This window comes from Rhinichthys klamathensis, unplaced genomic scaffold (assembly GCF_029890125.1).
Source record: "Rhinichthys klamathensis goyatoka isolate OS25496 unplaced genomic scaffold, OSU_Roscu_1.1 h1tg000407l_1, whole genome shotgun sequence".
Lineage (NCBI taxonomy): Eukaryota > Metazoa > Chordata > Actinopteri > Cypriniformes > Leuciscidae > Rhinichthys > Rhinichthys klamathensis.
The window spans coordinates 1,029,077-1,173,255 of record NW_026606908.1 but is presented as its reverse complement, the minus strand read 5'-3'; the positions used below and the strand labels follow the sequence as shown (position 1 = coordinate 1,173,255).

At 38.9% G+C, this 144,179-nt stretch overlaps 5 protein-coding genes across 6 annotated transcripts; 3 read left to right on the top strand and 2 right to left on the bottom strand.

The window, feature by feature from the left end:
* Nucleotides 1–36,205: 36,205 nt before the first annotated feature.
* ncalda (neurocalcin delta a) lies at nt 36,206–96,012 on the top strand. Its single transcript, XM_056234889.1, has 5 exons — nt 36,206–36,360; nt 44,626–44,703; nt 88,470–88,869; nt 92,078–92,183; nt 93,794–96,012. Exons 3-5 carry the CDS (start codon nt 88,492–88,494, stop codon nt 93,889–93,891), a joined length of 582 nt encoding a protein of 193 aa, XP_056090864.1. The 5' UTR covers nt 36,206–36,360; nt 44,626–44,703; nt 88,470–88,491; the 3' UTR covers nt 93,892–96,012.
* A 3,686-nt stretch (nt 96,013–99,698) lies between these two features.
* On the top strand, nt 99,699–113,652 carry grhl2a (grainyhead-like transcription factor 2a). The gene is made up of 16 exons (XM_056234886.1): nt 99,699–99,977; nt 100,922–101,108; nt 101,219–101,277; nt 101,652–101,997; nt 102,138–102,196; nt 103,580–103,736; nt 103,834–103,945; nt 106,574–106,668; nt 108,325–108,483; nt 109,846–109,930; nt 110,158–110,294; nt 110,470–110,507; nt 111,116–111,198; nt 111,316–111,401; nt 112,995–113,059; nt 113,182–113,652. Exons 1-16 carry the CDS (start codon nt 99,961–99,963, stop codon nt 113,294–113,296), a joined length of 1,800 nt encoding a protein of 599 aa, XP_056090861.1. The 5' UTR covers nt 99,699–99,960; the 3' UTR covers nt 113,297–113,652.
* Nucleotides 113,653–115,080: 1,428 nt separating this feature from the next.
* tapbpl (TAP binding protein like) lies at nt 115,081–123,583 on the top strand. Its single transcript, XM_056234887.1, has 9 exons — nt 115,081–115,210; nt 116,277–116,489; nt 116,580–116,858; nt 118,762–118,962; nt 119,042–119,209; nt 121,397–121,500; nt 121,581–121,809; nt 122,559–122,633; nt 123,159–123,583. The coding sequence occupies exons 1-9, from the start codon at nt 115,174–115,176 to the stop codon at nt 123,164–123,166; spliced, it is 1,314 nt and encodes a 437-aa protein (XP_056090862.1). The 5' UTR covers nt 115,081–115,173; the 3' UTR covers nt 123,167–123,583.
* A 3,173-nt stretch (nt 123,584–126,756) lies between these two features.
* vamp1b (vesicle associated membrane protein 1b) lies at nt 126,757–133,215 on the bottom strand. Of its 2 annotated transcripts, XM_056234890.1 has the most exons (6): nt 133,099–133,215; nt 132,749–133,004; nt 130,176–130,308; nt 129,839–129,997; nt 128,172–128,223; nt 126,757–127,318 (listed from the first exon to the last, which is right to left on the bottom strand). In XM_056234890.1, coding segments are annotated over exons 2-6 (363 nt in total). In that variant the 5' UTR covers nt 132,751–133,004; nt 133,099–133,215; the 3' UTR covers nt 126,757–127,301. The 2 variants fall into 2 exon arrangements, with proteins under 2 accessions (XP_056090865.1, XP_056090866.1); XM_056234891.1 differs by lacking the exon at nt 133,099–133,215 and having other exon boundaries at nt 132,749–133,076.
* A 775-nt stretch (nt 133,216–133,990) lies between these two features.
* On the bottom strand, nt 133,991–141,379 carry psmd4b (proteasome 26S subunit ubiquitin receptor, non-ATPase 4b). Its single transcript, XM_056234888.1, has 10 exons — nt 141,295–141,379; nt 140,491–140,631; nt 140,272–140,386; nt 139,732–139,818; nt 139,530–139,598; nt 139,222–139,437; nt 139,041–139,149; nt 137,161–137,274; nt 136,990–137,054; nt 133,991–134,639 (listed from the first exon to the last, which is right to left on the bottom strand). The coding sequence occupies exons 1-10, from the start codon at nt 141,318–141,320 to the stop codon at nt 134,466–134,468; spliced, it is 1,116 nt and encodes a 371-aa protein (XP_056090863.1). The 5' UTR covers nt 141,321–141,379; the 3' UTR covers nt 133,991–134,465.
* Nucleotides 141,380–144,179: the final 2,800 nt, after the last annotated feature.

The following is a 144,179-nucleotide window of genomic DNA, read 5'->3' as shown; positions in this document are numbered from 1 at the left end:
ACGGCTCCCAAGGAGGATCTACAAACTTCTTCAGCAGAATTGGTATACGGTCAGAGTCTGCGGGTCCCGGGAGATTTCATTCTAGACAGCACAAAGCCCTGGAGTCCATCTTCTGAACGCACTGCCCTCTTAGACAGGATCAAGGCTTTCAAACCTCTACCTACCTCTCAACATGGACTGGCTGGGGCTTGGGTTCCCAAAGACCTTTCTGAGGCTAAGTTTGTATTCATTCGTCATGATGCTCATCGGAATTCTCTGCGACCCCCCTACGATGGACCGTTTCGGGTTCTGGACGCTGGAGCCAAAACCTTTCTAGTCGATATAGGAGGACGCCCAGAGCGAGTGACTGTTGATCGACTCAAAGCAGCTCATGGGGAGCCAGGTCAACCGATGGTTCCGGCGCAGGCTCCAAGGAGGGGTCGTCCAGCCACCAACAAGGAAGCAGCCTCCAAAGCGGAATCTCAGACTGCGCGAGAGGTTCAAGATGCTGCCGATTCGCGGCATTTCACACGTTCAGGGAGACAAATTCGAGCTCCTAGCAAGCTGCTGTTGCCGGTGTTGGTGAATTCTAGGGGACCTGTGTAGAGGCAGATACAAGCTCACACATCATGGATCTGCTGACATAATTCACTCATCACCTACACACATGTATATTGGACATGTCCCCTTTAAGAAGACGTTCATGAGAGTTTGGGGGTGGTTTAATGCGCGTTTTTTCGGACGCATGAGTTCATTAAAAAACACAACTGTTGTTGTTCTGACACCGCAATCCTGCCTCCGTGTATTTTTGATAGCACAAAAGCTACATTATAACAGTTCTTATAATGCAGTATACTGTAGGTCTTAATGAGTCTTTAATAAATATATTTATTAGGGATGCACCGATATTTTAAGAAACTTAAACTTTACATTTGAAAGCCGATAACCGATATATTAGCCGATAAATCTAAATTCAAATTTTTATATACTTTGATAGCCTGAATACAAAAACAAAAGGCTACCTATCGGCTTTGATATATCTGCCTAATTTTATTATCGGATCGATAACGATAACATCAAAAATGACCATTTATCGGCCGATATCGATATGCGGTCGATATATCGTGCATCCCTAATATTTATACAATAGTAATACTTACTTATAAATAAGTATAAATGGAGCTATAATTCATTATAAGCATGGACTTCATAGAAAGTGTTACCAAATGTTCCATATTCAATACAAGTTAAGCTCAATCAACAGCATTTGGACATGACTTTTCCCTCCTTCCCTCCAGTATAAAAAGGCACCTGTGAAATATGTCCTCCACTTCTTGTCTGAAGGAGACGTGCGCAGAAATGCCTGAAGCATGGCAAAGGGACGCAGCATCTCGTTCCCCTTCTCAGGGAACCATGGTTACATTCGTAACCTGAGACGTTCCCTTTTGAATGGGAACTTGAGCTGCGTCCTGTAGAGGGCGCTATGGGTAACGGAATACCCACGCCACCATGCTGAAGGGATGAGTGCCTTAGTGGCTGACATAAGTCAAAGACTCAAAGGAGTCTGCATCCCACAGGTACACGCCAGCGTGTTGCATGACTGATTCCCTATGGCCAGAGCACAAGCTAGGCAATGCTCAAGAGCTTGGTATTCTTAAGAACACCTTTAAAGGGGATGATACACGGGGCAACTTTTTGGGCAACGTTGCTGTCAATGGGGAACCAGGTAAGACACAGGGCCCGCAACCGAATCTAAAGTATCCAGATAGAAATGTGTTGCCCATTCTTAATGTGAAAGTGCCCAGGCAACATCGATCGGCAACATTGCCCAGCAGCATTGTTAAAAAAAAGTTGCCCTGTGTATCACCACATTTTATAAGTACATTTACATTTAATCATTTAGCAGATGCTTTTATCCACAGCGACTTACAAATGAGGAGAGCAATAGAAGCAATTAAACTAACAATATGACAACAATATGCAAGTGCTTTGACCATTCCCAGTTTAGTCTAACGCAGAACACGTAATAATTTTTACAATTTTTATTTTATTTAACAGATATAGAAAATAAAAGAAAGTGTTAGTATTATTGGATCAAAAGTAACCCTCCCAACCCTGTCGTTCATGGAATACGACTGCAAGTGCGTTAACTGCCATGTCTATTTAGCCTTCATTTCTGCATATTTGTGTGTGTGACACATCCGCACTTTCACATTGACATGTCCTCGCAGTGGCAAGAGGAGACGGTGGTGCCCTTTATGAAATGAAGAGCAGGGAAAAGGTTATTCGCTAGAGGTTGATATGTGTCAATCACGCTTTGGAGAATGTTTGCTGTCACTGCCTCCTTCTCCACGCAACCTCACACACACACATACACACACTCTGATAATGCTCCAAATATCAGGTGAGAGGAGAGAGAGCTGGCAGAAAAGAGATTGCCTGACCTTATTGTTTGCCTTCGTCTCCTCTTTGTTCTTCACAAATAAAGGTTTTTAATAAACTGAAAGGGTCCTCCGCCACAGCCTGGGGAACCAATGAAAGGGAGCACTGAGGTATGGCACAATGTGGCAGCACAGAAAGAAGCAGCTCATCAGAAAATAACAAAGGTGCAAGTTAAAGATAAGGCTGCTGTCAGAGATTAATCCCACCAGCCTTGATTGTTTTCTTTAATACTGGCCCTGCTACGGCAAGCGATAAGTTTGCTGAGTAATTTAGTTTTTTTCCCCATTTTTTTTTTTTTTCTGGAATAGGAGGTAGCGGAGAAGGATAGGACAGGAAATAATATTCAGGTGTGCCCAGTAATTGATTTCCTCTCTCTCCGTCTTACTTTGCCCCAAATAAAATGAAAGCCAAAAGTGCTTTCGTTCCACTTTCTTTCGTCTTTTTTCCGCCCCTCGCTTTCTCAGCAGATTAATAAACTTGCTTTATTCAAACCATTAAAGGATAAAGAGACTGCCTTGTGAGGCTTTTTTTTTTTTTTTGGGGGGGGGATTTTTTAAAGCAAACTGGAAGCAGACCACCATCAGACGACATGACAAGCTTGAGGTGATTTGAGGTAAAGACTGTCTCTTTGTGATGAACGTGGCTCAGATGGTGTTAATTAATTACAGTACTGATGACGAGAGAAGAGACTGCCTAGGATGATAAATTCGCCTTATGCCTGATTGAATAACTCAAAAAGATCTGCTCTGAATGAAAAATGAAAAAATAGGTTTTGAGTTAACAGAATATCAGAATTTTTTTAAATAAACAATAATGTACAAGAGGTCATGCTAGATTGTCAGTATAATCATGACAGCCTGCAATGTTGTCCAGTTTAAAATATTTCAATTTATTACAAAACGCTCTGGAAACCTTGATTTTGATTGGACAATCGTGGAATTCAATGAAATGAATAAGCTGCAGTCTGAAAAGAAAAATGCCTGTACAGTAAAGGGTGCAGCTCAAACAAACCTCTCAGCTGTGCTGCCATTCTGGATTGCAGAAGAGTGGGATGCAGGAGAAGAGAGTTCAACACTCTTTTTCATAAATTTTTGCTCATCGGTATGGTTGAATTGGATTTTCGAAGGTTAGCAGCATTGACATTGGTTAATAAAGTGAGATTAAATACATAAAGTGTATTCTTTAATATTTAATTCTGGCTGTCACGAACCACACACGGGAAGCAGAAACACCAGACACCGGCTCAGGAACAGCAGACACCGGCTCAGGAACAGCAGACACCGGCTCAGGCTCAGGAACAGACACCGGCTCCGGCCCTGGAACAGACACCGGTTCCGGCTCTGGCATGTCCAGAATCCGAGCCAGACGCTCCAAATAGTCCATCAGTGTCCTCGCGGCCACGCGATTGGGCATCTCCTGATCCGTCTCTGACCGGGCAGACGTGATGTGAACCATCATTGACTTGGCAGACATGACATGAACTGTCTCTAACTGGGCAGACGGGACGTGAACAGTGTCTGACTGGGCAGACGTGACGTGAACCATCTCTGAATCAGCCTCCAGAAAAGCGGCGGGCTGCTGGGACACTGGAGAGGCTAGATGTCTTCCTCCTCCTCCGCCGTTTCCGCTGATGAAGTGCGTGCTCTGGGCTGGATGGAAACAGCGCCGGATGAAACTCTGGACTGGATCTCACCAGCCCTGGGTCGAAGAGGGGCCTGAGTGGAAAATGGTGTTGGGATTCCTCTCGACCACCTCCTCCACCGCGACCTCCACGGGTCCCGCGAAACTTGACCAACCGGGTCCCCTCAAACAATTCCCTTCTCTCCCGCTCAGTGGCTGGGGAAGAGATATTAAAAAACATACCGCTGGATATTGGTTTTGACGGAGTCCTTCTGTCACGAACCACACATGGGAAGCAAAAAAAATCCAATCGCAGTAAGTTTAATAATGAGGGCAATCCAAAATCATTGTAAACCAGGCAGGGGTCAAATATCAAAAATCAATCAAAAAATAAGAACAAAACAAGCAGGAAGACAGACCTCGGAAGTGGCGACATAAAACAAGGACTCCGTGACGAACACTAACACAGACAGGGAATATATACACACAGATCTAACAAGGTGATGGGAAACAGCTGAGTGCAATGAACTGATGAGTGACAGACAGAATGCTGGGAAATGAAGTCAAATGTGAAAGACATCGTGAGAACGAGGACCTCTAGTGACAACCCAGGGAAACACAACCAGACACTGTGACACTCGCAGGTTTGAGTAATATTCTGAGTTTGTATTTCACAGTTTTTTATCATTCTGAGGAATACTGAATCTGTTTTTGTGTAAGTGAGATGAGGTATTTGCCTGCTCACATTTAGTCTAGAACTACAATAACCATCATGTTCACACACAACTCTTCTGCACTTCACTATCGATTTCTTTCAAGATTGGGACAGGAGATTTGTCAGTCAATACATGGGAAAACAAAGTAACTTGCATTATTTATTTGAAAAAGTAACTCAGATATTTTGATGTAAATTTAAAGGTAATGCGTTAGTTACTTGAAAAAGTAATCAGATTACATCACTCGCTTTACTTGTAATGCGTTACCCCCAACACTGCTGAAGACTGGAATAATGGCTGCTGAAATTCTGCTTTGACATCACAAGAACAAATTACATTTTAAAATATAACAAAATATTAAAGGGACAATGTGTACTTTTTTAGGTATTTTATAATCTAAAATCAATATTTTTATTCATAAATATGTCCTCAATGGTGTACAAATACCTCTGCCAATTATCTGACTTATCCTCGTAAACAAAGAATTTATTATCTTTATATACAGTACATGGGACGGGTAGGTCCACGGAGGCTTCCATGTATTTCCGCCATCTTGAAAAACTATAATAGCAGAGAGGGACAAAAAGTACTAGGCCAACGCGTTTCCACAACTTGTTTTCATTCAGAGCCAGCGTGACGTAACTGAACGCAGCAGAAACGGAGGAGCAGAGCAGTGAGAGGCGCTTGTCACTGCCCTGGCAAGTTTCACAGTCAGTAATCTCATAATTTTCCTTTTATATGGTTTGGCCTATGTCTTCATTCTCTCTTCTAAACTATTTTGGTCTGAAACATGACTTGCATACTATGGTTAACCAAAATCATATGTGTAGCATGTTTAGTATAAACTCCAATCTTCGTCCCCCATTTGTTAATTTACATTACATTTTGCGAACTTTATGACGCATTAGTATTATAAGAATCTTGAAGATTCTTTTCGTAAACACCCAATGAAATTAAACATTCATATGCCCTGCTAGAACACAAAGGGTCGTAAAAACTCCCTCCAAAGGGACAGCTTCGTGTTGGCTCACACACCTCCAGAGGGTGTGACATCTTCATGCTGACATGCTTCATCTGATCACAAGATTAGCTCTCTCTTAGCATCTTGCTCTCTTACTCTCTTGGTCCTTCCTGGGAAGTCCTAATGTGAAGATGATGCTGTACAAGAAGTCCCCCAAGGACTCCCAAGCTTGTGCCAGGCTGCGGCCTTGTCTTTCCATTCAGCAAAGATCCTCTGACTCCCACTGGTTCTCTCTCATCAAGACCACATCAGCAAAGATCAACTGGAGCCTCAACAAATTGCATCAGGACAGTTTAATTTAAATGGGCGAGACATGCAATCAAACTTAGTCTCATTATTTTATACATTAAGTATCCATACCCTTTTTCAAGAAGGGCGTGTTAGAACTAAACTGATGGTTTGCTCAGGCTGTTGATCTGCTGAACATCAAACAATGCTATAACTTCTTGCTTTCCTGTATTCTGCTTCAGTTCTCTTTCCCTTTGTAAACTGTATGCATGTATGTATGTGTATGTTAGAGTAGTTTAAATGTTTAGTCTAGTTAATAAAATCTTGTTCATATCACAAAGTTCTCCGTGTCTCAAGCTCATATCTGGAGTCACTAATCATAGATCTTGACTACTTGCTCTTAGTACTTGCTCTTTTGCTTTCGCTGTGCTAATTGCAAGGGCTGTTAAAGCAGATATAAGTTAGAAGTAAATTCAGGAGAAAGTCAGGACAAGCAGTCACTCTGCGAGAGCGTCAAGAGCGCGTAAGTTGTTTTTTTCTTAATATCCAGTTCTCCTGTTGCTCTGTTTACATTTGTCAAGTAAGTAGGGCTATTTTCGATTCTTTGCTTCTTTGTAATTTTTACCTTCACTAAATATCTGTATTTCAATTAGACGCGTTCCTATTTTGAATATCTGCCGTCTTAAGGGTTGTAGTCTGTTTGTTATTGTAGCACTTAAGTATTGCTGTTCATAACAGCTAGTTTCGATTTGGGCCATTTTCGGGATATTTGCTTTCGCTGTGCTAATTGCAAGGGCTGTTAAAGCAGATATAAGTTAGAAGTAAATTCAGGAGAAAGTCAGGACAAGCAGTCACTCTGCGAGAGCGTCAAGAGCGCGTAAGTTGTTTTTTTCTTAATATCCAGTTCTCCTGTTGCTCTGTTTACATTTGTCAAGTAAGTAGGGCTATTTTCGATTCTTTGCTTCTTTGTAATTTTTACCTTCACTAAATATCTGTATTTCAATTAGACGCGTTCCTATTTTGAATATCTGCCGTCTTAAGGGTTGTAGTCTGTTTGTTATTGTAGCACTTAAGTATTGCTGTTCATAACAGCTAGTTTCGATTTGGGCCATTTTCGGGATATTTGCTTTCGCTGTGCTAATTGCAAGGGCTGTTAAAGCAGATATAAGTTAGAAGTAAATTCAGGAGAAAGTCAGGACAAGCAGTCACTCTGCGAGAGCGTCAAGAGCGCGTAAGTTGTTTTTTTCTTAATATCCAGTTCTCCTGTTGCTCTGTTTACATTTGTCAAGTAAGTAGGGCTATTTTCGATTCTTTGCTTCTTTGTAATTTTTACCTTCACTAAATATCTGTATTTCAATTAGACGCGTTCCTATTTTGAATATCTGCCGTCTTAAGGGTTGTAGTCTGTTTGTTATTGTAGCACTTAAGTATTGCTGTTCATAACAGCTAGTTTCGATTTGGGCCATTCTCGGGATATTTGCTTTCGCTGTGCTAATTGCAAGGGCTACCACTGCTGTCCTCACTCAGGCGATTGATAGCATTATATCTATGTAGTGTGCGCGCTATCGCGGAAGCGTCAGCGGAAGCATTCAGCTCTCGTGTTCAGCCTCCTCGTGTTAAGACCGACTCGGGTAAAGACCTGCGACTCTACCTGCGCGACTCCACCGAGCAAGGACACCTGCAAGGCACTTAAAGTATCTTCTTCACCCTTTCCTTTCCTACCTTTATCTTATTTCCCATTATCATTATGTGCTTTCAACACATTCCTGTTGTCTCTCGACAACGCTCTCTCACCACGCACAGAAGGCAGCGCAATACTGCTTATCTGCGCCCTTTTCTCTCATCTTCACACTCACCTCTCACTCTTTCAATGGGTCTATGGAATTGTCAATCAGCAGTCAATAAAGCTGACTTCATTCCAGCCTTTGCATCTCATTCTACTCTTAATATCTTGGGCTTGACTGAGACCTGGATCCGTCCAGAAGACTCAGCAACCCCTGCTGCTCTCTCTAACAACTTCTCTTTCTCTCACACCCCTCGCCAGTCGGGGAGGGGTGGGGGCACTGGTCTTCTCATTTCTAACAATTGGAAATATTCAACTCTCTCTTCTCTATGCAATAACAACTCATTTGAATATCATGCTATTACTCTTACAACTCCCATGAAGATCCATATTGTAGTTATTTATCGCCCCCCAGGTCAACTGGGAAGCTTTGTAGAAGAGCTGGATGTGTTGCTGTCCTCTTTCCCTCAGGATGGCACCCCACTTGTAGTCTTTGGCGATTTCAACATTCACCTAGCGAAGCCGTATGCAACAGACTTCATCTCTCTCCTAGCCTCTTTCGATCTCAAACGGCTCATCACCACCGGTACTCACAAGTCAGGCAACCAACTGGACCTGGTTTACACACGCAACTGTATCACAGACAACATTTTGGTGAAACCTCTCCAAGTTTCAGATCATTTCCTCATTACTTTCAATCTACAACTCACTACCCATGCTCCACCAACCTCCCCACCATTTACTTTCAGACGAAACCTGCGCTCACTTTCTCCATCCCATCTTTCCTCTGCTGTGTCATCTTCTCTTCCCTCACCCTCACATTTCTCATCTCTGGATGTGAATACTGCAACGGATACTTTATGCTCCATCCTAACCTCTTCTTTAGACAATATCTGCCCTCTCTCCTCTAGGCCAGCACGCACTGCTCCCTCCAACCCCTGGTTATCTGAGGTTCTTCGTGAACACCGGACTGAACTCAGGGCAGCGGAGAGGAAATGGCGCAAATCAAAAGACACATCTGACCTCAGTAGGTATCAATCTCTGCTCTCTGCCTTCTCTGTTAAAGTTCACGCCGCAAAATCTTCATATTTCCACAACAAGATCAACAGCGCCTCTAACACACGTTCACTGTTCAAGACATTCAATTCTCTCCTCTGTCCACCTCCACCACCACCCACCTCCTCTTTAACTGCTGATGATTTTGCTAACTTCTTCACTAACAAAACTACAACTATCAGCAGTCAGTTCTCAGATTCACACACACAGGAACCCAGACTAACCTCTCCCACAGCCAATAACCTTCTCTCCTCCTTCACTCCACTAACCGAGGAAGAAGTATCTAAACTTCTCCTCTCCAGTCATCCTACCACCTGCCCTCTAGACCCCATCCCCTCACACCTTCTACAAGCCATCTCTCCCACACTTCTACCAGCTCTCACACACATTATCAACTCATCCCTCCACACTGGCATTTTCCCTACAGCATTTAAGCAGGCTCGGGTAACTCCTCTGCTTAAAAAACCAACATTAAACACATCACTTCTAGAGAACTACAGACCTGTCTCTCTCCTACCATTCATTGCGAAAACACTTGAACGAGTTGTTTTTAACCAAGTATCATCCTTACTGTCTCTGAACAACCAGCTGGATGTCAACCAATCTGGCTTCAAGAAAGGACATTCAACTGAGACTGCATTGCTGTCAGTCACGGAAGCCCTGCGGATCGCAAAAGCTGCTTCCAGATCATCAGTTCTCATTCTACTGGACCTGTCTGCTGCCTTCGACACTGTGAATCATCAGATCCTCTTGTCTGCCCTCTCATCACTGGGCATCACTGGAACCTCCCTCAACTGGTTTGAGTCCTATCTCACAGGTAGGTCCTTCAAGGTCACATGGAGAGGTGAGGTATCCAAAGCACATCAACTGACCACAGGGGTTCCTCAGGGTTCAGTTCTCGGACCGCTCCTCTTCTCCATTTACACCACATCACTGGGACCCATCATACAGGCACATGGTTTCTCTTACCATTGCTATGCTGATGACACCCAGCTCTACCTCTCATTTCAACCAGATGATCCCACAGTAGCTGCACGGATCTCAAGCTGTCTGGCGGACATCTCGGCATGGATGAAGGAACATCACCTGCAGCTCAACCTGACAAAAACTGAGCTTCTCGTCCTCCCTGCCAATCAGTCTCTTCAGCACGACCTCACTATCCAGCTAGATTCATCATCAATCACCCCATCAAGGTCGGTCAGAAATCTTGGAGTAATCTTTGATGATCAGCTGACCTTCACAGACCACATTACAAAGACAGCTCGATCATGCAGGTTTGCTATGCACAACATCAGGAAGATCAGGCCTTTCCTAACTGAGCATGCAACACAACTTCTCGTCCAGGCCCTGGTCATTTCTAGGCTTGATTACTGCAATGCTCTTCTGGCTGGACTTCCATCATGTGCAACTAAACCTCTACAAATGATCCAGAATGCTGCAGCTCGTCTGGTCTTCAACGAGCCCAAAAGGGCCCACGTCACTCCTCTGTTCATCTCTCTGCACTGGCTACCACTCGCTGCTCGCATCAAGTTCAAGGCTTTGACGCTTGCTTACAGATTGACCACAGGTTCAGCTCCCTCCTACTTCCACTCACTACTACAAGTCTACATCCCTACCAGAAGCCTACGATCGGTCAATGAGCGACGGCTCGTGGTACCATCACAGCGGGGCACAAAATCACTCTCCAGAACATTCTCATTCGCGGTTCCATGCTGGTGGAATGATCTCCCCACCCTCATCCGAAATGCAGAATCCCTGACAGCATTCAAAAGACAACTGAAAACTCATCTCTTCCGGGAGCACTTAACATAACATAAAAAAATAAAAATAAAAAAAAAAATAAAAATCCTTTCCTTTAAATCCTCGCTTGCCTGGCTTATGCTACTCCGAGCTATATGTCTGAACTTTGTATTTTGAGCACTTCTTGCGTTGTTTTTGCCTCTTCACGATGACTCGCTTGGTTTAGTCCTCAGATGTAAGTCGCTTTGGATAAAAGCGTCTGCTAAATGACTAAATGTAAATGTAAATGTAGTAGTACTTAGTAAGAAAGACATTTCCCATGCCCCGGAAATGTACATTTCTATCAATCAATTAATAACCAATATTGAGTGTTCACGGGATGAACCGAGTAATTGGTTGTAATGTTAATGTAGCTACATCAAGTTAACCCGATTATTTGATCCAAATATTCATAATCAATTATAACAAGTTATGATTGATTATTTATATTTCATAGAGCTAATTTGCTACATAATATTTCACAATATTGCTGTTTTTACTGTGTTTGATCAAATAAATGCAGCCTTAGTGAGTGTAAGAGACTTAATAATATTAATATTACTTTTGTTGATATTGTTGTGTTGCTAGGCTAATTGTTTTGTAAAATGTAACTAACAAATTCTTCTCCGTGGAAGCTTTAAGATAATATACAGGTAAAATTATGAAATAATTTTAGCTTAAATTAAAATGTCCATGTATTTATTTATTTACCATGTTTATTTTGCGAAAATGACTGGCAGACTGTACATTATCCCTTTTCTGCAAGATAGATTTTCTCACTTACTCTATATAACCAAGGATCTAGAACCATCTTCTCTAAAATTCTAGAATTCTGAACACATGAAAAAGACTGACAATTGCAGAGCTAGAGCTGCGTCTGTGTTTGTTCTGTCTAGCGGCGTGGTGGTCTTGCTAATAGACATCCGTCTTAGTGACAACTGCCATCCAAATGAGCACCCCCAGATCTTGACGTACATTGACATAATCAGTCGTGGGGTGAAGTGAACTCGGGGAAACTGGCAGGCGTGGGGCCCAGAATGCATCTTTCATTTTGCATGATATCTATTCAGTGACAAATCTTCTTATAAATTCTTGCTCTGTTCAAAATGCATAAGTGAATCTGCTTGATAATCTTTTATTTGTCCCTTATTGTCTCGTTATCTCTGTATCTCTCTTTCTCTGTTGCCTTCCAGGCTCTTCTGAAGATGGACACACTTCAGGGCTTTTTTTTCCAATTACAGAGTTCCCTTTGCAATGAAGGTCATCACAATTAGAGCACCATTTAGCTCCTCTCAGTCAAAAGCACAGAATAGCAGTTGCAACTGTGCCGAGTGACCGCTGGTTTGTCATTGCAGGCCACTCAAGTGCCTCTTTTATAACTGCAGGCAAATGCATTAGAAGAAACCTGAAGATTAGCTGTGGGCGAACTGAAAAGACATCTCGGATAGAGAAAAAGCTTTCAAAATCAATATTAGCTAGCATCTATTGTGCACTCAGCAGTGGTTTGTGTAGCCCTGAATGGTAGTGGTAATGGAAAGTGAAGGGAGTTGTTCAGACTCTACTGTATATTCCATTTCTCCATTATCACCATTACAGATAAAGTGTACATGGGTGTAATCATGGTTATAACAGTGACTAGAAAGAGGTGGGATGTTGTTTGGCATCTTCAGCACACCCTTCTCTACTAATTTCCTATAATATGATGGATAAAATATCTATTTTCAACTGCAGAATGTGAATGGTCAAAGTGTGTACTGTTTTCATGTTTAGACTGCCAGCAAAAAATAGATTTTTTGCATATCCAAATTTTATCCAGATGAGTTTTTGAAAGTCTGGACAGCAAAAAACACATGAAATCAGATTTTTTTCAAATCTGATTCGAGCCGCATATGGAGGTGTTTTGAAATGTGATTCAAATCAGATGCGTCTCAGTCTGGATGCTCTGGCTGCTCAAATCGGATTTGAAATTGTCTTTTGTGTCACTCTTAATGCAACACACAATGTCAAAACTGGAGATAAAAATGCCGGAAGCATTCAAACGCTATGTCCAAAGATTTTGGCATGTTCATGGATTCAAACAAAGAGGAGAACACCACTCAGTGGACTGACCTAGAGGTCAATTGCTGGCACTTTGGGGGGAGGCTTCCGTGCAGGCAGAACTCGAAGGAACTTATCTCTGAGGTTTTTTTTTTTTATGTGCTACGGAGGAGTTCTGCACCACAACTCGACAGGGCACTTATTTGGAGAGCGAGATGATGTACCTCCATTTTTCCTGCATTCGTTTTGAAAGCCTCATCACATACTGTACGTGACTGCGTCTACGTCGCTACCAAAGCATCCCATGCAGATAGGTTGGTTATGTCTGGACACACGAATCTTATTTATCACTTGCAATAAATAGTGTGGTGCGGACAGTCAGTCTGAAAATTTGAGAAAAAATTCAAATTTGCCTGCAGTCTGAACATATCCTTTTTCAGTCTCACCCATGTATTCCTTTCTCTTCCTGTGTGTGGATTAAGTCCTCTGTGTAGTATTTGCATTCATCTTTGTTGCAGAGAAAATGAAAAAATAAAAAATCACTGATCCTCACATCCCTATTTCCTGTAGCATATTTACCGAGCTTTTGCGCTGTGTGTTTGGAGCAGATGGTGAGGGACTCAAGCTCCATGGTGGAGGGAAGGCGTCTAATTGCTTTAAGTAAATCGATACGGGACTGCAGCTAGCAGCAATCCCTCACTCTACATCAGCCTCTCACTGCAATTACCGCATTGATTGGCCACTGCTAATTGAAGGCCTCGTTATTTCAGCCTTCATGCAGTCATGGTTACACAGAGTTCAGACCCAAGCGACATTTCTTTGTTCTTCTCATATATATATATATATATATATATATATATATATATATATAATGTTATGCTTATTATCAGATTATGAGCGCCAATGTCATGATGCTCTTTTTTTGTGTGGATCTATTAATTTATTTAAAATACATTAAAAGTGCAAATCATATAAACAATGACTTGTACATGTCTTTGAACATGTTTATTATTTTTAAATCACAATTCTTTTGAATATTTTTGGGCGGCATAAAGCAAAACATTTCAGGGTGATACAACTGTCCAAATATCAAAAAAGTCCCAATTAAAATAATGATTTTTGAAAGGAAAACCCAAGTAGTTTGGCATAATCTTTTATTTTTTATTTACATGTAGATGCAATTCATGAATGAATAATTCATGATATTTGATCTTGCTGTTATCTTGAAAAATATATTTATAAAATAATTCTTGTACACCCACTGTCACGGTTCAGGGTGCTTCATCAGCTTACCTGTTGTCTGTGTTGTCCTGTCATTTTTTTCAGCTCGTGACCTGGGCAATCAGCGCGGGTGTTTGCAGATCACGAGCTGATTGCCCTCACATGTCGCTTGTTCCCTTTTCCCTTATATTCTCTGCTGTGTCTGCCCCTTGTTTTCAGTAGATTTATGTGTGCATCGTCTCTTATGTTGGACATTTGCGTCTTACCCTTGTCTGCTGCTGTGCCCAGGACGCCTAGACGAGGAGTTATACAGCTGGCCGTTCGCTTGCTGTCCTCTGTCTCGTCTTGCTCCCCGTCCCGTTGGGTGTGCACTTGAAGTGGTCTCTACAGCCTGTGTCCGCAACGGACGGCTCTGGAGCTCTCACACATCCATTGTTGTCCGTGTGTCTCACTACACTTTGGATATTGTTTATTCCCTAGAGAGTGTCTAATAAACTGTTGCACAATCCCTCTGCTTTTGCAAAAACTCTCTTTATGCTCCCTGACAGAATCTATTGCCCAATCATGGACTCAGCAGAGGAAGCAGACGTTCACCGAATACTCAGGCAGCAGGCGCCCTTTTGGGAAGGCGGCAGGAGGAAATCACTGCCTCTCACCATGCTTTCAATGAGCTGTCACTCCAGCTGACCCAGCTCACAGAACGACTTGATCAGTTCCAGATCAACCCTCCCGCGGCTCCTATTGTCCCACCTTCGCCCTAACCTGAGGTGACCATTCCCAGTAGTGCTGAACCTCGCCTTAATCCGCCTACTCCATACTCCAGTGAGCCCAATTCATGCCGTTTCTTTCTGTCACAGTGTTCTCTGACTTTTTCACTCCAGCCCTCCTGTTTTCCCACGGAGCGATCTAAAGTGGCCTTCACCATCACGCTTTTGATCGGGCAAGCGAGAGAATGGGTAATGGCCATGTGGGACAATTGACATGCATGTTGCAGCTCATTTAAGGATTTTTCGGAGGAGCTTCGCAAGATTTTCGACTGCTCCGCTATGAGGATGGAGGCAGCACAGGCTTTATCATTGCTGCAACAGAGAGGTCGGTCTGTTTCTGACTACTCTATTGAGTTCCGCATGCTCGCTGCGTCACGCAGATGGACTGCGAAGGTATCATTTTCTTCACGGGCTGACAGAGTACATCAAGGACAACATTTATTCTCTCGAATTACCTCCCAGCCTCGATGGGTTAGTCGACCCCGCCATCCGTATTGACAACCGGATAGCTCTCCATTCCCGGCATCGGAGAGGCGTGTCCTCTCACAAGCTCTTCTCCGACTTGGCCTCTGGAGTGGGGGGTGACGCGCCTTCTCAGCGTCTCGTTTTGCCTGAGGAGGAGCCAATGCAAATTGGGAGAGCCCGGCTGAATGTCACTGAGCGGTGCCATCGTCTCACTAACTTCTCTGTGGAGAAGAAAAGTGGATCGCTCTGTTCCTGTATAGATTATCGTGGCTTGAATGACATCACGGTGAAGAATCACTATCCTTTGCCATTGATGTCATCTGCCTTTGAGCACTTGCAGGGGGAGACCATTTTTACGAAGTTGGACCTCCGAATGCTTATCACCTAGTTCGGATTAGGGAGGGGGGCGAATGAAAGGCCGCCTTTAACACCCCCCACGGGACACTTTGAATATTTGGTCATGCCTTTTTGGCTTTCAAACTCCCATGCGGTCTTCCAGGCACTCGTCAATGACGTGCTCAGAGACATGGTTGACTGGTTTGTATTGGTTTACCTCAACGACATCCTGATCTTCTCCCAGAACGAGCTCGACCATGTCTAGCACGTCAGGCGAGTGCTCCAGCAGCTGCTTGAGAATCGTTTATTCGCCAAGGTGGAAAAGTGCAAGTTTCATGAATGGTCGGTTCCATTCCTTGGATTCATTCTTTCACCCGAAGGTATTCGAATGAATCCTGCCAAAGTGAAAGTGGTTGGTGATTGGCCCAACCCAGTTAGTCGTAGAGCGGTCCACTGATTTCGACAATTTTTACAGGCGGTTTATTCGGAATTTTAGCCAGGTCATCCTTCCTCTGACTGATCTCAACTCCACTCGAAAACGTATCTGTTGGACGTCGCAGGCCCAGGCTGCGTTTACAAACTTAAGAATCGCTTTGTTTTGGCTCCCATCCTTGCCACTCCAGATCCGTCTCGTCAGTTCGTTGTGGAGGTGGGAGCAGGGGAAATTTGGTCTCAGCTATCACCTTCGGATTACAGAATACTTTCCTGCGCCCCTTTTTCCCTTTTTTTGATTGTTTAACCCCATTGGAACAGAATTACAACATCAGGAATAGGGAGTTACTGGCTGTTAAGTTGGCGCTGGAGGAGTGGCGCCACTGGTTAGAGGGCGTGGAGGTCCCTTTTATCGTTTGGACCGATCATAAAAACTTAAGAGTACATCCGCACTGCTAGACGGAGAGAGCCTGTTTGTGCCCGAGTCAGTCCAAACTAGTGTCCTACAGTGGGGCCACTCATCCGTACTAGCTTGCCACCCAGGAGCGACTCATACTTGCAGTTTAATCAAGCAGCGGTTTTGGTGGCCGTCCATGGCGTGGGACGCTCGTCAGTTCGTGACAGCCTGTCTGGTTTGTGCTGTGGCCAAGGGCTCCAATCGACCCCGGGCAGGGCTACTCCAGCCGCTGCCTGTCCCTTCGAGACCCTAGTCACACATAGATGTGGACTTCGTCACAGGCCTACCCCCATCTAGCGGCAACACATTAGTCCTCACTGTGGTGGACAGGTTCTCGAAGGCGGCCCATTTTATTACCCTTTCCAAATTGTCTTCAGCGAGGAAGGGATTTTGGATCACGTTTTCCGTATTCATGGCCTCCCGGTGAACGTGGTCTCTGACAGGAGTCCCCAATTTGTCTCAGTTCTGTCGACAGCTGGGGGCGACTGCGAGTCTTTCCTCCTGGTATCATCCGCAGACTAACGGTCAGGCTGAGCGTTCTAACCAGGATCTGGAGAGGGTCTTGTGCTGTGTGGCGTCTGCTGAAACGTCATCTTGGAGTTCCAGATTAGCCATGGTCGAGTACGTACATAACTCCCTCCTGGTCTCGTCTAAGGGTTTGCCTCCCTTCCAGAGCTGTTTAGGCTACCAGCCACCATTATTTCCCTCCCAAGATTCCGATGCCTTTGTTCCGTCCGCGCACTCGTTTATTCAGATACAGCTGGCCGTTCACTTGCTGCCCTCTGTCTCGTCTTGCTCCCCATCCCGTTGGGCATGCACCTGAAGTGGTCTCTATAGCCTGTGTCCGCAAGGGTCTGTACGGACGGCTCTGGAGCTCTCACACATCCTTTGTTGGCCGTGTGTGTGTCACTACACTTTGGATATTGTCTATTCCCTAGAGTGTCTAATAAACTGTTGCATGAATCCTCTGCTTTTGAGTCCTCTCTTCACGGTCCCTGACACCCACATGTATTCAAAGTGTAAAGAAAATTGTAATTTTACATGATGATGATTGTACTGTAACCTGTGACATTTTTAGAGCCTTTAAATTAAAAATTCTCTTGAAAATGGTCTAAATGTTTTTTTAAACCATCATCATGGAAATTTTTAGCATTGACCCTAATTTTGATGTTTATTATACCAGGACAGGAATTCATATGGTGTATTAATATTGTTATTTCTATTATCTAGACATATATTTTATTATTTTTATTAGTTGCTTATTGATTTCCAATAAGCACTTGAATTATTTTCTCTTTAAAAAATGACATATAGAATGAACTTTTGCTATAATTATTTTACAATATTTTTTACTCTTTTAGCACAATCAGACCTCTTTAAATTAATGGCAAGTCAAAACTTATCTTAATTTGCTTTGTGGAACGTCTAACAATAGCTGTTAAAATGTGTTCAAGATTCATGGAATGATGTAGCTGTAAATTGTTCGTTTTCAACAGGTTAGCAGAGATGTCCACCACCATGATGACCATTCTCTGTTGGCTCATCTTTATTTCCCATGAGCCCTGGTTAAAAATGACCTTCCATGCCTCTCCTCTCTGCTCCAAAACCCCTCGAAGAATAATAAGGGCGCCAGACACATTAATTAGACGCTCTATTTAGATAAATGTCTGCGAGCGAACGTGAGGTAGTTATTAATATTTCAGATTAAAATAATTAAATTCAATTTTTCATTTGAGCGAAATAGAACATCTACATTAGCGTGTGTTGCTTTCTCTTCTTAACTCCTTCCTGGTGTGTGCAGTTTTTATTAAAGCCTTTTTTTCTTTTGCACACATTTTCCTGCTCTTGCAATGTTCCCTCTGCAACACTGATTGGGTCAAAGTGCCACATGGAGAGAAGGTACAGGAAATGACTGTTAATTAAAGAGCTGACAGCTCGCATGTAGCTTGCTGCGTGTGTGAATAGGAGTGTGTGCGCGTGTGTGTGTGTGTGACATTGTGAATGTGTGTGTGCGCCTGAACCCGAATACATGGACCATCCTTGATCAAATAGGTAACTAGATCTGTCAAAAGACATTTTTGCCATGGCACTTTCCTCAATTGTTTCAATAAAATTCTAAATCAGCCTTATAGTTCCCTCATCTTCAGTTTACGTCTCTTTTCCCATCCTTTAGAATCTCATCTCATCTTCTGCAGTATCACATTGTAGAGCACTTTTGTGCCCCTGATCTCTTCAAGGTTCAAATCCATCAGCAAAAATCTTAAATGCTTCTATTGTCTCTTGTGTGGGAGGTCAGTTCTCTGTTTCACCTGACCAGAAAGAGCTAAATGGTTGCCAGGGAGACTGGAGATCATTTGTGCGTGCGTGTGTGTGTGTGCATGCGTGTGTGTGTGTACGCACTTGTGTCTGTATTTCTTATGTGTGCAGCGCTTTAATGCTTCTATCAGCCTTTAGTCATGTTGGTGTTATATAGAGCAATAATACCAAGCCTCTCTCCTGTCCGATACCCAATAGCATAAAAGGCACCCCTGACCTTTAAAAGAGAGGACTAATAGATGAATGAAAGGAAGCCAGGAAGTATGAGCAGTAAGGGCAGCCTCCTGTAGGGGAAAAAAGCCATTCCGACACAGGAAGTACAATAGACGTAGAGCTGAAGCAATCACACACAGAGAGTAGCACACAGAATAAATTAATTACCGCTGCAATAAATGGAGCAGAACACCTTTACACCGAGAACAAAGAGCACAGACTCAATAGCTACTATATGTGCATTCAGGAACATTTATATTCCTATAGTTTTTATGAAATGTGCACCAAAATTCAGGTAAATTTGGCCAATTTATTTGAGTTCAACCTTAAAAATGCATTAGGTCCAAAATCCTGAGGCTATAATTGTATATTATATTTACTAATAATTCATAAATTAATTAATTTGTATAAAACAATAAAAATGATTTGAAATTAAAATGACATGAGTTTCAGAATTTCACATGCTTATTGTCACAAATAAGCTTATTTGGTCGACGACTTTCGATAATGAAAGGGTTTATAAACCCTTGCAGAATTTATACAAGTAAAAGTAATTAAATATATATATTTTTAATTAATTAGTACCTTTCAGAAGCTACATATTTACATACAAGACAAAATAACAGTTTACAACAATCATCCTGTTTAAACCTTTACATCTTCTTGTTTCTTAATATAGTGTTTTGTCGCACCAATGAATGTTTTGAGTCCCTCAATTTTCCTAAGAGTGAGTAACTGGAACATCAGCCACAGTTAGGATGTGCTCAAATTTGCAGAAGATGCTGGAAAATCAAAGAATGTGCAGGACCCAGAGGATTTTTCGGGAAGAACTGTGTGTAGTTTCACAAGACAAAGCAGGGACTCATTCACAATTATTACAATACAAACAATGATCATCAAAGAAAGCATTTCAACAGAAATGTATAGTTTCCTTTATGTGATAAAAGATTATTTAGGGCACTATAAAAAAATAAATAAAAAATTGTATGATCCCACTTTATATATATTTTTTAACAATAAACCATTCGGGTGCTGCAAGGTCTACAGTATGCAAACTTATGTACTTAACTTCAGAGCAGAATCTTAATTTTTTTAAAATAATTGTTCCTTTTATTCCCTGTATATTTTTATTAGTAATAGTGTGGTCTCAGACATTTGAACCCACTCATTTTCTTTTATTGATTTGTTGACATTCAAATCAAGAGAAAAAGAAAATGCTGTCTTCCCATCACAATTATTTTATACATACAGTGACAACAGCTGCACACCATTGTGCACCTATACAGTTCTCAAATCTAAAATAACTTAACAAGATTTTGGCCTTTCAGTCTCCGTAGCATCTTTTCAGATGATTGTTAAATAATGTGCATTTGTTCATGAGTTAGCAGTTTGCCGGCGGATGATTAGGCAGATATGGGGAGTATTTAGCATGTTATTCTCCCCCTGCTCTCTTTTGGACTCCTCCTTGGCTCTGTGCCTAGTGAGTGTAATTTGGATGAGTACTGCTCGCTTGCCTTTGGGCTCATTAACAACAATATAAACAGTAATTACAGTGATCGCCTAATTAATTCATTGAAAAACGGGCGAAAAAAGGAAAACACTGAATGGTTAAGAAGCAAGCGCAAATCTTTTGCCAAGATAACAATTTTATGGCAACATTGTTGACATAATTAGCAATTCCACGTGCCACACAACTTCAATAATTACAACACTTTTTCTAGAATTCACTTATGAGAATTCTCTGCTTATTGTTTGCAGTGCCCGTCATTTGTGTGATTGTCTCTTCTCTGATATTTTTTGATGAAATCTTCCATTAACAATCTACTTCTTTTGTTCCATAGGCATTAGTGATTTTTATTTTATTTTATCTGGGCATCTATGATGATTCTGGAATGTGGTTAGTCTGGAGAGAGAGAAAGAGAGAGAGAAAAATGCTCATGTGACTCTCAGCTCTTCATTATTGGTCTTAATTAGCTTAATTAGTGTAATTACTTAATTGTGGTTAGTTAAAAAATGATAAATACCTACCGGTAAAAGATGAATCGCTTGTAAGAGAAATTAATGAGCTTATATTTCATTAATATAACTTTGACTCAGAGTATATTTTTCCTTTGAAATTCCATTCATCTTTTTTTTCTTATTTAATAGTCCCACCTATTACTTATATGCGTTACTTTCTCATGAGCATATCTGAAATACAATTAACAAAATAATAATATTAGCGTTTTGTTATGAGTTAAAAAATGAAAATATATTACAGGCCTGCACATATATCCAGATGATTTTCAAATGAGCAGCATGTTAATCTGAGACTGTTTTAAGTAAATGTGTTTAATACCTTAATGTAAGATATTTTAGTGGCAGACACTGATCATTGATCAGCAGTGAAAGAAGATGCGCAGAAAGCATGAATGAGCTTCTGGGCCACACGGAAACCAGGCTGTAGTGGTGCCAGCTGACTGGTCGCCAGCAATGGAAACTTCCCACAATTAACACAAATTACTGACAGTCTGCCAGCTATCAGCGCCTGGCATCAGCCTCGGGCCTGGCAGCCATGCAGGAATAGGAGGTGGGATCATATACAACAATGATAATGTGTGCTTCTCTGTGTTCATCCATTATCACCAGTGTCACTGCCAATATGTGTCTCATGTCTCTGCATGTCATTTCTAAGTGGCACACAAGTGTGTGCGTGTGTGTGTGTGTGTGTGTGTGTGTGTGTGTGTGTGTGTGTGTGTGTGTGTGTGTGTGTGTGTGTGTGTGTGTGTGTGTGTGTGTGTGTGTGTGTGTGTGTGTGTGTGTGTGTGTGTGTGTGTGTGTGTGTGTGTGTGTGTGTGTGTGTGTAAAAATAACTGTTAAGTTAAAAAATGGTTAAGATTAATCATTCTATATTATCAATTTTAAAGTAGGCCTATACTTAAAGTAACATGGCCAATTTCAAAAGGCCAATCCAACTGTTTATTTCCTTGAAGTTCACCTTAATCTCCGATCATTAGGGTGTAGAAAGGGTTATTTAACTTCTCTTGCCCAATTTTTATTTAGTGAGCCGATATCATTCATATTGTCCCAAATCCATCTAGTCTGTAAGAGGAAAACGGAAGGATGTGACATACGGGTTTAAAATGAGAAATTTTGCCATTTTGATTAGTTCCACAGAAAAGTCTCAAATTGTTGCAGATTTCATAGAATAGAGTTATAGCTCCATCTGCTGTTGAAAAGTGGATGGCAGATTTCTAGCGCCTCTGTGCAGAGACTGATCACAACACTGGAAAAGGTTTCGTTTTATGAAGAGTTTGTGATGTCCCTTCCATGAATCATTAAAAACAATGTTTTGAAAATCTAAAACTACATTTTGTTACGTTCTACAAGAGTCTAAGCAGATGCAACAATATTAAAGGATTTAAAGTGCTCTAGTTAGAGCCCTTCCACAGCAACACAAACAACCAGATCATTTAAAATATTTTTTTATTTACAGCCTGTAAAACAGAAACAATAAATTCAATAGGAAGTTTTAGCTTCAGGAGAAGGCAAGGCCAAAATAAACAAATTAACAAACAACACTAACTCCCTACTGTCACGTTTTGGGTTTTGTTCCTCGTTCCTGTTTCAGGTATGTCATGTGATCCCTTAATTGTTCAAGTCATGTGATCCTGCCACGTGTTCCCTTGTCTGATGTGTCATGTTGTCATTGGTTCATTGTTTCATTGTTCACAGGTGTCCCTTGTCTAGTCGTTAGTCTTGTGTATTTAAGCCCTCATGTTTGCCCATGCAACGAGTTCTCATCCCAAGGCGTCATATACTGACGCTTTTGCCAAAGCGTCTCCATCCGACGCACATGGCACCCTTTAGCGTCAATATGGGTAGGTTTAGGTCTGGGGTAGTGTTAGGGTTAGACCACTAGGAGGCGCCATATATCTGCGTCTCATATTGACGCTAAAGGGTGCCATGTGCGTTGGATATAGTGTCTTGGTCTAGTGTTAGTGTTGATTGTTTCATGTAGCTACTGTTGGTAGCCCTGTGGTGTTCTTGTTTTGAGTTCCATGCCTCGTCATTCCTTTGTTTTATGTTTCATCTCCTTTTGTTAAAAAAAGTTGCACTTGGGTTCTCACTTCAACTTGCCTCCAGAGGATTCATTACATCTACCTGGTCACAAAACAGGAGAAAAACGGGATACAAAAAAAAAGAAATAGCATCCACCTCCCTAGCTTCCATAAGAGAAAAGAAACAAAACAACCGTTAAGGTGGCTAGTAGGCAAACAAACATGTAAATGTTAACCCACACTTAAACTAAATAAGTTTTGGAGTCACACTCAACAATCACTGAACTAACACTATGCCATAGGGTCCCAATAATGTAGGGAATAGTGAATGAGGGGATAGGGGGTTATTTCACAATTAGGAAAAACACCAGAATACACCAAAACACAGTTCTTTAATGATACCAATCTGTATCAAAGTCAATAACCCACCCGTAACAACGATAAGAGAATACGTCATGGACTTTACATTTGCACATTTACATGTTAGAATAATTCTAAATATACAGGTCTTTCTAAAAAAATTACCATATTGTGATAAAGTTCATTATTTTCCATAATGTAATGATAAAAATTAAACTTTCATATATTTTAGATTCATTGCACACCAACTGAAATATTTCAGGTCTTTTATTGTTTTAATACTGATGATTTTGGCATACAGCTCATGAAAACCCAAAATTCCTGTCTCAAAAAATTAGCATATCATGAAAAGGGTCTCTAAACAAGCTATTAACCTAATCATCTGAATCAACTAATTAACTCTAAACACCTGAAAAAGATTCCTGAGGCTTTGAAAAACTCCCAGCCTGTTTCATTACTCAAAACCGCAATCATGGGTAAGACCGCCGACCTGACTGCTGTCCAGAAGGCCATCATTGACACCCTCAAGCAAGAGGGTAAGACAGAAAGAAATTTCTGAACAAATAGGCTGTTCCCAGAGTGCTGTATCAAGGCACCTCAGTGGGAAGTCTGTGGGAAGGAAAAAGTGTGGCAAAAAACGCTGCACAACGAGAAGAGGTGACCGGACCCTGAGGAAGATTGTGGAGAAGGACCGATTCCAGAGCTTGGGGGACCTGCGGAAGCAGTGGACTGAGTCTGGAGTAGAAACATCCAGAGCCACCGTGCACAGGCGTGTGCAGGAAATGGGCTACAGGTGCCGCATTCCCCAGGTCAAGCCACTTTTGAACCAGAAACAGCGGCAGAAGCGCCTGACCTGGGCTACAGAGAAGCAGCACTGGACTGTTGCTCAGTTTTGCATGTCATTCGGAAATCAAGGTGCCAGAGTCTGGAGGAAGACTGGGGAGAAGGACATGCCAAAATGCCTGAAGTCCAGTGTCAAGTACCCACAGTCAGTGATGGTCTGGGGTGCCATGTCAGCTGCTGGTGTTGGTGCACTGTGTTTTATCAAGGGCAGGGTCAATGCAGCTAGCTATCAGGAGATTTTGGAGCACTTCATGCTTCCATCTGCTGAAAAGCTTTATGGAGATGAAGATTTCATTTTTCAGCACAACCTGGCACCTGCTCACAGTGCCAAAACCACTGGTAAATGGTTTACTGACCATGGTATTACTGTGCTCAATTGGCCTGCCAACTCTCCTGACCTGAACCCCATAGAGAATCTGTGGGATATTGTGAAGAGAAAGTTGAGAGACGCAAGACCCAACACTCTGGATGAGCTTAAGGCCGCTATCGAAGCACCCTGGGCCTCCATAACACCTCAGCAGTGCCACAGGCTGATTGCCTCCATGCCACGCCGCATTGAAGCAGTCATTTCTGCAAAAGGATTCCCGACCAAGTATTGACTATTGAGTGCATAACTGAACATAATTATTTGAAGGTTGACTTTTTTTTTGTTTGTATTAAAAACACTTATTTTATTGGTCGGATGAAATATGCTAATTTTTTGAGACAGGAATTTTGGGTTTTCATGAGCTGTATGCCAAAATCATCAGTATTAAAACAATAAAAGACCTGAAATATTTCAGTTGGTGTGCAATGAATCTAAAATATATGAAAGTTTAATTTTTATCATTACATTATGGAAAATAATGAACTTTATCACAATATGCTAATTTTTTGAGAAGGACCTGTAACTACAAAAAGAGTAGGCTATATAACTAACTAAATGCATTTCATGAATCCCAGTGCTTGCAAGACAGGAACTCAATAGTGTTAAAAGTTAAAGGAAAATTACAATTTACACGTTTTCAGTCTAAATAGGGAAGCATTAAGTCTGGAATCTGCACGTTAAATGATTCAGCCTGAATTGAAATTTGTGGAGAAAGGGGGAAAAAAAATTTATAAAAAGAATTTCAATAAAACTGACATTTTTGAAGCATTTATGAAGGCCAGCTTTTATTTATAGTGAGGTGGGAACACCATAACTGTTATGCACTGTTTTGGTTTAATTTTCATTATGTTCAGTGTTGTGTCTGCCTTATTTAGTTAGTTTTCCTTTGATCTCAGTTTCCCACTAGTTTATCATCATGGTTACTCATTAATTTGGTTATCACCTGTTAGTATTCAGTTCATTATCTTGTCTATTTAAACCCTTCCATTATTTCAGTTCATTGTCCGGTATTGTTGTGTTTACACGCAGTTTCGTTTGTTCTACAGTTGGATTAGGCCTACCTGTATTATTTACTTTGTTTAATAAACAATGAGGACAAAATGTTACAATAACCCCAGAGGGCTAGTTTTCACACGTTTTACCCCAGTGGATGTTTCTCAGGGTGGATTTATTTTTTTTGAAAGCTAAATTTAAAAAATAAATTCCTCCTTTTATTTACCCTTACATTATTCCATTGTCACTTGACTAGAGTCGATTTCGAGGGCTTGTGACTTGCTTGACTAAATCAAAGGTTCCCAACCCTGGTCCTGGAGTACCCACAACACTGCAGTGACTGCACATTTGAGATGTCTCCCTAATCGAGCAGACACATGTGTTAAACTCCACTGTCCTGGGCTGCGTTCCACTCCACTTTTAGACACACACTTGCGAACTTCCCTAAGCACTTCCCCTCGGGGGAATCCCTGCCGCCATTTTGAAGTGTGTTCCACTTTGTGAAGTGGACGAGGAAAGTTCATATCGACAGACCCTCGCTCCCTCGATTTTGACCAAGGGAGCGAGTCTACTTCATATGTACACTTCAGTTAGCTCCATACCACAATGCAACACGATTGTGACGTCAACGCATATTGCGTTTAATATCATATTTAATATAATATATTCATTATTTTAAAAAATATATTTAAACAACTCAAACACACCTATATACATATAGACAATTTTGTAAGGGAAAAAAATGAATAATAAATCAAGGGCTATTTGATTTGATAAATCAAATCTAAGTGATCAAGGGCTTCCAGTAGTGGGCACTCATGCAACGTAAGCAATGACGTACATCCGAGTGAAGGTAGCGAAGATAGCGAGGGAAGATAGCGAGTGAAGAGCATGACAATTTTGGACTGGAATGCGAAGTTTAACACATGTGTCTGCTCGATTAGGGAGACATCTAAAATGTGAAGTCAGTGCAGTTGTGTGTACTCCAGGACCAGGGGCCAGTACCATGATGGTAGTTGAGCAAACTAACTCTAAACTAAGGGTTACAGGATTAGTTTCGAGTTGACAAAAACCAAACCAATCCAACCAAGCTTTGTTGGTACCATGATGCTGATCATCTCTGTCAACTCAGGCTTTGATCCTGAGTTTAGGAGTTCAGGTGTGACATCAGTAGCGAACAGCCAATCACATGCTGAGAAAGAGTGAAACTGTGATTCATTTCTCGGGAGAGAAGCAGCACAATTCACTTCTCTCTTCTGCAGAATATTACCAGATTAAGACAAAAATATTAGGAATTTAAACAAATTTACACAGCAAGAACAAAATAGCTGTCTATGAAAGAGGACAATTGAAAGAAAATGTCTTGCTATATTAGTGCAAGTAAAAGTTTTATACAGTTGATAAAGGTATAGAGAGAATTGAACATTTAAGATCACATGTAGTCATTTTATAGCTTTATCTATTGATTCTAAAGCGTATTTATATTACCATTATATATTTATTCAGTTGATATGAGCGTAATAATAATAATTGATAAACTAAAATTGTACATGTGTGATCGATTAGGGGTATAATAATTACATAAATAATATCTAAATCATACAAAATTATTATTCTAAATAAGCATTGATAAAAAAAGTCAGACGAATTTGTTATTAAAAATCATTTGCTATGTAGTGACCTTTAATTTGGAGTAGAAACAGGTGGAGTGACTTTATCGCACATGTGTCACTCGTCACTCACAGCTGATTGTTCCAAGTTCAGTTTGCAACCTCTTGGCTGGAACATAACCTGCCCCGGACGCGATATTTTTTTTCACAGGATGGTAGGGGAAGACTCATGAATATTCATTAGGGAACTCATCCCTGATTGTTCTTAACCCCAGTGACTGGTAGGTTTAGGGGCGGGGTTAGGGGTAGGTCATCAGACCCCCAGTGACGGGTAGGTTTAGGGGCGGGGTTAGGGGGTAGGTCATCAGACCAATCAGGGATGAGTTCCCTAATGAATATTCATGAGTCTTCCCCTACCATCCTGTGAAAAAAAATATCGCGCCCCGGACCAGGTTAGCCGTGGAGCGGAAGTTACTATGGCGATGAACACTGCTAGAAGCCAAACCTACGGTGGCCGAGACAGCTCAACGCGCTGCAACTGAAGCAAACACATGCAAATAGAGAAAAACGTGTGCAAATAGAAAAAAACTCATGCAAATAGAAAAAAACACATGCAAATAGAAAAACACGCGTGCAAATAGAAAAAAACACCAGCAAATTAAAAAAAACATCTTCATCAGTTTCACAACACACGTGTGCTCCAAATAAGGAAACGCGCTGCAAAAGTTCACAACACAACCAAATACAGAAAACGCGCTGCAAATAACACAGACCACAACGGAAATGTTTCCAGGGGAACCAAATAAGTGACGAACCCGGCTGAGACGTGCTTATTGCTCGTGAGCTTCCCTATGCCATACTCCCTTCGAAGGGCAGATTGCAGAGCCCTTTTGGAGTGAGCGAGGCTCTAGTGTCCTGTTAGGCAGCCGTGTGGAACGCACTTGATGAAGGGAGCAACTAAAGACAACGTGGGATGTTCCCATGACAACGCAGCACGATGTCCATCAGCTGGTCTTAACACAGAAATATAATGCTGTTAACATAACGGATGCAAATACATTTTTATTTTTAGTTTACAAAAAAAGCTTTTAAAATATGCGTTATATATCTGTGTCTCAACTTTAAAATTTTGGACCCTATATTACCTAACATTTCTTACGAAACTTTTCTTTATGAAAATGTAATAACATGAGACAATTTGTACAGTGTAACTGATCTATAGATAAATATCTTTCCTTCATGTTTTTCTTCTTTATCTTTTTTATTTATTTATTTTAGTTTCCAGCTCATTGTTCTTTTCTCATTTGTATTCTGATGACATTGAACATATTGTTAATACATTTTGTACATTGTATACAAGTTGTATGTCATAAAAAATGTAATCTCTGTATGTTTTGCACAAACAAATAAATAAATAAACAAATAAATAAAGTATAATTTTAAGCTGTAAGCACCAGCACGCATAGATTTATGGATATCTATGCCGGCACGTCCCAGCCGGGTTCGTCACTTATTTGGTTCCCCTGGAAACATTTCCGTTGTGCTCTGTGTTATTTGCAGCGCGTTTATGTATTTGGTGGTGTTGTGAGTATTTGGAGCACAAGTGTGATGTGAAACTGATGAAGATGTTTTCTTAATTTGCAGGTGTTTTTATTTTATTTGCACGCGTTTTTTTTCTATTTGCATGCGTTTTATTTTATTTGCATGTGTTTTTTTTCTATTTGCACGCGTTGTTTTCTATTTGCATGTGTTTTCTTCTATTTGCATGCGTTTTCTTCAGTTGCAGCGCGTTGAGCTCTCTCGGCCACCGTACAAACCACTTTCATGGTGCCTAAAACCCAGAAACTATATATTACCACAAACTAAACTGAAACATAGCCTACCTGGCTAGCCACCAAAACCGGATTCATGGTATAGCAGGCCCCGGGTTTGGGTACCACTGGACTAAAAGACTCAAGACTCGGCCTGAACATCAACTGCATGACTCGACAATGACTTTATAAACTTTTTTTTTTAGCCATGGAACAATAACAGATTAGTTCTGATTGATTGTATGATGCTGCACAAGCACAGAGAGAATGCAGCGTGCCGAAGGTAGAAGAGAATCTCCCAAGATCTTTTCTTGGACCTAAACTGCTAAATTTACCATATTCATAAAAGGAGATTAGCTGTAGGCCTGAATGCACAATTTGCAAATAATATCAGACACAACTATCACAACCTTGAACTTCATTCACACTTCAAAAAGGAAAGGTATAAGCCAATCTGTTTGTAATAGTTAATGTGACTAAAACCTAGAGAGAATATTGTGCAAAACAGCATGCTTCTTTATACAAAATAATGTTTTTAAATGTATAGGCTGTCAATAAAATCTGGGGGTCTGAATAAGTCCGTTCAGTGTTTCAATGGCCCATTCATGAACACCACTTGCTTCATTCCTGAATGAATCAGCTGTTTTAAATGAATGAATACTCGCTCATTAAAGGTGGGGTAAGCGGTATTACAAAAAACGCTGTTGGACAATGTTTATATTTGAAATCAACCCAAACAAACGAGTATGGGGTCTCTGCAGAACAAAACTGAGCGTTTCTAAATTTGTGGGTGTAGGCAAACTGGTGGGTGTTTATAAATCAGGCAATGAAAATGATGCCTTACACCTGACCCCACCCCTAAATCCTACCCTCACTGTGACATGGGCAAATCAGGTAACGCGGCCGAAAACGCCCCTCTGTTTATGGCCTCGCCCACTGATCTGGTAACTCCTATTACTGTCCTGCAGAGACCTATACTTGAAACAAACACACCCCTCTCTTCATTACTCCGCTTCCAAAACTCACACACCAATCATAACCGCGCTGCTCCGAGCCGGTCTCCAACACCGATCCCCTGCTTGCGAGGCGAGTGCACTAACAATGACGCTAAACACAGGATTCACTACCAGTCGCCAAGGAGACTCTCACTAACTGGCCTCCGTTAAGCACAGTAGCACCTCATTGCAGTACACGAGATCCAGGGGGCGGAGTTGGATCCAGATCTAAAGCAGGGCTCCAGACTAACTTTTTGCCTTGGTTGCACTTTTTTATTTAGGTGCACCAGCACAAAATTTAGGTGCACTCAAATTTTTCCTCGTCTCGCGTCGCCTTTAACGCCACAATTTCAAGGTCACCTTTTTATCACGCTCCATATATTCATATATATTATGTAAATGCTTTTAAACAAGAATAAGGTGTAGTTTTTTTTTATTTGAAGCACAATTATACTGTATATAAAAATATAAATCTTTAAAAAAAAAAATTAAAGTGCTGTTTTTACATTGTTCAAGTTAGGGCAGGGTATTGACACAAATTTCACAATTCGATTCAATATTGATTATTTTGGATATCAGGTACAATACATGGCAAATTTTCTCAAGAAAAACAAATCTCAACTAATGCTGTAAACTGGGAGTCAGTTGTAGCCCACTATGCTTCATTAGCCTACTATAATATTGAAGGTAATAATTACCTGATTTGTACACAAACACCTAAATTACACTTTTTTTTTATAATAATGAAGTTATATGAAATATAATATTTAAATGGTGGCTGCATAAAAACTTGCCAGATTTTTTTCAAACAACATGCATTAAATATTGAAAAAAATTTATAATGAATATGTAATATGGTGCATATATTAGGCACAATGCTCCTCTGGAGTTAATTTTTCTAGCTAGCTAACGAGTTTATGGGCACTGGATACCAAGGGCGGGGTTAGGGGTAGGCCATCGTCCCTGATTGGTCTTAACCCCAGTGACGGGTAGGTTTAGGGGCGGGGTTAGGGGTAGGCCATCGTCCCTGATTGGTCTTAACCCCAGTGAGGGCTAGGTTTAGGGGCGGGGTTAGGGGTAGGCCATCGTCCCTGATTGGTCTTAACCCCAGTGACGGGTAGGTTTAGGGGCGAGGTTAGGGGTAGGCCATCGTGGGGTCCGGATAATAGGAAAGTACCCATTATTGTTTACAAGCGTTTTACTGACGTCTTTCCACGGTTGAAACACCGATTGAGCGATTCCATGTGAAAGATACGGATTTCGATAAGTTGTACTCTATCTTTTAACACACTTTCAGATGCTCGTTCATGTTTATTTCGCGCTGTAACTGGTATTATTAAGGCGGAAGAGAAGATCATGTGCGCTCCGCGCTGCTGCTTCTCTTGAGCTGAGCTGAGCCAGAGCGATCTCACGCCACAGCGTCAATACACTATTTATGTTTTTGAATTTCGTAAGAAAATGGACCTAATTTGAAATCTGAGACTTTGTTTCATATCAATAGTAACAAAGCACAAAGATTATTGCGGTTTATTGGATGGGATGCTCGCTACAATGTTACATTCATTCATCAACTGAAAACAGCATAGCCCAACGGTTCGTAAAAATCAATGAGAATCGATTAAAATCGAGAAATCAATATTTTTTACCTAGTTCAATTAGCCTACATTTTTAAAAGTTTCTTCGTCGTCTGTTTTCCTGCGTTTATTTAGCTGATGCTGCTGATTGCCGTAACTGATTCTCTGGTGCTCAGGTGACATGTCGCAATTTATTTCAATCACACAGCACGGAGCATTTTAGTCCTACAGGAATATCTGAACCACAACCAATCAGAGGCAAAGACCCACCCAATCTCTATCTCTGATTGGTTTAGACCACGATATGATCCAACCATGCGTGCAAGGAGAACAAAAGACTCGTTTGTGGAGAGGCAGCGGATGCGATCATGCGAGAACGTTAGGTGCACTGGTGCGACCTAGGAAAAATTCTTGTCGCACCCTTACAAATTTTGGTCGCATGTGCACTCTAGAGCCCTGTAAGGGGTGGAGATGGGTAGGATTAGGGGTGGGGTTAGGGATCAGGGGGCAGAGATGGGTAGGTTTAGGTATATGTAAGGTGGGAGGAGTGTTCTGCAGTGAGGACCATCTCGTTACGCATGCAATTCAAGAGTGGATGTCTGTTTATCATAGCAGAAGCGCAGCACAATAATGCTTCACGAAAAATAAAGTGCAGATGCACAAAAAAATTAACGTACAGTACACAATAGTAATTACAAACAAGAGTAGGTTGTTAGTTGCCAACAGCACAACAGCTGCAGACAAATAATGACAATTACTGTGGAGTGAATCAAGGCAACCTCCATGTCTATTTTCAGGCTTTCCCGCTTAGCGCAGCGCTGGAAAGCTTTTCTAATGTTAACGCGAGTCCTAAAGCTCTTGCCCAGACATAACCCTTTATTTTCCAGTGATTTCTTCTGAGCTTTTCACTTTTGTATTGTGTGTTTCATCTCTATTTCTGCAGTCTTTCTTCAAATCACCGCCATCATACTGCTGATATACTGCATACTAAAGCTGATTGGCTACACACGTTTGTTGTTGTTGTTGTTCGTGTGTCGGTTGACTAACTTCCAAACAGCCTTTTTCAAATACTGCTTACCCCACCTTTAAGACGGTGACTTGCTGCCACCTACTGGCGGTTTAATTTCATAATCTAAAGTTTAATTGATTTTATTACACCGTTTACTATTATTTTCTACATTTATCTATATCTCAGCATCGAAAACTTGTGGCTTTGCTTCTGACCCAAAATTGTAGATCAGACCTTGTGCTTTCGCCCGCCTCACTTAAAGGAGAACTCCGGCGCAAAATGAACCTTTGGTCTAATAAAACATTGGTACCTAGTCAACCGTTCTCTGAGATTTGTTTTCATGATAATCGAATGTAAAGAGTTTTATCTCTAAAAACTGTTTAGCGTATAACGCTAGTAATGGGGGCATATAATAAGTAAAAAGAAATCGCTAGTTTATACCACTAACAAGGCTCAAAATAGCCCCACACTAACACAGTAACATAATGAGGGTCTCTACATGCAAAACGAAGCATTGAGAACTTTGTAAGTGTACAGACCGTTTAATAAGAAGATAAAGATAAAGACAGTCCACTTCGTGTATACAGACAGGAGCCATCTTTGGAAAACAGTCTCAACTAATCAAACCAGGGGCGTATATCTGCCGGCACCAGGTCTGCAGCCTCCCCATATAGGTCGCTTCTGGATAAAGGGGGTTCGAAACTCGCGCCACCTTGTGGAAGTTGCAGGAGTAGTAGAAGCAGTTGTAGTGTCCGAGAGTTAGAGTTAGAGAACTCTCATTGTCGTTATTGTGTCATATATATGTGTTAGGGCTGTATATTATTACATTATATCAGGTTAGAATAGTTATTAATAATAATTAATAATTGGTATTATTAATTATAGTAGCTATATTATAGTCTTGTTATATTAATTAGATAAGATTATTTGGATTGCTTTGGATTTTTGGTTGGATCTGGACTGGACTGCTTTTTAATTTGGATTGCCCTTTTGGATTTGTTTGCTTTTTATGACATCTTCCTTTTCCATGGTAATGGAGCCAGCAAGAAAGAGGAAATCCTCCCCTGTCTGGGCTCAACAGAAGCATCAGTATCTTCATACCCACTGGCAGTGACATTTTATGTTCCCCTGCATCCTCTGTTCCTTGTGAAAGGATATTTTTCCAAGGCTGGTGAGGTTTTGTCCAAGAAGAGGAATTGTCTAAACCCCCAACACACTTCAAAAAATTCATTTTCTCAATAAAAATCTTCATCCACCCCAAACTGTGGTGTTTACTGCAGTTTACTTTATTACACTTCCTCGAGTCCCTCCACCATAAGCACTGCACTCAGCACAGTCACTTTTGTTGTTCATACTGTCCCTATCCAATATTTTTTGGAATAATTAATTAACTGTGTGTGTGACAGTTGTCTCTGTACAAGTAAATGCAGACAGAGAAATATACACGTTTTATTTCAATGGACAAATGTCTGCACAGATCTCTTTATTATTGCAAATGAAAGGCCTCTCCTACGACGACAGGGCCATTCATCGGGCCATCCGTCCATCCGCAGATGCGCGTCGGGGTTTCTCTCGTCATTAAACCGCGGAGACGCAGCCTAATGCCTCGGAAAATCCGATCTGACCTTATTTTCCAACCTTATACCCGTGAAAGTGCACTGGAACGGCAGTCAAACCCGTGACTTCCCACCCGTGAACTCGTACTAGATCGATGTACTCCCAGTTACGAGTTCTGACGTCACATAGCCCGCAAAACCATACAAAACAACAATGGCAACCCCTACGGATGCAGTGTTTCTGCAGGCGGTACACGGCGAGAATACACTTTAGGACAATATAACGTTGCAGTCAAATTAATAATAATATAATAATAATGATAACAATACACACAAGATTATGTATTACAATGTGTCTGAAACAATAAGTATGTATATACACACACGATTATGTATTACAATGTTATGTGTCTGAAAAAATAAGTATGTATATTGCGCTCAGGTAGTTTGGCGTGACTGGCCTGGAATGCTACAAAGTCGTGAGTCGTGGTTTGAAGTCGTGATTTACGTGCTCAAAAACCTGCCTGGAACGCAGCAATAGTCTACACATGTTACTGCCTGATTCAAGCAGATCGTGGCTGTTAATGCATGAACATACAAATTCAGCATTAACAATCACCATGTTTATTCTAATTTGAACGGCTTTGATAACATATCTGTGAAAATAAAAGACATTACGAATAAAAAAGATTGAAAATAGTGCACGTTTGTGCGGGTAATCCGGGTATAGTGAATATTTTCAATTTACAACAAAACTTGTTAATTATTCAACAAGAGAAATAGACAGAGTTATTCATCATTGTGCAACACAATTCCGATACCACATGACAACTTACAGTGCTTGACTTTTTCGTGAAAAAGGAGTGAAGAGGTTTTTTTTGCCGTTTTGAACTCTATCAAACTGATGGATTCGGCGCGGCTGCGAGCATGGGCGTGTCGCACGAGTGACTGATTACCATGGAAGCGTGAAAGTCACGTATGTAGATAGACTATCCTTTCTTTGGATTTTAAATCTCGATGTAGGGCAGGCTATACACACCCGCGAAAACCTCAGCTTGTCATAGACACATTTGCCCTATGAAAAAGTGCGGGGGACGAATTTACATTTTATAAAAAGTGGGGGGGGGACACGTCCCCCCCGTGACCCGTCCCCCGCGTAATCTACGCCCATGCATAGAACACACCCGATCTGTGTCGCATACGAGTAAAAAATCGGAATTGGGTCACATTTCACTGTAAACGAGGCCATAAACACATATTTATACCGACTTCATCAGGCTCCGAAAATTCTTCACAAAGAACACAAAGAATGGCTTTCTGAGCTGCCAGTTGCAACTCTTGCGTCATCAGAACAGTGTGTTTAACCTGTTCAACGCATCACCATTTCTGTTTAAAAAACGTTGTGCAACGTTTTGTCGGGGCTGAACGCAGCCCTGTTTCTTAACAATTTATTAGCATATCAGAACTATAATTAATTTTTAATTTAAATTATTATGATTGTAAATGTATATTGTAAAAAGTACATTTCTGAGGGGAAAAAAGTAGGTTGTGGAAAATATAAACTATATTTGAGTGTGACTTGATTTGATCCTTAGCAGGATTCAATTGTATATTTTGAAATTGTAGCCTATATAATATATATTCAAAGATTTGGATTTTGCATTCAATAATATTTTACTCGTTATGATATAGGCCTAGCTATTACTTGCAGAAGTTTCTCTTAAAAAATGTATGAAAATGTAGTAAACGGTCAGTGTTTAATAAATGTTACTGTAACACTCACCACTAGATGTCAGTAAATTCATAGATTTAAGAATATTTTCCCCATGACGTTTGATTCTTGTCATTTGGGTAAAATATATAATTATACGAAACATGCATGAGGTAAATCAGACGCTTTCGTATTACAAATTGCATATTTAATCCTTGTTATTGTATTTAATATTACCAAATAGTTTAAATTAATATAAATAATAAATAAAAATCCAACACGTGGATTTGATGACTTAATAAGACTGTTATGGGAAATCTAAAATCGTAGCCTATTTGAAAACAAAAGGTTGGTGAAGATGCACTCAGATTCCCTAATTTATATAACAAAAACGATATCAATAATGTCTAAGAATAAAATCCTCAAGCTTGTCGATACAGCCATGAGGAAGGCGTGCCGCGCGGTTGACGTCATCAGACATTTATCGTGCCACATTCCCCAAACGGCGCGAGTGCTAAACCGTTCTCGGTTTATTTTCTCTACAGTTGTCTGCTGTTGCATTGGACCATACGGCTGCTTTTGGTTCTAATCTTCCTCCAGCCGTCTGCAGAAAGTTTGTTACCGTGAGTTTATTCTTTCTCCTTTTTCTAAACTTTTCTTCAAGTTTGCCGATGTTTGTCGTCATTTCTTTGAGCTCTGTGTTTTTGTTGTTCAACTCATCACTCTGTTCGTCGCCTATGATAAACAACATAAAAGCAGATCAAGAGTCTGACTAACAACAAACAGAGTTTCTTGTCATTAATAACCGATAACGTCGTGTGTATTTTTAACACAATTCGTGCGCTGATATAACGTGTGCTTTTAGCCAGTTAGCTTGATAGTAGGAAGCCTCCTCAAAACTAATTTTATTTTTGATTAAGGTTCCTTGACACTAAACAAAAGGGGGGGACTCGTTACACTGAGTTAAACTGCTCTTCCAGCTCGTGACAAAATATTTTGACTGGCTTCTGAAGAAAATTTTGTCGTAATGGATTACCGTTAGACATTAACATTAAACAGATGATCCCTCAGTGTTTTGATGACGCATGTTATCTTTACAGTACACGAACTCTGGTGTTTCCTTATTTCAATATGCTTGTTGAAGATGTTGAATTGAAACGTTATGAGTGAAGGTTCTCATGACTGTATGTTGGATTTCTTTATCACCGAGGACTTCCAGATCTCAAGTGGATGCCATGCTGTACACTGCCATCCTTCAGAACGTGTGAGGATTGACATTTAAGAGTCAGTGTTTTTGTCTTGGTGTGATATTGCCAAGGATGCTGACTAAAGCAGTTTTTGATTATGAAAACCCTATCTATATATTACAATTTCAGTCGCTTTGGACTCTTGGTGACTCTATGGCCACCTCTTGCCATACGCGAGAGACTGTCCATTAATTTTCTTAGCAATGATTTTTTCCGGGTAGGTTGCCAGGTCCTCCCCATTACATTACAATTCACCTGTACTACATGTTTTTTGATAGTGGTGGAAACCTATGCAGACACAGGGAGAACATGCAAACTCCACACAGAAAGACCTCCTGGGTCAGCAGGGACTCGAACCCATAGACAGTAAAAGAAATGGACACAGCGACCCCATAGACTTCAACGGAGAAAAGTGAAGTCAAATAGAAGCACTCACTTCCTGATTGCCAAGCACACTGCGCATGCTCAAACTGAGCTTGAAGACGTAGTTGTGACGTGAGCAACCTGACTGACAGTTGTACGTCTTCTAGTAGCGGTGCCAAGAGGAATCTGAATCATTCCCTTCTGAATCTTGCAGAGCCGGAGATCGTGAGTATTAGCTGTCCATGAGCTCGCAGCAGGAGCAACTTTATGACTCTCTATGGGCTTCTCCCTTGACTTTATGCCTCCACGTCCCCCGATTGCGCGTGAGCTTCTACTTCTGTCTATACGGTAATTTTTCTTCTATGCGACAGAGTCGCGTGTTATGACGCAATCGTTAGCCTATTTTTACAAAAACTGCTTCTACGGGGCCACAACGTAAGATACAAGGTAATGGAGCATTTTATACATTGTCGTGTTTCTTTAGAAATAAATAATGGACAAATGGAGTCTTTAAACGTCTCAGATGTAAAGTTATTCGCTGTCAAAGTGACGCAAAAATGAATGGGAGTCAATGGAAATGCTAACAGCAGGTGAAGGCTTGCTAGCCAATGGCGGCGCCCGGGGAGACTTCAGTTTCCGGCTGGTGGATTACCCCCTTGCTCGAACCGGGGACCCCAGAGGTGGACAAAGTACACAACTTCCTTGAATGAAAGTACAGATAGTACGGGTCAAATATTACTCTGTTACAAGTAGAAGTTGTAAAGAACGATTTTTACTTAAAAAGTACAGAAGTACTTGGTTTTAAAAGTACAGAAGTACTTGGTTTTAAAAGTACAGAACTACTTGGTTTTAAAAGTACAGAACTACTTGGTTTTTAAAGTACTTAAGTATTTAAAAGTAAAACGTAAATGGCAATGCATTGTTTTATTATTGTTGCATTGTTGTGTGTAATACAGTACCTTATGCCTCTGAATCTAATCTATGCATGCCTGCCTACCTACCCTCATATCAATATCAAATATATTTCTAGAACACAGTTCCAGTAGTGGAATTGAATGTGAGATTGAATAAGTGCTCTCAATAACGTCCACAATGGTTTCGAACACTCAAATGGCTGTTCCCTCAAATAGTGCCCTATTTACATTTTTTGGGGGGCTTTTAGTATGAATATGTTAGCCTTACTGTTATCTATAAGCCAGTGGCGGCCTTCAGCATCTGGGGGCCTGTTTCAATAACTAATATGGGGCACTACCCACATAAAACAAACATAATAGAGCAGAAAAAGCAAGGATTCCTGTTTGTTTGCATCAATGGTATATTATTTTATTACGTGCACTTTCAGCTTCATTAACAGGCAGCTCCACATAGAAATAATCCAACCTTATTTGATTAAAACTATATACAATTATACAGCGTTTTACGTTGGAATAAGCCTCGCCCTTTCACGCAGGGTTACTTCACTTTTGGTAGACTGAAGCTTTTCTTTTGTTGTCCGATATCTTTCGTTTTTCAGCACCACTGGCATATGTACGTTTCATTTCCTCTTAAAATTCTTTTTCTGCTCAAAATAACATTTTACCCTAACGGCAAAAAAGGCAAAGGTATAAATACATAAACTACAAATATTATACTTCAGATCCAAGCCGTTTGGGGGGCGGTAAACGTCGCCATGGTAACCGCGAGTTCGACCAATCAGAGACAGCAGTGTTTTGCTTAGAATTGTGGGTAGTGTAGTATTTCTCCAGAAGATTGCGAATAACAAGGTTGATTTCATACCTTGTGGCTTTTATAGGAGCAGAAACTTTTGTTTCACAACCTCGTAGTCAATCTACCTTGAATGGTTTAGACATTATGGCTGAAAATCAATATCCTACGGAAGAAATTGAATGGGATTTTGCTGGTCTGTTGGGGCCCCCCTTTGGAGGGCGGGGCCTGTTTCAAATGAAACGGGTGAAACATAGGTAAGGCCGCCCCTGCTATAAGCTAGTGTGCTCCAAAACAATGACAAAATTCGCATTTAGAACTGAAGTGCAAACCCAACGTTGAAAATGAAAATCAGGTTGATGTTAGAATCCAACGCCAGATTTACATTAATCTCCAACTTTGGACAGACGTTGTATTGTGGTTGAAAATGAAAATCGGGTTGATGTCAGAAACAAACATCAGTCTGGTTCTGACGTCAACTCGACTTTTTCCAACCATAATCCAACGTCTGTCCGATACGATATTTGTCTTTCAAATGTAGTGAAGTTAAAGTAAAAAGTTTACAAAAATAATAATACTCAAGTAAAGTACAGATACTCAAAGTGTAGGCCTACTTAAGTACAGTACTCAAGTAAATGTACTTTGTTACTGTCCACCTCTACGTGATCATATTTAATGTGAAATGTTTGTTAGAGTAATTGTGATACTGAAGAAATCCTCTTGAAATAGCTAAATATCTTGTTTTGGAATGGCTGCTTGTTTTTGAACTAATTTTTTTTAATGCACATGCTTCTTCTCTAGCCATGTTTGAAGAGTCCATCCATCCATGCCCATTACTTTTCCCAAAAAAGATGAAGTCCTTTGGTCTGTGTACTTTCATGACTGCGGTTGAGGAGCCCAGATCTGCCTCCTCCCTCATTCTCCCACTAATGCAGACCAGATGGAAATTAGAGCCACTGATGCAAGCCAAGTGATAACACTCACAACCGTGTGTTCCCATGCCAAATCCAACCCCCCCAAACAAACACACGCACGTCTGTGCTATCTGTTGGCCAATTTCACTTAAGCATATAAGTTACTGTGATGGAGGGAGTTGGCATACAGCGGCCAAAGGCGGCTGATCATTCTGCTGTCACTTTGCATGAAGAAGAGGCACTTAGAACATGCATAACATGTTGTGGAGGTGTGAACCTCGCTGGCATGCAACCCAGGAGCACTATGGGTAGCCACCCGACACAAGCAGGTTGGCATGCGTGACAGTGCTGATTGTGGTCAAGGACATGTAAATATGTGGTCTCATGAAATGACAGGGCTTGATGCTTCGTTTTTTACCAAGGTGCACATGCTCTCCTAAGTTTAGATTTAGAAGAGCATGAAAATTCCTTATAGTGGAAGGCAAGCCAAAATGACTTCCACTGTGGCGGGAGATGGTTTAAATCTTTTGTTTTGTGTTATCCTTTTTTCCCCCCAAATCACTTCACCATAAATCCCGCCCTGCAGCTAATTTCATTGGTTAAAGGGATACTTCAGGGGCATGTTCAAGATCACAACGGTGCGCAACGTTTTCCTACGGTTTCCGGGTTGAACGTCATGTTTCCTGGAAACGGCGTGCACCGGTGTGCAACGGGGTTTGAGATGCGTTTTCTCTTGTTTGGTGGGCGTGTCAGAACTGCAGTCCAATCAGCAGCCAGCAACATGTATATAAAGCACACGGTATTAAAGAGAACTCGCACAATGGAAGTAATTTACAAATGTGTTAGATATGCAACAACTAAGGATATTAGAAGACATGTTTGTCGTAAGTATTATTGTAAAAATATAGGATATCAACATAATGATGTAGTTGTTTATATTTTTAGCTTCATTGCAAGTGTATGACATTTGGTATAGAAATAAACGATGCATGTAAAGTGCTTTTCCTAAAAATGAGAAAGAAAATACAGGGTATTAATAAAACATTATGAACAACAAGAATGTGAGGCTAAATAGATGTGTTTTAGTCTTTATCAGGTAAGATGTGCTTCCATTTCAGTTTCCACAAATCCCTTCACTCGATTGGGATGTTCTCTTGTGTTCTGGGCGGCAAGTGCAGTAACTGTAACATCGGGCATATTTTGAAGTATTAAACATATTTATACCGACTTCATCAGGCTCCGAAAATTCTTCACAAAGAACACAAAAAGCCTTCTCAGCTGCCGTAGTTGCAACTCTTGCGTCATCACAACAGTGCGTTCAACGCATCACCGTTTCTGTTTAAAAAACGTTCTGCAACGTTTTGTCGGCGCTGAACGCAGCCCAGGTTTTCTACTAATACAAAGCTTAATGCTAAATCCTGTAGTATTTCGAATTACCATGCTTTCCACTAGGGCTGCACGATGTATCATTTTAACATCGATATCGCGATGTGCGCATCCACGATAGTCACATCGCAGATATGTACGATGTCAAGTATGGATCGTAGTTGATGGTGATTCATGATCAGTAGGCAACGTGCCAGCAGCTCTCCGGCCCGTAACGCTTGTGATTCGTGGATTAATTGCAAAGTTCAACCATCATAGTGTGAGAGTTTATCAATTTGCAAGTCCTGTCAGTTTAAACATAAAGCGCAAGAAGACTGGAACTTGCGCGCTGTTTTCTGTCAGCCTCTAAAGCGTATTTTTGTCCCGCCAAAGTTTGACCGGTGACTGATGTAAAGACTGACTGCTGCGCTTGTTTAACTGAGAGAGCGAGCAGAGAGAGTGAAAGCCCCGGTCGCGCGCGCGCACTCTCACCGTCTTCAAACTGTCTTTCTCGCTCTCCCTCCCTCGCGCATATTAATGAATTGAGTTGAGTTGACTCAGTGATGGATTTCATCCAGTGATGAAATGTTTTCTGTGTTGACAAATCTTGTGCGATGTGGTCCGTTAATGAAACGTCCGATTCGCGAACTAATGACTCATTTGAACCGATTCACTTTAATGAATGGTTAAAACAACTGATCTGTCCAACACTGAACTCAAGAGACATAAATCAGAAACACTTTACAATAAGGTTCCATTTATTAAAGTCTAGTTAACTACATTAGTTAACATACTATTAATATTAGTTTCTATGCAGATTTACTCCATGACAAAACCACCCAAGTCATTCTAGAATGATTCATTCTTTCCAAATAAAGCTATTTAAGTAATCTGGTGAAATTGTTTTTATATCGCAATATATATCGCAGAAAAATAAAATATCGCAATGTGATTTTTTACCAATATCGTGCAGCCCTACTTTCCACCCTCATATCCCCCTGAGACGAAAGATTTATGTATTTTTTGTCTGGAAAAAATCCTCCAATGACGCAAAAATCGTCATTTTGCGTCATCGGAGGATTTTTTGGCCAGAGGCTAAAGACTACAGTCAGTAGTAGGGGCTGTTCTGCATGTTTTCATCCCGCCCATAGAGGGTGGGATCTCACTCACAGAATGAACACATAGTGTCAGCCATCTTTTTTTGGAAGCTAAGCTAGCAGGCTCTTGTTCTGTGGAGAAAGCTGAGTAGTAGGGCTTACCATCCTCTTTTTTCCCGGACATGTCCGGCCGTCGATGTCCGGGATTCAGCTTTTGCTTTCTGCAGTCGCCATTCATTGTTTACATGCACACCTTTTATTTCAATCTAACTGAATTCATTCCGATTGGTGAATCTGAATGTAGTGTTTACATGAACGCTAAACAAGTGATCGGTTGATGTGCGTTTTAACATTGCTAAGAAAATTCCCGCTCCTCCGTGAGAGATACGAGACCGGTGCGTCTCACAGGTGTCGCTCATCGGTAATCACGCCACCGGCCTCGCGCCGTTCTCCCGCGGCCCTAGCCTCGTCCTGCTCACCACAGTAAACATAATGAATGGCGACTGTAGAACGCAAAAGCCGAATCCCGGACATTTTGGGCGATCTCGAAACACATTTTCGGGCAGACTCATCACGGAGACTCACTAGTAGCATAGACTTGTTGTTTAACGACTGCGCTCTGTTACCGGTAGGCGTGGCCTCCTAGGGCAGCGAAGCAAGTGCATTCTGGGAGTTGTTGTCTTTCATCCACATAAGCCAAAAATACATTTTCTGGCTTTTCTCAGTCTAGAAAGCTCCAATTCAAAAATAATTTCACATTTCTTCTACATAAATGACCCTTTTTAAATACACATTCATCTTTCCAGAGGTGAAGTATCCCTTTAAGTTTGAAATGATGTGTAGGTTTAGGGATCCGTGTTTGGTGTAGGCAATTAGTACTGTGATTGACATGACCAATAACATCTTAAGAATCGTCAGCAGGGCGGAGTTTCCGCTGAACTGTTTTCGGTGAAAAAGCGCTTCAGCGATAACACTGCCATCTATCGGTCGGGGTTTAAACCGAGCATGAAGCCACTGCTACGAATATTTGATCATATATCTTTTAATTTAATCTATCGATCTATAAACATTGATAGTTTTTTTGAAAATCGATACAGTATCGCCAAACATAATATTGCGATATTCATGTGAGTATTGATACTTTCTTACACCCCATTTAAAATGTCTATGCTTTTCTATCCGCTTGTTAAGTCTGATGTCACGCATCACCGTTGCCTGGGTCCAAAACGTAGACTGTAAAAAAAAATATGGACGTAGTGTTCGTGACATCACTCGTAGGTTTCTGAAGACCATTTTTGAAGCCCATAGTTGGCGGAGCCGGCCTTGGCCATCTTGGCAGCGCGTGAGTCCCGGATAACCGAAAACTGGCAAAGAGGCGAGATTAGCTGAGGTGATGTGACGGCTAACAGACAGCAGACAAACGGCTAGTAGTGACAGCAGCACTAATCCACCTGTCACTCAAGTGGCCACACCCTTAATTATGCAGAACTTAATAATATAATTCTTGTGTCAATATTGCACACCCCTAATGCACAGTATTATTTTTTGTTTCTTCAGGTCTTAAAAAGCCTTAAATTTGACTTTAAAAAGTGTGCAGCAACCCTGTAAGACATTAGGCTGCACAATTCCTGGTTTTCCATTCCCAAATTTAAATCATCATAAAATAAACATTTTTTTAAGGGCCTGTGGGGACTTCTGCACATATGCTGCTAAACACATTTTACAGTTCACTGGCATCTATTTTAGTCTCAAATTCGAGTGAAGCGTTTGCACTGTCGAGCGCTGCGTATTTTAATATCAAATCAGCCCTAATATATTGTATTTCATAACTTGTGTGTTTGACGTGTTTATCAAACCAGGTTCAGTAAACATCAAAGGGCTGATGAAGAATTGATGGCAGATGTACAATCAGAGCACTAGGTTCTGTTTTTATTTTTTTTGTAGCTGTTGAACAACATAAGAACAATGAGGGGATGAGTCGAGGTTTCTGTTGCTTAGAAACAAGAGCACCCACCCAGAAGACAATAACCTCTTTTTTTTTTTTTTTTTTTTTTTTTTTTTTTTTTTTAAATCAGCATCAACCCATTCTTCCAATAAATAGTTTTTTTGCCCTCATTTCTGTAATTCACCCCGCTGACTGAGATCTCTTGTTTAATACAAATGACTTCTCTAATGGGAATTTTCCTTTTGTCTTTCAGTTGAAGAGATCCCTGGTCGGCAGCTAAAGAAAGCAGCCCGGTCAGTTGGTCAAGCCTGTGGATTTCTTCTGGCACTTGGTGAGGATCTGTGTTTCTTTAAGAATAACGTTCACCATTAATCTATCTGTAAATCTGTTACAGAACATTTGGTGGGTTTTGTTTTAACCAGAAAAGGAAGGAAGTGACCTTGAGGTTTATGTTGTTGAATTACTTAATCGGTTGCATTTGTTTTTAGGTAGTAATGACTAATGACTCTTTCCAGAACATAACTTAGAACTTTCTTTGAGCTGCTGTTGCCTAGTTACAGAACGGAAATAAAAGCCCACCTGTGTCACTCAAATCAGTATATTTCTAGCATGGTGACTGTCTATTGAGAGCACTGAAATGACCGTTTTACGTCATGATGTGTAGCAGTATTCATTTAATATAATGAGTTTTTCTTGTCAACACCAAGAACTCAGTACCATCCAAACAAATTTAGGCTGACAGACATTTGTTGCCATGGTGAGGGGATATAACTGACCATTCCTGACTGAGTCTTAATGCGTGTTCTCAAAACTGGTGAAGATCAGCTGACTTTCACAGGAATTTTCTTCTGAAAACCACTGTAGTGTCGCTGCCCAAATCATGGTGCAATGCCTGAATGATTACGCCTACTGGCTCTCATATCCATGATCATGAATTGCCTGCAGAGCTTGAAGTCTCACGCCTGCTCTATTTTCACTGGCTGCAAGGCTGTACTCTGGTTTACATTCTTCTTTTTCTCAAAACCCTGCATTAAAGTCTCGGAATATGTTGTTTTGATGACCTTTTCTATATTAACATAAAAGCCATCCTGTTGGTTAAAGCTACATGATTCTGGATGAATTGACCCTTTCGCAAGGAGTTTGATTGACAGGCGATCTGACCAATCATAATCCACCATTTTTGTCTGACAAAGGACTCACAAGAGTTTATAGATGAACCTCTTGAATGAATGATTTAAAGACAAATAGGCTACAATTTTTTTAACAGTCACTTGTTGTCACCTACTGGTGTAACAATGTATTTGATACAATCATTGAAGCGCCAAGTTGCTTTCAAAAGGGAGTGTGCTCTATTTTGATTGCTACAGTAGACATCAGTGTTTATCCGAACTATAAACTTTTATCCCAGTACTTCTGTGATAACTTGAATTATTTTAAGACAGAAATAACAAGTGTGGTTGAAAACACTGTATGTGAAGCTGTTTAATACCTATGCACATAGCTGGAGGGTGAACCAACTCCAGGGTAAGTCTAAGGAGATCCATTTCCTCTTTAAATACACATTTAAATAGAAAGTCACGAAATAGTTTCAAGTTACATGTCGCCTAGCAACAACCTACACATCCCCAGATAAATGCTCCCGATAAATGATTTGTTAATGATGCGGCTATGTTCACAAACCACTATAATTTGAACAGAAAAGCAAGCATATTGTATACATGATTTGGCAGGGCAGCCAATTTGAATAATAAATAAGCATTGCCTTAACTAATGCAACAAAACAAGTTTTATGCAAATTCTGAATGGATTATATATCGCCTAGAAAGCCTGCAAAGAGCGCTCTCTTTAATATACCTAACGTCACTCATCTCAGTTCATCACGATCTCACAAAGTCCGCTATAATCAATGCAGCTCAATAAGTCTCTTATATAGCCTGTTGGTAAAACTGTGAACTTTCTTCTTTTCACTAAAAGTGTTATGTGAATAGGCTTTTAAAAACAGTTTGGCAGGGTAATAAGATGTAAATAGCATAATGACAAGTGTAAAATTATACCAGGGTTAACCATATCTGTGAAACCAGAACTTAACATTATACTATATTTATTTTTGACTCCTAATTTGACTTCTATGCTTAATCAGTTATCTTTGAAAAAATAAAGCTCAAAAATTGCATTACACTACTGTGTGTTCAGTAGGTAAAGTAACTTCATGCGTAATTCATTCTCAAATCATCAAAGTAGATGTCATGGAAATGCATGCGGCATTGGAGAAACATGGTGGAAGGCAAATTGAGCCAAGTCTGAAAATCCAAACAAAATCCATGTGTGTAAAACTCCCATCATTATAATAAGATGCTGTATATTGTAACATTTACGTTTTATGTATGTTTTTGCAATGTTGAATATCATCCACATATGCAGTGGAAAATAATATAGGCCTATCTCCACAAAATAGGCTAGTGTTTCGAAATTCCAAAATCATTCTTGACTTGATGAATGTCGTTTTTGTGGTAAAACCGTAGTGAAAATAGTTGTCTATTAGAGGTATTTAGTTTAAGTTCAATTTTGTAATCTAATACCCCTTTTCTACCAACAAGAACCGGGTGCTGGTTCAGAGCCAGAGCCAGAGCTGGTTCGGAGTTGGTTCGACTGACAAGCCTTACTAAGGACCGGTTTGCCTTTCCACCGGCTAGAGAGCCACAACAGAGCCAGATCTTACGTCACTGCATACGTCTCATGTTGCCCAGCAACGCTAGTGCGGTAGCGCCAAACACAAACACGCTTGGCTTGTTCGAGATGCATCGGGTTCTCGCAGATCGATCGCCGCATGACATCAAAGCACTGCGAAAGCGATCCAAAAGCACAAGGAGTCGTATGATCTCCAAACACTCCCGCAGCTCCGATCGGTCCGCGCCGCTCCGATGCATCTCGAACAAGCCATCAACAATAACGGACGTTGCGTTACTATGGATGCTCATGGGTTTGCAAAAATACATCGGAATCCAACGCGTTTGTGCAGCTCGCCGTAACTTACATAGACGGATATTATAATCAAGCTGCTATTAGCTCGACTAGTTGCTATTTAAAAATGGCGGTCACAAGTTTCTATTCGTCTTTTTGGTCACGGTAACCCCGCCCCCAGCCCCTGACGCAAGCGGTTCTTACTTGGCTCTGTTCTAGTAGACCAGCAATGATTTGGTGCTACTTAAGAACCACTTTTCCTGGTTCGGAGCTGGTACTTTGCGTGTGGAAAAACAAAGAACCGAATTGAAACTAGGCTCTGGCTCCAAACCAGCACCAGCTCTGCCTTGGTTGAAAAGGGGTATTAGATGAGAAACAGCTTGCAGCGTTCTATAAATAATCTTAAACCTGATCTTTTTTCACCTTATCTCAGAGCAGAGGCATTCAAAACCTGGCTTAACTCCATAGCTGATCTCATTTAACCCAGTGGTCGTGTTATCGTGTTGCTGATTTAGCCCACACAACACTATTTTCCTAGTGGGTTGGTTCAAAAGGTGGTTTCAATGAGGCAGTGAAACATTGTTTTTCTGTCCATGTTTAAAAGACTTGGCTCAGTCGAAAAGCCTTGGGTTATTTCAAACTGAAAAAGCAACACCTTTTATTGCTGCCGGTACTTTATTGTCATGAGTTCCTCATTGTCTGCTGTTGGCTGAATCCCAGAATTGCACTGATGCCCAGACTAGTGCTAGATGCACTCTCTTTGCTTTATATGGTTGGAAGAACTTGTAAGTAGTACTCTATAATTAATATTTATGTAACAAATAATACATTTTTAGTTCACATTTAATATGGCATTCAAAAATACTTGAATACTTGTTTTAGTTGTTTATTATAAGGCTTGACATTAGCATTACAAAAATTAGCATTAATATTGAGACTTTTATATAAATATGGGCTAAATGCAACCATGCAAAGTACTATCATAAAGAATGAATCAAACAGAAATAAAGAGTCTATTTTTGTACACCTCAAATTTGTAGAAACATTGACGAACACCTGTTCTTTTGTATGTGGGTCAGGTTTAATAGGCATGACAATAACCTGTGGTAACCTGATGTTTTGTTTGTGGAAAAATTTGCAGATACATTTTTGCATGTTGTTTTACTTCGTCAATGTCTGTGACCATAAATGTTTACTGGGCTTAAATGAGACTCTGGATTGATGTGTCATGAACTCAGGCCTCAGCGATGGTAACCTGCATTTGTGTGACTGATTCTTACTCGATGTTGAGCTGTCAAACCAAAAGTCATCATTTTACTAACACCTGCTGACTTAAAAACCTCAAACTTTAATAGTTTCTAAATCATTGGTGGCTACTAGAAAGAATGTGTGACCAGAATGGTGAAGTCAGGAAAATGTGTGCTTTACAGCTGCAGTGCGTTTTAAGTGTGAGAAAACTGTTCTGCTTAGCTATGGTTTGCGTCTTGGCTCATTTTCAATTTTTAGGGTTTTTTTTGTGGACAGAAATATTACTAGTCACTGGAATCTGGCTGTGTTGTGCTTGGTTAGGATATGGTTATTAGTCCTTGATGGGCACACAGTTTCCATTAGTCCAGTCATCTCCGTTATTGCATAATAATCATGGTATTTGTTTGAGAAAATCTGTGGTCATCGATGCAGACGTTCTGTCTTGACAGAAGGATGTTGACGTGAATTAAGCTCGCAGCCACATCCCCATTCTCGCATTCAAATGTCATCTTGCACCAACTGTGTGGAATCAATGAAAACTCAAATGCAACATGACAACAAGGAAAAAAATGAATTGCCATTCTGTGAGGAATTGGTAAAGGATTTAAGGGTAGAAGAGGTCTTTCTTAATGTTCTGATTCACTATAAGAAAGCACTCTTCTGCTCATCTAGAACAGAAAACGATGAATCAAGAGTGAAACTGCAGAATAGCTCTGTGGGAGGCATACAGACAGCCATACGTCGATAATGTTTTATCAAAGGCTGAGCTGATGCCGTCATTGCTTGAATAATGATGTCTGTAAATGTCATTATTCTCCAGGTGGTCTGCTGGAAGGAAGTCAATAACAGATCACTCAGCCTAAGCACAAACTGTCAGCAGACACATGCCACCAGAGCACTGCCTACACACTGAAACCATTCACTGCAGAACATTAGGGCTGGGAGAAAAAATCGATTCACCTAGCTATTGTGAATTTTTTTTTTTTTTGTTATATATATATATATATTCTAAAATCGATTTTTTTTTTTTTTTTCCAGAATCGATATTAATTCAAATTGAATTGCTTTATTTTTGTCCTTGCTTGTAGATGAGGTTGACAGAAGTTAGCCACTTTCGTTCCAACAGAGGATGAAATGTGTCAAATGAGTGTTGAGTGAAGAGACGCGTGGAAGAGACGTGAGACTGAAAGCACTGAAAAGCCCTCACGCTACTCGTATGCTGAGAGAGAGATAAGACAACAGAGCTGCACGATTCATCTTTGAAAGACTGATCTCGATTCAAACACCCACGCGATCTTTCAATTCGTCTGTCTATTAAATTTTGACATTATCATATCGCAACACTCAAAGCTGTGTTGGCGCTGCCACAAGAGAGCATGAAACGGCTTCACAAACAGTCTTTTCAACCTCATAGTATCATTATTCTGTGATGCAATAGTAAAAATTATCATAGAAGTACTTGGATAAAAGTTTAAAGTTCAAATATGAACACTGATGTCTACAATAGCGATCAAAATCAGCTTTTGATAGAAACTTGGTGCTTAGCGCATTTACCGATTACATTGTTTCGCCACTCTTATACATCATGTACAGTCTGTATAAGTGTATGATTTGACTTTTCCCAATGGTCTAGTGTTAAAAAAAATTGCAATATCGAATCGCAATACTTGTAGAATTGCAATTCTTAAAAAAATCGCAATGCATATTGTATCGGCACCTATAGCCTGGGTTTCCCCATACTGCCTTTGCACAGCACGATTTTATTCACGCTGCTAGGCAGTCTGGATACCATGGACCAAATTTTCGCCTCCGCGAGGGGACCAATCACAGAGCGGAGCAAGACGATGACGACGTCTATGCGACACACCGAAGCAGTTTGTTTATACCTATGGATCAAACGTGGCAGCAGACGCGAAGTTACCTTTCGATGCAGCCTTGGATATTGTTCTAAGTAGTTTAGAACGCAAATAAATCTCTGACCCATCGTCTTCTTCCTCGTCTAATGTCTTTCGCTCTACATACGTCATCTGGTATAATTGAAACGATTGGCTATGAGCTACGTACAGGCGCATTTGATAGACATTCGTAGCACTCAATAAATGGCTCTGGACATTCGTAAACCACGCCTCAAATACGAGAAAATGATCGTGGTTCCCAGACCACGTCTCAATGTCAATGAGACGTGGTCTGACGTTAGCCAGGCTAATCGGCACTCAAGTATCGTGATCGAATCGGGAGATAGGTGTATCGTCCCAGCCCTACAGCACAAGGTGTTGACTTGGCAAAACCTGGGTTTGATGTATTTGGATATTATGTGGATAGAATGCGTGGTGGACGTTTTCAGCACTGACACTTTTTCATTCAACATTGAGAATGTTTGACCTCTGATTAAATACAAAGCCATAAAAAGTTTTACATATCTTAAATGGTATAAGAAAATTCTAAATGATCATTTCAAGAGGTCTTAAATTTGCGAAAAGGTTGACATATGGTTTAATGTGAGTCAGTGTTTCCCACACATTGATTTATTTGTGGCGGCCCACCACAATATCAACATTGACCGCCACAAATAGATTTCAGTGCTTCGCATTCATTAGCTAGACTGTTGTGGCCCAAAAATATATTTAAACATAAATTGCATTCTTGGATGCATCGCGATGCGGACGTGGACGATTCTGAATCGATTCACAAATATAAAAAAAAAAAAAAAAAAAATTTGTTTTATAGATATTGACGGAACGCAAAAGACGGAACTCTGAAGCGCGGAAGAGCAGTGCCCAGACTGTCTGTGGTGTGCACATAACAGAGACGCGATGGCTAGGTGGGAAATCCAAAAATCCAAACACCCTCCTCGTCAAAAGCTGACGTGTGGAGATATTTTGGCTTCTATGAAGTTGAAGGGGGAAAGGAGCTGGACAAGAGCCACACTATCTGTAAGCTTTGTAGAATAAAACTAAAATATTTCGGAAACACATCAAATATGAGAAGCCATATGACACGTTTCCACCCAGAGGAGGAAAAACACTAGGCTGTACCGGTCGTTGTTATATTATTAATTTACTACAAGTAACGTTATGCTGCTAGTTCAGGCACACTTTTATTTTCCTGTTGGTTCTTTGCAATGTTAATAAAATATATTGTACGTTAATCTTTATGGATCATTACTTGGTACTTTTAAAGCAAAGTATTTATAGTCACACACACAAAAAAAAGATTCAGATAATCGATAATCGCTTTAGCATCGAATCGCAGCCCTCTGAATCGTTATTGAATCGAATCGTGAGGTGCCTAGAGATTCCCACTCCTAATAATAACATAAAAGGTCTTTAATGTCGTGTTTTGCGGCATTGCTATCAAACAAAACTACATAGTCAAAAGCTTGATAAGGATTTGTGTCTTTATCAAATCCATCTGTGCATGTGCTGAGTTTAGCGTGCATTTGGGAACGTAGCGGGCACACTAGTTATGCATATTTTCACATCTGCATAGTTGACAATTACCGCATTTCGATAGATTTGTAATGAGACGCGTTTTTAAACATGTTTTCCGCCAAAATAAAAGCTTGAGTGCAGTTTTCGTCAAAATAAAAGCTCAAGTGTTTATCTCTTTCAAGTACAGTAATTAGGACAAAACTATGAAAGTTTTATTTATTTTTCAGTGCATTTGTTTATAGAATACATGGCTATTACTGTCATAGGATTAATATTAAATGTATTATTAGTGCTGTCAAACGATTAAAATATTTAATCGCATTAATGTCATAGTTAACTCGCGATTAATCGCAATTAATCACACATTTTTATCTATTCTAAATGTCTCTTCTTTTTGTCCCATTATTTTTTTTCTAATTTTAATGCTCTTATCAACATGGAAAAGTGGATCGGCTTGCTTTGTGCAAATGTTTTTTTATTGAAAACAACATTGACATATACTGTGTTCAATTTCACACTAACATTCTCACTTGGAGCACATAATCTCTCACACAATGTAACAGTCCATCAATAAAAGGATGAAAGAAATATGACGAGGTACTGATATTGACGAGGGGGCGGAGAATTCGCATCAGCTGTGTGTGAGCTTGGCCATCAAGGACTGGACGTGCTGCGATGACGATAGCTCAGTTCACCACGACAAAACAGTCACTTTGGTCTTGTCAATGGGACCATTTGGCAACTTTTTAAAAGTAAACTTTTAATTCAAAATCTTATTGGCATCCATTTCGCGTCTCGCGCTCGTCATCCACTCAAAACGTAACGTTAACCTACTATTTGGCCGGCTCGCAACAAGTGTGTTTCCGGTCTAGCTAGATCCGGTGCTTTCAGACAGGACGCGGAATGCGCGGCGCTACGCCAGTTTTCAAAACTTTTTGGATGCCAAAACGTTTCTATTGGCTGCGCTGGTAATCGTCACAACGGTAAAAGTTGAACTATTTCTAATTTTGACCGCGGTGTGCGGGCCGCTGCTCTTGCGCTTTGGTCGACGAAGCAACAAAACGTCGCGCATGCCACGTCCGGTTGCAAAACCATGTGAAAAAAACGACAAAGTTTGCTTGGCCAAAAAGACCGTTAATCGCGTGATAAAAAAACTAATCGCGTTAAAATGGGTTTGCGTTAACGCCGTTAATAACGCGTTTAACTGACAGCCCTAATTATTATGTATTGTAGACTGAGAGACTATCACTACTAAAAAGGTGTCAGTCCCCTTTAAAGTTCAGGTACAAGTCAATGCACAGACTTTTTTCTTTGTTCAATTTGGTCACTGAATATGGGTTGGAGCTCTTTATTTTGAACTCTCAAAGTGCACCAGACCAAACCCGTCACATTTCTAAAAAAGTGCAGCAGCATGGATGGCGTAGGACCATAAAATGTTTGTTCAAAAATGAAATGATACCATGTGTTCCCTGTCAGTCAAAGTGTTTTTGACTACCACTGCGCAGCCTGTTCACGCACACATCGTACTGTACATCATCAGAGCGTTTCACATACGCTGTGCAGACAGAGCGAGAATGGCAGGCAAACAACCTAACTTTCCTTCTGAACCGACAAGTGGCAAGGATCTACATTTCAGGTTTGACAGTACAGGTCTATGTACTGCTGACTTTGCCCTATGCAGATAATTCAGGAAGATTCGACTGTGTTGCCACTTGCCGGGGAGGGATGTAAAAATGTTTGCATTGAATTGTAAAGTTGTTTATATTGTAGTCATTTTATGGTTTGGATGTTACTATAGCTCTAGTCTCGCGTAGCCAGACCTTCAGACTGACGGCTGAAGGTCTGGAATTCATAGCAGCTTTCTTTGGCCAAGGCCCGCCCATAAGGCCGTTTGACCGACATGTCAAACAACCAATTACAGTTCGTTTCGTTCAGCGTCACGTTTCGGTGTGTGGAAATGTCCCCACAACAACAGACCGGCGTGCAACAAGTCAGTCAGCATAGAAAATCAAAGAAGGAGAAGAAAACTTCAAGAGTCTATGCCGTGAACCTTGCATACTTTTGAGAATCCTACGTTTAGCTGATCTTGATAAATGCTCATTGTCACTCATGTAAACACAACAGTTTTTCTACCGCAATCACACGTCTGCGCTTTGTTTCCCGGCAGACCGAAAATAAACGCGACACTCGCGCCCCCCGGAAATCCGATAAAATTCAACCAATCAGATGACGACTTCGACATTCCTGAAGTGTTTCCAGTTAAGTGTACCATATGCATCAGACGTTTAGCCAACGCTCCGTGGGCGTGACGTCTGAGGCTGAGACTATTATAGCTCTACCCCACCCCATGGAATTCATTTTATTTGTGCAGGACTTAAGGGGTTAATTCTCCCAAAAATGAAAATTCTGTCATTTACTCAGCCTCGTGTCATTCCAAACCCATAATATTGTTGTTCATCTTTGGAACCAAATCATTAAAGTAATCCATGTAACTCCAGTGGTTTGACCTCAATTTTATGAAGCAATGCGAGTGCTTGCTTTGCGCAAAAAACATAATTTACCACTTTATTTACAAAATATTAATCGCATGTTCACAAGAGCACCATGAAGCGTACATGTGTATATGGTACGCGAGAGTAGACATTGTTGCGTGAACGCGCGTTGGAGATTAATAGTTTGTAAATAAATTGGTAAATTATTTATATATTTTTTTATGCAAACAAAGCACTTGCGTCGCTTCATAAGATTGAGGTCAAACCACCAGAGTCACATGGATTACTTTTAATGATGTCTTTACTACCATTCTGGGGCTTGAAATTGGTAGTTGCGTAGCTATCAATGGAGGGACAGAAAGCAAAGCTCTCTAATTTCATCAAAAAGATCTTCTCTTACTGGTTTGGAAAGATATGAGGGTGAGTAATTAATTACAGAAATATCCTTTTAAGGTGGACTAACCCTTTAAAAAGGTCTTAATTAGTGCTGGGCCGTTATCGGCGTTAACGTGCTGCGTTAACGTGAGACTCTTATCGGGCGATAAAAAAAATATCGCCGTTAATCAAAGTTGGGTTGGGATCATAAAAAGCTTTTTCGAATATCGTTATATTTTCGCGCAATTCTAATGTGTAGTATGACGCCGCGCCTACTGTCACAGGACGCGCAGTAGGGTATTTTCCTGTCAGGGACACAAGGTGTATTTTTACTTTGTTACGTTGGGCGACGTTCCTCTCGTTACTTTATTTTAATGCAATACGTTGTTAAATGAGTTTATTCCAAGCGCGCTGTGTCCTTTGTATGGGCATGAGCGATGCTCATTTAGATTTACAAATGAATCACTCTTTTGAGTCGATTCTGTTCAAAGACTTCATCAAACAAGTTGTCAGATGATCTGTCTAAATCGGTTCGCGAATCAGTTGATCTGTTCAGTTCCTCGCGCACTGAATCGTCTGAAGCGCTTTCAATTCACACTCGGAGTCGAAACAGGAAGATTTAAGAGCATCAAGAGCGTTGGATGAAGTGGCCGATCTACAGTCTAGTCTAGTGAATGCAAATCTGCAAATGCATCATATTTTTGCCAGCGATGAAGATCTTTATTAGTTGAACATCTTCGTAAGCTGTCTGTGAATGAATGATTCCACAGGACGACATATGATGACATTATTTTTTGATCTACGAGCATTGGCGATGCAAAAACGGACTGTCGTGCGTATTGTTTTTTTTCTTCTTCCAATTAGCCTACTATGTTAAAAAAAAAGGACGAAAACATGTTACTTGTTCAATTAATAAACAGTTTGTTTGATGACAAATCGCTAAAGATGAAATTGGCCTCCCTTTCTGTCATTGCGGGGTTTTTTTTTTTTTTTTTTTTACGATATTCGACTTTTGCTCCTCGATTGTCGAATGGCATTTTTGGCAGAAAAGCACATCCCTACGCGAGGCAAACTATTCTCAAAGACTTACTTTTAGTCATTATTTGGGTTGCACACATATTCTGAATGCCTTCGGGAGAATTCAAATGAGCCATTTTAATCTAGATTAATTTCAATATTAATCTAGATTAAAAAAATTAATCTATGCCCACCTCTAGTCTTAATCCTTAAATTTGATTAAAAAAAAACCTGCAGATACCCTGTAAATAAATTATGGAAAATGTAATGATGCACTGTTACTGCTATTTAATTTAAAAAAAAAAAATGGTATTACACATAATATTTTTGAGTGGTTAAGGCTTGATTTCTTTCATGGAATCTACCTGAATAAATCATGTAAAATCCCCTTAATTATTTAGTCTGATAATGAATTTAATTTTTTTAGTGAAATATGCTTTTTTATTTTAAGTTGACACTCAAAAGTGTGTGAATTAGAGTGAATGGAAATAACCTGAGTTATTTGAGTTATATTGCATTATTAAAAGTCTGTATGCCGCTAACACAGCACATAACCAAACTTGTTACTGCACTAGCATTATAACAAAGTTTTTGCTCAACGAACAAAGCATCATGCTTCAAAGTATCTATACATGCAGTTATTCACAACCTTACTATAAGCCAGTGTTTCTCAACCTCTCCTGCAGGGACCCCCTGACAGGCCATGTTTCTGTTTTAACCCTGAAATGGCACACCTGATTCAAGTCATTAAAGGCTTAATGAGTAGTTGACTAATTGATTAATTGAACTATTCCTACTCTAATTACTCATTAAGCCTTTAATTACTTGAATCAGGTGTGCCATTTCAGAGTTAAAACAAAAACATGGCCTGTCAGGGGGTCCCTGCAGGAGAGGTTGAGAAACACTGCTATAAGCCCTACTCTTCTGCACAATGGTAATGTAACTTCAACATAATAGAAACTCTTTCAAATGTCAAACATAACTGAACATTAAACATTAACAGATGTTTCCCTTTACTCAAAAACACATAAAATAACACTTAATTTCAATTTCCTCTCCATTACCACCCATGTGCAAAGCATGCTGGAAACTAACAATGGTGTCTCTAAATAAAACCGCATAATTGAGCTAATTCTCTAAATAAATTGGTAGCCCCTTTTCCTTAATTTTATCAGCTTAATCGGTTCCTCAATTCAAGCCTCAAAATTGTGTGTTTCCTTAAAAAAATTAAAATGTATCTCTTGGTTTTATTAGTGAAATGTTCTCAATATTTTCTATACAACACTGAACGACAATTTCTTAATAAAATATACACAATATTTTTAATTATCACCTTTATTTTTTTTATTGAAAATTACAAGACCCATGATTCAATTTTTACAGTGTGGTATTAATCAAACACTTTAGTGTCAACAATGTTTGCCCATTTATGAAAAGGCTATGGGTAACTACATCACTGGAAAGGGGTTGTATTATGAGGAATCTTTTGAGATAAGAGCTTATTGTGCCACCATGAAGACGTGCTGCTTTTCTTCCATACCAGTAGACACACAAGATAATGCTTCTTTGTGATTGTCACGTATTGTTTCTTCCACCACAAACAGAAGTGAAACATGCATCTGCAAAACAGACTTAAAGTTTAAACTTCTCCTATTAGTATTGGTTGTTATTGAATGGCTTATGGACTTATTTAACCCTTGTGCATCAATTAAAAAAAGTTACACATAGGTACATAGAGGACAAAAATGTCTGTCAAAAAACTGTCATAAAAATGTGAAGCTTGGGAGCACAGACTTAAGTTTGGTATCATTTTAAAGAAGACCCTTGGCAGATTACTGCGGAAGTAAAAAAAAAAGTGATATAGTTTGACAATTATTTATGTAAATGATTTTATATAAAATATATATTTTATAAAACAAGTTGAACTCTAAAACGGCAAGAAAATCAAAGCGATAAATCTAAATAAGTTGTGTTCTAAATTTGAGGTTGATATCTCAAAAAATTAGCTTTCGGTAAGAGTTTGTTTGGGCGCAGTAACAGATTTTCCCCATTGGGTGCCAGCAAAACTCCACTGGTGCACACAGTGATTGGATTTTAGATTTGCAATTGAGTTTTTCTCTCTCAAATATTACAAGCACACAAACACACACATTTTTTTATTACACACATACAAACCACACTCAGACCATACCAACACACCCACACAATTATCGTTGCACAATTTATCCAATTGGCTCTATAATATGCCGACGCAGAAAACAGGAATAAAGCGATATTTGTTTTATAGGCCAAACCTGGAAAAATGGCACCATCTGGTAAAAAAAATGGTTAAAATTTTGAAGCCTTGCCAACAGAATGAAAGCCTCTTAACAAAGATTTCATCATTTTATAGTTAAATGAACCTGGGATTAAAACGGAGTAAGGCCTTGTTTATACTCGACGCGTCCACACGAGCGCGAAGGTGCACGCGGCAAAAATGCCGCGTTCGGTGCGCAACACCCCATTTCGCTTGGCTGTGCGCAAGGCTTTTTTTGTAGCAGCGCGCACGGCGCCGCGTCCAAGGATGAACGACTTCAAGCCGAATCTGCCCGAGCATGTACGTCTCACCGCACAAGTTTTTTTTTGTTAAGGTTTTGTTTACTGTGTCTGATTTATTTAATGGAAAGCACATTCACTTCTAGTTGTCTTGCTGTTAATTTTAAATAAACGTAGAGCAAGTAGCTAATCAGTGTCTGCTCGTTTATTCAAGTTGTTCTATAACAGACGAACATCGCTCTGCATAAGTCATCTCCTTCATCGCTCTGATTAGTTTTAGGCAGAGCCATAGAGAGAAAGAGTTGCGACACGCTTTGATGTCGCCGCGACGGCTGTCACGTGGTTCATGTAAGCCCCAATAGTTCCAAAACGTACGCGGGCTGTCATGTTCTTCTATGGACAGACAGCAGCGATTGCATTATTAAACGGTAAATATAAAATAAAACACACACCCAAGTACTTTTTCAGCTGTTATTGCATTTTGTTAATGTCAGTTTTGCATTTGGAGAGGCAGGGTGACAACTTAGATAAGTTTTAGGCTATATTTTTGGAGGGAAAAGCTTAGTGTTCATGTTCGCATGGGTAGTAGCACTGGCTTTAGCGGCTCTAACTTAACTTTTCCATGTCATTCGTCTGATGATGGACGTCTCATGATATTTATTTTAGCACAACTGGGCTGTATTAGGCTATTGATTCCCGTGATCTTGCTTATAAATTCCGATTCAGCCATTAGCCTACCTTCGTGATCACGCAAAGAGGTCTGCAGTCCGTTCAGAACTCCAACCAACATAAAATATAAATAATTACGCTGTGCATGTACAAATGAATGATTTAGGAGGGAAACAGACTGCTCCCATAACGTAGAAAGCAACGAATAAATACAGCAATGTTCGGTAAATATTCAACCGAAAAATATTCTTCATAAAATTAAACTGGAGAGATAGTTAATGAGTGAATTAACTATGTTCCTAAATACATATAAGCACATATATGGATAACCCTAACCCATTTAAATAAATGAATTGTGTGTGTGTGTATGTATATATAATATTATATATAGGCTATATATATATATATATATATATATATATATGTATATAAAATATTATTAAAAATATATTATATATTATATACATCAGTTACCGTAAGTTAGCTAACGTTAGTGAAGTGTTGGTCACGTAAGCTATAGCTGCAATTAACCTATTATCTTCCAATAAACATTTACTAAAACTGGCTACATAAAATATAACTACAGACTAGATTCACGAGAGGTCGGCCAATGTGTGTAAAAGTAAAAAAAAACAGTAATTTCATTAATTTACCAGCGAGCGTACTTCGGAAGCACTGAAATGAATGGGGTTCAATGGAGAAACTATCAGTGTTTGGAACTATTGGCCGCTCCACGACACGCGTTACTTCCGCATTCCAAAGTTCCTATGGCGGTCTATGGGAGTGTCGCAACTCTTTCTCTCTATAGCCGCGTTTCCACCGCAGGAACTTTCCCCAGGAACTAGGAACTTTGGGGTGGTACTCCGTGTGTTTACACCGCAGGAACCAGGGTCTAAATGAAGTTCCGGGTAAAAATTTCCCCCCCAGAAAGTCCCTGCTGCCGAGGTAGTACTTTTTCAGAGTTCAGGAACTTTCGGGGTGGGACTTGTGCGCTGAACATGCTGATTGGTTTTTTTACCTTGTTCTCTCTGCCGGATGGCGCGCGTTCGTCCCATCCATCTCACGGTCATGTCCGCTATAGCTGATAACAAACGTTGTCTATCTAGCATTACGAGCTTTCTGAAATGAATACGCTTTGGTATTAGTGTTCGTCTCTTTTCTGCCGTTTTGTTAATTACCTCGTTAGTAAACCAATAGATCGCACACAAAAACAGCACAGCTTGAATCTCCTCAATACTTAAAACTCAAAACAAGTACGCGCAGACTGGGAGGAGCAGTCGCACGCAGTTCAACGTCACCAGATTAATCTTCCCGGTACTTTAGTCCACGGTGTAAACGCAGTGAGCAACCGTTCTGGGGCAAAAAAAGTTCCTATGAAAAAAGTTCCTGGGACAAATAGTTCCTGGTAATTGCGGTGGAAACGCGGCTTATGACTCTGGTTTTAGGTCTATCCAATTGCGCCCAGAGGCATTTGAGCTACGTCCGTTGGTGACGCCCCTTTAGAAATGATTTGTCTATGAAGCTTTGCCAGACCATAACTCAGTTACAACTGAGAATGGTCTGGTTTTAACCAGGCTAATTAACACAGGCTAAGTGATTAAAAAAAAAAAAAAAAAAAAAAAAAAAAACTGAAAAGGACAAAAGTGTCCATAAGAATGCACAAGGGTTAAAGGGTTAGTTCACCTAAAAATAAAAAATTCTTTAATTGAATTACTAACCCGACCCCTCATGTCGTTCCAAATCCATGAGATTTCCGTTCACCTTCAAAACACAAATATAGAAATAAAGATAATACAGATAAAAATGTTTTTAACATTTTCATAATTTTTGCCCATCCATTGAAAAAATATTAGTGCGAGTAAATGACAATTTAAATCTTTGGGTGAACTAACCCTTCTGAATCACTTCTGATCGGCCAATGATAAAGTGCAAGTTAGTGTATTAAAATGTGAGGATCCTATTGGAATTAATACGTTTTATTATTTTCAAGCAATTGGCCGCACACATCCTGAAAAGTGAAACCAGCACATTTTGATCACCCCCTGGTGTCTGGCTGCACTATAAGTCAGTTTTACAGTCTGTGTTCAAGTAGTTTTTGTATTAATCACAACAGCATAATTGCGATTTGATGGTGCAGTCCTAGTAAAGACTTTGTCTGATGGACAAACAATAGAGTTGTGTAGACATGGTACTTTGCGTTAGAACATTATCCAGTTTCATCTTTTTCTTTTTTATTCATTATACAGCATTTACTTGTGTGATGTGGGTTGGTTTGTGAGACTGGGCTGTTTTGAAACAGTCTGTGGTAAGAAATGTTAATAGCTTTGGCAACTTTCCCTGAAAATGTTTTAAATGTTTTACATTTTTTGGACCGTTTTAACAGAAAGTTTTGAGTTACCTAATATGTTCATGAAAAGTTTAAGAGTGTAATTTCAAATTTATTTCAGCTATGTTTAAAGTTGGCCTTTTCACTGTTACTCTGGGATGGGTGAAACCAGCAGTGTGGTGACCGCTAGCGAGAGACACTGTTGAGAGGGTGCTGACACTAAGTGGTGCTGACAGCCCTGACTTCACACACCACATAAAACAGATTCTGAACTTACCCTCTTAAGCTGGCGAAACAGTCCTGATGCATAACAGAAGCAAGTTTTTGGCAAAGGTCTTTACACTCAGAGGGGAGTGTGCTACTTTGCTGCAAAAAAAGTTTGGTTTTTTTCTTTTTTTAATACTTGTTAAACCTATATTTGCTACACTGATTTGACTTTAAAATTCTGGAGTAAATTTTTGATTATTTTATTGGGTGGGAGCAGACCACGGTTTCCTGAATGCATAACACAAAACGTCATCTTACTGTGTGAAATCAACCTGTTAAACCAGTTTGGTATACTATCAAATATCTATAAAATAGGGCTTGTTTTAAGAATTGTTTAGGACAGTTCCATTTAAAACCGCAGAGCTGTTCAATAAAACCTGACAAAGAAACACTGACCTGCAACAGAGACCAGCAATGACGGTGTAAAACCGCCAACCTTGTCCATTATGTTAAACCACCACAGCTTCTCTTTCCTCCCACATACTGGATGCTTTTCCTCCATTAATGCCAAATACATTGGCTCACATATTGGCACCCCCATTACACTCATGCTTCATCATTAATTCATCACGAGTTTAGTCCATTCAATCTTTTTTCTTTTTTTTCCAAGGTTGAAAAATCTCACTCTCTAGCAACTCTCCGGAAAACTTTTTTTTTTATGGTCTATATCACACTGATTAAAATCTTATAACAAATCTTCCTTATTTTGTTGTGTGGTGTCAACTTAAAATATGACATGAGGGAAAACGTGTGCTCCTGTTCTGCCAATGTCGGAAAAATATAACAGCTCTTGTATTATATAAATTTTTTTTTTTTTTTTTTATTGCACCACACGGTCAAAGTCTGCTCAGACATTCACATATCCATGTAATCTACTGCTGAGGAGGCTGGTTGGCAGAGACTTTCATTTGGTTTTTACTGTCTTTCAGGTTAATCTTATATATAATATCTCCACTCCTGGACTTGATAGGAATCTTTATATCAGATGTCTCAGAATTGCAGTACTGCACTTACAGAGACCAATACCATTGAGGATATTTTCTCAAGGGTTTGCCACATGTGGGCATAGTAGTGTTGTCAAAATGATCAATATTTCAATATGTATAGGTACTGAAATATCCAAAACGTTTCAAATAATCCTTTTCTGCAGTATCGATGCATTGACAATTTACAGTCTGAGAAAAGAGCGAGCGAGAACCATAGACTGTAAAAAATATGGACAAAGCGTCTGTGACGTCACCCATAGACTTTCTGAATAACGGTTTTGAGGCCGTTTATGGGGGTATGGGCGGCGCCATCTTTTGAAAATCTTGGGAAATCCTAACCCCGCCCACCTTCTGGCCAATCCATATATGGGTAAAAGGGCGGGCTTTGTGTGAGACTGAGCCGGCCGGTGGACGCACCTCTTCAGCCAAGCAGCCTCAGCTATCTGTACCGTTACAAGATCGACTGGCAGACTAGGCTACTTTTTACAGCCAGTATCATTCTTATGTTGAAACTCCTTTTCCTCGATTTACTGAAGCCTATTATGTAAAATGCATTTGCAGCTGCATAGCTCGCTCATAGGCTGTGCTGCGGCAACTGCACATCCAATGGCGCGGGCGCCTCTGACGTGCAGCCAACTAGCTCGCAGATCAGTCATTTATTCATTTGGCAGACGCATTTACAGTGTTTCAAACGTCAGTTATAAACATAGGTAAAGTACCTCGGACGCTAACTTATCTGAGGCGATTTAATGCTAACTGTTGCAGTGCCACTGCCCACAAACATTGATGCTAAATAGTGCTAACTACGTGAAATAGTAGTGGAATATCAATTACCGGAAAAAAAGGAGCGAAGTACTCCTAGTCCTACAGTGTCGGTTAGTGCAGTTTATAGCAGAGCAACCCATGTACGATATTTCAATACAAATGTTCAGAAAGGATACAGTGATATGATGTGTTGTGTCATACCACTGTATCCTTACAGTCGCATAATTTTACTCATTCATGCAGGTTTCATGCTCACACCAAAACTCTCCGCACCACTGATCTATACAAGTGCCACACACGTAAAGCCGCCTCTCAAACCGCTCATGAGTACCACATGTTTTACTTTTCGGGGCTTATTGCACTTAAAAGGGCAAATACACACAAAATTAAGTCTTGGCATGTATTCAGGAAATCATTTTTAGAATAATTAATTGAGATAGAAAACAAATGTTGGGTAACAGTAAATAGGATCCGTGCATAAACTCTTAAAGTGACAGCAGCCTGATATTCCTGCTGCTGTCTGCCATGTTAATCAGAGAACAAAAGACAAGGAAAAAAATCACACTTTGCTCTTTGACTGAATAACTTTTGTAACTTACCTTGTACTTGTAAGCATTAATCTATTTCATTTTTGCAATGAAGACTATCCAGTATCCAGTACTTTATTTAATTTCTGTAGTATTTCTTACCTGAATACTGCTGTTAGACCCACCTGAAAAATGTTTTTCATTTGCCTCTTGATTCTATTGTATTTATTTGTGCTACCTTTATTTGTGCAATTAGTTTATTTGTTCTTATTTTATTACTGACTGTTTACTTGTTATGTCAATTCATCCCTGTACTGTAAAGCTATTGCAACAAAATTACAAAAATTATCAAATTTATTTGATATGAAGTCTGTTTTCCCCATGGTATCAAATATCGATATTTTTCAAGTTATTGTATCCAAGTTAAAAATTCCAGTATCGTGACAACACTAAAGCATAGGTACCCAAGATGTTCAAATCCAGAAGTCATTAGCAGTGTTTAACATGCCTGTCCATGTGCGTTACTCTAAATTGAATCGTAAAAGGCATCACCCACGCGGCTCTGTTGACAGAATAGAACCACTGCAGAGGGATGAATCACTCATTCTTTCATTGTTTCGTGACCATCTGCACTCTGGGTAAGGTGTGGTGGCGGGGGGTTGGTTAGGCGCCACATGATGAACAGCAACACTGTTACAAATACATCAATTGCATCTCTGCTTCCCTCCCTGCCTGCCTGCCTAAATGAAATAGGAGGTTCTGCTGTGTGAGTGGGCAAAGTCGTGACAGTCGTCTCTGCCGTGAGGAGGAGAACTGAAACACTCGTAGGAGTGCAGCTGCCCACGCACTTTCATATAAACCTATGTGCGTCCACGACTGTACAACCTGCACACCTCAATGGTCTAACACATCTCCATAGCAGGTGTCCAAGAAGATGGGCACACAGTGGTTCATTCTAAAACGCTGTATGCCCATTGTGGGAATGATTGCGTTTCTGTGCATGATGCCAAATATCAATGGCAAAATTATGTATTTGACACTATAATAATGGAAATGGATGCAGCTCAAATAGTTTGCATGTAATTTATTTAGACTATTTAGATTTTATGTAACTACGATGGTGGCTAAACTACCAACAGTGCAAGCCAGACACTCACTACAGGGGTGCGGCCGCGCGGGACTAGATCTGATGGCCGAGACTCCGAGTGCGAGCGCGGGCGGTTATGCACTCACTCTGTGTGTGCGGGTTATAAATAAAACGATTCGCGGGGCTCCCGCGAACTAGAAATATCTATGAATAAAAAATAATAGATTTTTATTCATCTGTTGCAGAAAAGCAACAAGAACAACTAAAACAAAATAGAAACGATTTACAAGCCAGAGTTTCTATTCATAACGTTCTATTCATAACAACGCTTTAACATCGCGTTGAGTGATGTAGCCAATCACAGTTATATGTTTTGCTTCTGATCGGCCATTGCGTTCAAGAAATCATTTAAGATAGACATTTTTTGTAACAGAGCCTGTTGTTCTCTGCAACAGATTGACTCCGGTGCAGTGTCCATGCTCCGGCAGCTCACACACCCACACCAGTCACTTCGCCCCAAACGATCCTGTGCTGTAGGCTATGTGGAGCCTGAAACTGATCCTCCATGTGGTGGTGGTAGTCAGAAACTACTGGACTGTCCCTCACAGGTTCAAATGCGTAACCCATGCCGTTAAAAGTGCTCATTTTCGTCTGTGTATTAGGACCTGCAGCTGTTGCCTATGCACCTTTTGCGTGTCCTACCATGCCAGTGACGTCATCGAAACTCCCAGCGTAACAAGCGCAATTTTTGTGTTGCTTAAAAAAAGCTATATTGATATTTTTAATAATTTTTTTTAGTGTAATTTACTTTTAATTGTCATAAACAACACGTTATCAACGTCAATTTTTTTCAGTTCATCTTTAACACGCAAAATTGTCAATTTCGGTCTTTGTGAGTAGGCTATACTCTAAACATAGTCGGTTTTGTCTTTAATAGGCCTAAGCATAAAACGCATGCCAGTATAATGAACACAGGATCCGTGCACCTTAAAACTTGTTTTTCCATTGCAGTGATGTATCTTCAAGGTTAGTTCAGTGAGTGTAAAGAGCATTTGTGTGGAAATTCCATATAGTGCATATAATACAAGGAAAAACTCGGGTAACTGCTCCAGTGGAAAACTAGATTATGGATGGTAAATTGATGACTGAATGAGAATGGTGAGGTGTGAGGACCAGTAAAGTCAAACGCTTTGTGGGTGTCACCTGAGGAACCTTCTGCTCTCTTCTCATTTTTGAGTGGCACATGTCAAAGTTTCATGTTGGAGCATGTGGCCTTTTCAGGGGTGTGTAAAAACTGAGCAAATTTCAGACATGCGTCTTTTGTCCGCCAAAACATGTTCAATTAATCTGAATCATTTTAATAACTTGGTTTGAATTAATGATTCAATGACTCATAAATACTTTCATTACTAAATGAATCAGTGTTTTTGAGTCAGAGTTTTTTCCCCCCGAATCTCTTGAATGAATGATTCAATGACAAATACATTTTTTAACAGTCAGTTGTCGCCACCTGTTGGCGTAAAAGATGTAATCGATACAAGCATTAATTGAAGCGCCATCTTACTTTCTATGGGGGATTTAATCTATTTTGACCGCTACCGTAGGCAGTGTTTATATCTGAACTATAAACTTATCCCAGTACTTCTGTGATAAGAATATTTGTAACAGAAAGGATGATACTGTGTGGTTGAAAAGACTGAAGCTGTTTTATACATGACAGCTGCTTCATGGCTCAGCGGCAGCGCCAATGCAGATCTGAATATCCCGGAGTGGTTGTGTTAAAGGTTTAATACTCGCAGGCTATTTAAGGCAGTGTGGCTATGGTTCGACGACAAATGTTAGTTTGCCATCAGTTGACAGAAGATGAATATCGATATCTTTGTCATGGTATCCTTGTTTAAACGTTTAAGGGGATTTCCCATGACTGGTGTCAGCGCTGTTCAATGCATTGATCTCTATTCAGCTATTCAGCATTACCCAGGTGATGCATTGCTCATCGATTTGAGCCTTGTAACGTTGGCACTCAGTTAAATCAATTTCAACAACTTTACATTCATGAATGAATCACCATTTTTAAGCTTATTAGTTGAATGAATGGTTTAATGATGGCTCACTCATAGAGACAGTCCCTTGCGCCCCCTTCTGTCTTAACAATGTAACTGCACTGCACTGATTGACAGCCTGCAATTGTTCAGTTTTAAAGTCTTGTAGGCTCTTTAATAAGCCAAAGTATCCTAACATGGATAGTGCTATTAAAATGTTCATTGTAAAATGAATATTTGATGTGCTTATTTGAATCTTAATTAAAACAACAATTACAGCATTACTGTAAATATAACCAGTTCACAATGACAGTCAACAGAGAGCTTACATATCACTTATATAAAGCTTGAATAATCGTGATCAGTATCGGCCTATCATGATGACAAGAAATCTGTAGTCTCTATCGGCTGCAAAAATCCTGATCTGAGGATCCCTAATTGGCAACTATCACTGAGCCACCAACTCTGTGTTAGTGAAGGGCTCAATCAAGTGTTCCTTAATAATGTCAGAGTCCATTTCCTTCAATAAAGGACCAACCCCTCATCCTCCTGTGTCCAGATTAAAATAATCCTGTAGTAGTCCTTTCATTTTTGGCAAGCTTGTCACATTTACAAGTGTGAGAAATTTCATCCTGGCCTATCAGAGGATCATCAGTTTGAAGAATAAGTTCATGTTTAACAACCAAATGTTGGTGGGTCATTGAGGAAGCATTCTTGGTTTTCCAGTAGCAGCATATGCCTTTGGTAGGGGATGTAATAATTTGTTACATTTATGTAGCGCTTTTCCCGTTGCTCAAAGCCCGTGTAAACAGATGTAATCTGGACCAGGTGCTCAGGAAGTGAAGGTAAAATTAGATCTGTGCTTAATGTGTAAGATTCCTTAACTCCTTAAATCATTTTTGATTTTTTTTAAACTGTCTTAATAAACATTTTAAAAATCTATTGCCTTACTAAGAAATAAAATAATGCTTTAATAATTTAAACAAGGCATTGGACAACACGTATAAAGAATCAAAATGTATGTGCAATCGATAAAATGGAATAGCCTGTGCATGGACAATAATGAAATAGTTTTAATTAAACCATATTGTTGATGAAAATGTGAAAAATAAATAAAACTGCTAATTATTATTATTAATGCATCAATGTTTTTTGAAAAAGAAACCTCCTAAATTTGTTACCGTTTCAAATACTAGCATTTCTGTTTGAGGTGATTGTTCTGAAGCTGAAAAGCTGAATGTACATCGGTAAACTGAAGCGCTTTGTTAGTGGGTTAATTAACTCAACGACACGCATCCTATATGAGATGAATCAGATATTTATGCAACACATGACAGTCCCAATCATAGTTATTAATGTTGTGCATCGGTGTTTGAGCTGTGCACTGAAGCTAAAGGATGATAGCCAGTAAACTGAAGTGCTTAACTATAGCGTTATTTAACTTAACCAAATACACAAAATAAACATAATATTGCAACTTATAATTGCACAAAACTTGACTGTGCTAGTCATGAAGGTGTAACTGTTGCGGATGCGCTTATCCCGTAACAACACGCTAAAACATGGGCACGTAAAGAATTCGCAACCTTTTACAGTAGTGTTCTCGTTAGTTTTTTATGTAGCTTATATGACAGACTTGTGTTGCATGTTGCACTTTAACTGTATTTTCCTTTTCTAAGTGATTACAATCACATTTCAAGCAATTCAAAACCATCATGGCGAACAGTGCGCATCCGAAGTGTCTCACCTGGAGAAAAGTCCATTATTTATCGGCTTTAATACATCGGCCTAATTTTCTTATCTTACCTTATTTTTGCAGAATAAGGCTTGAAATGCCAGCTGCTCTTGAGTCAGCCGTTCCTATCTGACTGCAAGGTTTCAGTATCCCATTGCTCTAAAATCTCACCGTTAGTATTTCAAAATCAAAAGCATTATTTTGTGCAGGAGTGTGTGATGTGCCGCAGTAAGTGCCTTATCTAATGCACTGCCATGACATTTTAGACACGCGTTCTTGGGTTATCTTGACAGGCAAATGATAGAAAACCTGTGTTCACCACACTGAAATTTATTCATGGTTTATGCAAAGCCAGAAGAGTAAGACAGTAAAAAAAAAAAAGAGTTCTTGCATAGGAATAAGATACAGTATGGTATACATTGAAATTCATTTATCAAAAATGTATTTATTACATTTATGGTCCTGTTACAAACTATTAGGCCCGAAGGTATTCACTTCCATTTTTAATCGTTACATTTTAGTCTATTTTACTTGGCCATTTATTTGATGTCATGACATTAAATACATATCATTTCCATCCTTAATTTTTACTTTGTTCAGTGTGATTCCAGAGGGTTAGACTAAGAAAAAAATCATTGTGTCCAAGTATATATTTTTTTGTATGTTAATTTTCAACACCTAGTTCATGACTGCATTAATTAGGAAATTGTTTGTGAATTCTGTCCTCAATACTACAACTTCGATATCATATCTTTATTTGTTGGGTAAAACTTTCCTGGAATACACTGAGGCAAGAAACTACAACAGACAAAAAATTAACCTATCAGCCATAAAGGGCTCTTAAAGTGATCTAGAAAAAGGCTCTCATTCAACTATTCATACTGTTGCTTTTGGAGCCCAGTTTAGGTTAACAACAAATATTATTCACAATATTTGAAGTTAGACAATGTCAAAGAAAGAATCTAGGACAAAATTCATTCTGACATGAAGCAAGACCTCCTCACATACGCATGTTCTGCGAAAAGCTCTCGAGCACCACTGACCATCCAAACAAACAGCTTATCAGACTGGCTAACTAACAGCTTTTGTGTCATCTGTACATCACAATCAAATCAAAAGTTTCTTCATGCGGAAGTCTTTGCATTTAAGCAATTGGCATTTCTTGTCAAATACCAATTGTAAATGTCTTGTAAGCTGCTGGCCATAGTGGCAGGCAGATGAATGGCCCAGAATTACCCACCACTGCCCTTAAAGCACCTTTATTTGGCTAAATGTGGTAATTTCATGGTCATTTAATGCTTAATGACAGGATCTCTTTTATCTCATTTATGCATGGGCCATGTTGTCACACAAGTTCATAGTTCGAAGTATAATTTGAGACTGGCTGTCTGTCAGTCCACCCCACCCGAAACAAGTCTCTTTTATTCTGCTCGCCTCAAGCATTTTAATCCATTCTGATTTATTTGGCATCTTATTTTTCCTTGTATGGTCTTGTACAAACATCCGTGTTTCTCAAGCATCCACTCCCCCTACTCTACCCATCAGCTCTTCAGGGGAAGCTCCCCCTTCCTCTCTGTGCCAAATCTCTCCCCCTGTGGTGCTCTTATTTCCTGACCTTGCCCTTTTTCTGTTGTCATCCTTTCTTGCCTCATTTTAGAGGCTTGGTTACCTCTATTCAACTATCCACCAGATGGTATTCAAATTAGACCCCTTGCATGAAAGCAGATTTTTCCACGCTCTTGGGCCGGAGAGTGGGCGGGTTCACCCTGGAATAGTGACCCAGAGACCCCTGTACTTCTCTTTCCGCTGTCTGGAAGGGAATGCAGAGACCAAGACTCACTCCCTTGGCTGCTTAGGCCAGTGTTGCCCGCAGAATCTTTTATGTTTCTGGAAGACACAAATAGAAAAATGTGCTGCCTATTTTTCAAAGTCATGTTGAAAGGGAAACCACACATATGCTGACAACCTAATGCTAGAGTTTAATCGGGTTTCATCCCTGAATGTTGATTAGAGTGAAAAAAGTGTTTTATGACTGGAGCACATAATTTTTACACTACTCTCATCTAAAAAGCAATTTCAGTTTCTAAATCCTGCAAATCTTCCCCTAATTCAAGTTTGGGAGAACTTATTGGCTCCAGCACACTTTAACAATGTTACAATACTTTCTCCTATCCCCATTTAATGTGCGGAGAGAACTTTATATAAGCAGTTTGTAGGTTCATTTAAACACTGTGGCTCTGTTTCACTTGAAATATTGCTCATTGTTTGTTTGCATTGCCTGACATTGGATCAGTCATTGACATGAGTTTGGAGCAGCATCCAAACTCCTCTGTTTGTCCAAGCAGTGGAAGCGGTCATTATTTTGCGCAATTTTGTTTGGTGCCACTCAAGGCAAAGAAATTACACACCCAGATAGGCCTGGCCCATGGGTTTGTGTCTGGCCCTTGGAGAGATCATTCAAATGAGCCAATGATATTAGAAGAACCTCTGCAAACATGCATTGTTGTTTTTTTTACTTTTTCCACCGTCATTTATGAGACATGCTTCCCCACCATTGACATAATAGTTCATGAGTACAGAATCTCTGGATCAAAAACACAGGCGAAAAAGAAACCGAAACAAGCGATAGCATATGTAAGCAGATGGATATGTAAAATAACGCGACCATCAACATTAAACAGCATATAAATCAAAACTGCCTAACGTTACCGGATGAAATGTCGACCCAGGACAAGCTATAGGACTGTGAAGCGTTGATGGACTCGATCTACTCCATCTATGTTTTGATCATCGTTCTGAAACCTGGATGTAGTTTTTGAAAAAAAAAAAAAAAACGCTTTTTGCACAAAATGTTGCTTTTTTTTTTTTTTACTTAACCAGATTCAAGTGTTGATAAAAAAAAATGCATTATGCTAGAATAAAACAGTTGTTTTTGTTTAAAATCAGAGGGTTTGTTCTTTCTTTTAATATATTGTATGTTCAGATATTCTTGCAACAAAATATTCTGGGGGCCATGAATGCTGGCGCTGGCTCTGGCTCTTAAAAAAAAAACCTGCCGGGAAAATAGTTAAAAGAAAGCTCTAAAATGAATTATATCACTTGTGTGACATTTGTGTGTTATCTAAATCCTTCCTTGTATTTGATCCTTAAATACTGTTTCTGTCATTCAAAAGTGCTTTAAACTGCCTATTGTTGTGACCAGCCTTGGCCTGCACTCGATTGCTCAGTTTTATCAAGTTACTACTATTGATTCTGAACTTTAACCATTAAAGGTTCACTTTCAGTTTAAGGAATTTGATGACAATACTAGGTGTCATTGCATCACACAAAAGCAAAACAAATTCCATTCAGGCAGTTTGAACACACTTGGATTGTAATGTTGACATCATGGAGTTGAAGTCTGTTTATGTTCTGCCTTCCTCTGTGGTTCTGATTACCAAAGAATGTTTATAATCTGGATTCAAAGTCTCATGGGAACCATTGAGTCAGCACCAGCCACTGTTCCTGTCATGACTGAGAAAAGCGTGTCTGAAACGGCTGGGAACTCTGCATAGAGAAGCGTTGAGGTATGGAAAGCATTGCACTACACTGTAACAGTCTGTGATTATTATTTTTTTTTGCGTATTCTCGTTTCGCAAATTGTTGCACACTTCTTGCGGTTTCTTTCATCGTTCAAAGCAGCTTCCTGTCCACACTGAAGCTTTTCTTCTACAACACTCGCTTATTATGACTGCAGGATTAGACTGTGGTTTTGTGAGGGTCTCTTTCACTGCAACTCTGACAGATGACCTATTGAAATCACTATAGAACTGTCTGCCTGTTGCCAGGGCAACACTAGCTCGCTTCTGCTTTTTATGCGCTCACGTGACTGGCTGTTGACGTCACCGGGGGAGGGACGCTGCCAGAGTTTGGTCCACTCTTGACTGCATAGGGCTTCGAAGAATCTTGAGGACTTGTTGAATTGACACGGTTAGTCTTAGTCTTGGTTGTCTCTTTTCACTGTCTGTTACCACTATCATCATCATCATCATCATAGTCGGCAGGTGTAAATAGCCGGGTTATGGACTGTTGAAGGCAGTGGATTGCAGGGGAAAAATAGAAATAGAAAAGAGGTAAGTCATACTCCTTATTTTTCTTTTGTAGCAATGTCCAATAGTTTTAAGGATTATTTGAGTATGTGATGTTGAGTTATGCAAGATGTCAGTGTGATTATTCGTGCACAGCTGTTGCATGCTGGCTCACTCCTTCACACGCTAACGGCGCATTGGGGATCTATGAATAGCAGAAAGATGTAGTTAAGATGTAGTCATTCACTCGATAAACTCCCCACACACACAGATCATCTCCTCCAATGTTTCCCTGCCATTTCATATCCTATCCATCTCTTCATATTATAGGTTTGTTTGTGGACGGGTTAAATGAATTGGAGGGAGATGGTCCACTTACCGCTCCACCGCCGGCTCTGAATATTGTCATAGCAGAAACGGCTACATTAGAGAGCCTCATGGGAAAGGAGGAGAGATGAGGAAGCTTGCATAATCTTCCCCAACTTTTCATTTTCACCTTCCCCCACACTTTCACTGCTCGCTTAACTCATGCATGTGGGTGAGCGTGTGTGTAAAGAATGCTCTCTCTGAGGAGACGCACTTGCACTGAATACCAGAATAGCCCCATCCCCCCTGTCGCATTGAACGTGGGTGGAGGGTGATCTATGGCAGGAAGAAAACGGTTATTGCTAATTGCTGGAGTTTTTTTGTGGTCTCAACGGTTGGCTTTATTCAAAAATAGTTTTATCACTTTAAACCCCAAGAAAAGAGCTTTCTAGCAGACAGTGCTTTTTGCACTTTCATTAAAGTAAAAGATTTCTTCTATTCCTAATGGAAGAATCATCATATACATCACTAGCTAATTTACCAAGAACTAAATTAAGCTAACGACCCACCTGAGGGACAGACTCAAAGCGGCTCAATGCTCGGCTCGACTTCTGCTGCGAAGACATATTGGTTATTAGATGTTATCGGGTCCCTGTAGTGATGTGACAGTATTTCCTGTACACACACACTCGTGCACACACGGCCTACTGGTAGTTCAGAAACACATGGCACCAAAGACAAACACACTTCTGCGTTGGAGGCCTGCTGGCAGTAGGGATGAGAGACGCTGCTGGCAGCTTGTTCAGCACGGCCCACGTGTGTGGGAGGAGATTATCCTCGCTGCAACCACTGCTATTGTGTGTTATCAGCCCTGTCTGTTATTACTGCGTGTGTGTGTATGAGCAGTGTGTAGGTAATGCTTGTGTGTTGTGTGTATCTATTAAATGGCTTAAATACACCGAGTGCCAAGTGAACATGAATTTTTTTTTTATTATTATTATTATCAAGCCTCTAAGTGCAGTTTTAATAGCTTTCTCACCGTCAGTATCAGTCTGATGAGCACTTAATGCCATAATGTATGTATCTCAAACCTACGCTACTAGTGTTTACTGAAGCACTCTTTCATTTTCAAGATGAAAACAAGGTAAAATACATTTTCACATTTCAGGAACCTCTTAAATAACTGAATTTTTTCTGTTGCAAGTGCTCAAAAAACATAGTTAAGGTCTTTTCACACTAAGGCGAATGTTTGAAACGAAACTAATTGTCGCATGCAATCTGGATTCTTCCTCTATTTAGACATTAAAGCCGTTAAATTCCAATAAAATTGCAAGATTGAGTAAGTTTTTGTTATTGGTTGGCCAGTTTTATTTGCAGTGCAATGGGACACCTCTCAGTGAAAAAAAAGAAAAAAACTAACAGCATGTGAATATTTGTCATTCTGAACAGGCGCATTAACAGCCGTTTGTTTAAATTAAATTATCGCACCAAATGTTTGCACTGAAATTTTGCCTTGGTGTGAACAGGCCTTTTTACCTTGCTTTTCATTCAAAGTAGGGATGGAACGACGCAAATTAGTCGCTTCGTGTGAAATGCATTGATTCATCGCGCTGTTTGTTCCCCAATGATGGCGGCTCCTGGGCTTAATTCGCCTTTGGCTAAGCCACACCCTAGAATGTAGATTGACCAATCACAGCGCAGCCAAGAACGCGCTCCCACAGAGGTCCGACACTTTTTCACAGCGCTCCATTGACTTTAACACAGGCGTCTCATATTTTTGGTCTCGGCATGCTATTACCGTCGTAGTTTTATCAAAAATATGGTTAAACGTTGTGCCTGGGGCATTTGTAACACAGATACGCGTTTCCCAGAGAGGTTGGAGGGGGGTGTCCGTTTTTTTCCCTTCCCAAACCGAAGTCAAATCCTGACAAGTGTCGTCTAGCACACGCTGCTAATAAATACAACGTTATACTCGCGTAGTCCGTTTGCTTTGTAATAACGATTATAGAAGTGAATAGAGACCTACCCAGCTTTGCATGAACAGTGTTGCTCCTTGATATTGTTAGTCCCAGCCTCCGTCTCGATTAGTAGGATATGCGGTGGTTCATTTTTTGACTGTGACCGGTATGCTTTTGCCTCTATTTGGATGCCTTGTTGTTCCTTGCGTTTCACCTGTACGTCGTGAATATAGCCTTCGAACGTATATTGCAGCCCCTTTTGCCTACTTCTATCGGACACTTTATTTGCTGCTTTCTAAAAGTTTGATCAAATTTCAGCAGGAAGAGCTGTCACAGCATAAGCCATGTTGATACCAGAGCCCAGATGAAGTTTGTTTGTCGGACGTAGCAACAGTAACTAAGGGGCGCGGGGCTTAGCCAAAGGCGAATTCACTAAATCACTTATTTTTTTAATCACACCTTTGACTTTCTCTAAAGTGAAAAATCATATTAGTGTTATGAAGTGTATTGAATAGAATGTACATATTGTACTTGCATAGTATACAAATCCCCCTTTTCCACCAGAATGGGTTTGCGTTCTAGAGCCAGAGGCTGAGTCTGTTCTCGGCCAGGCGAACTGGAGTGTGTCGCAAACCGGCCACGTTTCCACACAATTCACTGGCTCTTTCGCACACTGGTGGCCCTATTCTAAGCGCATGGTCTAAAGTGCACGGCGCAAGTGCAGTTAGGGCGTGTCCGAATCCACTTTTGCTAGTTTAACGATGGGAAAAATGGTCTGTTCGCCAGGCGCATGGTCTAAAAGGGTTGTCCCTATTCTCTTAATGAGTAATGAGTGTGTTTTGGGAGTAACATGCAATAAACCAATCAGAGTCTCATCTCCCATTACCTTTAAAAGCCAGTTGCGCTCGCGCCATGGCGGATTCGCTATTTACATGGCGGAATTTGCAAGCGGAAAGAATGAACGCTTCTCCAGAGAGGAAACGGATTTCGTGCGCAAGGTTAAAGCACACCAGCAGACCATCTACGGGACAAGCCGGATTCCACCATATCTTTATGTACACAATAATACTCTTTTACATTGTAATCCTTTTATTTTTAATATTTGGCTTGTTTGTGTGCTGCTGTGCGTCCGTCTGTGCAATAAGTAAAGTTTATGCGCGTTGTGCACCCACCTATATGCTTATATTACTAATGCGCCCTTTAAATAACAAACAAAAAAAGCCATTGACTTCTGGTTTCAGTTGGTCAATGGCACCGTCTTTTTCAGTTGCCTCAAAATAGCAACAATGCGCCTGAACTGCCTCTTTTTCAGACCAGCACACCCATGGATGCACAAATGGGCGCAAATGCATTTGCTTATTTAAACAACGTGGCGCAGGACTTGAAAATGATAACTACGTCTGGCTGAAACTAGCTAAAAACGCATTGCGCCGGGTGTATGATAGGGCCCTGGGTCTCTTTTGCGCGCATAGTTTTATATTAGATTAAAGAGCAATATAGTACAGTGTTGTTACATTTCTCAACGGTTTGCCAGTATGTCTTCCCACCCCCCAGTCGAACCAATCTTTCCACCCCGGAACCCCCTTTTCTGCAATGGTAATGCACGAAACGGTTCGAGAACGGACAAAGGCCAGGAACCCGCACCGGAACCGTGTCAGTGGTAAAGGGGTATTAGTGGTCTTATCACAAATAATACCGCCCCTTAACAAAAGGTTCTGGAATGAGTTTTTGCACTTGGGATTAGAATGATCTTCAGGTTGTGTAGATTTCTGTCTGCTTGTGTTTGAGTAGATATGATGAACTTTCTCAGTATGTCTGCTGTTTCCATTTCAATTCCCTTTCTGTTGCTGAAAGTGTCTCAGGACAAAAAACTGCATTATGAAAGAGGCTTGGATTTGCTCTGTTTGAAATAAATAGGAGTCATTTTTTGCCGTGTTTGTGTCCAGCTCATTCTCTGCAGGGCTCTGCATGTCAGAAAATATCCTCCACCATGCTGAGAGCTGGACACAGCTGTTCTTGTTTTGTTACACTCATGAGTGTTGCACACTGCTTTTTTTCTCCCCATACATTTTGTACATTTCTGGAAAGATGCTGTAGTTTATATGAATGTAATTTTATAGCTTTAAGTCTGTCGCTAGATATGCATTTTTTTTTTCTTTGTCTTTAAAATTTGTGCCCTGAACTAGAGAAAACTAAAAAGGATTAAATTGTACCTTTTTTTAGCACCATATTTCTGGTACTTCTCACATCAAATGCATTACCATTTGCTAAAAAATATGGTTCTCAGAAAACTTGGAAATGGATACTGTTGCGTTCCTCTTTTATTTGCACTATTTATAATGTGTTTCTTGGAAGTGTTAATAGTCATTCTGTTTGTTTCCTTGGTTCTCAATCTCTGTGGGAAACTTAATTCTCCTGTGCTATTGTTTAATTTATTGCCAACATGAAATGCCTGTTGTTGTTATTATATTAGTCATTCTTTAGGCCTGCTTCTTGGTTTCAGTTCCATTTTCTCAAATGTGGTCTCGCAGTCTTTAATTTTTTTAGCTTAAAAAAACCCACAAAACTGACTTTGAGCAATTATATAAATACTCATGGAAGGAAATGCAATCCTTGTTTAGACTGGTTGTGTGTCGAGTGCCATATATAATGAGGGCAAGGCATGCACTACTGGACAGAACTGTGCCTGAATGGGAGAGTCCTTGTTGAAGTTTTCATCCACAGAATTAGATGGTTCTTCTGCAAAAGAACTTGAGATTATACCTGTATGTTGTCTTACGGGTTGTCCTGTTATGATTTTGCAGACACTGCTAATAAAGAGAGAGGTCATTTAGCCTAATGATTAGGACTGCTAAAACCTTAATTGCAATGTCATTCATATTGCATGTAGGATTCCATCAATTCATTTCAGGTATCGATTTTCATTCTTTTTATGCTGTTCAATCTATAAATGTTATCTGAATATGCATAAATTCTTATGAGACATGAGTGGCACTGGAAAAAAGTGAAATAAACCATGCACAAGATATTGAAACCGTTGAACCATGTTCCTTGTACCGTCTATTTCTGTGCAGTGACGGTGGATCAATGTGAACACAGTGAATGATTTGAAAAGCTAGAAGAGTTGGTGACTACACCATTAAGGTTGCCATCACAACAGATCATCACTGTTGCCCTGGATTATGTCATTCAGAAAATTCAGGAGGAAAACAAAATATTCTGTGGATCAAGAAATTGTTTCCTTTTAGGAGAGGACGGTTTCCTCTTTTACCTTTTAGAGCATTTTAGTTTCCTTGTGATCACACAAATCAGACATCACTGTTTTTAGGCTTAAAGTTCTGTTCATATCAGCAGATAAGATATTTGGAAAAATTACTAATATCTGCTACAAAGAGGTAGTTATTTGTCAGTTCTCTGTAGTTCGAGGTTCCCACCATCATTGCAGGGCTGTTAACTCTCACGCATTCAGTGTGAGCCTCACGCAATTGACACTGTTCTCATGCCACACATTCATTTTCTTGTGCAGTGAAAAATCGCGACATTGACACCGACAGACATGACAGAGCAGGTTATTTTGATAGAACTTGAAAGCTAAGCTTTGTTTCATGTTCATTTTATTTGTTGTTGAATTAATTTATTGTTAAAGTTTAAACAATACCGCTTTGGTCCTCTTAAATGTGATATGACAGATTGCTGTAGCGCCTCAGATCGCAGAAAAATTAACTACAGAGAGGAGTATTTTGCTAAATATATGCACTGTATTACATATTTATTATATTTGTACTCATATCATTCAGACTATTATAATGTTGTTGTTGTTATTAAAAAAAAAAACACATTATATTAATTTGAGTTGTTCATTTTAAACTTCGATAATAATTAGGGATGCACCGATGCCACTTTTTCCAGAACTGTATTTTCATTGCATTTTTTATTTTTACAAATATTGTGCAGAGAAACCAAAAGAATATGAATCAAATTAGTTGGCTGAGCTAATCGATATTTCCAGTTATTTGCATGGCTAATTGTGCTTGTAAAAATGTTTTATAGGAGCTACAGTTACTTTAACTGTTTATATTATTGCTCTATCATATTTTCTTTAATTTAATCGCACAGTGAATATTTAGAGCTGCTCCAGCAAGCCTCAACCAGTCAATAGCACTGAGTGTTTTTTTTCCTGTCTTTTGTTGTTAGATTAACATTGAGGACTAAGACAGCAGTAGGTTTGTTATGCTGCTGTCACTTTACGAGCTGCACATATCCAGCATACTGGTATACACGCGTTTTCTTTTCAACTGTTTACGTTCACTTAAGACATAACCGACTATGTTTCACAAGGATACTTGCCTATACAAGCATTTTGATATAATTTTGTGTGAATTTTTCCATTTAAAGCACAAGACATGAAAGAGAACTCGAATTTATAGGCTATTTACACGCTGTCTGAGAGGCAGCATTCTGGGCGCACAGAAAACGTCATGTGATTACTGTACCACCTTCCTGTAGGGAACCACTCGTTATACATAAATCACGCAACAGTTCATATTTTTACTTGCACATACTAGTTTGTTTTAATTCAAATGATGCATATGTGCTGAGTGAACGATCAACAATCAAGAGCATGCTACAGAAGTGCGCGCTCTCTCTCCCTTTACCGTCAGATAACATTAGTAATATGCTCCTCGTTTGACTTTCTTTGCTATTGCCATATCTGACAGAACTACAAATTTTACTTTATTTGCTATTGCATTAACAGACCGAACTACAAACTTTCCAGTGATGTCTGAAAAATGGATGTGCGCTCAACAAGCTTGTGCGTATGTGCCGCTGCGTGCTCAATCCACATATGTTCTCTCACGGCCCTCGGCCTCGTCCTGATTGCCATAAATGCTGTATCATTACCACAGTATAAAATGTCTATCGTTAGAGATTTTGCTATGTAAATATATAGCACTATTGACACTTCAGAGTGATTAAATGCATGAAGAAGATTCTAAAAAGTTGATGTTAAAAAGTTAAGCACAATAAGCAGTGATAAGAACTCAATGTGGTGCATGCGCTGACTGACACACAGCGTAACAGGTGCACAGAAAGCCTAGTTAAATGGTTGAATACACATGCAATTATATCAAAATGCACATCCTGTTGAGTATTCATGTAAACAGCTGGTTATGTCTCAAGTAAAAGTAAACATTTGGGTGTAAACCGGATCAGTATAATGGAGCCGCGCATTTGGTCTTAAAGTGACCGCAGCCTAATATACCTACTGCTCTTGACTGAATAACTTGTTTTACCTTTTAATAGGAATACATTTATATTTAATTCATATAGTGAAGACTGCAATATCTTATTTTTGGTTATTATTTTAGATTTTATTTAAGCATCACTGCACTGATTCTAACTACATATATATTGTTATCATTAAATATTTCTCATATCGTGAAATAAGAATTTGGACATATCGCCCACCCTTAGTCATGTGTTTTCTAGTTATGCTTAGTTCTGAAGTATTTAATTGTAATCTCTATAAAATCCTTATCCAGTAATCAAGAACAACTGGAAAAGTCATGGATTTACTGGACAAAAGGTGCAGGGTCATTACAACACGGCAATAGGCTGAAAGCAGCAACCGTGTGGACATCAAAGATCAACCTCTTAGACAATGTTCAGCAAGAGCTTAATTAGAATAATGTCTCTGCCATTAGCGAATTACCACCCATATCGAGGGCCTTATTTTTTGGAAGATCTGCTTTCAACCTGCCGATATGAATGATTGTGGACATATACACTGTTTCAAGAAAGGAAAACAGAATGTTGTTTCTACCAGTGCCCTGCAGCTTAAATTTACTTTAAGTTGTCCATGTGCTTTTGTCATTTTTGTTATTTTCTTGTTTTTTAAATGTTTCTTTTTAGCTTTAATTTATTTTTTCTGTGTTAGTAATTTTAGTAGTTCAACTTACTACAGTACTTCAAGGCCTGGTTTCACACACAGGGCTTAGATGCCAGGATTAGGCCTTAGTTCAAATGGGACATTTTAAGTAGCTTTTATAAACTCGCCTTGGAAAGAAAAAAAAATATTTCAGATGTGCATCTTGAACCCCCCCAGGAAGCGGAATTGTCCATTACCGCTGTCGTACATAATTTAGCCTACCGCAGCCTACTGTCGCACGCACGCTCGTTGTTTATCCAGCACCGGCTTTGGAATGAACGATGTCCACAGACAAGGTAGAGTATGTTGCATGAAAGTATGATGTATCAGAAACGAAGAAAAACAAATAATGACTATTGTAACGCTTGACGTAAAGCAAGTCAAATTTGTAGTTTTCTTATGTCTCATTAGAACTACAGAAACCCGACCCGATCTGGCAATCTTACATAGCGTGTTTATAGCAGATATAGGACCGCTAAGCGGAGGCTTGATAATATTACGACTTGATGAACCACTGAAACGATTTTGGAAACATTATTTTAAGGTAAAAAATCTTACTTAGTGTTGCTTTAAAACGGCTCAAACGTGCATTTTAGTCTGTGACTAGCTTAAAAGGCTTTAAAAAAGTTGGTGAAACCGGGGGATTTAAGTTTTTCATCTATTGTTTTATTTTATTTCAGCTTTATTTCAATTACCAAACACCGCTTTCAATAGTTTTGAAATTTAAGTGAACAATGAAACACTGTTGTCCTGCTAGATATTTTTAGCCTTGTCTTGGCTAATTAACCTTACCAAATCCTAACACACTCTTAACCGCTAAGATGTTGTTCTGCTCTGCTGTGGAAGTTGTAGGTTGAAGTGTGACTAAGGTAAAGCAACAAGCTGCCTGCAATGTTTTTTTCCTCATGCATATTCTTGGCTAATGATTTGAAGATTAGGTTTGCTTGCACTGGATCACAAACTATGGGTAGGAATGGTCAGAAATGGTATAGTTTTCTTGTGCAACACCACCCGTACCATTAGTCCCGTCTCTCCAAATGGCTGAAAACCCAATTTTATGAGGAAATCCTCTTGGAGCAGCAGTTTTCCATCTAGAGACGCAAACATCTGTAGTCTCATTGATTTATTGTTTTCTCTCTGCTAACCAATGCTGCATGGAGTGTCTGTTTCCATGGCAACATGGCAAGAGGTCACAGAGATTCGTTCTTGTACATGAAGACAGCATTGCCAACTGCTTTGTAATTAAGCCCTAGTCTGTCCTCTTTGTTTAAATTTGATGTTCAGTTTAATCAGGAGCATTAATGCTGGATACTTAATAAATGCCTGTCAGCCATGACACCTCTTAGCTGAAAACTATTTGACATATGACATATCAAATATAAAAAGAACATTGATGAATGTAGCTCATAGCTAATGCAGTGTGACCTCAGCATCTGCTTTCCTTATCAGTTGGCAGTTAAAGATAGTTTAAACGCATATAGCACTATAAATTTGAATTTGGAGACATACAATCGGCTGTTTCAGTCTTCAACTCAAGGGCTTCTTGTTTGGACTCTCTCATGTGACTGTTGTTCTGCGTTTACTGCTCTATCATTAGACTGAATGGCCAGGTTCCTGGGCAGACACACAGTGATTCGATAGGGAATTTGGTTCCTGTCTGCTTTTATATGTAGTTAAAGAACAAATTGTTTGTTCTGATTCTGGTCCTTCTCTGATTCCAGTCTTTCCATTTGCTTTTAATCTTGTTCTTTGTTCAATGTTGAAATGGCATGAAGTACAAATATTGTTAGTCAAACAAAACAAGGTGTGTCTGGTTGCCTTAAGGCATTCATGTATTTTAGCTTCCGTGAGACAAACCTCAGTACCAAACCATACTTTCTAGTAACTGAATATTGTGAAATTCATATAAATTATATATATTAAAAATATAAAAACAATAATACTGCCATTTGTCATCTCTACATTTTGGGGTTGGCAAGATTTTTTAAATGTTTTGGAAAGAGGCCTCTAGCTCACACAGGTTTGTTGTAGGCTATTTGGTACTAATCAGACACCCTAATCAGACACCAGGCACTGGATTCGAGAAAAAATATGATTATAAACTTCAGAAAACTTTCAATGCTAAGTTTTGCATTCATACAGGAGGCTGTCTTGTAATTTGATGGCAATTTTTGTCAGAATCAAAGCCCAGTGTGAATGTGGACCTTTTTTACACGGCACCTGTTCCATGATTAAATTACTACGACATTCTTTGGTCTGTTTTTGTGAGCTTTAGGGTTGGTTGTTTTTTTGTTGTTTTTTTCGGTTTCAAGTAATAAGGTGTATTATACCAAACAGCAGAGACAGGATGTAGTGTACTTGTGTGGGTCATTTAAGAAAAGCAGTTTCAGGTCTACAAGTGTTCTTAAGTTTGAAGAGCTAGACTCCACTTCTAATCAAACCGTGATGTAGGGCTGCAACTAACGATTATTTTAATAATCGATTAATCTGTCGATTATTTTTCCGATTAATCGATGAATCGGATTTAAAAAAAAAATGCATTAATTTCCAATCCTTTATTAAAAAACAGAACTGACAGTGCAAATTCACCGTGAAAAAAAAATCCAGTGCAAAAAAATGGACTAACAAAAAACATACACATGTATGCTTTACATCTGCCAAATAATATATATAGGCTTTTTAAAAATAAAGTGAGCTGCTGTCAGAACAATAAATAATTGATAAAAAAATAAAGAAAAATACAAATTAGAAAACTTAACAGGATTTGTTTGAACGTCAGAACTTGTTCTCTAGACCACACTAGCACACACTCACAAAGTCTCACACTCACAGATGCACACACTCACAAACTTGTGTTTTGTTTTTGTCAAAGATGTTATAATCTTTAACAAAATGTTTGACATTTTTTAACAAGCAAATGCACCTATTATCATATTACCTATAATAGGTAGCCTAATAATAATAGCAATAATTATAAGAGAAGATAATATCTCTAGTCTATCCTAATATTAATTATAAATACAATGTATATAAAATATAAATACAATATTAAATAATATTTAAAAAAAAAAAAAAATTCAGGGCTCCCTTGTAAAAGAGATTTGAATATCTCAATGGGACATCACCTGGTAAAGTAAGGGGGGGAAAAAACAAATACAATGGATTGACCATCTCCTATGGTGTGTAAGGTATTTTGCAGCTCATCCTTTCTGAGCATAGTGTTTCTCTGAGTCATTAGAGTAAAGATTGAAAAATTCAGTGCTGCAAATTGTGGAAAAAATATTCCCCTGCTCTTGTAGTGGTAGGCTATTTGGACAGACAAGAAAGTGTTTTCATCGTCTGCCTATCTGATTTAAATCAGAGTCTGCTAATTCAGTGGTAAGAATTTAATTGTTGTTTTTATTTATATCTTATATAGTAGGCCTACCAGTAATATATATTACTATGTAGTATGTACCAAATTACTAATGCTCAGACACACTCGGTCTCTCTTTCTCGGACACACTCGGTCTCTCTCGCGCGCGCGCGATCTCCGGTCTCTCTCGCGCTCAACTCCAATTTTTTTTATACTCAAAAATTTCCGCGTCACAACGAAACGATGTAATTCGTTGCCAACTCTTTCAGAAATCGATTTTAATCGATTTAATCGATTCGTTGTTGCAGCCCTACCGTGATGCCATCTCCTCTTCTGCCCTAACCTTTACTCCTCAGTTCTAGTGCACGATTCATTCGGCTCATTTAAAAGTATTTACATTTTACACTGTATTGTATATTGTTTTGTGTGTGTGCTTGCGTCTGCCTAGAACTTTAGTAAAACTGTTGTCTGATTAGTGCAAAGATCCTTGACCCGCATGAGAAACGGGAGTCACTTCCTGCATATGGAGAAGTCCCGTAACAGCTGATGCTCTCCAGACCTTCCGGCCTGAATGGAGGCTCTACAGCTGAGGACTGTGAATGACCTGTCTCGTGGACATTTTTCATTTTTGTTTTGCCGTTTTTATTGAATGCTAGACATTTATGTTTAGATATGTTTTGTCCTTTTTAGATTTATCAGAATGTCTTTGTTGGTTTTGTTTTGGCATGTTTTTATTTATGTTCTGGCTGGATACTAAATCCTGAAATGTGTAGTTAGCTATTGCACCTTTATATAGAAAAAAAAACTCAAGTACTTTGAGATATGGAGGTGGAAGTCCATATGACCAGATCTCAACATCGAGCCTTTAGAAGCAGTTTGAATACAGAGGAAAGCGTCCTAGTGTTAATGATTGTTTTTCTTAACTTAGTTTTTGTATATTATCATAATATTATCATTCTGCAGAAAGGGAACATCTCTAGGGGTCTATGTTTGCATAATAAAAGGTGTCTTGTCTTGTAAAATCGGCTTATATTCCTAGGAGTATATGTAAAAAATTTTCTGGTGTCATTATGGAGCCCCACAACATAATCTTTAGATGATGATGCAGCTGCTTTGCAAAATGGATTACTGAGCAGAGAAATTGGTGTATGGCTTTATAGTTATAGTTCATAGTTTGTCTTGTTGTTGGATGTAATTGACCGTTCGCAAAGACCCGCCCCCTTTAGTTACTGTTGCTATGTCCGACAAGCATCGCCGCTCTCGCGCCCCACCATGTTCTCACGCAGTCAAAAATACATTGCGGAGCAGAGAGGACACTGACAACGCGCTGACAGACAGGACAGACCAGGTTACTTATGATATGAAACAGTCTCAACTTTCAAATTTGGTAATTTTTTAAAAGAAATTTACACAATAAATTCCGTTTTGTGGCTAATGTGTGTGACAGATCGCTGTAGAGCTTCAGTTAAAGCTGCTTGTGAACCGATCATCTCTTCCTTCTAGTTCATTTATAGCATCAAATAAACATGAATGAACATAAAAAAGAATGTTGTTTTAACCGCGGAAAGACGTCAGTATACTCCGTTTTTCAAGTGCAAATCCTCCAATGTTAATCTACTAACTCTCCTGACTGCTTTGTCGGACAAAAATGGCGGATGGCGGATAATGATTGGTCAGATCGGCTGTCAATCAAACTCTCTGGTCTGTATGGTCCTGTATTGGTCATTGTCAAAAGTTACTGCAGTGTTGAATTGCAGCTAAGATTTTGTCATAATTATGTACTTTATTTTTTTTTTCAACCCTGCTCCTGAAGGAAGCCCAACACTGCACATTTTCTTTTGTCTCCCTAATCAAACACACCTGGTTATAAACTCGTCAGCTCATTAGAAGAAACTCCAGGACCTGAAATGGGTGTCAGAAAGACTTCTAAAAAAATTCAATGTTGGGGTCCTCCAGGACCAGGGTTAAGAAACGCTGCTTTAGATCATGAGGACTAGGGATGTGCCCAAAGCCTAAACTGAATCTGGAAAGGCACAGAAAATGGAAAGAAAAAAAAAACATTATACAGAGCCCTTAAAGGCACATTGTTAAGCTTGCTGTGGTTGTTGGTTGCATTACAGTACATCATATTTCACTTGTCATGTGAAGATAGTAAGGAGAGATGACTGACAGGACGATGTCGGAGGATTTGGTGCACAACAGATCCTGAGCGTCATTGATAAATATCTTGTATTGTAAAATGTGTGGTCAGTACTCCTCTCCCTATACACAGTGTATGCATGATCGCGAATTAGAAAGTGAAAGTAAAAAGCGAGCGTGCATTCAAAAGCGATTTTCAATACCCTGTGTGTATTGATAGTGGCTCTCTGATGCCCGCAAATTATATACAGTTTAATTACCCGACTATATAATTGTGAGGGAACACAAACATTGGAATATATTTTTTCCTCCCATCTCAATTTTTTTACCATCACCATGTCCTTTCAGGGGCTCCATAGAGTGCATAATTTCCTTTCCGAACATTCTGGTTCGGGCACATCCCTGATGAGGAAGTCGGAGGCAGAACACATTTCTCTGAATTAGAACATTTCAAGCCGCTGGCATTTGATGGCCTGAAACCGTAACTATTTCAGTGACTGGTTTGTTTGGGTATTGTGGACAAATTTGGCCTCATTCACACATACAAGTCTGGTTTCACAAACAGGGTTTAGATTAACCCAGGATTAGGCCTTAGTTAAATTAGGATATTTAAGTAGCTTTTATAAACATGCCTTAGAAAAAAAAACATTACAGATGTGCATCTTGAGACAAAACAATGGCACTGGCATATTTTAAGATAGATCAATGCAAGTTGCTTTCAGTTAAAACCGCTCAAACATGCATTTTAGTCTGGGACTAGTTTAAGCGTTGTCTGTGAAACCAGGGGACAGTGATATTTAATGCTGCAGGTCACCAAGTGGCTGAATTTTTTGTGTTCAATTTAAAGGAGCTGTATGTAAGATTGTGGCCAAAACTAGTACTGCAATCACTTTCAAATTACTGTAGAGTGGTGTATCCCCTCCCCCTCCTCCCTGACTCGAGGTTGCCAGATCGGCTGCAGGATCCAGCAGGAACGTGACGAGCTGCAGCTGTGGTAACTAGAGCAGAGCTGGCAACCCGGATGCCGCAACACTACTGACTTCGTGATTGGTAGACAGGTGGAGGGTGGAGCATCAGACCAAAACACAACATGACAACATCAACATCAGTTGAGGGCTGCAACTGCACTTTTTAAATGACAATATCCTGGCCAGACTACTGTTGTCAGTGATATAAGTATTTGAAATGTACATGATTTCTTAATGTCTAGTGACATTTCAGGGCCATTTTATGATTAATTGAAATAAATTTCTTACATACAGCTCCTTTAATGAGTTGTCTGACCATACATTTAATACTAACTTCTTTTTTTTTTATAGTTTATTTATTTATTTATTTATTTAATCATTTCCTGAATAGTACAGTAACCTAAAAATAACTCCTGAGATCTATAATCTAATGTCAGCGCATTGCTATTGCGACTTACCTATGATGACATGACAACTGAGCTCGGGCGTTTCACTCACGTTGGATGCGTCACATTTGCAAAGGAATTTAAATTTATGATTTTTTATTAAACAGTACGATAAAATAAAATAAAATTATTAACCGGTCTTGGTAATTTCGTTACGATTAAATTCGTTTTTTTTTGTTTTGTTTGTTCTGTTTTTTTTTTTTTTTCTGTTTTTGTTCCTTGAACCAGTCCAGAGCCCTGGTGTAGGGTACTGTATGAACAATATTGAAATGTGTATGATGGCACTTCTTCAAAATAGGGCTGGTATTGCATTCTTGACTGTGCCACAAATAAATTGGGATGGTTGGCATTTATGGGCATTAAGGATTAGGGCAGATTAGGGTACCAAAATAATAACACTATGTAGACTTGAATCTATAGAGCTTTCCATCTATGCTCATCTTCTCTCTTCCCTTTCTTTCGCCAGCGCTGTCTTGTGAAACTAAAACATGGGGAAGCAGAACAGCAAGCTCCGCCCTGAGGTGATGCAGGACCTGCTGGAGAGCACAGACTTTACGGAGCATGAGATCCAGGAATGGTACAAAGGCTTTCTACGGGACTGTCCCAGTGGCAACCTCTCCATGGAGGAATTTAAGAAAATCTACGGAAACTTCTTCCCTTATGGAGACGCCTCAAAGTTTGCTGAGCATGTGTTCCGTACTTTTGACGCGAATGGCGACGGCACAATAGACTTCCGGGAGTTCATAATTGCATTGAGTGTCACGTCACGAGGGAAGCTGGAACAAAAGCTCAAGTGGGCGTTTAGCATGTATGATTTGGATGGAAACGGATACATCAGCAAGTCGGAGATGCTTGAGATTGTGCAGGTATGTCAGGCTACCTAAAGCTTTTAAGATTTTACCTTAATGTTGGCACTGTTTAAAAGCTTTTTTTCATCATCTGAAATAGAATCAGATATCGCTTAAGGAGACACAAAGGAGAACCCAACTGAGTCCTGCTATACCCAATTTTCACATCGCATATGTTGTTGTTTCTCACTTGCAGAATGTAGTGCGTTAGCAGCAAGGATAGCCGTGGTGTTAGACTGTCAGGAAGCTCCATACTGTAAAGAAAGCCTGAGTCTTATTTCTGTCTCTGATAAACAAGCTTTCATCAAACTGCACTTCTTCACATGGTTATGTTTGCTGTTAATGCAATTGGCCTGATTTATATTTGATTTCTGCAAGTTATTGCTCAGATCTGCCCTGTTGAAACCAAACCAAGTTTGAGGATTTATAACTCGTACTTTACACTTGTACCATGACATTTTACTATTAACTAGAAAAAAGGAGAAATGTTACACACAAATGATATTAAAATAACACTAATAAGGTTTAGTTGACACATTTCATATAACTTGTAACGTGTAAAAATGTTATTTACTTCTGTTTTGGTGGTTATAAAGGATGCGATTTGAGAACATCTCTCATATCTTGATGGCATTTTTATTTTGATGCATGGTTCACTTCCTCGCCTGGAAGGCTGATGTAAATCTAATGATATGCTGAATGTCTTGTCCTCTTTTAATAATGTATAGCCAGGTAGTGTGTTAAAAAGGAGCACACAGGCTGCAGATCTGCCCATCTGTAGAGTGAAGACTCAATAACTTCACAAGAGAGCTGTGCTTTACAGCACACACTTTTTTTTCCTCAGATGTTAAGGTTATTAATAAAAGTATATATTGCAGATGGAAAAGGCCTTTAATAATTCATTAATCTCTCGTTCTGCTCAGCAGCCGTGGCAGTTGAGGTAGGATTGTAGAGAGAACTCAAAAGATGAGGAAAAAACACAAGATACGTAGTGATGATAGTGACCATTCATACTAGGGATGTGCTATACTGCATATTTTTTTAAATAAACTAGTCTTTGCATTCAAAAACCATAATCAACATTAACCCTCTGAGGTGTTTTCTGGGTTTTATTTTGACATGCCCTGTTTTTGTGCAGGATTTTTCCTGCTGGCCCAGTTGCTTGCTTGCTTGATTTGGTATTTTCATTGGATTAATCATAATTATATTTTACATAAATGATTATTTATGCTAGTAAAGTCTACAAGAAGATTTCCAAAACGCTAAAAGTTCCTAGACAGACAGTTTGACAGCCTTATCCATGAGTTTAAAATTTGTTGTACCAAAAAACCATTGAGGGTTTTGAAGAAAAAGCACTTGCAAGAGACTTGCAAGATGATCCAATGAAAATAGGAGAGAAAAAAAAAAACATTTCAATGCAGAGTATAAGAAGAACACTAGACAAGGCCTTCATGTTGGGACATCTTGCCGAATTCCACAATTGACAAAGAAGAACATAAAAGGCAGGCTTGAATATGCTAAAATTAATTTGGATTGACCTGTGGATTTCTGGAAGAATGTTTTATGGAGTGATATGACCCATGGATCAGCGGTATATCGGGTGCAAACAAGGCAACGCTGACGAGCAGAAGAACATCATCTTTATGGTCAAACATTGAGGTGGTCCAGTCTTGTTATGGGGAAGGGGAAATCTTGACTGTATGAATTACGTCATGAATTCTTTGAAGTATCAAGCCATTTTGGCAGCAATGGTGATTCCTTCGGTGCAGAGACTGAAGCTTGATGATCAATGGACTTTCCTGCAGAACATCCCAAACTATACATCCAAATCTAGTTAAACTTGGTTAAGGGATCAGTCGTTCTTGAGTGGCCTGACAGTCTGCAGATTTAAATCTCATTGAAAATATCTGGTGGCATTTGAAGAAAGCAGTGGTAACGTGATGACCAAAGATTATCAGTGATCTGGTAGGAATGACCCACGATTGCAGTAGAGAGGTCACATGATCCTTCAGAAATCATTCTAATATGCTGATTTAATGCTCAAAAAACATTCATTGTTGTTATCAATGTTGAAAACAGTTGAACTTTGATGAATAGAAAGTTCAAAAGAACAGCATTTATCTGAAATAGAAAGCTTTTGTAACATCATACACTACTGTTCAAAAGGTTGGGGTCAGTAAGAATGTTTTTGTCAGATAATCTATTTCCTATAAAGCTACTTTGGAGCAGGATTTATTTTGAAAAGTTCTATACAATTATATTGTACTTGAACATTTTCAGTTGAGTACCTGTTGACTTCCTTGAAGATCATCATACTGGACATGTTTCTAAATGATCTTTATGCATGCCCCACATTAGCTGTCAGTAGATTCTGTGTCCGCTGCAGTCAGTCATGTGCTGATTATTCTCTCTCATCTATGCCTGCGTAGTCAGTACTGTTAGTGCACTAGGTCTTGTTCTAACTTTCATACTCTTAATCATTTGATAGTAAAGTCTGTTTAGTGTTGATTTGAACAGGAGCTATTATAGGGGAGTAACATCTGTTAAGGGTTAGTTCACCCAAAAATGAAAATTATCCCATTAATTGGTACCTTGAATGGTACTTTGATTTTGAAGCCCAAAAAAGTGTATCATAAAAGTAATCCATACGACTCCAGGGGGTTAATAAAGGAAGAGTGACCTGACGTATCGACGAGGATAGAGCAAAACAAAACACCGGTCACGAATTAGAAGTCTAAAACGAGAATTTTTAAAGAGAATGTCGGAGGAGCTTGAGTTTGTTTCCCAGCCCTGTTTGTTTAAACCGCGAGAGGCGTCTAATCTCACCTAAGCTTACGCTATGCCTACGTCATGCGTCGGGTCAGAGGTCACTCTTCCACCAGAACTAGACTCGCTTACGGCCATTACCGGAAGCTAGTGAATGTAGTTTATGAAGTTATAAATATGGATATTTTTCTTACAAAAACGCATTGCTTCGCTTCAATAACCCTCTGGAGATGGGATCATTTTTCATTTTTGGGTGAACTATCCCTTTAAGGCTTTCCACCTCGTTATAGTGATTCATTGTGGTGTCTGACTTGCACCATTGAAATTTCACATTTTATATAGTTGGGGTATGATAATGCTGATGATTGTAGCATTAATATATGAGATTAGATTACTGTATTTTGTGATGTGATAATATTTTTTGATAGAGGGAATCTCTTGTGTATTGTGTCTCCCACAGGCGATTTATAAGATGGTGTCATCAGTGATGAAGATGCCAGAGGATGAGTCCACACCTGAGAAGAGAACAGAGAAGATCTTCAGACAAATGGACACCAACCGAGATGGTAACTCTTTTTTTCCCCTTTTTCATGAAACTTATTTGGCAGTGGTTTATGAAAAATTACATGGGTGGTCTTTGAAAATTCTTAATGTCGGTTAACCAGTTAATTATGAGCATCCCTAGTCCATACTCCATACAGTAGCTCATTAATTAGCTAGAAAAAAAAGCTCTAAAGAGGAGCATTTTGCTAATTATTTGCACTATATTAGATATTCATTATATTTGTACTTAACCTGTATAAATAATTTTTTCATTATTTAATGTATGTTTGAATAAATCTTTTAAGATCAGTTTTATTACACCCAACATTTAAATGTTTAGAATTCAAAAAACAAATAAGCAACATAATATATCATTAAAAAGTTGATATAAAAACAACTCAGTGTTGAGTGTTGATTGAATTTGATTTCTGTTTTTCGGTTTCGGTAAAAATACATTTTGGTGAGTCACTATGTGAAATGTTACAATTTCCTGTTTTTTTTTTGTTTTTTGTTTTTTTATTATATTTTTTACATATTCTGCCACTATGCTTTCTCTGTGTAAAGTCTCTAACTTATTTAAATGCATCATGATTGAGTGATTTGAAGAGCCCCATTAGCTGTTAAACAAGGCTTCGGACTGTCTACGTGCGTGTGCATGAAATTGATGATCAACAAGCAAACAGATGGGAGTATACAGAAAAGAGTGGAAAGAGTGGTCAGATGATCTTTTGCGTTTCCTGCTCTCTCGTGACCAGAGTCTCATGGGACGGAGACTGTGTGTGTATTTGTGTATCTGTGGGCAGTTGTTTGCGGAAGCGTGGTCTCACTCGGACAGATACTTTATTGATCACAGGGAGGAAATTGAAGAACATAGGACCATGTTCATTTGTAGTGGTGTTTTTATCAAAATAAACCATGCATGAACTACAAGGACATGAGCCATATGCTAATGTTATCACATACGTGTTTGAGAGGACCTGTTCTGTACTATTTCATCACTCCTCACTGGGGTAACAGTGTCCGCATGCGTCCTTTGATTCTTAGCATTCCTTCGCCACCTCTCACTTTTGAATGCTGAGAGTCGGCGGCGCCCCCTGCTGGCCGATGCTGCACATGGCACTTTTGGGGAACTTCAGTCACTACATGTTTTTAGGGATGTCCCTATATTTAAAATCTGTCCCAGAGCAAATAACCCATCATATTATATCCAATATTACAATTTGACTATTTTTCTTGAAATAAAATGAAAACTAAAATAAATATTTTTTTTATTATATACACATTTTAAATCCAAGTCAAATTCTAATAAACAGTTTGAAATGAATATTGATTTTGAGATTAAGATGAAAGATTACATTACCTTATAATGCGAATGTTTCTTTGTTTTTTGACTGTCAAAATGGAGACTATATCCTGCCCTTTTTTAAACCCAAAGACCTGAAGGCTTATTAGATTTAATAGAAAAGCTAAAACCTCTTCCATTATTTCCATAACACATTTTTCTCTAGACATATTTTTACAGGTTGATTTCAGATTCTGACACAACGAGCCGGATATCGGAAAGCCAGCCATAATTTTTCCATTGTAAATAATATGATTTTCTAAGCCTGTGTCCTCTCCTGTTTTATTCTAGGAAAACTGTCTCTGGAGGAGTTCATCAAAGGGGCGAAGAGTGACCCATCCATCGTGCGTCTGCTACAGTGTGACCCCAGCAGTGCAGGACAGTTCTGAGAGCAGCCTCATGCTTCGACCTTTTATTTATTTATGGGTTTTAATTTAGTTTTTGATATAGTCGCAGGGAAGTGATGGCGGGTCAGGTGTTTTTTCCAGAGTAGGGCATCTGGGTCTCATCAGACTGAGCTTGGCCAGATCTAGTAACACACAGACACACACAGAGTTATTGGCTGTGCTATCTCTGCAAGAGGCCTGTGATGGAGTGAATCGGGGAACTAGAGCGTTCATCTGAGCTCCAATCACTTCCTTCCTGATTAGAATAGAGCTTTCAATGTCATGTAAAATACATAGTTTTATTTTCTCTGGGTATTAGATGCAACAGTTTAAGCGTGACCAAGACAGGGATTTAAGATGGGAAATAATTCATGCACCCAGTAGAAGAGAATATTTTGTTCCTAATTCTTTTCTTCTTCTTTTTTTTATGTATAAATCTGATGCCTGAATCATTGTTCAAACATGACAGCAGTGGCATCACTAGTTTTTGTTAAACACCTCAGCCTTAGTGATCTAAATATCGGGGAAGTTTTTAACTTTATTTAGATTAGATTATATAGTTTGGTTTCTCTCAACTCAACTTCTCTCAACTTTATTATTGGCAGATCACAGTATTATCCCATGGGACCAATAAATCAGGCATGTAGATTTTGTAATTGTACATGGAAGTTTCCTCGCGTTATGCTTCCGATCTGAAGAGCCTTATTAGTGCTGGAAGCGCACATTCGATTTAGTGTGGATTAGTCTGGTTTTGGTCGTACAGTCTACTGTTCGAATGACATGAATTGAACTGCGTACTCTTTTTCCAGTTTTCTAATGTTTGTACTCTAGTAACTGTAGGCCTGTATATAAATCTGAAGTATCAGACACGCATGCAAAACTGTACGCAAGAGTTCCATCTTAGGATGCAGCGATGGGTTTATTGACGTTTTTAGCAAAAGCATGTAACATCAAGTGTATCTGCATTTGTGGACAGGAGAGTATTTGTGTGATTTGTATGCACGTGTTGTGGTGAATATCAGTTACAGCCCTGTTCGCTCACCCTGGTTATAGGTGTCGTGATGCATCTTTTGCATTATCGCAGAACGTTTTTGTTACTGAACAAGAACTAAAGCTTTATTGGTTCAAAGCTTCTTTGATTTTTAGAATCACTTTTATCTTTATCTCTGGATTGTACACATGAGCATCAAGTTACTGAATTGCCTTAAACGCACTCAATGTTTCTGTGGGTGAGTGGTTTTTATATGGCTTTTTTTTTTTCTTTTAAATCAAGCTTAAGTTGCAGTAAATTTGCTTGCTTTTGAAATGATAATCCTTCACATGTTGGAGAGTTTAACTATGCTCTTCATTCACTATGAAGACTTTAACTATGCTTCCCATTCACCCCTTGAACAGATGTAATTATGTTGACAGCCTCTTACTGAATCACTCATTTCAAAATGACATGAAGTGTGTAAATGGTAATAGGACCCCATTGCTTTTCAAATGCCCCTTGCACTCATGTGGTACCTATACTCGTGTCCATTTCACTTGAATTCAACAGAAGGTAGAAAGCATTTATTCAGAACTCCTAATAGTTCCCATATCACCCTCTGTCGTGCTTTTAGTAATCATGCCGAAGCCACATAGATCCACACTCCTCCTCCTGCTCCTGCTGATGTCCAGTGTTCTTGGTGTCCCTGTGAACGTCAAATGCCTCACCGCAGTGCATTTGGTTCTGCTATACTGTTAATGAACATAATTGAATGTTTTTATCATTTTATTTTAATCTTTGAACAACTGCTGTTTTGTAAAAATATTGAAAAAAGAAAAGTGGCAGGTCAAAACTGCTCTATTTCATGTTCGATGCATATTTTATGTAGTTTTTCGTTCTTTTTTTGTTCTTTTTAAACATCTGACGTAACATTTCTGTATCACAATTATATCGTGGTCAGGTGCCAAAAATATGAATGCAGTATTGTATAAATTTATACTGTACAATTGTTATTTGTTAAACAAATTGTTTGTAATTGTTGCATTTTGTAGATTTTGTATGGTAATCTGTATTTTGTGACTGTAGATTTGAGACATAGAAATTTGTTTTGGTTATCATATTGAGCAGAAATTAAATCTGGAGAGAACGGAGTGTGTCTGAAGATTTTTCTTTTCTAAAAGCAAATAAATGCAATGGCAGCTACTAATAGAAGCTCCCCAAAAGTGGTTGAAATGTAGTAGTACCCACTTTGGCCACAAGATGACATAAAAGAAAAGGCTCCAAATAGAAACTTAAAGGGGTCTGTCTGGTGCTTCATTTATAGAACCTTTCAGGGCTTTTATGGATTAAGATTTAATTAGTTTGTTTTTATTTTCATTCAGTGTTATTAATTAAACTGCTCATACACATACTTTATCACTAGAAAACTAAATGTAAACCTGTTAAACGTGAAAGCATTATGCAATATTAAGACATTTCTCCTTATTTTTTTATTCTTAAATCGTTACATTTGATTCACCCTAATCCTTCTGTGGTTGCATTCTTAGGTTCAGTTAATAAAATCTAAACATAAATGGATGAAAAGCAAATAAACACTACAAATAATTTATTGATTTTGTATAGTTATGTATTCTAAAATATTCTTTTAATTAAAGTGACTAGGTATTGGTATTCCATTTGTCTCCACAAAATTGTCCGCTCCTAAAATAGCATTGACTTGATACTTTTGTTTGACACACATTTCAAATTCCATCACTTTTGAAAGTCTTTTATTCTTCCCAATGTTGTGAGTGCTGTTGCGACGTCCTGCCCAGCCCAGGGGCTTCAGCGAGGAAACATTACACATGTCTGAGAGACTCTATATCACTGTCTTTGTAGAGCTGGAAGATTAGATGGGGGATGAATCAAATCTGAAATGTCCACTACTTCCCACCACCATATATTAATGTGAAAGGGAATTGTTCTTTATTTAACTATGCGAAGGTATTCGTACCCCTTAGTTTTATTTTATTTTGTTGCTGCATTATGCTATTCTGCTCACTCCATACACTATAATTACAACAAAAAAAAAAGATTTGTTATAACTTTGCACATTTATTAAAAAATCAAAAACTGAAATTTAGCTCAGGAGCATTCTAATTTCGCTGGATCATCTTTGAGATGTTTCTACACTTCGAGTGGAGTTAACCTGTGGCAAATTCAATTTAAGGGCCATGATTTGGAAAGGTCAACTCTCAATAAAAGGTCTAACAGCTGAGAATGCATATCAGAGCAGAGCACAAACAAAGCCATTCAGCGGCAGGCCCTTTGGGAAAGAGAAATATAGAGATGTCCTTAATCAAAACCTGGTCCAGGTCCACCTTCCCACAGGACAATGACCCCAAGCACACAGATAAGACCATGCACAGGCTTAGGGACAACTCTGTGAACGTCCTTGAGTGGCCCAGTCGAAACATCTCTGGAGAAACCTGAACATGTCTGTCCACCGATGATCCCCATCCTATAACGGACAGAGCTTGAGAGGATCTGAGGAGAATTCAGATGTGCAAAGCTAAAGGTGCTTCAACTAAGTACTCAGATAAGGCTATAAATACTTATGCAACATAATTATTTCAGTTTCTTCTTTTTAATAATGTTGCAAAGTTGATATAAGTGTTTACAATAACAAATCTTTTTTTTTTTTTTTTTTTTTTGCTTTGTAAAGGGGTGAGGAGTGTAGATTGATGTGAAAAAAAAGTCATTTAAAGCTGCAACAAAACAAAATGGGGGGTATATGAATACTTTCACAAGGCAAATCCAGAAGAACTGTGACAACCTGTGAAGAGTTTTAGGCAGTTGTGTAAAAATGCAGTAAAGTGGGGATGCTTTAAAAAAATGTCTTAAATAGATTTTATGTATCAATTAACTTCAATTAACTTAAATCAATATTTGGTGTGACCACCCTTTGCGTTTAAAACAACTTGCACAGCTTTGAAGGTCGGTTTCCTCAAGCATCTTGGAGACGTTGCGCAAGTTCTACTGGATTTAGTCTGACTCCGTTTTTTTCTGTTTCTTCATGTAATCACAGACTGACTCAACTCAGTGTGGAGCAGAGACCGGCTGACTCCTTACAAAAACCTCACTGGATTATTAAACTAATGGTTAAAGGAATGTTTGGAAATGTAAACTATTTCCTACTGACACACTACAGCAAAAGATATGAGTAACTGGCATTTTTTGGGGTGAAAATACTAACATGCCTAAGACTTTTGCACAGTATAGAGTGAAAAATATTAAAAAAAAATTAGCCTTTGGCATTTACTTTTTTCCACATGGAGTGAGAGATTGATAGAGAACAGTAGCCTACCATATTAGTTTAGTATTTTTAGGAGGCACGAGTGTGCTGTTGTAAACTATCTGGTTTCTGTAGATTGGGACGGGCCTTGTTCCCATGCTCGGGCAACAGATGACATCATGTGAATCATGTGAGTCAGCAGGGTTAGTCCTGAATTGCTCGCTGATATTTTCCCATCAAATTGAATTTAATATGTTGTATATGCAAGTGACATAAAGCATGTACACCTCAAAAAGGTGGTGCGTGAGAAAGATTTTCTTCATTTGAATTATCTAACAATTAACAGACACACACACAATATGAGGATACTGCGTATAACGTTTTCAGAAGACAACTCTCTCCAGAAGTTGGACTGGACTGGCGCGACTGGTAAAATGTGTCGATTCAGTGTGTGTGTTTGTGATGTATAAACTACTGTCACATTTTGCTAACAAAGCAGAATCGTTACCTGTCAGACGGGTAGAAGCTGAAGCGTTTCTCCAGGTCAAAACAGGTTCTTTTTCTTTTCAGGCATGCCACACCTCCTGTGAAATGTCCCATGAAGTGTGATAAGGATTTTTTTTAAAGCAAATTAAACGGGGAAAAAAGCTTTTTAAAACAATGAAAAACAGACTGATAATATATGTATTTGTATAGCCTATGCCTCTCTCTCTAAATGTCTTCATGTTGGTGAAAATGTACTGAGGTGTCAGTTTCGGTTCCCATGACTGACAACAGTAGGTCATTAGTAGATTTCACCTTCTAGTCTTGTTGAAGCCTGCTCATCTGTGATCTGTCACGTACACAATTGCACTTAAATTATGACGACTGAGTTTCTTTAAATATATATGTATTTTTTTTTAAACATTTTATTGGTCTGCTGAGCCCAGGCCAGCCGCAAATCCCAGATCCCCCCTCGATCCAAGCAAAGAAGGAGCTGCACATTTGACTACTTTAAAACAGAGCCACGCCTGTTAGTCTAACAGACACTTTTATTTGCAGCCCTAACAAACAAATATCAGTCTGCTGGTCAACAATAGGTGTATTTGGTTAAGCTCAGACGGCTAAACATGAACAAACATTCCCCTTTCCCAACAAGAAGAGCTCGAAACATAAGTCATATTTCATTATACTCAGTTGGTTAAATTAAATATAGACAACTCTGCCATCTGCCAATGTTATGTAGGCTAAAGTACAGACCTAAAAATCTCGCTCCTTGCTGAGCTTCTCAAATCATTCATCTTTTTTTCACTCTATAAACAAAGCGTATTACCTACAGGTTTTTTTTTTACTAGTGGTTAAGCCAACATTTATAAAAATTTTCCATAAAAACGCCTATCGAGAAATTTGTCATTGCGCAATTAATGAAAAATTCCCACGAACAGAATGATTCTCTATTTCAGATGCATGTTTTTAACAGTGTAACGTGCAGGTAGGGGCCACGCCTTCTTTCTAATTTTCAGCCAATCACCGTGTCCGAATCAAAGCTGCTGCGTGAGGATTAGCTGGCTCGTCTCCTCCTCCAGGTAACGAGAGCTCACCTTTGCTTGCTCACAATAACAGTCACCTTGAGACTTGCCAGAATTAACACAATTTACCGCTTGATCCTGAATGTTTGGCTGTTCACCTTTGTGCGGAACAGACGGAGGATGCTGTAATGAGAGTCGGATGCGAGAAGTTGTTTGACCTGTAGTCCGAGTTTTCTTTCAGCCGTTCCCTGCGACTCACCTGCCGCATCTTCACCGACCTGAAAGTCCAGTTTCACTGTGGAAGCCCCGCACTGCACATGGCTCAGGAGGAGAAGTAAGTCGCCAAATGTAAACACTAATGCTATCTGTAAGAAATTGCTAACGTAATTAAATTATATAGCGACAAGTTTTTAGACTAGGAATGACGTGTTGTATTTTCATATGTGACGTCACGTTATCGTGACAGGTTGTTGTGTTTGATAAAATGCTACGTAAATTTGTCAAAGCTTGCTTTGATCAAGTGGTTATTTTATTACATTATCTAAAGGTAACCTAAAAGGAAAAAGGAAGAGGCACACAAATAGAACCCTGAGGAACTCCCACTAAATTGTATTATTATTATTATTATATCTGATAACAGATCACTCTAAATTTTCTGTAAAGCTGATTTGAAACAATATGTATTGTGAAAAGTGCTATACAAATAAATGTGAACTGAATTATTATTATTATTAATATGTTTAATTATATGAATATTTGTTTTTATTTACGTATTTAGATGATTACCAGTGTAAGGGGTTCCAAACTATATACACTGCAACAAGAAAGAACAAGTGTGACAGATTGATGGCTTTTCTTTTCCTTTTCCTCTTCTGTTTGTGTTTGTTTGCTGTAGAACAACTATAACGGTGGGCCCGGGCAGGTGGCTTATATTAGCTAACATCCTTGTACAGCCCCTCCCATGCAACCCTTCCTCACTGTAGTATCAATATCCAGCAGGATATAGTCCATTGTCCCACAGAAAAAAAAGCAGTTGTGTGGAAAATGTAAAAGGATAGTTCTGGGAATTTCAGTTGTATGCTCCAGCCCTTTGTAAAATTAATGAACCCTAAGGTTTAGAGAGTGGTGGTATTATTGGGATCAATCCTGTTGTCTATGCTTCAGATTGTTTGATGCATGTATATGTATAACTTCAATCTTGTGTGTGTATATCATCATACTCGTACCTAGACCCTTTTATGTGCCCTCTTTTTAAAATAGCGTGCCTGTATTTTACAGTAAGCGTCTGGTGGTGGTGGTTCCTAATGAGATGACCATTCCATCACGCCGTACCTTCACGAGTGAAGATGAGGCATGGAAATCTTACTTGGAGAATCCACTGACCGCTGCCACCAAGGCCATGATGAGCATTAATGGAGATGAGGATAGTGTGGCCGCCCTGGGAATCCTTTATGATTACTATAAGGTCAGAGGTCATCTGTAACACACTACAGTTAAGAAGGAAATGAATGTGCCGGTTAAGGGTGTAAATATTTGAAGACAGTGTGTTATTATACCCATCTCTTTTCCATTTAGGTTCCTAAAGAGAAGAGGCTCTTACCAGTACCCAGACTTCCAGAAGATCATGAAAAGAGGTCAGTCAATCACACAATTTGTTAAAGCTTGCTTTGATCAAGTGGTTCTTTTATCACATTACCTAAAAGTAACCTAAAAGGAAAAAGGAAGAGGCCCACGAATAGAACCCTGATGAACTCCCATTTATAAAATAAATGTGAATTAAATTATTATTAACATAACAATTTGAGTGAAAGATTGATCCTTGTTATCCTGCGTGATTTGGGCTTTGATAGTAGCCAGTAAATCATTTACTTGCATTTTGTTTATAGAATCTTCTTGAATATTTCTTCATTTTAGGCCTTTAATTTAATTCTTTATTTTAAAAAAAAGTCCATGTTCCGACTGGAATAATTTGAACTAACCCCTTTGATTTCTGACCTCTTTCTTTCAGTCGGATCGGTCAAGATGGTTTTGAATCCACAGAGAATCGTATTCATGTCCTGAAGTCACGTCCAGTCAACCTGTCCTTGAATACGGACATGCACAGTGCAGAAAGTAAACAAGACCTGTTTGATACCATGCCGGTTGAGGGGGGTGTTGTGGCCACTGTGAAGGCTGAGGTTTATCCTCAGTCATTCTCCAGCCATCACCAGCAGCAGGGGCTTCAGTATCAGCGCATGCACTACCATTCTTTACAGGTCTCAGCGAGCGCCAGCCACGACGGATACGCGAAGGATGAACAGTGTAGTACACCAGACAGTAGCACCTATGAGGACTCCTATCCTGAAGAGACTGTGGTGAGCTTTCTGCCAGTTAATGACTATCACTGGTAATGGTAGCCACAGGCCATTGCACATCTCAGCGATAATGTGTAATGCAGTTTAGAACAATCTGTTTCTTCGGTACGTTCACACGTCTGTCATATACTGTTTTTCAGAAGTACAGAGCGCCCACCACAGTAGGGGCTGAACATTTCGGCCAGGCACGTCCAGGGGTGTAAGTACAGCAACCCTTAATCTTTATTTACACTACCATTCAAAAATTCAACGTCTGTAAGATTTTTTTTAAATGTTTTCTTATGCTCAACAAGGATGCATTTATTGAATTAAAGTACAGTAAAAACAGTAATATTGTGAAATATTAATGCAAAACTGTTTCTATTTTAATATACTTTAAAATGTATTCATGTGATGCAAAGCTGAATTTTCGGCAGCATTACTCCAGTCTTCAGTGTCACATGATCCATTAGATTTGGTGATCAAGAAACATTTCTTATTATTGCCAATGTTGAAAATAGCGGTGCTGCTTAATAGTATTGTGACACTTTTTTAGGATTTTTTTAATGATTTGAAAGTTCAAAAGAACAATTATTTGCAATAAAATGATGCAACAACATAACATTGTAACAATGTAAAAGTCTATACTGTCACCTTTGATCAATTCAATGCAAATTTGATCACTTTTATTGCTGTCAAATCGATTAATCTTGATTAATCGCATCTGACATAAACGTTTGTTTACATAATATATGTGTATATGTATTATGTTTATATACAGTATATTATTATGTAAACACAAACTTTTATGTTAGATGCGATTAATCAAGATGAATTGATTTGACAGCACTAAAAAACAATTATTGAATCCATTTAAATTCTAAACTTAAATTATTTCTAGTTTTAAAAATTCTCTGTAAAAGTACATTTGAATCACAGTAATATGGATCTCTGTATTAGAGCCTCCAAATTCTGAGCCATGTCTCCGTATTTTATTAATTTTGTTAAATAGCAGTGGTCCTAAGATTCAAATTCAGGAACTGTTCCTCTGTAGACTCTCTTTTATTATTGATTTTTTCTAGTAAAACTGCTTGAAAAGAGGGATGCATCATTTAGACAACACTGATCATTATTGATGAATGATTATATATTAAATATTTATATGTTGAAGCCAATATATTGGCTAATATTAGATATATATCTACATGAGGCTGATTACAAAAAAGTGCCCACCTATAATGAAATAACAGCAGAAATCTTTCTTTTCCCACAATTATTTAACAAATATAAGCCTGCTACTATGTACAAAAATATGCAAGTGTGTGATGGAAAATGGGAAATGGAAGGTTCGATGATCATTTGTTTATGATTTATTGCCATAAATATATTGACTTTTATACTAATCAGACCCATACCATAAGCGATAATATTAAAAAAGTTACATTAGCATCTCTTTTCTTAATGAAGAATGTGAACCATATAGCATGTGAACTTCCCAAAATCTTTGTTGAATGCAGACTTGCTTACAAATATAGACAAACATATACATTTTTTTCCCAAAAACATTCTATTCACACAAAAGTGTTCCCATCCTCTCCTATAGAGACATGTTCCAGTACAATATAGAAGCGAGTCGTTCGGCCCGTGAGAAGGCAGGCGAGGGACCCATGATCTACCTGAACAAAGGCCAGTTCTACGGCATCACTCTCAGTGAGACCGGGGCCAACAAGGGCCTTCGTCACCCCATCAGTAAAGTGCGGGTGAGTTCTGCTATTACCATGACAAGCACTCTTAACCCTGCAGCGTATTTGATATGAAGGACCAGAAACATTGTAATGCAACTCTTGTCTCTCTCAGAGTGTAGTGATGGTGGTGTTCGGACAGGAGAAGTGTCGAGATGAGCAGCTCAAACACTGGAACTACTGGCACAGCCGTCAGCACACGGCCAAACAGAGAGTCCTTGACATAGGTGAGATTCTGCCTGATGTAGATCTTTTACTTATGTCTTAAAGTGCCCCTTATGCTATTTTAAAGGTTTATTTTGGTCTAATTTGGTTTAAAGGTCTAATTTTGTTTTGGAGGACAATGTTTACATTAGGGGTGTTGAATCTTGCTCCTGGAAGGCCACTGTCCTGCAGACTCAGAGTTCAGCTCCAACAGTCCAACCCCATTTAAACACACCTGAACCAGCTAATGAGTGTTGAGGGTAAGTTGGAGCAAAACTCTGCAGGACAGTGGCCCTCAGGACTGAGTTCGGACACCCCTGGTTTACATGCATCCAAGATCAAAAAACACAAACTTTCTCATAAGTCATAATATACATTGCAGCATCAGCTCTTTGCTCAGTGTCTAAAATGGTTCGTTTAAGGATTCAGTCTCTCTAAACTCCTCCTTTCGGAGAGCCTACTTTGCTCTGATTGGTCAGATGGCCCAGTCTTGTGATGGGTTTTACCGTATCAATTCCAGTCCAGTATTTATGTCCAGTACAAATATCTAAATATTCTTAAATCAAGATACTTGAGAAAAAAATGACTGAAGATAATAGTCTTGTTGTCTGAAAAATGTTAAGTGCAAAAAAATGTTGTGTTAAGCACAAAATTAAGTGCTTTATGCTTTAAACAAGAAAAAATATCTGCTAATGGGGTAAGAAAAATAAAGTTATTTTCCCTTTAAATTTAGTTTATTTTTCTTTCCCCATTAGCAGATATTTTTTTCTTGTTTTACACATAAAGTCACTTAATTTTGATAAAATTTTCAGACAACAAGACTATTATCTTCAGTCATTTTTTCTCAAGTATCTTGATTTAAGAATGTTTAGATATCATTTAGACTTCATACCTTAAAGGGATAGTAGACAGTTGACTGTAGCCATTGACTTCAATATTATTATTTTTTCCTACTATGGAAGTCGGCTACCAACATTCTTCAAAATATCTTAATTTGTGTTCAACAGTAGAAAGAAACTCATACAGGTTTGGAACAACATGAGGGTGAGTAAATTATGACGGAATTAAAAAAAAATTGGCTGAACTGTCCCTTTAAGTAATTTTGCTTCTCAACTTGATTTAAGGATGTTCAGATAGTTGTACTGAAACAAGACAGAAATACTGAGGAAGAAAATATTATTTTGCAGTGTTCCCAATAGTGATGACTGGATTTCACATGCAATGATTGGCAGAATAATGGTAAACATGACCGTGCCTTAAGAATGACAATACGCAGTGTTTCGGGGTGTGTCTTTGTATGTGTGACTCTACGTGTACATCTATTCTTTTTTCTCTTTTATGCTCTGGGATACCAGAGTCCCCTCCTTTTGTTCATCTTTTTTTCTTCCCAGTTCTACATTCACTTTATTTAAGGTGTATCCTAAAAAAAGGGTCTGCAACTTTAGCACAATGCTTAGGGCAAAGTATTCCATCATAACTCCCAGTTGGGAAGCATAAGGACAATGGGGGGGGGGGTCAGGTTTTTTTTGACACCTGGGGGGCACTGTGATGGTCTTCTCCGTGGCAGCTGGCAACCTGACGTGGTTTGGGAATGATTTTGGAAGAAAGAAACCCGATCTGCTGATCCTGATGTTGTCCTGATTTGAATAACAGTATCCAGGGATTTTTCATAGTGCCTGAGGCTGAAGATCAGGATTTGAATAGGAGCGTTAACCGTTTAGGAGGGGGGAGTCGAATCCTCAGACAAACGGGAGCTTGGGAAAGGGTCCTGCTCTTTTGTAAACGGAAGGCTTGAGTAACATCTGCCATATATTTAAGCGGAGTTATATTTACACAGCAGGCAGGTACCGTGTCATAGACATGAAGCGTGTAATAGAACGCCCGCGTCTGAGGTCAAAATTCATCTCGCTGTGTTTTTTTTCTTCTTTTGAATCTTTAAATGACTCTGAATTTAACCTGAAGTGCTCAAATTTGTTTGCAGCTTTGCATATTATATTCATATTTTACTCAGGGCAAAACATGAAAATGCTTTTCCCACATTTATCTGGTCTTCGTGTTGTTTGAAAATACAGTGGGGTGCAAAAGTCTTTGTGAAAAGTTAGCATTTTGCAATTAATATTATCAGCATAACTATTCGAGTTACAAGTTGAACTTGATAATTGGCATGAATTTGAGAATGTCTTTTATATAGGATTTGGTATTGTCCACCGAACAGCACTCAAGCTGGTAAAACCTGATGATCGTGTTCTCCTGCATGATTTGAGCTTGTGCTTCAATGAACTGGACTTTTGCACAAAGGAGTTCAAATGGTCACGACTTTGGTTAGAGACTTAATGTTGTGGAATAAAACTTGTTAATAATATAATGTAAAATAATATTAATTATTTCTTATTCATTTACATCATGTAATTTCTTGAATTAAAATAAAATGAGTACAATAAATTCAATGTTTTTAAATTTTAATTATCTAAATTATTACTATTATTTTAGTCATTTTATGTATTTGTACAAATAATTAATAATATTGTTGAAAATTAAGTGTCCCCCATATATAGTGTTGAACCCCACTATACACTGTTAAGGTCTTAAAGAAAGATATGATCAAAATATAACTAATATTATCTTTTCACTACTCCTCTTTCACCCCTCAGCTGACTATAAAGAGAGCTTTAACACCATTGGCAACATTGAGGAAATCTCATACAATGCTGTGTCCTTTACCTGGGATGTCAATGAAGAGGCAAAGGTGAGTTTTTACCTGGATGTTAAGTTCGCTATGTGTGGGTCAAGCTGAAGTTGTTTGCTAACAGCCGCTCAGCCTTCTCCTCCTCTTCCCTGCAGCGTCATATTCCCTGTCAGGAGGCTTTTTCCAGTGCTTAACAGGCTTCCTTTAAGTGCACTCTTAAGGGTGGAGGTCCACCCAGTGCTCATGGTCAATATTTGTCTTTTAAAATTGGCCTTTTGAAGTAGCCTTATAATGTAATGGCAATAGCCAATGGAAGACTTAATAGAAGAAGCCCTAATCTTTGGGAAAATGGTTTCTGGAAGTTTCCTAATTCAGATAATGTGTGAAGTTTGCAAAAACATAAACATTGTTATGCTTTACGTTTTAAGAGCCAACTGATGGTGATTTGATAGTAGCGTAGAAGGGTGTTAAGATTTCAGTGATATTTGCTCACATGCACCCACACGCACATTCACACAGAAAGACAGAGCCCACACTAGGGAGATTTGTCCGTGTAAGCGTTTGCTAACGGATTCCTGTCAGAATTGATCACGTGGCCCTGAGAAAGCAAGTGGTTCTCATAACATTGAACAACAAGCTCCTCTATGAAACAACAGCTACAGGCACAGACATGAAAGAACGGGAGACCGTCAGTGGGAAACTATTTTCACCTCGGGCTGAAAGATTCGCTAGCTTTCATCTTTCAACAGTCGTTTTTCCAGTGTCTCTTGATGTATTGGCATAAAACAGGTTACAGTTGGGAATATTTCAAATCAATTTTGTTTTGCTTACTATTTGAATAAACCACTGACAGGCACACAATGAATGAGTGGTTATGCGGTTTTGTTTAGAGTCGCAATTTAGAGATTTTATTTGAAGATTTAACATTCAACGGAGAAAATGTTTTATTCCATAATGAAGGTCACATCTGATGGAAGGTTTTCTCTGCAAAGAAGCTAGATTTGTTTGTTTTTTAGATTAAAGATAGACTAGTGCTAAAAAGATTTACTGGGAAGCAATCCCAAAATAGCTTTTTATTCAGGACGAGTCTATTAATCAGACAGTCTGTAAAGTGTGAAGCTGAGGTGTGTCATTTCACCACCTCTAACATGTTTCCCAGGAACTATGTCTGCCATTGGCCAAACCGATAGTGCCGCCCCCTAAAATGATGCCATTGGTTGGCATCATTTTAGGTTAAAGTGGTTAAAAATGCATTTTTTTGCATTCCATTGCACTGCTTTTTAAATGTTTTTTTTGTTTTTTTGTAAGTATGTGCAATGTGGGCATATTGACTAGCACTTCAGAAGAAGTTTTAAAAACATGCAGTGGAAAAACGCAATGTCTCGAGACACGTTTCTGCTGCATAGACAGGAACATAACACTCACAGATGTCCATCTAGCATATTTACAGAAGCATGTTTTCTAGTCTTGAAACGCAAAAACAGGTTCCATATGAACGGCCCCTTATTCCACTGTTTTCTAGTTTTTAAACGGAAAAACGCAAACATTCCCCTTACGGTTGAGCAGCTTGGTGTGGAAAAACTTCCCCCTGGCTCTCCTCTCATAAGATAATAAGACATGATTGCCTGACCATACTTGACATTTTCCAAGCTCAGAGATGCATGTTTTGTCAAGCTGATGTTTGCATGTATCTCATCTTCTTCTTCTTTTTTTCAGGTTTTCATTACGGTGAACTGTCTGAGCACGGATTTCTCCTCACAGAAGGGAGTCAAAGGTCTTCCGCTTATGATCCAGATTGACACCTACAGTTATAATAACAGGAGCAACAGACCCATCCACAGAGCCTGCTCGCAGATAAAGGTCTTCTGTGACAAGGTTGGTGCGGCATCTGTGTGACTGTCGGTCATATACCTGCATTTGAGTCACAGACCTCAATCGGTTCATTTGCACAAGTTATACAAAAGTACCTACAGTTACAGTGGCAATTTCCTGTGTTTGCCATTGCCATTTTCTGTAGTGGCTGTAACCACTACAACACTACATGTTAGTCAAGTAGAGTATTATTAAGTAGGTTTCATTTCTATTTGTACATTTTTTTCAATCTCTTTCTACTGTCTTTTCCTAAAGTGGTGGGAGTCGCTACTCCAAAAGCGGTGGGCTTTTGAGTGTATAATGAGGAATTATGACTTTATGATTCCAAATGCTTTATAACAAGATTGTAAACAGTATTTACACAGTTAACATGTACTACATTCTCACTTAGGTTTCATGAATTAATATACTTTTCATGGATTTGTTCATCTTGGTTAATTTAATTTATAAATATACTTTTGTACATTGTAATATCATGGTAGTTTTTTAGTGGTATTACATCACTTAATTTTAAATATTAAAATAATTAGTATGAGTAGAAATTACCCAAGATTTAAAAATGCTTTAAATTCACGTTAACTATTATGTAATCTTATTGTATACGCAGTCTTGATATATTCCCAACCAATCCTGAATTAACTTCTGTTCACTTAATAGTAAATAGTGGTGTCTTCACTTGTGACATTTTTCGGGTATTATTCTTATAACTATATTTGTGTATATACTCATAACAGTAAATTTCCTTTCAGAATCATCTTTGGCTGGTAGAAAGGAAAAATAAAATAAACAAAGAGCCTTATGTTGTGCAGAGTTGTGTTATAAAATGTTACTCTGCACAATGTAAGGGCCTTTGTTTATTTTATTTTTCCTTTCTACCAGCCAAAGATGATGACACACACATCTGACTGACAGATAAACCACACGCTCATGTTGTTAATGTTGTGGTTATTTCCGCAAACAGTTTGCTTCGCACATTCAGTTTAAAAGCAACACAAGTAAAAGAGGGCAAACTTGATCATATATTCACTGATCTGTGAACATTAATTTTACAATAGACTTCGTCTATTGCTTGGTCCATGCAATAAATGCATGTCCTTGAATGAGTGGGGTTTCTAGCATATTGGGTGGACAAAATTACAATTTAAAATCAGAATATGAGCATAGCTCACTTACATAATCGAAACTTTTGAGATACTGATTCAACACACTATTATTAAGCACCATTGAGTGGCAAAGTGCGTTTAACCCTTAACGCAATGATGGGCGCTGCCATGGTAGCAGTACCAGTAAAAAGCCAGCTCGCCCCTGTTGCTCGGATGGCCCTCAACAACAGTATGATAACACAAACTCATCTCTTCTGTACAGGGAGCTGAGCGAAAAATTCGGGATGAGGAGAAAAAGCAGCTCCGGAAGAAGGTCAAAGGTCAGACTGTCGGCCAGGGTCATGATGGTGAGAGTTCCGTCAATCAACCAAACATTTATTTATGCAATGTGGTGCGATTATCCTTAGATGCTGTATCCATGAATCATACATTTTGCTCTGAAAATGGATAAAATGCACTTCAGTCATATCAGCTCTCGGCATGACTGTAAATGTAATTATAGGTTTGGTCTTGGCAGACAGTCACAAACTTGCTGCTTTTGACTCGAGTCACTGGTTTTCATTCACCCTGTTAGGTAAGAGAGGAAGTTTCGCCACTTTATCTCAAAAGAGGCCAGATATTACACTTTTCAAAACTTTGTCGGACCTGGAGTCCCAGCCTGTCCTCTTCATCCCCGATGTCCATTTGAACAACCTCCAGAGAGCCGGTCAGGTGAGGAGGAATGATCAATGCAGTTCTTAAAGTGACAGTACTGAATTTTGGGGGGGTTGATGTGAAATACTCAGAAGTAATTATAATGACTTATAGGATATTTCGAAAGCACTGTCATTATGATGTAGAGCATGTGCAGTTTTAAGTCTCTATAATGTTTTCTCTTTGTTTATAGGTGTTCAGTTTTGGTGTTGAAGAAATAGAGAGTGATGGGTCAGTGTCATTACTGTGAATGTCCTCGTTTAATCTAATTGTATTGGTATTTAGGGATGCAAGATATGGCTTTACCATACTGGTTATCTGTAGATTTTTTTTTTTTAAATGTATGATTGTGGAGGATATTTATTTTCCCATTTTTAACTGTACATGATTAATTTTCCTGTTTTTAGATTTACCTTTGCTGTCATCTAACTTATCACTTAAATGTATTTAAAAAAACACTAATAGCAATGTAAAATGTAATCTTTAGCAACTCTTTGAATGAGTGTCTGTTTTTCATTCTGTACATTATAATGCTGTGATGCCTAAGTTTGCTTAATCGCTGATTTTAGTTGAACTGTTTTATTTTTTAATCTATTTAGGCAAAATATTTTCAAATTATTAGCCAGTTATTCGTTTTTGACGATAACATGAAAATAATTATCACCTTTTAATCTAATTTTTTGATGCATCACTATTAAGCTCGGCAAACATCAGACCAGTAGAATCAATCCAGTGTGTTTCAAATTTATCTTCATTTATTTCTTGCAGTAATAATTGTGACATTGAAAGGATTCATCACAGAAGTATAAGAATTATAGATTCATCTGTTTCTCATGCAGGCCGGCCATGAAAAGATCGTTCGCTCATCGGTCAGAGGACGATGTTTCTCCGCCCGTCAAATACTGCAGAGAGGACAAGAGAGGTATGAATTACTGCATGTGAGATGTACATGTCAAGGCAACAGAATATGTCCCATTCTTCTATATTAATGCTTTTTGATATTCATTTATATACATGCCTGCACATTATGTTTCTGCAGTCCTACTGTACGTAAGGAGAGAAGCTGATGAGGTTTTTGATGCACTGATGCTGAGGTCTCCAACACTGAAAAGTTTACTTGAGGCAGTAAGTTCAGTGTCACGCAGCACATGGGATTTACACTTTGTTTCTTAAAGGGATAGTTCACCAAAAAATTTCAATTCTGTCATCATTTACTCAGCCTCATGTTGTTCCAAACCTGTAGGACTTTTGTTCATCTTCAGGAACACAAACACACTGTGTAACACACGAGAATGAAGCTCATTGGTTCTTGCAGAAGCTCAAACGTGCTGCGTAACACGAGAATGAACCTCATTGGTTCTTGCAGAAGCTCAAACGTGCTGCGTAACACGAGAATGAAGCTCATTGGTTCTTGCAGAAGCTCAAACGTGCTGCGTAACACGAGAATGAAGCTCATTGGTTCTTGCAGAAGCTCAAACGTGCTGTGTAACATGAGAATGAATCTCATTGGTTCTTGCAGAAGCTCAAACGTGCTGCGTAACACGAGAATGAACCTCATTGGTTCTTGCAGAAGCTCAAACGTGTTGCGTAACACGAGAATGAACCTCATTGGTTCTTGCAGAAGCTCAAACGTGCTGTGTAACATGAGAATGAATCTCATTGGTTCTTGCAGAAGCTCAAACGTGCTGCGTAACACGAGAATGAACCTCATTGGTTCTTGCAGAAGCTCAAACGTGTTGCGTAACACGAGAATGAACCTCATTGGTTCTTGCAGAAGCTCAAACGTGCTGCGTAACACGAGAATGAACCTCATTGGTTCTTGCAGAAGCTCAAACGTGCTGCGTAACACGAGAATGAAGCTCATTGGTTCTTGCAGAAGCTCAAACGTGCTGCGTAACACGAGAATGAACCTTATTGGTTCTTGCAGAAGCTCAAGCGTGCTGCGTAACACGAGAATGAACCTCATTGGTTCTTGCAGAAGCTCAAACGTGCTGCGTAACACGAGAATGAACCTCATTGGTTCTTGCAGAAGCTCAAACGTGCTGCGTAACACGAGAATGAAGCTCATTGGTTCTTGCAGAAGCTCAAACGTGCTGCGTAACACGAGAATGAAGCTCATTGGTTCTTGCAGAAGCTCAAACGTGCTGCGTAACACAAGAATGAAGCTCATTGGTTCTTGCAGAAGCTCAAACGTGCTGCGTAACACGAGAATGAAGCTCATTGGTTCTTGCAGAACCTCTTACAGAAGCTTTACCACAACTTATGTGTGCATTGATAAGTGTTTATATGTGAATAAAAGCCTAAATTCAATCTGTTTATCATATAAAGTGACCTTGTCTCTTTAGAAAATTTTGGACTAAACTGCTCAATTCACATGGGATTAGTTTTACCATCTCTTTATGAACTTTTTGAAGCTTCAAAGTGTTAGTTGCGTAGACTGTCAGTGGAGGAAGAGAAAGCTCTCGGATTTCATCAAAAAGATCTTCGTTTGTGTTCCGAAGATAAACGAAACTCTGACGGGTTTGGAGCGACATGAGGGTGATTAATGACAGAATTTTCATTTTTGGCCCTTTAAGAGGAAGAAGTAATTGGGTATTACACTGCATTTGGTAACGGGTCAGATTACTTTTCCATTGAATACAACAGGGTTGGAAATTAGCCATTCACAGAGGTTTTTTTGTTTAAGCTGCTGATTTTAAGGTCTTTTTCTCCCTCAAGATATCAGGCAAATATTCTCTTCCTGTGGAGAAGATGACTAAAATCTATAAGAAAAGCAAGAAAGGGTGAGTAAACATTTGCCTGTACAAAATCCGTTCTCTCAACTTTTATCAGTGCTAAAAAGCAAAAATATATGTTTTTGTGTTGTTTTGAATTGTTTTAATGTTCACTCTCATTCAACCACTAGTATCCTGGTCAACATGGACGACAACATCATTCAGCACTACTGCAACGAGGACACGTTTATCCTGGCCATTGACAATCAGGCCGACTGTTTCCGGGTCACTCTCACTGAAATTTAAGTGTTAGTGCCGCAGTAACGTGGTTCTACTGAGAGAACCTGATTGGGACCCTGAAGCAGCAGCACACAATTCATTCTGTGCATCAGCGCTCCTATTGGGTTCTTATGACATCTGTATTAGAAGATGAAAACGCCTTTGGAAGTCATTGACTTGGGAATGCACTTCAGTGGACCTGCTGGTACAGATTAAATTGTTTAAATAAACATTATGATGGAACTGTGGAACTATGATTATCATATGTCTGAACAGCACATAAAAATGCTCTTCCAAAGCACTATAATATGCCAGTCAAGTTTAATGGCTTTTTTTTTTCTCTTTGTGCTGTCTCCCCCTTGTGGCCAACAATGTGCAGCCGTAAAAAAGTACCAGACTTTAGCAAGCGTTGACTTCCTTTATCAATACTTCGACGATATTTAAACATAAAGAGATCTTTACCATTCAAGGAAGACATGTGTGTTGTACATTATATCCACAACAATGCCATGAATACACTACTCTTCACCTTATGTGTTGCATTGAATGCATATAGTTGACCCATATTCCTGATTGTGTTATATGTTGTTTTTTTTAAAACATACCTTGTACATATTTTTTATGGTTGTATTTTATCTGTTGAATAAATAAGTCGAGAGTATCTTCACTGTTGTACATACACATGTATTAATTTGGTAAACTGTTGACTGACCAATTGAAATTTAGGGTCTTGTGGGTCTTGAAAGTGGTTGTTGCGTAGCAGTCAATCGAGGGACAGAAATCTCTCAGATTTCATTAACAACAAAAAAACATCTTCATTTGTGTTCTGGGGATGAACGAAAGTCTTCCGGTTTTGGAATGACATGAGGGTGATTAATGACTTTTCAGAATTTTCATTTTTGGGTGAACTAACCCTTTAAAATTAAAAGTATTATTAAAGATTAATCATGTTTTGTTTTTTGTTATAATGTTGCAGTATTTGTTTTGTTTTTTTATTTGTATGAAATTTGCATAAAATGTGTGTCCTTGCTTTTGCTAAATATTAGTTAATTGTTTTGGTATAGTCTGTGCTTGTTCAGGAAAAAGAAGAGAACTGAATTTAAAACCACTTATCATATCACATTTTAATATGCAAACACACCCTTTGTCTCTTATTTGTTTCCCAGGCGTTAGGTGTGTAATTATGCAGGAACAGGTGTCTCCATCCCGGTCTATGTATAAGGAGGTTCGGTCTTTAACCCTAGGGGGGGAGGGGGGAGGGGGTTTGCTTGCTTTGAGTCTGATAACTGCTGATTCCTGTTGCAGTGTTTTCCAATCGCAAACAATATGAATATTTAAACCTTAAGCATCTGACAAGTTCCCAAACTGGTTTCTGGTGTTTTTTGAGAAACATGATGCAGGTCATATAGGCCTAACCCAGAGCTGAGGTGCAAAAACAACCTAATTTCTGTGCTTTTAAAATGTGTTTTAAATTGTATATATTAATTTAGCATTTATTTTAGCCAATATGTTGATTTGTACATTGTCTATTCTAGCTAGCTAGCTATCACCTACTACACCTTTGTAGCTTGTACTTTTGTACTTGTATCTTCTTGCATTTGTGCAAGCCTATGCCATATATTATATGGGGCTATATATATAGCCTATCTGTAATATCTTATAATTTACATTGTGACTAAACTAACCTGAAAAGTTCACTCTTATTTTGAACCTGCCCATGAGGAAGAGCTCAGATCAAAAGTGAAAGTATGCTATCACCTATTGAATGCATCGGGTTTCGAGGTTAGCCGGGCAGAGTTATTTCTTTGAATAAAATGCGTTTTAGCTCACTTAATGTAAATATATGCATATAATAAGCGACATCTAGCCAAATTATTAGTTATATTGTCAGGAGCTGCTCGGTGATGTTAACACTCCTCGTCTTCCTTTCGTTGGTTTATGGTGAGTTTTCGACATTTATTCGTAGGCCTATTCCTATATTCGGCCGAGCTGCTTTTATAGATGTGGATCTATAGATTGTGTATTAATTAATGAAATATAAACGTAATGTTTTACGACGTTAAATAATCTATTAATGGATTTCGCTTTCGGTTTTATTTTCAATAGTCTGATTTTGGCAGATTTGGCTCCCCCTGCTGTTGAAGTGAATGTACTGTCCTAACTAATGTTAAAGGGATAGTTCACCCCAAAATGAAAAATAGCCCATGATTTACTCACCCTCAAGTCATCACAGGTGTATATGAAATTCTTCTTTCAGACAAATACAATCAGAGTTATATTAAAAAATGTCCTGGCTCTTCGAAGCTTTATAATGGCACTATGGCAGTGAATTGCTGTTTCTGTTTTGAAGTCCATAAAAGTGCATATCCATCATAAAAGTGCTTCTATCCATCATAAAAGTGCATCTATCCATCATAAAAGTGCATCTATCCATCATAAAAGTGCATCTATCCATCATAAAAGTGCATCTATCCATCATAAAAGTGCTCCACATGGCTCCAGGGTGTTAATTAGCTAGTTATTTTACTTTATACAGGTAAAGTTTTAAATATGAATATTTATCTTACACAAACGCATCGCTTCGCTTCAGAAGAACTTTAACCCCAGAGCCGTGTGGAGCACTTTTATGATGGATAGATGCACTTTCATGATGGATAGATTGCACTTTTATGATGGATAGATGCACTTTTATGATGGGTAGATACACTTTTATGATAGATAGATGCACTTTTATGATGGGTAGATGCACTTTTATGATGGATAGATGCACTTTTATGATGGATAGATGCACTTTTATGGACTTCAAAACAGAAACAACCATTCACTGCCATTAAGCTTGGAGGAGCCAGGACATTTTAATATAACTCCGATTGTATTCGTCTGAAAGAAGAAAGTCATATACACCTAATATGACTTTAGGGTGAGTAAATCATGGGCTAATTTTCATTTTTGGGTGAACTAACCCTTTAATACCGCTATTGTGCTAACTACTGTTCTGTGGTCGCAGGGCTGGAGGGAGCTGATGTGGTTCTGTCCTGCTCGCTGATCGAAGAGGGGGGAGGGATGGGAGGCATGATGGGCGGGTCGATGTTCAAGCGCACTCCCTCCACGCTGGTGTTCAGGGATCTGGTTGGGAATGCTGATCTGTCACCAGAGCTTGTGACCCCATATAACCCCCCCGAGACCCCTAATGCCGACGATCTGATCTTTGAGTTAATGTGTAAGTGCAGTGAACCTAAAGTCAGCAAGTGAATATGTCTAAATCAAAAACATATAGAATATCTTTCTGTATTGTTTCTCACCCCCACAGTACCATCCATTCAGATTCCTAATGTAGACTTGCTTCTCCACGCTGATTGTAATGAACAGGAAGTGGTTTGTGAGATTAGCCGTTATGTTCCTCGTGATGCTGATTTGGATTCCCTGCCTGCACATTTCATTGGCTCAGTTCAGCTGGATGGAGGCGGGATCAGCCTCACGCTGGTCCTCCAGACGCTTCACAGTGAGACCACACAGTCCCACACGCAACCACTTGTGCAGAGTACACTGAACCTGACTCTCAGCCAAGCAGGAACGTTGCTGACAGAGGGTAATGTTGAAATATGTTATTATTATTATTGGACTATGTTCATACAAAGGCTGCATCCGAAATCGCATACTTCCCTACTAGTAGGCGAAAAACAGTATGTGACAAAAGAAGTGTGTCCGAATTCACAGTAGGCCTACTCATAAAAGAATAGGCAAAAAGTACGCAGTTGACCTACTTCCTGTGAGATTCTGAAGTGTGTATACGGCCCTGTCCCAAATGGCGCACTTCATGCGGACTTTCGGTCTCGTGGACTTAAATTGCGCGTGCTCGCCGAGTCTACGAGTCCGTAGGCCGTCCCATTTAGCATTTTAACGCTCTGAAGTGTGCTCAGCAGCGCCCCCTGTGTACCCTTGAAGCGGTCTTCCGCGAAGCCCGCATAGATGCAGGCTCCACGCACTTGAACTACCCAGGAATCCTTGCGAAAGGCCAATCAGACAACGGATGGGAGGAGATTTCGCTCACGGACAATTGTTAACATGGCTGAAAAGAAAATATTTAAGTGTAATTATCATTACGGTTTTTATGACAAGTTTATACAAACATTATGATCATCGACCAGTGGTTGATGATGTCTCAAACATTGGCTAATAATAGCGAGCTGAATAATACGATTGCATTATGATTCATTAAATAAATAGAACAGAATGTCAGGGCTTTACTGAGTCATATGTAAACACAACAACAATAGGCAGCATATTTCCCCGAACCTGTAGCTCCTGTCCATAACAACAACCAGACAAACAACTTCCTGTTTCCGGCGTGACGATCGAGTCTGTACCAAAAATACCTCTCAATGCGCCCTCGCGGACTTGCGCTAAGGGCCCTATAGGTCTGCACTACATGACGTCACCGAAGTGTGGACTCTGAGGAAGTCCACAAGTCCGGAGTGTGCCATTTGGGACAGGGCCTACGAAGGAAACTTTACTATCCCATGAGGCCACGGGAGAATTTGCGAATGGCAGTAAAGCGAAGTAACTGACGCGCTGATAGATCACATGATAATGACAGCATGGCAAATGTAGTAGCCTACGTCCGTATTACATTCATACTACACACACTCATACTATATATAACATACATTTTCAGCGGCCATGAAGTAATTACTTATGCAAAATAGGTATTCAAGAGAGTATGTGATTTCGGATGCAGCCACATTCTCGAGTATAGCTATGCTATATGGTCAAACATGTTGAATATGAGATGGGAGGAAAAATTATATTCCAGCGCTTTTACGTTCGCTCACAAAACGTTGTTCTCTCACAAAATTTTGTGTTCCCCTGAGAAACTTTGCATTCAGTAGCAAAAAATATTGCGCTATAAACTTAGTGTTTCCACGAAAAACTTTGCATGCGCTCGCTCCCACCTCTTTTTCCATCATCACAAAGGTTATGCAAGCAAACGCAAAGTTTTATGGGCGAACACATTTTCTTGGGGGAACATAAACGTTTGGATTTTTGTATAATGTACGTTTAGTTTTAATGAATGAATTTTAATACTTATGCATGTGTAATACAAATGAGAATGATAGTTGTTTCTAATTGGCCTAGACTGCCAAACCCTGCCTAAAACACACAAAACAAACACTACACTCATAATAAAATATCACAAATTTAAAATAAACTTTATATTCAATGATTTATTTATTTTTGAATAGATTAAACTTTCATGAAAACATTTGCAAGTGGTTTGAGGTGTCACTACACATTCAGCTTTATTCTCATTGCATTTACAGCATATTGTCGCCAGTGTGTGGTGTTTAGAGCCCTGCGAAAAAATGTTGCAAAGCGTTGCCAGATTCTTGTTATGATTTGCTTTAACTAATCTTACTTTTTGCATGGTTTGTAATGACATTTTTAACATTTTTCCTCCTCTCTCTCTCTCTTCTTAATATCTCTCCACCCAGTTGTGTTTGTGGTGTTCTCGCGTGTCCCATCCATAGTGGCTCCAATAGGGGGTGATGTGCTTTTAGACTGTGGCTTTAGACAGAAGGACTCCGTCCCAGGGCAGGAAGTGGCACTTGAGTGGCGTATACAACATAGAGGAAATGGCCGTAAAATTCTTGATATGAAAGCGAGGGAGGAGGAGGCGGACATGGCACCAGAACGTAAGTGAGAAGTATTCAGATAATTAAAGGAAATGACATGTTTGTATGCTAAATGTCACCATACTATTGTACACTACAGTATTTGTGGACCGGGAAGGCACAAGCGCTGAAGCAGATCTTCTGGTGAGGGACGGGAATGCGTCTCTGACTATGCAGAGGTTAAAGGTCACAGATGAGGGCACATACATCTGCACTGTCGGCTCTGGGGAGTTTCAGACTCAACAGATCGTGCAGCTGCACATTACACGTGAGTCTTTCATAGAATGGTCAAAATATCCCAGATGTTTCCTGACATTCTACACTCACCTGAAGGATTATTAGGAACACCTGTTCAATTTCTCATTAATGCAATTATCTAATCAACCAATCACATGGCAGTTGCTTCAATGCATTTAGGGGTGTGGTCCTGGTCAAGACAATCTCCTGAACTCCAAACTGAATGTCAGAATGGGAAAGAAAGGTGATTTTGAGCGTGGCATGGTTGTTGGTGCCAGACGGGCCGGTCTGAGTATTTCACAATCTGCTCAGTTCACTGGGATTTTCACGCACACCATTTCTAGGGTTTACAAAGAATGGTGTGAAAAGGGAAAAACATCCAGTATGCGGCAGTCCTGTGGGCGAAAATGCCTTGTTGATGCTAGAGGTCAGAGGAGAATGGGCCGACTGATTCAAGCTGATAGAAGAGCAACTTTGACTGAAATAACCACTCGTTACAACCGAGGTATGCAGCAAAGCATTTGTGAAGCCACAACACGCACAACCTTGAGGCGGATGGGCTACAACAGCAGAAGACCCCACCGGGTACCACTCATCTCCACTACAAATAGGAAAAAGAGGCTACAATTTGCAAGAGCTCACCAAAATTGGACAGTTGAAGACTGGAAAAATGTTGCCTGGTCTGATGAGTCTCGATTTCTGTTGAGACATTCAGATGGTAGAGTCAGAATTTGGCGTAAACAGAATGAGAACATGGATCCATCATGCCTTGTTACCACTGTGCAGGCTGGTGGTGGTAGTGTAATGGTGTGGGGGATGGAACCTGGAAGCCAAGATGGAAGCCACGGCCTACCTGAGCATTGTTTCTGACCATGTCCATCCCTTTATGGCCACCATGTACCCATCCTCTGATGCCTACTTCCAGCAGGATAATGCACCATGTCACAAAGCTCGAATCATTTCAAATTGGTTTCTTGAACATGACAATGAGTTCACTGTACTAAAATGGCCCCCACAGTCACCAGATCTCAACCCAATAGAGCATCTTTGGGATGTGGTGGAACGGGAGCTTCGTGCCCTGGATGTGCAGCCCACAAATCTCCATCAACTGCAAGATGCTATCCTATCAATATGGGCCAACATTTCTAAAGAATGCTTTCAGCACCTTGTTGAATCAATGCCACGTAGAATTAAGGCAGTTCTAAAGGCGAAAGGGGGTCAAACACAGTATTAGTATGGTGTTCCTAATAATCCTTTAGGTGAGTGTATAAAGGTGTTTCTTCTGCTGTGCATAGAAGCTTGTTTCTGCCACAGAATAAAAAAATAAAAATCTCAGAATTGCTCAGTATAAACTTGTACCTTTGAGTTGTAAAGTCAGAATTGTGAGTTTATTTATTATCACAATTCTTAGAAAAAAGTCATCTCACCATTGTGACTTCATATCTCACAGTCAGAATTGCAAATTTATATCTCGGAGATCTGACTTTATTTCCCAGAATTGCAACTAGGCCTATATCTCGCAGTTCAGACTTTATACTGTAACTCGCAATTATGAATTTATATCTCACAAATCTGAGAAAAAAGTCAGATCTGCTAGACATGCAATTCTGACTTTCTTTCTTGCAATTGCAAGTTTGTATCTCTCTTAGAATTGTGAGATATAAAGTCTCAATTCCGAGTTATAATGTCAGAATTGCGGGAGATAAACAGAATTGTGAGAGAGAAAAAATCTGAATTATAAGATAAAATTGTTTGGAAACAAGCTTCCATAGCTGTGGGCATGGAAATAAACTCTTACAGGGATAGTTCACCCATAAAGGAAAATTATTAACATCCTAAATACACAATTCATATTTTAAAATATACGATTTTTTCATTCTTTGTTTAGATTATCATATTTTTTTAAGCATAATACTTCCTATTTTTATAATGTCATTTCATTGTTTCAAGTCTAAAAAAAAGTAAAAAATGCAATCTATACATGAAATGGATATGAAAAGCATCACAAAATAAATGCATTAAGAATGTGAGCTGCCTTCGTATAACAAAAAGAAAAACTGAAATCTGTTTGTTTTTATAAAAATCCAAACATTGGATTTACAGTAAGTGTTCAAAGTTGAAGAAACCCGTAAAATTGTTCACATCCATAAATCCTAAATTTTATGTGAATGTAATTAGTCAGAGATACCATGCCATATCACACTCCATCTTTGCCCAGAACCTCCTCATGTCACACTGTCTGAGGAGAAACTGATATTTCAGGATTCGACACCTCAGAAGCTGAGCTGTCACTGTCAGCGTTACTACCCTCTGGATGTGCAGGTTAGCTCACTTTCAGAACAGCCACAGTACAAAAGTTGCCTTGTTTAGTTTCGTGTCCTGACGGCCCTGTGCTCCCGTAGGTGGAGTGGTTTTCCCAAGCACCCTCTGCAGAAGAGCCAGTCTCTTTGACAAAAGAATCCTCTCTCTCCAGCCATCGGCAGCACAATGATGGGACATACTCCCTCTCCTCTTTCCTCACCCTACGGCCCGACGAGCACCCACCGGGGACGATTGTCACCTGTAGGGTCTCTCACTCCGCCCTAGAAACACCGAGTGATGTCAGTCTGACTGCGGACAAAACTGAGCCAAGTAAGTTTTCTTTTCTATTTTTAAATATGAATTTTTTTTAATGTAAATTTAATGTTTATCACAGAGCAAACTAGTCACGGAGAAAGTGCCACTATTATGCTTTTTTGAATATTACCTTTCATGTAGTGTGTAATATAGCTGTTTGTGAATGTAAAAGGTTTGCAAAGTTTTAAAGATCAAAGTGTATACTTCTCATTAATGAAGTTATTGTTTCCTAAAAGAAAGGATTGATTCTGAACCGCTGAAACAAGACGTCAACGAATTTGGATTTGGGCTGGAATTGATATGATAAAACCGAAGCCACCATTACTGTTCGTATCTATGTGTATCAAGTGCTGAGGAAGCCGCCGGAGCCGAAATTTAAATATGGTGATAGGCATTTTTTAAGTGGTCGACCAATCACAACAGACTGGGCCATCTGACCAATCAGAGCAGAGTAGGTTTGCAGAAAGGAGGGGTTTAGAGAGACTGAATCTTCCAACTAACCGTTTTCAGACTCTTTGAGAAATGAGGTGATGTGCAATGTATATTATGAGAAAATTAAAGTGTTTTTTTTGCTTTACTTGGATCCATGTAAACCTATTGTGAGAGAGTCCAAAATAAAATTAGGAACCTTTAAAATAGCATAATAGGGGCACTTTATTATGTAACATATGTTAGTGATTACTGCAAATCTAGTCATGTCTTAATTTAAATAGTCATGAAATCTGTTGCATTATAAAAGCTGTGGAACTTTTTGAATTTAACAGGAAAAGCCTTCTGGACAGTTATCTTAATGTTGGCGATTTCAGTGGTGTTTTTGTATCAAGCATTCAGAGGTGCAGGTGAGTTTCGTTTTTTTTTTAACACATCAACATGTAACTACGTATATATAATATTAAAATAATACTACTGTTCAAAAGTTTGGAGTCAGTAAGATGTTTCTTTTTAAATAAATTAAAACTTTTATTCAGCAAGGATGCATAAACCGTGACTGTAAATAGTGAAAGTAAAGACTATTTTATATTATTGTTACAACAAACAAAAAAACTATTTTAAATAAATGTTATTTTTAACTTTTTATTCATCAAAGAAAAAAAAAAACAATGTTTCCACCGAAATATTAAACAGCACAACTCTTTTCAACATTGACAATAATAAGAAATGTTCAAGACTGCAGTAATGATGCTGAAAATTCAGCTTTTGCCACAGAGGAATAAAATACATTTTTAAATATTTTAAAATAGAATAAAGTTATTTTAAATTGTAAGAATATTTCACAATATCTCAGAAATCTTTCGAAAGGTACTGTATACCACAAAATGTTAAATTTATTATTATAATAATTTGTATTATTATTGTCTTTTAAGAGAACTGAGGACCCGTCTTCTTGAAATCTTGGAAGGAGCCATTTTAGTTTTTTACTTGATCCGTCTGTCCCCAACTGTCTTCCAGTGGATTTATTTTCATTCAATCATGGTACATTTGTTTAATAGAAGTTAAATGTCAAAAAAGGTTTCCTGCATAACTTATTCTGTTAATGTAAAATGAATTCCATTGTTTATCTTCTGATCTACTGGATGTTGTTTATTTGTTGTACATGTTCCTTGTGTTTGATAAATAAAAACAGAAACAGATCAGGTTTTGTTGATGGTTTTACTGGCATCATCTACAGTATCATGGACATACAAGCATGCTGTTTATGCCATTACAGTCTAATCCTGGCATCAGGCCTGACGGCATTACCCCTGTGTTATGGTATATGCTTTCATTCATTCATATTTATACATAAAATAATTTGTCATCATATATGTCAATATAAGACATGTCTATAGTCTCCAACAGAACAAAATATAAAAGTCTGTGCTGACGAAGGAATGTGAACCAACAGCTGTATTTTGCATGGCAGTATAGATCATAATTTATGCTCTTTTTGCATTGATTATCTGTTATTTTCTGTACATTTCAGTACATTTTGGCAGGGTTGTAGCATTCACAACTTGTTCCCCGGTGAGGCTTTTCCACAGTACAGGAAAATGAGGCTTGTTTTGTACAGGCAGTTAATAGTAATAAATAAGCATATTACTAGTAAAAGAGTCTAACAGTGGGATTATTCTGCCATGCAAGTCAAAAGACACCAAATAAACACATTAAGTTTTCTATGTGCACATGTTCTCATTTTTCCCATTGAACACAGTTATAGAATTGTTTTACTGTTTGTTTTCATTAACTTGTGCACCTCCAGGTAAACACACAGAACAAAAAAGTACAAAAGCTGTCACTGGGGCGGTACCCTTTCAAAAGATACTATGTAGGGATGGGGAAGTAACGCGTCATAAAGCACTGTGGCTTTCCCCTGACTGTGCAGGCCGATTCAAAGCTTCAAGAGTGTCAAAAACGGCACCATCTGGTGGTTAGTTACAAATGAAAGCAGCCAAAAGCCCGTGAAAAAAGCTACATCGGATAAAGCAGCCACCACACACACTCCATAGTTTTAAATGGGACCTATTTAAAATTCACCTTTACATGGTGTTTGAACATAAATGTGTGTCGGCAGTGTGCCTATAATGATAAAAATCCACCCACTCCTCTTTTTTAGTCCCCATAAATCATAAGCAGTGTCTCAGAACAAGCCGTTTGTAGATTCTAGCTTTTGTGATGTCACAAATGCTTAAGCCCCGCCCACCACTGCTGACGGACTCCGCTCTATTAGCATAAACCCGTCCTGAATGAGCTGTACACTCTCCGCCATGTTTATCTTCTCGCCAGAGCATATAACACCAGCATTCATGTAAGAAATCTATTCTTTTGTTGTTTGATTCATATTAACAACAATTTATGACATATGACTTATATTACATCTTGTAATAAGGGGCATAATAGGTCGGTAACGCTTCCTTTTACAGTACAGTACTTACGTGTACTTACTTAGAAAGTACTGGCTAATATAAGGTAAGTACATGGGTTAGGGGTAGGTTTAGGGGTAGGTTCAGGGTTAGTACCTAGTTATTACCCAGTAATTATAATTACTATAATAATCAGTACATAGTAAGTACATGGGTAACAGGACTGTAAAAGGAAGCGTTACCAATAGGTCTCCTTTAATGTTATGTATAAACAAATAAAAGCCTAACACGTGTGTGTGTTGAAATTCTCTCTGATAAATTCATTTACCATACCATTAGAATGTGGCAATAAATGCCAGTATGAATATTGAAAAGATGTAATAGAAGAATAATGTGCAAATGTATGACTAACAGTTACATATGGAAAGTTACATCCTGAAATAATTGTATTCTTCATATTACTTTTATGACTGGGTATTTAAAAATGTAATTAATAGGTTTGATCTCAATTAAAACTTGTAGATCTGGTGTTCTAGCATTCTGACACGCAAAGCGAATTGTGCACGTGATTGGACAGAAAGTGAGGCTTCGTTTGTCGTCGTTTACGGGACTCAGTGAAACCATTAGCTGAGTAGATAAAGTTGGAGATTGTGCTCAGGAAATTGTGCTGTGTTCCTCAAAGATTCAGTTTCATAAAAAAAAAAAAAAAATCAGTTTCATAAGTAACATCACTACTTATATGTACTATTTTACCGCCAAGGTGACCGCTTTTGTAGCTTTTTTTTATGAGTGTAAAAAACTGCTATCTCATTGCATTCTCATAAATTATCTGTCTAGTTGTGTGTTTTTTATTTTTATTTTAAATCTGTATCTTAAAGGTGCAGTAAGCAATTTCTGAGAAACACTGTTGAAGGTGGATCGGACCGAGCACCACAACACACTTGTAGCCAATCAGCATTAGGAGGCGTGTCCACTCATGATGGGGGAGGAGAGAGAGAGTAAGTGAGTGAGAGGGAGATTTGAAGAAAGACTGTAGAAAGAGAGATGTCTGAGAGACATTGCAAAAGAGAAAATGTCAGATGATTATCACTGGAAAAATAAGTGTTATGATCAGGGAGGAGCTTTAGGGCCCGCGTTAATATTAAAAAAGCTTTCCAGAGCCGAGACCGAAGTGGGAAGATCTGAAACCGATGCAGAGGTTGAGTTGTTTCTGCTCAATACGTGAGTAACATTGGTTTTGCTATGTTTCACAGAACCAAGATATGCTGTTGTTGTAATGTTAGCTACAACAACAAACTCTTGCTTGTATATACTCTTGTGTACTGTCTGTTTTTTGTTCTTCCTTGTTGTTCATTCAACATTTTCACTTTATTTTGCTTCGCTTTAGCTATGATAAAGAGACATCCACTCTTGCTTTGCGTGTTCGTGCATTTTGGGGGCAGAGCAATGAAGAGAGGTGTGTGTTTGTTTGGGTTGATTTCAAATATCAACATTGTTTTTCTCAGAATCGCTTACTGCACCTTTAAGTACACATACACATTTAGAATAAAAGTCAAAGGGTGACAGCTCATGAATCGTCTCTAAGTAACAGGGGAATGGCAACAGAGTAGTATCAGATTATGTCAGTATCAATTTATAAAATTTCTCCGAAAGGTCAGATGAGAAAGCTTTGGCATTACAGGGACAGAAAGAATGTTTACCTGACTTTACTATCATCTATTCCCCCACCAACACACACACACACACATGCATACAGACTCTCTTTGTCTCCCTGTCTCTCTCTCTCTCACACACACACACACACACTACCGTTCAAAGGTCTGTTGAAAATGTTTTTGAAAGAAGTCTCTTCTGCTCACCAAAGCTGCATGCATTTCATCAAAAATACAATAAAAACAGTAATAATAATGTAAAATATTATTACAATTTAAAATAACTGTTTTCTATTTTAATATATCTTAAATGTAATGTATTCCTGTGATGGCAAAGCTGAATTTTCAGCATCATCACTGCAGTCTACAGTGTCACACTATCCTTCAGAAATCCAGATGTTGATTTGGTGCTCAAGAAACTTTTTGATGAATAGAAAAGTTTAAAAGAAGAGCATTTATTTGTCTGCTGTGACTTTTGATCAATTTTATGCTTCCTTGCTAAATAAAAGTATTCATTTCTTTAAAAATAAATAAAAAATCTTACAGACCTCAAACTTTTGAACGGTAGTGTGCTCCTCCCATGAGCACTGGATCTCCTTTTTCATCCTCCTACCTTGTCTTCACAAGTGTCACCACATTTTTTTCCTTCCTGGCTTCTCCCACTTATTCTAAATCTGTTTTTTCTTCTGCTCTCTCTCTCTCTCTTTGCTCTTTCTGTGCATTCATGTATGAATTTCTGCAGAAGGTTTGAATAATGCAGGAGATTCCAAGAGGGAGGGAAAAGGAGAGAGGTAGACAGAAACTGAAAGATATAGAGAGCATGTGACATGTGTTCATTCTGATACAGGAGAAAGGAGAGCAGACATCTACATACTACATACACACATACACACCATGGTGCAAAATGTCTAAATGGAAAGACCTTAGGATTGAAGAAAGAAGTATTTGGGAAATAGGTGGAGCTCATAATTGTGTTTTCTTCGTTCATTTTCTTGTTTGTTGCAGGTGGATCGGCTCAAGAGAAGAAATACACTAGATAAGGAAAGATCAAAAGGGAGAGCGTGAAAAAAAGGTGCTCGATATTCCATTGCAAAATGTGTCTCTTGTCGGGTTCAGTAGCCATACATACGGTACACTCTAAAAAATGCTGGGTTGTTGGGTCAAATATGGACACACCCAGCCGTTGGGTTATTTTTTTTTATTACATTTTTAACCCAATGTTTGGGTTTGTCCATATTTGACCCAAAATTGGGTTAAAACATTTTTTAGAGTGTACCATTATGCACAACTGCCCTCAATGAATAATTCACCGTAATGATGCATTATTGAGCTTATGCTGAGTTGGTCCAGTCTGAGCTCTAAACACAGTAAAGAGTACTCTACACAGTAAACTCACACAGGCGGTTGGTCTGAGAACCAGCACTGATGCCTCTAATAAAGCTAAGCATCACTTAAAAAAACCTGAGCATCCCAGAATGCTCTGCGTGCCCACGACAGGTAAGCATGCACATTCAAAATACCTTCCTTTGCTAAAGAGAAAATGATGTGTAAATAATGGTATAATGAATAAATATTAAATCAATTTTTGAATACGATAAAAGTAATGAAATAAAAATGTAAAAACAATAAATCTTCAAAGCTCAAAGCTTTAAAATGTCCATATAAATACAGAAATATAATCAGAAATCCAGTTAAATAATAATAAATGGTAATAACAGGTAATAGTGCTATTATAATGCAATATAATATATAATTGCCTTTGTAACAATTATGACTAACAGACGTTCTAGAGTAATAAGATAATAGGATATAATGGCAAAGTTGTCTGATCATAATGTGTAAAAGCACATGCTTCAATTAACCCATTAAATGACTCGAAACTCACAGAATATGATTCCAACGAAGAGGACTCCAATGACACCCATAATAATCATCATCTGAGGGAGAAAAAAACAACAATTAAAATTACACAATTCGTCACTGACTCTACATTACATGAAGGAAGACAGCAACACAAACACAATCACAAACATCCTGGTTATCAAGAACCATCAGATCAAGAATCTGACAACAAACGCTTACAAGTCCTTAAGTTTAAGTGTATGTAAAATATATTTTTAGGTGCCTGTTCGAGCAACTCAGGGATTGTGGGATTTGTTCTTTTTATCATCTGGCTAGCGTTGTCAAAAGTACCGACTTCAGTACCAAGAAATTTTAAAAATGTGACGATACCAGCATTTTGAGCGCTGTTGAAAGGATTCTTAAACATCTCTGGTTGGCCATTGCATTCACGCGCTCAACATATATGTCTGTGATTGGCTACAATGATCAACGCTTTAAAAACATGTTGTCTTCAGCGTAATAATATGATATTATTACGGTTTCAACTTAAAAAACTTTTCAACTCTAGCTTTCCGTAGAACCAGGCCTGCTTGTCCAGAGACGAGTAAGGGAGAATTTCACATACCAAAGCAATCCTTTCCTTTGAGTTGTGTATTCTGGCAGGTGTAATGGTATCGAATAAATTGTTATTCAAATCACAGGGATTTCAGGAGACAAAACTTGCCTTCATGCGGAGAAACAGCCAAATCAACAAAATATGTTGAAGATCTTCGTTGTTGAAATAATTAAAACGTTACTTTTTTATATAATAAAATTTTTAAATGGTTGACAATTTAGTTGTGACGTCTCTGAGATTAACCGAGGTTCCCCCTCGGTTGAAATTGCGAGGCCCCCTACGGCCGGGGGCCCCTAGAATCATCACCAGCATTTGCCCCGCTAGCGACGGCCCTGCATGTCAGGGGTGCAGGATGTGCAGATCATTTTGAATAAGTTTTAATTTGTTCAAATCCCTAAGTGGGAGTATATGAGAAAAAATAGTAATGCATCAATTACAAAAACATATACATGTTCAGTCATCACTCATTTTTGACAGCTATTTTTTCCATCTCATAGCAGATTTCAAAAATACATTCTTAATAAATCCTTAAACAGACATTTAAAAACATCCTCAACAAGGCAGTTTACTTTACATTTTAGTCTAGATTCGGATCACTAGTAACAAAAATCCTGCTCATAAAGTAGTAGACAGTACACAAAGAGATGAATGATGTCCAAAGTTTCTCTGCATCAATCGGTAATTAGCAAAACCCAGAAGCTCCAGTTTACACATATTAACTAATTAACACTAGCAGCTGTTCTGAGCAAAATCGCTGAGCACAGCATGAGCAATAAGCACTGACCTATTTACTTCTGCATGTTATTTCATTCACACTATATAGAGTTCTGAGTACAGTAGAATTATCTATATAGGCTACTATTATTCATATTTTTAAATCGTTTCTATTTTTTTTTTAAAATGTTTTCATTTTCATTTAAGTTGTAGTAATTGTATGTACTTTTATTATTTTGTTATTATGATTATTTCCTATACAGCTTTATTTAAATTTTTAGGTTTAGTACTTCAACATTAGTACTTCAAGTATAAGTTTTTCATCTAATATTTATATTTTATTTTATTTCAGCTTTATTAATATAATCCGAATGTCCCACCTTGCAGTTCTTCCACCAGTATTTGTTCTTGAGTTTGGCAGCACAGCTTTCGAACTGTGAAGCCCCGGCCTGCAGAGCATCTGCCCTGTCGTCTAGCTCAGACAGCTTCTGGTCTCTCTCCAGAACCTTATCCACATTCACACGCATGATATCCACCACCTGCAGACCACAAACACACAGAAGACATGAGGCAAGAAACATCGACACTGAACACTTGTGTTGCAAAAGCATTGATTCATAAGGAAAGAAAGAAAAGTATACAGAAAGTCTGCAAATCTGCACATTTTGCCCATCCATAGCTAATCCGTATATTTCTTGTCCATAAACACTCACTCACCTCCTCCACTTGTGCTTGTGTCTGCTGTAGTCTGCGGTTGCTGGTGGTGTTTGGAGGGGGAGGAGGACCGGTTCCTCCAGGGCCACCTGGGGCTCCAGGAGCACCTGCTGGGTTGGCATCATCTGCAGAAGACCTGAACATACAAAGACGATCATGACACATAAAAACTGTTGACTGAATTTGTTTAACCTTTACAAAAATTAACCATTTGTATAACCACGGTTTTAATGCAAATACCATGGTTAAACTATGGTTAGTTAAGCAAAACCATAGTTAATTTATGGTTACCATGGTTTAACTACAATAACCACGTTTTTTTTGGTTTTATTTGTTGTAAGACCATGGTTCATTTTCATAATATTTCTGATTTGATGTTCCAGTTATGTCGAACACAGGGTATGGCTTCCTAAAAGAGTTTACTACATTAATTATTCATTTGTACATTAATTGCTTCTATTATTTTAAGGTCTAAATTTCTGGTCGACCAATATGGGTTTTTCAATGTCTAGTAGGGTACCAAGGCTGATTATGTACTGTGCACATGTAGGCTATTACGTTAGGTTCATAAAGGTTCAATGTTTATTATCCATTGAATCCTGGTTATCAGTCTTTATAACAGGGAGGTCTAGTATTATGGAGGGATTATTGGGTCAGATTGAAAACTAAAAGTCTAAAACTAAAAGTCTTAAACGAAAACCAAAAGTCTAAGTTTGAAACTAAAAGTCTAAGTCGAAAATTAATTTGGTATTTAGGATAGGGCATTTCGTATTTAGGATAGGGCATTTCGTATTTAGGATTGGGAATTTGGTCATTTAGCCATTTGGGATTGGGCATTTAGGGATTTAGGATTGGGCATTTAATCATTTAGCCATTTAGGATTGGGCATTTGAGGATTGAGGATTGTATGCAAATAAGGAGGCTTGGCCCAAATACTGGAGGCTGGGTTTGAAATGGCTGGTGCAGGTGCACCTTATGGACAGCAGAGGGAGCTCCAGTGCTAAGGAGCACACTGTAATGAAACCAAACAGAGCGAGTGAGCAGGTCTGAAGCGAGGACTGCACTTTATAATGTGATAACTTCAACTTGTATAGGGGTAATGGAACGAACGGTACATGTATTCCTATTGAACCGAAACGGTAGCCTTACGGGCGTCACGGTTCGGTGCACGAATTTACACGGAGAATACACGGTATAAAAATAAATAAAACTCTAAATGGCGATACATTTCGCTCTATTCGCGTTTGGTGTGAACGCAGCATAATAAACAGGCTGCGATGTCAAGATTGCAATGCTGGAGTGTGTGTGTGTGTGTGCGCGCGAGAGAGAGAGAGAGAGGGGAGGGGGAGGCGCGGGCGCGATCGACCTAGGTGTGTGTGTGTGTGTGTGTGTGTGTGTGTGTGTGTGTGTTGTGTGTGTGTGTGATTTTGGTTGGGTGACAGTTGTAGGTTACAGTTTGACAAGATTGTGTGACAAGAGCACAATGTTGTATTTTATTGCGAGTGTAGCCTACACAAATATACACACTTTGCAGTTTGATCTTTGCGCACACACTCCAACATTGCAATCTTGACATCGCAGCCTGTTTATTATGCTGCGTTCACACCAAACGCGAATAGAGCGAAATGTATCGCTATTTAGAGTTTTATTTATTTTTATACCGTGTATTCTCCGCGTAAATTCGTGCACCGAACCGTGACGCCCGTAGGCTACCGTTTCGGTTCAATAGGAATACATATACCGTTCCAGTACCCCTATACAACGCTGTCATTAAGTTGAAGTTATCACATTATAAAGTACAGTCCTCGCTTCAGACCTGCTCACTCGCTCTGTTTGGTTTCATTACAGTGTGCTCCTTAGCACTGGAGCTCCCTCTGCTGTCCATAAGGTGCATCTGCACCAGCCATTTCAAACCCAGCCTCCAGTATTTGGGCCACGCCTCCTTATTTGCATACACTCCTCAATCCTCAATCCTCAAATGCCCAATCCTAAATGGCTAAATGATTAAATGCCCAATCCTAAATCCTAAATGGCTAAATGACCAAATTCCCAATCCTAAATACGAAATGCCCTATCCTAAATACCAAATGCCCAATCCTAAATACCAAATGCCCAATCCTAAATACCAAATTCATTTTCGACTTAGACTTTTAGTTTCAAACTTAGACTTTTGGTTTTCGTTTAAGACTTTTAGTTTTAGACTTTTATTAGTTTTCAATCTGACCCAATAATCCATCCATAAACTGGTGTGCATCTTGAGACAAAACAATGGCACTGACATATTTTAAGATAGATCAATGGAAGATGAGTTCAGTTAAAACATGCATTTTAGTCTGGGACTAGCATTAAGCCTTATCTGTGTGAAACCGGGGGGTAAATAAAAACATTTAATCGTGACAGTTTAGTGTTAGGCAACTGAGAGATCCTCCAGCATCTCCAACAAATCGATAAAAAAATGTAAGTCACTCACACTCATGGGAAATTAAGCTTGAAAACTGTTTACAAAGTTACATATCGTAACGTTAGGTCTTGTAGCAAAAAAAATGGTAGAATATAGAGTCTGCGAAAATACTTACATTCTCTTTCAGAGTACCTCACCGAAAGGAAAAGAGTCAAAAGGTGATACAATTAAAAATTAAAACAGCGAAGAAGCAGTAGAAATGGTTAAATTAGGAAGGAGAGGCTGATGTGCAAGGTTGAAGCGGCTTGCTGCTGATGCGGGATCCTCGCGCGACTCATCAGTGCAATTGGCGCATTATCGAGGCACGCGCTGGACAGTTAAAGCGGTCGCGTGCTCGGACGCACGAGCGCATAAATCCTTTTCAGTTTTCTCTACAAGAAGTTACAAATTTCAACGTGAATTAGAGAAACACAATGGTTATTTATAACATACAATGCAGTGCGGGCTAATTTTGAGTGCTCTCACTGGATTCTGTTCTTCAGGCTGGATTAGGTTAGTGCAGTAAATGTGCGCGCGCTGCGCTCCTGCACTGCGTCGCTACTGTATCTGAACTCATGAGGAGGATGATGATGATGATGATGCGCTGCGTGTTTTTACTGCCCCCATCCTCCCTCTCTCTCTCTGTGTGTACTGCGGTACTTCAGTGAGTTCAGAGTGCTGAGTCGGCTTGTTCTTTCTAAGGGGACTTTTCTTTTCTCTGATAACTGGTTTCTCCACATACCCCACATGCTATACTTCTCAAGTCCTGCATATAGGCGAGTATGGGTCTCATGGGCCTGGTTTTACAGACAGGGCTAAGATTGAGCCAGGATTAGGCCTTAATTCAATTAGGACATTTAAGTAGCTTTTATAAACACGCCTTAGAAAACAAACAAACATTATTGATGTGCATCTTTAGACAAAACAATGGCACTGACATATTTTAAGATAGATCAGTGCAAGTTGCTTTCAGTTAAAACAGCTCAAACATGCATCTTAATCTGGGACTAGCTTATACCTCATCTGTGAAACCGGGGGATAGTCTATCAAACATCAGGCCCATATTCTGACGTCATCCATGCACTTAATCCAATCTGGGCTTTATGAGGTGGCAGTTAGCTAATTATTTAATAAAAATGCTGCATAACATATTATATAGCATAATGATCACTTTGGTAGATGAAAGGCAGACTCAAAAAGTTCAAAAGTAATTTGTCAGTCTCTATTTGGCCATCAGTCAACAAAGTGTTCAGTTGTGAATCACTACATGCAACTTAACCTAAGTCAAAGGATTGTGATATTTTTTGCCTTTTTGCACAGAAAAAGAGAGCTTCAGTGGTTTACACCTTCAAAAAAGATCACAACTACTACCTTTAGATTCCCTTGACCATAACAAAGCCCTTTATTAAAAAAGGAACTGAAAATAGTGATACAAAATTGACAAAGAAACCTTTACAAGAAGTCATTCAAAAACCACAAGAGAAGTTATAGTTAGGTGGCATAAGGTAACCTATCTAGCAAATAAACAGTGAAGTGAGCACTACTATTTGAAGTAGTGCGTGAACATTTTTCTGCTCCACTAAATACGGTTCAAGATCAGATGTTACTTAAAAGGAACAAATGAAGATGATCATTCACCATTACACGCAAGAAGTGTTTTATGGATATTCTTTTCTGTCAATTAACTTTGTTGTTAGTCTGTTCTGTTGTTCCTCCCTCTAACAATTGTTAAGAAAACTCTTATTAAATCATTATTCTTGCTGTTTTTAATCAGTTATATGCATTGTGTTCATCTCTATCCATCATCCAGTTGGAAACCCTTCATGCCCTTGTCCTCTGTCTGGACCGTTTCTCTATTTCTTCTCATCCTCTTTCTTGCCCTCAGGTGGTTTAGTTCTGTTCTGGGACGCCAGAGAGCCCATGGCATTACGGATGGCTTCATTGTTGGGGTCGACTCCGGGAAGGTTCTCCAGCACACTCTGCAGAAAGTCTGGATCCTGCATCACATCGTAATCCTCCTCATCCTCCTACAGAACACACACAAAGAGTTTCAGTTGGGCACTTTCATGACATTGTGCCAGGTTGTATATGATTATGCATTTACCATGTGACAAATTAAAGGCAGTACCTAATTAATATGTAATTACTTTAAATATCCTATGCACATGGTATAGATTATCTGCTTCCTTAGACTCGTTATTACCAGTTCCATCTCAAATTGAAGTTTAGCTTCAGGTTCTCTTGGCAGAACTGGCATAAACCTAAATCTTCCTTTGACTTCTGTTGTCAGGATTCAAAATATAATCAACGGTGATATCATTATAACATCTGCATACTGAATTACTGTCTTTTTTGCATATATTTAATCACAGATTGCAACAGTGCCTGCTAACTTTTTCAATAGCCTTTGTTCCAAAGGTATTTTTCCCCATTCTTTTTTTTTATAGGGATTTTAATAGTCTTCGTTTAAGAGTTAGCCATGAACCAAACCAACCAGCTAAGAGGTGAATTACAACTTTAAAGTGGAGCAAAAACGAGGGAAAAACTACAGTCCCATGAGACATTGCGAATGACAATCTAATAAAAAAAAACGATGGAGAAAACTATTGATGTTGACGGCTTCAACAAAAGCATATACCATCAATTAACAACCTTGTGGCTCACAGTAGGTCCGTCTGTCTTTAAAGGGATACTCTACTGGTTTTTCATATTAAACTATGTTATTCCCTTAACTAAGACGAGTTGATACATACCTCTCTTGTCTCAGTGCGTGCACTAAATCGCTGTCTTGCGGCGAAACTTTGTTAGATCTTATCTCAGCCCTGTTCATTCAATACGTGCCAAGAAGAGAAGTGACCAAACACCTCCACGTTTTCCCTATTTAAATACAGTTACTAGAGTAGTGTAACTCGACCAAAGACGGTGACACAAAATAAAACGTTGCGCTTTTCTAAGCGTGTAAAATGGATAACTATATTGGCAGAATACCATAGCAAGTGCTTGGGAGCACTTCGACTCGGCGCAGTATTATCATCTCTCGTGAAAAGTCCGCTCCCGTTGAAATGAGAGGGAGGAGGGTAGGGAGCGGGGAGATGACTTTTCACGAGAGATGATATTACTGTGCCGAGTCGAAGTGCTCCCAAACACTTGCTATGGTATTCTGCCATACAATATAGTTAACAAAACAATACAAAACCAGTAGAGTATCCCTTTAAAGGTTTATAAGTTATCGTGAAAAATCAATTCCCCTATGGAGAAAATGACTTCCGGCACCCGACTGTTGAGACTGGCGTCTTTACACTGCATATATGCACGATTCCTCAATTAAAGTCGAGTACTCAATTAAAAAACAAATCCTTGATTGCAATTCACCCGTGTCGAGTACCCGGCAAAATACCGGAAATGGCACATTCCACGGACGAGAATCCATGAACCGCATTATTACACCGTTTTCTAAGGTTGCACGATATATTAAAACCATTTAAAATCATAATATAGCATACTGCTATTGTGAAATCACAAAGGCTGCGATTCAGTCAAATTAATATATATATGCTGTTTTGTTTTTCCCACAGAGAAGCATGACGCTACTCCAAACAAACTGAGTCTCTGCATGTGCTGTTTGTTTAGCTTTCCAATAACGTTCATTTGGGAACGCAAAAAGTCGGACGCGGTTTGTGTTTCATATTTGCATGCGTGAAGCCCGTCTCGGGTTTCTAAAAACTCCCTCTCTGCATTCATTTGAGTTTGGGTTGCTCATTACGTTCATCTAGGAACGCAGTGTGCGCCATCTCACAAGATTTGTAAAGTAGGTAACTCATTTGTAAATCTACGCCAACACAGGAGAATACATAAATATGTTTCTAAATATGCAAATTGTTGTTCATTGCAATTTCAAAATAAAAGTTTAAACCCTCGCTCTGAGTTTGCATGTTTTGATGTGCACATGTTCTTGTTCAAGAAATTACAGCAGCTGTTGCATTTCTATCGTACATAGGTGACCAAATATTAAAGATTAAAGAGGACATTTGAATTAAATGTTGTTTGGTCAATATTAAACAAGGATTTGATCGTGCCGTAGCCAACAACTAATAATAATCGGTAGAATACTATATTGCTAAATTAATCGATAGCTGCCAGCCCTAATATATGGCTTTGCATTCTACTCACAAATCTAATAACGTATTGTTTCTGTGATTCTGTTTTGTGTGGTTTTGACTCGCTTTATCACATTCAAAAGGCTTTTGAATGATGGGAATGAAGAATTTGCAGCTGCTTTTGATTATTCCCACAACATGACTGTGTTCGATCTAAAATTCTCATCTCCTCTCTATAAGAAAGCAGATCTGGTTGGAGGAAAAGAGCTGTGAAACGCACCTTAGGAGCTTCACTGTCGGCTGCTGCACTTGTTTCCACATCCATGGCCTCTGAACAGCCAAACTCTGTGCACAAAGACAAACATGTGGTTGTATAAAACAAATCAGATAAAAGGGGGTTGGTGACTAAGACAACCAAAAACAAGAAATTATGAAGAGTAATAAGCCTGACCTCCTCCTTGCATGGACATCTGTAGGGCGTATGCAATCTGTTCATCCTCCGTCATGCGGCTGAAATCGGGCATAGCGGGAGCCGTCGACATCTTCAGCAGGGCATTTTCAGACTCTAACACAAATACAGAAGACATCAGATCACATTAAACACAGACTTCTCATAAAACAATCTTATACGGTTAAAATACATATGGTTTCACTCTTCAATTTAGAGCATAGAGAAACTTTCCTTATACACAACTCAACAAATATGTTATGTTTTTCGGAGCGTGGTGTCGAGAAATCTCGGAAGCTTTCAGTAAAGCGCGTATCGAGGCTTCATTGATGACGTCAGAAGCCTCGCTTCGGCCTGACTGGTTCAGGAAGCGGTTCGAATATTGCCGCAACATTTATTACAGATATATAAACCCAAGGTTTAAACCCAGCCACTTTCCAGTTTTAGAATTATATTGCCCCTCCTGCCTATTATGACCAAATAATTGATTTACACACATTTAATAGCCCCATTCATTTCAAGCCAATACGTTTATAACACAGTTATGTTATTCAATAATTATTTACTACCAGAAAGTACATTATATTCATATACATAGATTAGTCTATGTGGAAATAGATTTGTTCTTCACCGTTATTTCTAAGCCTTAACTAGGGTGACCAAAAGTCCCGAAAAATTCGGGACAGTCTCGAAATCTAAGCTGTTGTCCCGAATCCCGAAACTGGCCTTAATTGTCCCCAAAATTATACTAAAGCAAAATCTTGATATAAAACATTAAAATCTGTCCGTGGAAGTTGAATCGTCCTGCAGCCAGCCCCCTCAAGTTGCAGCAGCCGTAGCTGCGAGGACAGTGAATGTGCAGGCAGTCAGTCTAAACTTGTTTTTTTACGCACGTCAATTTCGCTCTTGACACGCGAATGGATTCAAAGTGTTCACGCGTATAACTAGACGCAGTAGGCGCGAATTTGACGCGCTTTCGCGTCTGGTGTGAACGCAGCATTAAAGGAGTCATTAATTGGTCGCGTCACTGTGTGCAAAAAAATACTTCGGCCGGGCCTTAATGTCTGATGTCGGGTTACACTTGAAGCAAATCATCTACACAATTATTTAGTTTTCCTATTTAATGACCGACAATTTAGTTGTAATAATAATTTTGGCATAAGGCTTATTAGCGTTAGGCTACAGCCTGAAAGGTCTGATTTAGCCGGTGCACTGTTACAACAGTAACACTTCTTTTTTTTCACAATGACATTTGAGTTCATGATTTTAATGTTTTTTTTTTGTTTTTTTTGTTTTTGTGGCAGACAAAAGACTAATGACAGACTGTTGATCTTTGAATAAAAATATGTTTGGTTCAGGTTTGAACCAAAACATATTTTGAACCAAAACCAACCCCCTGAGATGAGGCTTCATCTCGCCACCTCTAGTGACATGATCCTTCAGAAATCATTCTAATATGCTGATTTGATGATCAAGAAATATTTCTTATTATCAATATTGAAAACTATTGTGCTGCTTAATATTTTGTGGAAACGGCACTAAATTTTTTCAGGATTATTTGATAAATGCCGTTCTTTTGAACATTGAACAACACAAATAATTTGTAACAATGCCAACATTTTCACTGTCATTTCTGATCAATTTAATCCATCCTTGCTGAATAAAAGTATGAATTTGAAAATGAAAGAATTCAAAGGTTTTGCGAGTGAATGGAAAAGCATTGACAATTTTTCTTCCCATCCCTAGATTTCTTTCTATCACCATGTCCTTTTAGGGGCTCCACTTAAACCAAAAACCCACAGCTACACTTGTCAGGGACACCGATGCGTCCACAAACCCCATGTGGTCCAATCCTCATTTAAACATGCCCCTCCTTCTCTCACCATCTGCAGTGGGTGATGACACTCCGACCTCTGCAGCTGAAGCCACTGTTACCCTGCGAGCTTCCTCCTCCTGCCTCTGTCTCTGCTCCTCCATCGACACACGCAGAGCCTGGAACAGAGACACAAACAGTTATAATCTGGAGCATTTCTAGCGGAGAAGTTTGTCCTGTGTGCTACTAACCAGAGCGAGCTCAGGGTCTGCGCTGGGGTCCACTCCAAACTCGAAGTCACTGGTACCCAGGCCAATGATGGTGCCACCCTCTCCAGCCATGATAGGAGAGGACAGAAGAGCATCTGCCAGGCTCGGGCCCGGAGGCACCGTTACCAGGTGAGAGCCTACACCCTCCTTTCCATTTAGGGTGTTCACAAACACGGTCAGCTTATCCGTGTTGACCTCCTAAAAGACAAAAAAACTAAGTAAATGACATGGAAAAAGAAGTAATTTCTTAAGACTGTGGTAAAGTACATTCCCACAGAATAAATGTTCACCTCTTCTCCAAAGTTAACAATGTCAACGCTGACTTTTTCCTTCTTCAAACGTTTTGCCATTTTCACCAACTGAGAGAGAGACAGGTCGGAGGCACAAATGAGAAGGTCACTAACACATTATATTGGCCTTTTTTCAATTCAAAATCATAGGGTAATGTTTACACCCAAGATGCATGAAGAAGAAAAAACACATATTTCTCACATCTTTCTCCAGGTCCTCCACAGGGCTTCCCACAAAAGCAATGATCCTCATCTTATGGTTCTTTCCCTGTCTGTGTTTCAATGCCAGCTGTGAAACAGTGAAGAGCAGAGAGAATCAGAAATATAAGCGTACAGATGACATTAAGAAAAGGTTATATAATAAAATAAAAAGAAAGACATATATAGAAAGAAATATCTATACATTTAACATTTTATTTCAAAAGATCAATAAGTATATACACATATATATATAATCTTTTGAAATTAGAAACAATAACTCCACATTTCTGTAACCTGAGGTTTGATGTTGATACTCATTTCACATGCAAATAGTTTATAAGAAATGATGTTCCTAAAAGGAAGATCATACAAATTTGAAAGTTACAGTAGCAAAAATCAAACAATTTCATTCTAAGGCTCAGACAAAAGGTGTCATCTAAAGTAAATTATGACCATTTTTGGTACAATAATTCATGGTTATAATTGTGGATCTTAGTGGCAAAATAAAAATTAGAATTGTGATGTGATCCGACCCACTCACATGTGCTACTCTGATGCCTGTACAGAAGCAGATGACTCCTATGGGCTGAACGGCATGAAGCTTCGACAGGATCCGGCCCGTGTCAGGGGTCAGTGTGGTCAGGACCTCACAGTTACTGAAACACACACAGTGGGTCTCTTCTATAGATTCTCTCATACACAATAATCCCACATTATACCTGTTAGTAGAATAAATAAAGTATAAAAAACACCATCCTACTTGGCCATAGTGATGAGCCCCACGTTGTTTTCTGGGTTACTCCGAGTTTTTGAATGACAGATGATGTTGACAGCGTCTTGCTGGGCCTGAAGTCTGGTAGGTAAGAAGTCTCCATTGCGCATATATTCACTGTTGTCCACACTAGAAATAATAAACACACACATATATAAATATTATATATATATATATATATATTAATATATATATATATATATATATATATATATATATATATATATATATATATATATATATATATATATATATATATATATAATTAATGTCCACTCAGCATACGAAGCATAATTCTGCACATATGCGTAGTTCTATTTAATATTTAAATATAAAATCTTGTTAATAAAAAGGCTGAGGACGTCATCCAGACTAAATAGTTTATTATGCTAGCAAATTGAAAGTAAAAAAGAAGGATTTTAAGGCCTATCTGGATAGTTATTTATACAAAAACCTATAACGTTAGTTTCAAGAAAATGAAACCAACAAACCCATTTACATTCAAAACTAATTCATCTAACTTAATAATAGGACAACTAAGACAACCTAACAATCGTAGCTATGAGCTTTCTAAGGGTTTTCCCTCATAACATGTCAACACAGAGAAGCTGTTTAACAAGCTGAGGTTCCATCATGACTAAGGAAAACCGCACATCTGTCATTCTGTTCAACACAACCGCTCTCTCAACTCCAATTCACAACACTTCACTGCACAATTGCGTAATATTTCAAACACATCACGTTTATCAAACTACATCTGATGTTTGAAGAATATAAAGTATTTTTTCTTACCAGACCATAGTACTTTCAAGCACCATCTTGAAAATGTTCTGTCGCTCTACGTGACGTAAGCACGTAAGTGAACCCTTATTGGTTAAAGTAGCGCTGATAGGAATCATGGGAAATGTAGTTCATAATGTGTTTTCTATAAATCCTCATTTAACTGTTCAACTGACACCAACTACTTTTAAAAAATGTAAAATATGTATTAGTTTCAAATTCTGATATAGGTTGCCATTTCAATTACAAATACAGCGTGTGCTGGTTAGTATTCATTGTAATTTTGGTAACACTTATAAACACAACATTAGTTAACTACATTATAATGAACTAACAATGAAAAATAGCATTTATTAATCTTAATTTCAACATTTATTAATACGTTAAAATGAACTTGAGCTAATATGACCAAACTATAAAGTCGCATTTTTATACAACTTTATTGTTAGTTAACTAACATTAAAGATAAATACTGTAACATAGATATTACTTGTTAATGTTAATTAATGCTGATTTGGTAATCAAAAATGATTTCTTACTAACTATCATCAGGGCATTTTCAGACTCTAACACAAATACAGAAGACATCAGGTCACATTAAACACTGACTTAAAAAACAGCATTACAGTAAAAAAAAAAAAAAAAAGTAGTAGTAATAGTAATACGGTGAAATATTATTACAATTTAAAATACCTATTTTCCATTTAATATACATTTTAAAATATAATTTATTACTGTGATGGTAAAGCTAAATTTTCAGCACCATAACTGCAGTCTTCAGTGGAGTTTTTGTTAATGTTATTTAATGGATTGGTTTAGAAAAAAAATATATTTTAAAACCACAGCAATGGTTTGGAAAATATTTTATTCTTTTTAAATCAGAAAGACAATGTGAAAAAACAGAATCACCACATCACTGAAAGATGGTAGGAGAAACAGGCTGCAAACACCACACAAGAAAAAGGCATTTCCGTGACTTGCTTATATACATATTATATACACGTTTTATACAGGCCAGGTAAAAATATAGTCCTCAAAGCACTTACGGTTGCCAGTGTTGTTCCTGACACCGCCAGACATTCATAAGTAGAAAAGCTGAGGAAGAGCTTTCACAGATTTAGAATGAATAGGAATATTTTACCTTGGACACAAACAAATAAAATACAAAAATGGTTTATATTGTCAAAAACTTCCCTCAGACCCAAAATAAAATACATACTAAAGATTATGTAATACATACAATCATCTAAGGTACATAGAGAATTCAAAATACAGATCGAGAAAGTAAAAAAGAAAAACAAGACATTTCTTAATAAATACAATCACTGAAATACATTGGCGGAAACGTTCATATTGCAGTAGGTTGGTTGGTCTGTTTAGTGTCAGAGTTGCCAGCATGTAATCTGATGTGTCTGTTGTGCAAATATCTGTTTCACTGTATTAATACAAAGACTGGACAAAGCCCTACATGAACCAAAGCGTAAAGAATACCGGTCTCTGTTTGCCTGCTCACAATGCGTTATTTACGATCTTTCATTCGCATTACGCATTGTCAGGTCAAAAGTTTCACTTTTGGGATATTTAAGATGTTTTAGTGTGGTTTCTAGCCTGTAAGAATAGATAAATCAGTATTAAGTGTTGGTCAGAGAAAGGCAGTTATTTTTGCATCTTGAGACCATAAGCACAAATGAATAAATAACAGAAACATAAATGAGAGAGGCCTGAATTGTGAAGATCCCAGAAAACTACACAAGCCAACTGTGAGATTAAGCCACTGAGAGCTGATCCAAGATCAGTTTATGGTTTAGGAATTTCAGAACCTCAAAACTATAAAAGAAGATGCATCATACAGAGCAGATACAAGCACCACATTGGAAAGTGAAATGAATACAAACATTGTGTGCAATATTAGTTTTTATAAAAGTAACTTCATTATATAGACCCAATATCCTTCAACAGAGAGGCGATACAAATTTACTATAAAATGTACAAATGTTAATCAGGGCATTGTTAATCTTATTTTATTTACTGTAGGACTCGAGTTAAATGTGAATCTAGGTAACTTTTCACAAAATTCACAAATAATCCATAAAGTTTAGAAACGCTGTAAAAACCTTGTGTGACCAAAACCAGTAAAATCCACCAGACTGCTTATCTTTGTTTTTCATATCAGCGCCAAAGCAAATCCTGAAATGTGTACTTTCAGAGGACAACTGTGAGTTTAGCTCTAGCTTTTTAGTGATATTAGCTTGTCCTGGGGTTGATTGTTTCCCCGCCCTAGATAAAACGGTATTGTGAAGCATTAAGGTGCATTATCAAAATGTTCTGTAACATGATCTGACAAAGACTTGAACAATAGACATTGAAATGATTCAAACCAAAAGACAAGAAAAAGACCCAAACCAAACTTCTGTGCACAAGTATACATTGTCATAATATAAAATACATTAAACATAGAATATGCATAAATACTGCATCCACTGTGAAGCTCTATAGGTTTCTTCAATACAGACTGTCAATGTACTTCCTGTGCATATTCTATCTGCATTTTCTTCAGGTCTGTAAAGACAAATCCTTGGCGAACGATCCCTTCGCTTCAACACTTGTGTGATTTTAAGAGCTGCAGTTCACCGACTGTTTTATTTGGGACAACACAACACTGTTCAAGCCTACAGTCAGCCCTTCTTCTAAGTACTTCAAGACTGCATTGTCAGTCTCAGATCTGTGTGTGGCAGAGGTATCAGGGCCGTGAATCGGCCAAAGAGAAACTGTAAGTAATGCCTGTCAACCAATGGATCCATTAACAACTACTTCCTCTGTTAAAACGATCCAAATGGGTGTGATAACAGAAAGGCAGATTCATCAGAGAGCTTGTAGTGAGCCGCAGTTTTCTTTCC

Excerpts from the sequence above, each read along its gene's own strand:
- ncalda (XM_056234889.1), top strand. The coding sequence starts at position 88,492 with ATGGGGAAGCAGAACAGCAAGCTCCGCCCTGAGGTGATGCAGGACCTG. Across the intron at positions 88,870-92,077 it reads AGATGCTTGAGATTGTGCAG|GCGATTTATAAGATGGTGTC; the intron begins GTATGTCAGGCT and ends TGTCTCCCACAG. Across the intron at positions 92,184-93,793 it reads AATGGACACCAACCGAGATG|GAAAACTGTCTCTGGAGGAG; the intron begins GTAACTCTTTTT and ends GTTTTATTCTAG.
- grhl2a (XM_056234886.1), top strand. Across the intron at positions 106,669-108,324 it reads ATGTCAATGAAGAGGCAAAG|GTTTTCATTACGGTGAACTG; the intron begins GTGAGTTTTTAC and ends TCTTTTTTTCAG. Across the intron at positions 110,508-111,115 it reads GAAGAAATAGAGAGTGATGG|GCCGGCCATGAAAAGATCGT; the intron begins GTCAGTGTCATT and ends TTTCTCATGCAG.
- tapbpl (XM_056234887.1), top strand. The coding sequence starts at position 115,174 with ATGTTAACACTCCTCGTCTTCCTTTCGTTGGTTTATG. Across the intron at positions 115,211-116,276 it reads CTTCCTTTCGTTGGTTTATG|GGCTGGAGGGAGCTGATGTG; the intron begins GTGAGTTTTCGA and ends CTGTGGTCGCAG. Across the intron at positions 121,810-122,558 it reads TGCGGACAAAACTGAGCCAA|GAAAAGCCTTCTGGACAGTT; the intron begins GTAAGTTTTCTT and ends TGAATTTAACAG.
- psmd4b (XM_056234888.1), bottom strand. The coding sequence starts at position 141,320 with ATGGTGCTTGAAAGTACTATGGTCTG. Across the intron at positions 137,055-137,160 it reads GATGTCCATGCAAGGAGGAG|AGTTTGGCTGTTCAGAGGCC; the intron begins GTCAGGCTTATT and ends CTTTGTGCACAG. Across the intron at positions 134,640-136,989 it reads CCGACAGTGAAGCTCCTAAG|GAGGATGAGGAGGATTACGA; the intron begins GTGCGTTTCACA and ends TGTGTTCTGTAG.
- vamp1b (XM_056234890.1), bottom strand. Across the intron at positions 129,998-130,175 it reads CACAAGCACAAGTGGAGGAG|GTGGTGGATATCATGCGTGT; the intron begins GTGAGTGAGTGT and ends TGTGGTCTGCAG. Across the intron at positions 128,224-129,838 it reads ACTGGTGGAAGAACTGCAAG|ATGATGATTATTATGGGTGT; the intron begins GTGGGACATTCG and ends TTTCTCCCTCAG.